Source organism: Lichenostomus cassidix, chromosome 5 (genome assembly GCF_008360975.1).
Source record: "Lichenostomus cassidix isolate B80296 chromosome 5, HeHo_3.0, whole genome shotgun sequence".
NCBI classification, from domain to species: Eukaryota; Metazoa; Chordata; class Aves; order Passeriformes; family Meliphagidae; genus Lichenostomus; species Lichenostomus cassidix.
This window is the reverse complement of record NC_139486.1, coordinates 41,336,302-41,480,480: the sequence shown is the minus strand read 5'-3', so window position 1 is coordinate 41,480,480 and position 144,179 is coordinate 41,336,302.

Genomic DNA, 144,179 nt, shown 5'->3' with positions numbered 1-144,179 from the left:
ACAACCTGGAAAAAAGAGTTATCAGTTCCCATTAAAGTCTAGAAGAATGTGTTGTGCCTGAGCTGGTTTAAGCAGTCGGAGCTGCAGCACTGCCCAGAGGAGGACATGAACTGCTCCAGACAAATCAAAAAAATTCCAGATGGCTGCAGTGCTGGTGTAAGCAACTTACTGACCTCCAAAACCTCAGCAGTGGGTGACCCACCCTGGGGCACAAACACCCTGAGGGACCCCAGCTGTGGGTAATCAGAGGAGAAGCAGATAGGAATGGTTCTGTGCTAACCCTGGACCCTGTGCTATGCACCTGTTCTCCAAAGGAACTTGGGAACACTGGCTGCTACAGGTGATCAAAACTGAGGGAAGGTGAGCCTAGGAAGGGGGATGGAGGGGTGTTTGACTAAAGCTGAAGCTGAGGAAGGTGAGGGCCAATTCTTTTCCTCAGGTTTTGGTTGGTTATGCACATTTTCCTTCTCTCTGAATACTCAACAACTAGAAATGTTTTAGTTGGCAACAAGCTACAGTAAAAATTCAAGCTGATTCTGTTTTGCTCATGAGAGGATCTGTACCTTGCTATCAGTTCAACAAACACATCTGTATCTTGCTGCTAGTTGGCCACTGGGATCACAGGTCACGCAGTGCATCAACTACATCAATCATACAGACTACATATTCTTTGAAAAAGAAACACAGAGGCAGTTCTTTCTGAGAAAGTACATGATTTGCATTTTTTTAACCTGCCTTTACTGGATTTTTACTGAATTTGCTAAAATTAAGCAATCACTGGCATCTCTGAAATTAGTGAACACCTACAATTCAATAGCTTCATTGAGCTAGTCCAGGTTTAGAAGGGGGAGCTGGTATCTCATCTGTCACTCATCATCACCATTAAATTCTATTTGAGCATCTTCATCGCTTCCATATCTGGAATTATGCATACTAAGTAAATTTTATTATACAACCAGGTTCTGCTCCCCAGTGTAACCATGAGAAAATAGTACGTAAGAGGCAAAGAAACCATTTTAGCTGTAGACTCACTTCAGTAATAAAATCCAAGTCTCACAGCCTTCTTGGGGAATCACTGTTTAGACCAAACACATTTTGGTGGACTTGTACATCTAAATATCCCACAAAAGAACGAAAATCTCAGTTCAAATACACTTCTCTTTGCTATCTGGAGCCAGAAATAGGAGACAAATAGAAACTTTCATAGCAATTCATTTTCAGTCTGGACTTGTGGAATACAGTATGGAGGGTATTACTAGACAAAGACATTTAGATAGTCATGAAAACAGATCTTTGCTGTACATTATCTCAAGAAAGTATTTTGCTTCCCTTCCTAATCAAAAAGAATGTATATGTGCACTGTACAGAAATTAACCAGAAATATAAAAAAACATTGCTATCTGCATCTATTTATCACCATTCTATTAATTTGTAATTATCTGGTCCTATATTTCCACAAACATCTTGAAAGTGTTGCCCTTATGGTGTCTTGAAAAGAGACAGATATTGGTAACTGGAAGTGGCTAGAGAAGAACTGAAATCTGCTGAGTTTGGACAACTTCACTAAGTTGCAGAGTACTTTTTAAGACATTTAAGAAGAAAAAGTCTTGGACTATCTAAGGTCCAATTTCTTGTATATGTACAAAACCATCCTTTACCCTGTTGCAGTACTATCAGCAGCACAGCATCTGTTTGTGGAAACAAAGGCCTACCTTATCAAAGCTTTTCAGGCATGTACTTTCTAATTAGTTGTCTAACTCTCAAGGAAATTAATAGGATATAAACACCTAAAGAATATAAGGTACTTTACCTACAGCCCACTCCCTAAACAAACCAAGTACAAAGAACAGTCGTTACAATTGCCAGTGAAATGAGGAATGCCCAGGTAAGAAACAGAGGGTAAATGAATTCCTTTAAGTACCTATATGTGAGTGAAGAAAACATACTGCACGTATGTTGCAGTAAAGCATGGCCACAGTTATAAAAATTTTCCTCTTTAACCTATGATTGAAAGCAACCTGATTTAATATCATAATAGCAACCAGTTATCTCTAGGATCTCCTATGCCTGCCAGCCACCTCAACCCCATCTCCACTCATTAGGGGCACAGTACCCTATTAGGAGGATCCTTTGGCCTGAACCAGCACAGCTATTCTTGGGTTCTGTGTTTCCTGTCAGTATTTGACATTCCAATATAAATGGGCATTCCTATACACTTCAGAGTGTATACATTAGTGTGAAAGGACCTAGGGTCCAAAGGAGAGTTTGCTTAATGCAGATTTGAGCAGTGACAGGCACCTAGAGCATGATATTTCCAGAAGAAATTGACTGAAAGACACTAAGGTACATTGTCTTTTTTATTATTATTATTATTACAGCTAACACTGAACTGTTGTGGTTAACTTTGATTGAGTTCCAAGTCATCTTAAAAAAGATCACAGCATTCAGCCTTACACTGCATTTTTTGCCAATGTTTTTCATGAATCTCTGTAACACCCACCTTTGCAGACACCAAATTGTATTTTTGCCTCTATATTTCTCCCCTGTCGAAAGCTTCTCATTTACAAATGGCAAGCTTTCTACAAGGCAGCAGGCTCAAGCTTGGCAAATTGTCATCCTTCAGGTTATCCTCCACTTTCTGACACTAAGTTCTTACCTTCATCAGAGAGCTTTCAATTCCCTCTTTACTTATGGGAGATAAAAGCCCTCATATTCCTCCCAACAACAGGTTTTCATCTTCTTTATGTTCACAATAGATTTCAGCTTTCTTCCCCCCCCGGCCCTGCCAATTTCCCTAATTATCTGTCAGTGGTGCCAAGAGCTCCTACATCTATCACTCCATAGTATCACTCCACAGTCACTGCCACAGTTCAGCATCACTGCATAAGCTATCTGTGCTCCAAACAGTTTTACAGCACTGACATGGGGAACCGCCTCTCACAGTCAAGTGTATCACTGAATAACCCTCTTTCTTCTCTTTCTGAGAAGCTCCTGCTTGTCACTTCCAGCTGTCCTCCTCTGTTGTCAATGTCCTGATACTACACAATTGATTTCTATACTCCTAATACTGTTGGTATGAAATATCATTCACACAGTTTAACAAATCTTGATAATTTCAAGACATGTTTCTCCATTCTTTCTCTTCAATGTTGCCTTCTACTTGCTGCACAAATTCTGTTGCATCCTGTAATCACTATGATTTTAAAAAGTCCCAGTATCTTTATGAAAGCTACAGGTGGATTTGAAAAACCCTACTACCCCTAGCCTATTATTTGATGCATTATTCAGACAAGCATTTACCGGTTTGCCTTTAGTGTACACACTCTGTGAATGATGAAGGGAGGAGGTGTAAAGAGCCCCTGCAAATCCCTGGAATAACTCATGTACATAAAGTTACTCATGGATGTAATGATTTGCAGAAAGAAGACCATATTTTATAGATTAGGACTGTTTCACAGATTGTCTGGAACTGTTTTGAACGACGGGATATTAAACTATATCAATATGATGTTGTTTTTTAAAGAGTTGAAAAGAGAAGAAAATTACTGTAAATCAAATAAAATGTTTCTGAAGGCCATTATTTTAAACTCATTTGACCACTGAATCAGATAATTCTGACAGGATGTTGAGCAGAAAGCTTTCTTTTTCAGGCTGTCCTTAATGTTTCATAGATATTTCCAAGTAAATTGTTTTAAATAGCCAAATGTAGTTTCCCCAAGACAAACAGTAATTTTTCTTCTTCAAGATGGTCAGTAAAAAGCAATGTGTTATATTTAGTGGAAGAGTTTGAGTCTTTGCTATTTTTCTTATACTCTTCTGCAAACAGAAGTCCAACAGGTTAATTTTGTTCCATCCTGCTGCATTTAGTACTCTCAGGACTCTTCTAATACTAGAAGCGTTACTTGATTTCTGTATAGTGCCTTTAGGTCTTTGTTAAAATGAATGCGATTTATGACTGGCAACATGTGTCTGAAGTACATGACATAAGACTGAAAATATTTTTCACTTTTATTCACAGTATTATTAAATCAGAGTGTATAACTTAAGTATCTCTTCTACTTTTGACTTTTCCCAATCATATTTTACTTCACTGAGTTGTTAATAGAGTTAATTCTTCAAGCCTTGATCCAGAGCCCAGCGAATTCTGTGGAAAGACCCCATGCAACTTCAGTGTGTATTCAGTAGACACAATGCTTTCATAACAGTGGTTTGTGATCCTTTAGTTGACAAATGACATTTGAACAAAAAAAATGTTTTATTTGTTTTTCCTGACTTTGTTATTGATGTTTCATGCTATATATCAAAGAATGAACTCATGTAACAAAGGAGTTTATTTTTTTTTTTTTAAAGCAAGCTCATGACCAGAATCTATGGCTTTCTCTATGCATGCCAACATTAAATCATAGAGGCAGTATAGCAATTATATTAGCAAAGGACAGATCCTGGTTTTCTACACACCAAACATCTTGATAGTTTGACAGTTACCTTTGCATTGTCTATGGACTATTCTAATATTTACTTGAATATTAAGTAAATATTTAGCTAGGAAGTGTCCTAGGTTACAATGTAGATGTATTTAGTATTCTATTGCCCCCAGCTTTAGGGCATTAGCTGTTATGTCCTGCTATGACTCACCCCTGATAACAGACAATGGGCCATCAAGATCCCACCCCTTGACTCATGGACTTACCCTATTGTGAGATGCTCTACCCAGGAGGGAGGAGCCAAGCATTCCCACCTGGATATAACCTGACTTGGGAACTACAAAAGCTAGCCCTGTCTACTGGATTCCCAGAGGATAAGAGCTACCTGGACCTTCAAGTAGAAATCAGACCTTCTACAAGATCACCGCTTCAACCTAACTGCTTCACTTGGACTGCTACCACCACCACGACTAACAGGGTGTCAGGTTGTATCTGACTCTGTCAGTGTATTGGTTTTTTTCCTTGTATTATTGCATTTAGTTTTAATTTTCCTATTAAATTTATAGTCCTGATTTGCGATCTCCTACTGGTTTGTTTTCAAACTAACACAGGAAGAAACAGAGATCCGTGTGAGGTTGCAAGGCTATGATCTCATTGCAGTTATAATGGAAGAGACGTGGTGGGATAACTCATGCAACTAGAATTCCTTCATGGATAGTTTTACACCTTTCAGGAAAGACAGACCAGCAATGCAAAGTGGTAGAACTGCTCTTTATGTGAGAGTGACTAGGATGTATCAAGCTCTGCCTAAGGGTGGATGAAGGAGTTGAGAGCTCATGGGTAAGAATTCAGGGATAGGCAATGTGGATGACACTGCTGTGGATGTTTGCTAAAGGCCACTGCCTCAGGAAGAGGAAATCAGAGTTCTATAGACAGCTGGAAAGAGCTGATGATAGCTTTTTTGCATGGGTGGTGGAAGAGCTAATGAGTAGACATGTGCTGTTGGACCTTGTACTGACAAACAAGGAAGGGCTGGTGAAGGTTGGGGTCAGCCTTGGCTTCAGTGACAATGAGATGGTGGAGTTCAAGATCCTGCATGGAGGAAGCTGTGCAAAAAGTAAGATCAAAAGCCTGGACACCAGGAGAGCTAACCTTGACCTCTCCAAGGACATACATGGAGGAATCCCATGGGTTAGGGCTCTAGAAGGTAGGGGTTCTCAAGACGACTGGTTATATTCAAGCATTGCTTCCTGCAGTCTAAGATCAGTGCCACTATATGAGTAAGAAATCAAGCAGGAGACTTGCTTGGATGAACAAGAAGCTTCTGACAAAACTCAAACAGAAGAAGCTCACAAAATGTGGAACAATTAATGTAAACTGGTTTTGGCAGCAGAGCAGGCCTAGCAACATGCATCTTACCTTGGGCTAAGCACCCAAATATTAACCCAGCTTGGATAATTTTAAAGCACTGATTTCTCAGCTTTCACAGCTAAAGTGGCCATCAGTACCAAAGCAAGTGTCCTCAGTTTTAACCCTGGTTTATTATTGCTGGATTACATTTACAGTGTATACAACAGTATGTAATCCTTTCTTAATGTAGGATTAGGACTGGTCCTTACAGTTTATTTTGGTGGCTCAGATTATCCCTCACTCCCTAATGTTTTGGGGCTTCTTGGTCATTTCATGGCCACCTTCTCTATGACTTTCCTAAATAATGAATTCATGACCTGTCATGGATGAGTGCTGAACATGTTCTTAGGCCCCATAGCTGTGAGGTGGTATGGCAATTCAGGACATTCCTGAGGAGTCTATAGCTACTCTCATTCCTGGTTTCTGCCTCTACAATTCCACTGTGCGTGAATTTGGGTATTTCTTAAAGTAGAAGTAGCTGCACAGATTCATAGCCATGTCCATCCACATTTGGGTTAGGACAACCCTCCCTTATGGATGCCATCCAGAAAGGTCTTGGCAGACTTGAGAATTGGGCCTGTGCAAACCTCATGAAATTCAAAAAGGCCAAGTGCAAGGTCCTGCACCTGAGTCAGAGCAATCCCAAACATGGATACATGAAAGAAGCCCTGAGAAAAAAGACTGACCTGGGGGCTAGTGGCTGATGTGAAGCTCAACATGACCTAACAATATCAGCCCAGAAACAACTGTGTCCTAGGCTGCATCAAAAACAGCATGGCAAGGAGGGCATGGGGAGGGATTTTCCCCCTCTTTGCTGCTCTCCTGAGACCCCATCTGGGGTGCTGCATCCAGCTCTAGGGTCCCCAACATAACAAGGACTGGGGCCTGCTGAAGTGAGGCCAAAGGAGGCCACAAAGGTGATCAGAGGGATGGAACACCTCTGCTGTGAAGACAGGACAGGCTAAGAGAGTTGAGGCTGTTCAGCCTGGATACATGAAAGCTCCAAGGAGACCACAGAGTATCTTCCAGCACCTAAAGATGACCTAAAACAGAACTGGAGAGGGATGTTTTGCAAGGGCATGTAGTGATAGGACAAGAGGGAATGGATTTAAGCTGAAGGAGGGTAGACTTAGATTAGATATTTGGAAGAAATTCTTTACAATGAAGGTGGTGAAACACTGGAACAGGTTGCCCAGAGATGTGATGGAGACCCCTTTCCTAGAAATGTTGAAGGCCAGGCTGGATGGAACTTTGAGCAACCTGGTCTAGCTGAAGTTTCCCTGACCATGGCAACTGGGTAGGAACTGATGATCTTTAAGGTCCTTTCCAACCCAAACCATCCTATGATTCTGTGATTCCTTCCTGTCATACAGCTTTCCAACTGCCTTCAGACATTTCTCTCTGGCTGTGAAATTTTTGCAGTTGGGAAATAATCTTTCTTTTTATTTCTGGAGAAACTGCTACTTTAGGTTTTATAAACACCAAAGTCCCATATATTCTCTGTGGTGAATATTTATTCTAAAAGCAGAAGCTTTTGACATGACAGCTGCACTGAAAAAAAAAAAGTAACTACATGAATTCTATTGCACACTGAGAAAAAATATCATTACCGCTTGATAGACAAAACTGTAAAAATTCAGATTTTTCGGTCTTTTACCTCTGGAGAAAACACCTATTTAGCATTGTACATTCCATTGATGCAGTCCTGTTTATTTGCAGAAGCCATGACCCTGATCATAGAAAGAAACAAATAACAGACAATATGTTTGCTCCCTCTTACAAAGCAAGAGTTTTTAGAAAATCTTTTACTTTACCGTTAGACCTTTTCTGGGCCAGATTACCACCCTTCTCTTACTCTGTGTCTGGTTCTTTGCTGCATTTTCTGTTTGCTTCATCCTATGACTGTTACAGCATCACCAAAAGGCATCAAAAGTCTCCTTTTATGTGCAGTTTTTTATACAGATAAGACCACATATTCTTTATATTCCTATATAAGCTTTTTTTAGTACTTTGTGTGTAGATGCCACAAAACCCTTGGGTTTTTAGTTTTCAAGAGCACTAAACTTGTGTTCAACTCAATTTATTGTTCATTGAGTCTACTTGGAAGGCAGGTGCTTTTCTAGCTCTTAAAATATTCCACCCCCTGTATAGGTTCTTGATGGGGTTACAAACCTGGGCCTATTCCAAAAACCTAGATGCTAAAGGAAAAATTAAGATTCCATTGTTACTTAATTCTATCTACTGGAATTTCTACTCACTCTTTACAGTTTATGATTTACTTGCCTGATGTAGCCTTTCCAGTTATTCATTGTCTTCTGACATTAGAGCATTTTTACAAAATATTTCCTGATATATTATTCAAGCCTTAACTGTATAATGATTGTTCCTTTTTAACCTTCTCTTAAAATCACTTATTTTTCTGTTTCATTTTTTCTGAAATTTGTCTCTTACTTATTTGCCCTCCTGACAAAAATATGTTCTGCTGCCAGTTTCCTGAAAATGAGATGTTAATATAATTTTTGCAATGTTTCTCTAGCCATGGAACAAATCCTCTTTGAAGTTGTTTGCTCTTTTGTTATTTTTTTAACTACTATGTCAATCTTAAAGATCAGTTTTAAATAACTATAGACCCAGTGCTACAGAGATAGGCAAAGGCAGACAGAAACATTTTTGGGATTTTACGGTAGTCTGAAATTTTTCTCAAAGTTATGTTGTAAGTTTAGAACATTAAAAAGTCAGTTTAGAAGTAGAAAAGGTATTAAGTTTGAATTTGGGGGGTGAGTTTGTTTTTTCATAAATTTGCCTCTGTCACTAAGTTTCACAAGTCTACAATATTATCAGAACATTCATGGAGTATTATTCACCATCAAGACTCTGCATTAGACCTCCGGTCCAATTTTCAGAATAAAAAAAAGATAAAATTTCAACTTTAGTTTCACACGAAATTAAAATGTTTACTTCTAGACAAAGGGAAAATTAAGTACTTTGAAAATTCAAGAATGAGGTAGACATTAATTCAGCAAAACCTCTACATAATAAAGAATTTCTAAATTCACTTTGCATGTGAATGTTTCTTTTGTATTACATATAATTTTCAGCTATAAAGGAATATGGGTCCTATAAAGGAAGCTGTACAAAATCAAGAGCTATTATTGCAGTATTGTTTTGTATAATCTCCAGCTGAACAAGTGTTTTTGATGTTCAGTCTACAACCTAATTCTTTAAAATCTTGATTGTCACAATGTAAGAACAGAATTTTCTCTGCTCTTTTCTGGAACACCTCTAATTATTTGCAAACTTTAATTGGGTCTTATCACACTTCTCTTATTGTACCCCTTTCTGAAAACTTATAAAAGGAAAAAGAGTTTGCTATATTTTTTAAATGGATCCATATGTGCACATACTACATACATACGAATATGTATGTAGCAAGTACACATACAAAACACGTAAATTTCTGCCAATCTTTTTAAGGTAAGAACAAGGGATATTATCTTATACTGGGAGATGAGAAAGGAAACTCCTATAAAAACAACTGAAGAGTGTTCATCCTTGCCTGTTACTATGACTCGTGAAACCATATAAAGTCTAGTTCCTAGTGGCAAAGTAGAGGAGAAAGGGTTCTCTACTACTTTCCACAGGTCATTGGAAAAACAACATAGACATTTTTACATGTCACTATTTTTCAGAAGAAGTTTTTAACACTGGGAATAAAGAAAAAGCACAGCTAACACAAAAAATATGCATGAGGCAAGGGCTCAGAAAAGGAGCAAAAGGGATTTTTTCAAGGGCTGTTGATCTGACCACAGTCTACAAAACTTTTGTAGTGTCTGCAGTTCTGCTCATTCCCACCAGAGGGGGAACTGAAACGGCACCTTTTCGGCATATTTGCGTAGAAAATCTAGTGTGATGTGCTGTGAAGGGGGAAGAGAGAGTTGGTTAGAATAAAAATTCAGGCCTGGGGCATGAAATTCCTGTATTTGCATTTTTCCATATAAAATTGGAAACTGTTCTTAGCTGAAAGGAAAATATTATAACTTTGGTCAAGTATGCGCAGAACTGAAGAGCTGGCATATATGTCTAGGAACATGAAATAAGCATTTTAAAGCTACTAGCAGAAATTAATTGCTTGTGAATACTGAACAGTCACTGAGTTCTACTGAGCTATGCACAAGTACTTTATCCATGTATGTATTTTTGCCTGACACTGTGGTTATGAATCTCTCCTTTGCCCCTTTTCAAATTAAAATTCTCTTACATCACACATATGAAGACTTTAAAATCTTTCTGTACCCCAATTGAATCATAACTTCCATTTCTTTCATATTTTCTTCCTTTAAAATCCATTAGTTCTTTAACAGCCGTCCTTTACTTCCTCCCAGGCCCAGGATACCTTGAGGTATTAATCACAAAATGTGTCATATTGGAAGTGACCATAGTGGGACATCTGGTCCAACCTCCCTGCTCAAACAGGGTCGTTCTAGGGCTCATTGCACAGGATTGTGTGCAGGTGGTTCCTGAATATTTCCAATTATAGAGACTCCATACCTTCCCTGGGCAATCTGCTCCAGTGCACAGTCACACACCCAGTAAAGAAGTTTTTCCTCATATTCAGGTGGAATTTCCTGCACATCAGTTTCTGCTTTTTGTCTCTTATTCTATTGGTACCACGAAGAAGAGCCTGGTCCATCCTCTTGACACCTTCCCTTCATATAGACATTGCTAAGGTCCCACCTCAGTCATCTCTTCTGGAGGCTGAACAGGCACAATTCCCTCAGCCTGTCCTCTTGAGTGAGATGCTCCAGACCCTTAATCATCTTCACAGCCCTTCACCAGACCCATACAGGAGCTCTAAGTCTCTCTTGTACTGAGGAGCCCAGAACTGTACACAGCACTCTAGATGTGCCTCACCAGGGCTGAGTAGAGCAGCAGGAGGACCTCCGTCAACCTGCTGGCAATGGTCTTCCCAGTGTACCCCGGGATACCTGTGGCCTTCTTGGCCACAAGGGCACTGCTGGCTCATGGACAACTTGTTTTCCACCAGGATCCCCAGGTCCTTCTCCACAGAGCTGCTTCCCAGCAGCTTAGCCCCCAGCCTGACCTGGTGTGTGAGGTTATTCCTCCCCAGGTGCAGGATGCTGCATTTGTCTTTGTTGAATTGCAGACTGTTTCTCTCTGCCCATGTCTCCAGCCTGTCGAGTTCCTTCTGAAGGGCTGTACAGCCCTCTGTGTTATTGGCCACTACTTCTAGGTTTGTGTTAGTAGCAACATTCAATCCAAGTGGGCTAACCCGTCTTTCATTTCCTGTGTATTTCTTGCTTATGCTCAAGTAACGATAGGAAGTGAGGTGCATCTCTTCTCTCTCTATCAACAGTCAGCAAACAGTTGATTTCTAGAACCATGGTCCCATGGCTATAGAAACCAAACCCCTGTGCCAACACCAGCCACGTAGCCAGTCATTTATTTGGTAAATCAGTTTTTCTCTCAACATTTAACCTAACTGGCAGTATCATGCAGACCTTTGACCCGTGTCCCCAGAGCTCTGAAACCATGTATGATGGTTTGAAATTTACTCTTGTTATCATCAATGCCTACATGAAAGACATAGAGGGGGTAAGAGCCAGATGTGTTGACAGGCCTTGGCAGTCTTCCTGTGACATCTCTGATTCAAGTCCCTGGCAGGTAACAAACTTCTCAGGACCACTGGTTAGGTGGGCAGATGGGTGTCCCTGTTCTCTGCAGTGGGAAGTTACCCACCACTATTGCTCCCTGCTTCTTCCAGGTGATCCTGTGTGGCTCAGGGTCTGGTGACTCAGGTCTCTCAGCTGTTGCTAGGCTTTCCTGCCTTCAGGAACTCCCTGCCCAGCTCAATCTAGTACTCAGAACTTACTGTAGCCTCTGCTGTAGCTGCTGCTGTCACCCTTGTCACCACTCACCTTGCTGACTGACTCTAATTCTTCTAATCCTTTTTCCAAGCATTGTTATTTAGGATTTAAATCCCAAAGGCTATTCTCAGCATATAGTGGGACTTGTGCAAAAGCTTCCAGAAGAATTATTCAGGGTGGTTCCCTGAGCTATATATTTGAATGAATTTTTGAATGAAGAGGAAAGGTATGTCCCTGATTCCAGGTCCTTAATAACTTCATTACTTTAATGTTCAAGACAAATAAAGTGCTCTTAAATTTTCATCTCTTCTTTTTGCTCAATCACACTTATATTCTGTGTTTTCTCTGTGCCATGATTTAATTCAAAATATGAAATAATGTGGCAAAATTTCCACTGTTCCATTTCCACTCACTGAATAAGCACAAAAGGTCATTCCAAACACAATGCATGACGCAACATTTATGTTTCAGCAACCAAGAGCCGGATAAGACTGTCTTTAGAGAACCATGAACCATGTGCATTCACATAAGCTCTCCTAAACACACCTGGGTTAATGCATTGAAATCCTGACCTGTAACAAGATCAAAAACATCATATTCACATTCGATTTGAAGACTTAAAGTCAGATGACTACGACAGAAAATGTGCCATGATTTTTAATGTTTCTTAGGTATAGAGACATTCTGTATCCTCTAAACGAAGGAAAGTATTTCAATTTTGATAACCAGGTAATACCCATCTGAACACATAAATTCAAGTATCTGGTCTCCTGGCAAACCTTAAATGCATACATTCACATGACACCACAAAGCCGGAAAAGTCAGTCACTTTTAACGTTTTCAACATGGTTCACTCCAGGGACCCTGAAAGGTAAATTGGCTCCCCATTCCCTTCCAGAGCTCCTGCTATTATTCAAGCAAGTTCAAGGCCTCATACTGACAAAAGGCAATTGTCACATATGGTAACACCTATTATCTTTCCAACATCCATATGAGTATACTCACTTTTTACAGGGTGAAGTAAGTGCCTAAATGAGAGTGAGAGAAAAACATATACCCTCTTCTAAGTTAAAGGAAAATGAATATATATGGAGAAGAAGAAGCAGTTTATTCTAAAAATGCTGATCATTTGAGCAGGCAATGGTGTTGTCTCCCTCCCAGTCTCTCTAACAAAACCTCATCTAATTTTTTGATGGAGTCTTTTTCTTCAGTTTGATTTCGTACTTGAATCTGCAAATTTAATCACAAGATTCTTCCTTTCTTAGCTGAGTTTTTGGGTTACAGTCCTGTGATACCAGCTTGTATCAAGCTCAGCAGGTCTGATTCCATTTGTCCTCTGCAAACCTGTTCCCTTGAGGACCATGCTATAGTAATCATTGGCTAAATTGTCCCCGCTCTAAGTAAAATATTTGTTGCTTAGAACAAAAACATTTCTGGGGATAAAAGATAAAACCCTCTACAATAGACTGTCTAGACTAAGAGTACCATCCTTTGGATAGGGCAGTCTGAAATTCTTTTGATTTTCTCTGCAAAATTTGTCTTGGTCAGCATTTTTCAGACAATATCTAATATCTCACCTCATTTCATAAGGCTTGTGGCTCTTTGGCATTCAACAGTGAGCTGTTCTCAGACTTGGAAAGCAAACCAGCAATGGCATTTTCACTGAAGGTTGGAAGGTATAAATGTGGACATTCTGACTTCTCATGGCCTCTCAAAATAACAGGTCAATTAACAGTCACAATATACAATATACAGAAACTTCCTTATTTGATGGAGTCACACAAAGCCAAAATGCTCATAAAAATTACTGTCTCAGTATTCTTAATGTTATTACATATATCTCTGATGAGTATATGTGTGTATTCCATTGTCTCTAGGCAGAGCCTTTGGTGTTCACCAGGTGGCTCCTTTAGCTTCAGGTAGCTTGAATCACTCAGTAGAGCAGAGATCATAAGGAACAACTATTTATATTTTTTAGTAATATCTAAAATAAAGAAGCAAACAGAAGGAACCTCTGGGTTTTCTAGTCTTCTTGGAAATGGTAAGTTATCCTTTCACTGTCCTTTCTAAGAAACTCATTTTACCATTCATTTTCATGGTACGGATATAGCAGGGTAAGTCTAGCATCCCACAGAATCACACTGGAAATCTCTCTAGGTTTGCATCCCTCTACATTTTCTCATATCCTTAAGTGCTAAGATATCTTATGCCAATCTGCTCACTGAACATTTGGCATATGAAATAATCTCAACTTTTTCCTGGATAACTTACTTCTCTGTCATCAGGCTGGGTTACTTGAGAAAAGAGTAATCTAAGCCCTTACTTGCAAGAGCATAGAGCAGGTTGAACTCATAATCTATCACAGATAAATGGAGACAGGTAAGCCTCAGCAATGTAGTCAAAGTTATATTTTACCCTCCTAAAGCCTGTATCCATTATGAGGAATATTATATACACAGAGTTAATATGACCTCATAAGTAGCTTTTGTCTCTGTCCTAGAAAAACAACATACAAGCAGCTCTCTTCACCTTCCAGTGGGCCTTGGAATAAATATGATAGGTGGGAGGTATAACACCTAACCTCCTTAAGGCTGTATCTTTCTACCTCCTATCCTAATATGTGTGCCTTCACCACAGAAAGCCATGAAGGGCCTCCCTGATCGTGTGGCTGAGATTGTGCAGCCTGGTAGCAGGAACACCACCAAACAGCATTGTATCCCATGTGGATGCTCATGTAGTTATTTCTTCATGTAATGGTGAAGGTCTCATTTGACTGGTGAGGAAGAGCACTGTGTTTTTGCTAAAAACTCCTTGCAATGGGGTCCAAAGGCAAGTCATACAATTTGTCAAAAATTACTTCCCCTTAGGTGCAGTGCAGACATCCTAAAGGCAAACTAAAAGCTAGGACACACCTTACACGACACTCTGTAAATTGAATTTGGAAAGAATTTTCAAAGACAGGAAGATGCATTGTCCAAATGTAGCTGTTTAGTTTCAAACTCCCATGCATGAGCATACTCAATATTATCATACTTTTCTATTACTGTGATGCAACTAGAACTGGAGAAAAACAGGCAGAATCTGACCCAGTGGATGCACTGAACAGATCTCAGGGAGATAATAACCAGACTTGGTCTATGAGGGTTTAAAATCAAAACAGCTTTCATTTTCATTGACATCTGGCCTGTCTGGTTCCTGTTGGGAAGACATGATGAACTAATACTAATAAAACCCAATTTCTTCCCTCTCAGTAATTCTAACATAAACTGTGCATATAGAACTGCACTAAAAGATATTGTTCTTCACATAATCTTTAAAGAAATAGGCTATTTCACAGTTTTTAATTACAAGAAAGTTAAGATTTTTAAATGTGTTTCTGTTTATTACAGTTAAGTTACGTCATTTAAACCCTTCCAAAAAAATAAAAGCACCCAATGCTGCCCACAATTGCAGAAATAGAGGTGCTTTCCCCATTGGATCACTCTCCCTGGCTTTCAAGGTCAAGGATGGCTTTTACCTTTTGAGACAGTGCAACACCCTGCTGCATCAAGGTCAAAGACAGCCTTAATAACCCAACATGGCTCTCCAGAGAATCAAAGTCCACCAGTATGGAGGACAACTGAAGTTCAACAAAAGCATGTAATCACTAATGTCTTTAGAGATTTTCATCTCAGTCCTCAGAAAAATATGAAAACCAGTTTAACTGAAACATAATGAAGCAGACTGGAACAGTCTGGAATATAAGCAATCTGTGCAATGGATGAGTGGTTCCTGTCTTGCAGCACATAATCCCTACTGCAAATGGGACCAACTACCAACCAAGAGCAATTAGTGAAGTACAGTACACAAATATTGGTAATACCTATTTCTTGGTATAAAGCATCTAGCAAATGTAACATTTTTCTCCAGCTAAACCCTGCAAGAGAAACAAATGTTATAACGCCAGTGTTTATACAACAGTTCCAAATAGTATTAGTTTACAATTGTAATAAAATGTATTATCCTTCACAATAATCTTTAAGAAATAGGTTTTTAAATGAAAGTATTTAATAACAGAACATTAAATTTTGAAATGTGTTTTCTTTGGTGGAATTAAGTAGAATGTTTTCATCTTTTAAAATTAAGTGCACTGAAAAAAAATCTTAATTTTAGGACCACCAACTGTGATCATACTAATAGCAATAGAAATTATGAAACAAGATACATAATTTTAATTCATGAGCCTACCTCTTGTTCTTCAGTTTCCTTGCTGCACTCTTAAGTGGGTAAAACCTTTTACAGATATTGCCATGACATTTGTTTCCTGAATAACCAGCCCTACAGTGTCCTCTTATGATGCTCTTAGGTACGCCAATGCTTGGAAAAACCTGCAAAGAGATTTAATAAAATATGCAGCATAACTAGCTACCGGGGAGAATTTCAAATTGTATTTCTGTGCATTTTTAAAATTGTTTATCAGGTTTGTATACATATAGAAAGACCAATTAACTTAGACACTATGAGTCCATGAGAATATCCTATGTAAATATAATGAATGAATTCTGTGAGGAAATGCCTCTGTGAAATAAATTATTCAACTGTTTTGGCAGACAGATTGTCCTTTATCCAATGCTTCAGTGGAAAGCAGAAGAAAATGCAACTGGAGTAGCCTTGTAACATAACATATGTAGATCTTTTCTGAGCTATTTGGTGGCAATTTAAATGCCCTTAAGCATGCAGGCTGATGGTCTTGGTAATTGTTTTCCCAGTCATTTGGGAATCTTCTAATCATTCCTTAAATTTTGCATCAGTAACACCTGTACTCTTCCATCAGCTCACACTTCTGTGCTGCTTTTGGGACTGTGGGAAGAACTAGCTGCTGATGTAACTCCAAATTTCACTGCAAAAAACATGTGCACAGACAGCACTTGATTCAGTGGAGATGTTCTCTACGTGTGAACAATTAATATTAACAAGTCTCTTTCTGCCATGCAGATTTAAGTCAAGCTGCTTTGTACTGCTAAAGAAATGCCAGTATTTTCTGTCCCTCGTTTATATATCCATTGAGTAAATCTGAATGGCACTTAGGGAATGTACATTTGGATGAAAGGAACTATAGAAATTGAGCTTATGCAGTGAATCTAAGTACAAATTAATTCATTTATCATGAGACAGGTATTTGTACAGGTGAGTATTTTCCTATATCCTACTCAGCCTCCTTTCACACATTACTATTGTTATAAGAGACAAGAAAAATCCCAGCAACTTTATCAGTTAGCAAACTTTCTTTTCTCCATGTAAGTGACAAAGAAAGAATCAATTGTTCTTTGTAAAGCTCTTATGAACAGTCTGCAGCCTTCCAGCTGTTTCATTCATGTATAATAACATCAGCCAACTGTAGCCCTTTTGTTATCAACAAAATTGAATTAATTTTCAACATGCATTTTCAATTTATAGGTGCAATACTCTAGAAATGACCACAACTATACACTCACCCATTTCCTCATAGATTAGCCACACTCATGGCAAGAAGTCTATTCAACACTGTCAGATCTGGAATCTGCTTAGATAGAATGTCCCCAGTGGCTCGTTGACTCCAGCAAAGCTGTCATTGACTGCAAAGAAATCTAACCTTCCATTAGGGAAAGTTTTATTGGCCTTTGGCTCTGGGATGCACTCAAAATGTTGCAGTCTGCACACTGTGGATAAGTGGCTGTAGCAGATCAGCACAAAAGTTCATCTAGCCTGGCATTTTGCTATGAGAGATGGCCATATGTGAGTGCCTGCCTAGAGGTCACACATTTGTGACTCTCTGATATACTTTCCCAGCTGCAGGGGTTTGTGGCTTAGTGATTTCCTGAAAGAAAAGTGTTATCTCTGTAGTTAATAACACCCTCATGGATCTATTTTCCATTCTAATTTGTCTAATTGCTTTTTGACACTATGTAAATGTTTAAGCATCCACAGTGCCCTGTTGCAAGCAATGCTTCAGCTTAATTACGCATTGTGGGAACACAGAAAGTCTGATCTGCAAAGGGCAGACTTAGCTCCTGAGAGACTTCACAGTTAGCCTGGCCTTTGGAAAGGATTTAGGATTAATTTACTGTAATGGGCTCTTAATGATTAGAAATGCCATCTTGTATGTTTTCTGGGGCTAGATATCTGCAAACTTCCTGAAATGAGTGCTGTGGAACATAAATATGCTCCTGCATTGGATTTAGGTGCTTCCTTAACAGACCATCTAGGTGAAGGGAAGAACCACCAAGAGCAAGGGATGCCTGGGGCTCAACAGAGGGCAAAGCATGAGAAGCAGAACCTGAGCTGGCAGTGTTTTTATGTGTGAAAACTGAAACTGAACTTGGCTTCAAATTGTGGACTAGTATTAATCATCTGTGAGGTGAGATAAAAGCTACCAGTATTCAATTTGTAATGGGAACAAACCTTGTATTTCTTGTTATTTGTGGAAGTTTGTCACCTTTTTCTCTTCTTCTTTTCTTTTTCCCACTGAAAGACTATGTTAGGTAATGAGTGTCTCTCTCACAGAAGAGCCAGAAATAATGATCTCATATAAACGGATTAATGTAATGTATTTAAAAATGAAAAAGACTAAGCTCTTACTAAATTATTTAAGTCTGCTTATGAATGTACAAGCAAGTACAGACAGAGTTTTGCCTTTTATTTTTTACTTGAAGATTGATTGTCTTTTAAGAAAAAGAAAGGAAAAAAGCCCATATCAAATAAGGATGAAATTGAAATCCTTCTCTTGTATTTCACTGATCCTTCTTTCTGTAAACAAATTCAACCCTTGTTTTGCATGGATAGCATTAAAGATCTTGATTTTTGCATTCAGCCCCAGACATTTTTTCACCTGAGTTACAGGAAATGAGGTTGGAACCTGTCCTCTGATAAAAATCTGAGGAGATTCAAACGGCGATTCAAGCACACTGCGAGGATGCCTGGATTTCACACAGACACAGCTGTGAGCCACCATTAGATCACCAGTGCTTCCATAAAGGCCACTCACGCTGAGACAGTGACAGGTGCACACACTGACACATCCCAAGCTCGTAGTTAAGATCTGAGTCTGAAGAATTTCAGACTGAGTGATGCATAAATATATCACAAGAAAGATAGGAGGGCAGTGACAACCAAAATGATATTTGGAAAGGGCTTCTTTCTAACTCTATGCTTCAACCACTTAAAACCCTCAAATACTAACTCTAGTGATTGAAATATTCCTAATTTTAGCGGCTTTAACATGACAGTTGAAATATCCAAACAGGAATATTTCAGCCATTACATTTGAATAGGAAAGTGAAAAGAAAATTAATGCAACTTAGCCATCATAAAAATATTATTTCAATGTTCTTCTGACCAGTTTAAAGAACAAAGCATCAGTATTTATGAAGGTGAAACACAGAGAAATAACCTTCACTGAATTTGCATTCATATGTGTTCTAATTCAAATCCATACAACAAAAAACAGACCAAAAATTGTCTTACATGGTACACACACAAAAAATCAATATGGTAGAACCTGACATCTTTTAACAAAAATGTTCCATTTTAACCAGCATCTTATATGTTGATTTATGACACTTTCTCTATCATAAATTGCAATGCATCTAGGCAATATTATTTTGGTACCAGATAAAGATGTCAAAGAACCTCCTACACTGGCATTCTTATATGTTATTTCAAAAATATAACTTACAACTCATACTACATCTGACACAGAGCAAGAGAAATTCTGAGATTATATTTACTCTGTACTCCAAGAGATGAGAAATGTTAGGTTCTCTTGCTACAAGCAATCAACCCTCCATGCAGTCTTACCTGCAGACAGCTAAGCTACTGAGCTAGACAGATAACAACTTCAGCTTCATTCGTTGACAATGCATGGAAAACAAATGATCCAGAAGGAAGTGGTCCAAATACTTGGTGTTCATTTTTACACATAAATTGTGCCAATTTTTTTTCATCTAACCAGACATAAAAATTACAAATGTATTCCTGTAGTGACTGAAAATAAAAAGCAACTATCCTTGTGTAACAAATACTATCTAAACTCCAGCAGGTAGAATTTTAGAAACCCTAAGAAGTCTTGCAAGAAATTTTATATAGTCTCAAAGCCTAAGGATTTTCAGTTTTCCTAATCTTATTTTCCCTGACAATTAGTGGAAGTGTAAACGTCAAGTCTCAATCAAACTGTCAAAGTCTGACCAGTTATTCTGGTTCAACTCCAATGTGTGGTATTTCTGCTCTAAATGCTGCTCCTCACCAAACCAACTTTACACTGGAATATTTGGCTTATGATTGCATCATACTGTGAGTATGGAAAAAGGGAAAGCTTCAGCACATCAGCCAGCCAAGGAGAATAGATCCTTCCCTGTATAACTGTTTCAAAAAAAGGAAATCACTGTGAGGATATGATGCAATCTCCATTTTGGAGGTCTTGCAGACTCAAATCAACAAAATCTTAAGCAACATGGTTTATGCCCAGTGTTAATTCTGCTCTGACCAGAAGGCTTGACTCAAGACCTCAGGAGGTCCCTTTCAACCCAAAGGAGAGCTTGATTCTGAGAACTTGTTTAATGCTCATAATTTTGAATATAGAAAAAAAGGACTCACTTAACTTTGTGTTTTAAATACTACTAGAAATATACTTAACATTAGCTGATATGAACTCAGAATGGAAATTTTTATTTTTAAAGAATAACGAAGAAGTGTCAAGACTGGCTCTCTTGAAATCAATGACATGAATTCCTATGGGTAATGTCAGAGTTAAGACTTCAATGTATCTGTGACTTTAATAAGAACTCACCATAGAAGTTGCAAGTTGTTCCTATCCAAATACTAAACATCACTGCACACCAATAGATTGCCAGAACTAAGCTACCAAGCTTAAAAGGAGATATGTTCTCATCCATAGCACTGGCTTTGGAGCTATGGGGAGACCAAAGAACTCTGTTTAGTCACCAAAACTTTAGATGCCTCAATCTGGAAATATTTGTCCTATGTTGAGATTCAGTTTATGAATCTTCAAAATAACCATCTTATGAAGGCTATAGAAATAATTTTCAGACACAGATGTTACATAGCATTACAAGACTCATCTTTACAGCATTTCTAGTCTTCACATTGTATATGGAGCTCAGAGTGCAATTTCTTCATAAAGATGATGCTGGAAAAAGAGTATTGACCTTTTTTCTAACTTCTCCTATCAGAATCCACCAGGGGCATAAGTTTGGGGTTACTCTGGAAAATGGGATACAGGAATTCAATCTGAAACTACTAAATAATTATCTGATTTTTTATAGTCACCTATTTTAAAGTAAAACAACTTCAGATATTCTCTAAAATGTATACCTGCAAGTTGTCATCTAATTAGAAACTGACCTTCAAATTTTTCAAGCTGAAACTGGGAATTTTTCTGCAATTATGGTTGTTGTCTTAGTATAAATTTCAGTTTGATTGCATTTGAACTGCCTCCAAATATTCTGTGTTTCTATCAAAAATGTTGTGAAAAGACATTTGAAGTCTGAATAATTATATTGTGTTTAAAAGAAAATGTAAAAGAGATTTTCATAAACTCATTTTAAAAACAACAGTTCACATACATTAAACCAGTCTGACTCATTCAAGAAAGAGAAATAATATCTTGTATGAGTTTTTGAATGGTATACACTAAACAAGAGATGCACCATCATTCATTTCAAATTCAGTTTAAAATTTTCATTGATATTTTGTATTATTTTTACCTATATTTCAAAATTATCTGATGAATATTATTTGAAGTTATGAGAACATTAATGAGTAAATAATTTTCCAGCATGAAAAATGTGTAAAAACTTCTTTAGTTAATCATAGTTAAGCATTTCACTATCTCTTAAAACAACCCATGCAAAGAAAGATGGCAACCATTCTTTTTTCAACTGTTACATTCTTTTTATTGTACAGCCGTTTTTAAGAAAATAATATAAAGAGGCTACCAAAAAAATAGTATTCTGTTTAGACAATGTTGTTTCATGTGAAATAGTATTTCACAATAATGTGCATATGCTGGAAACATTCAAAAACATCTTCTTAAAAAATTCAAAGTTATAATGCAGGATTGAATTCAGTGTTATTTCATCCTATGCTGACTTCTCATCTGTTTATATTATTTGCTGTGTTTTGTCTACATAATTGAAACAAAGTGCTTTAATATTTGATTTTTCTTTCTTTGAAAAAAACCCAAAGCCTGTATATGAAATGTTTTGAAATGTTAGTTTCTCCACTTGGTAGAAGACAAAAATTATTTTCAAAATGTGAGAACTTTCAGACAAGTAGAATTTCTAGTTTCCTGCCAAAGCTAGCAATGAAGTCTACTGTTCACAATAGTTTAAGATGTTAATGTTGGTTTTTTTCTGCTCATTCTTCCATAGTCTCATGACCAGAAACTAGTCAGTAATCACTTCAGTTGACAGTAAATGTCTCCAAATGAGGAGAAACTGTCAAAGGCTGGGCAAGTTTCTAGACATCATCTTCTCTACTGGTCAAAATGGTTAGTACTTCCTTTAAAAAATTTTGTATCACTAAGATTTCCTCCTCCCCCCCCCACCCCGCCCCAGCATTTCCAGGTTTACCTCACCAAAATCTTATAAACATGTTTTTTCATCTTTGGCTTTTTTTTTTTTCCTGGAACTTCTCAGACCTCTAATCATTTTTTTTATTCCTACTTGTGCCACCAGATTACTACATATCAGCTGTCAAGCCTTTTTTCCTTAGAAGTGTTTGCACTGTGTCTTATTTGTAATGCCAGGAACATGATTTAAAAATAGAACAAAGTAATAAATTCGGTGAAATAATTAATTTTCTGCTTTTTCTATTAGAAAATATTCCCTACACAGAACTTGAATGATGAAACAACATCCCTTGTTTCACTGGTTTGCTCACATACTCTATGGATGTTGGGATTCCATAGCCTTAGTCTAATGGTTGTTCCCTGTTTGTTTGTACAGAATTTTTAGTCCCAAGTTATGCACCAGATATATTAAAAAAAGGGGACTACAAAGAACTTGTTTCTCAAGTTCTGGCAGCATTGCACAAAATAGAAAAACCTGGGGTCTAAGAGCTGAAGGCAGTTTCTCAGAATCTATCATTTTTTCTGTGAATCCTGTGCTGTTCCTGAGGCTTTCACCTCCTGGTCACACTAAAGAGACAAGGCAACTCTGATTCCTGGCCCCATTCATGTTCAAAGCTCATACTTAGTAAGAAAATGCATTATTTGGTGGAGTTCAGGCCTTTTGTGATACTTAGAAAGCATTTCTCAGAAATTAATAATTTGGCTTGCAATGCTCAGTAGCAAAATTTATTCCTTATTTGTAAAAATAACACAGTTATAGACAAAATTAATGGCACAGTTTAATATCTTTGGGTTTTTTTTTTTCACTTTCTTACTTCTCTTTCCTAAATTTCTTCCCTTTCTCCTAACTTTTAGGTACCAGGATAGTCCAACCTCATTCTAAATCAAACACTAATATCATGCTGTTTTTCTCCACCCCATGGATTCAGTTATGTGTCCTCTCTAGTTTCAGCAATGCTGCCTGTCTAATCATGAGTAAGTTTCCTAATAGAGATAGACTGGCTGAACTCTGAAAAGGGAAAGCAAAAATGTTCCACCGTGTGAGACACAGAAGGATGGTGCTGCCATGCCAGCTTTTCTCAGAGCAGGCTGCTGTAGAAGCACCACACAAGCAAAGGTTGGACATATTTTTGCTAATACACACAAACATTTTAGAGGAATTTTAATCTGTAGAGAGAAGTCTTGAACTTTTTGTTTGTTTGTTTGTTTGTTTTACTCACTGTGAATACAATAATTCATGCAGAAATTACAACAGAAAGTTCTGAGCAGCTTTTTGAAAAATTAACTGCTATCTATTGAATTAGCAGGAGCTTAAAATGCTTACAAAACTGAGTAGAGTACACTGAGACTTTATTTAGAGAAATTTACTCTTCTTCTTTCCAAGGTCTCTCAGTAGCTACCCAATCTTGGTTGTTTGATATTTCACAGGGAAGAGGAAATCTAAACCCACCTTGATATGTTGCTTAAACACAGAGCATTCATTCTATATGCTAACTATCTAAAAGCCATGATAAATTATTTTTTCCTCATTTCATATGGACAAATAACTGATAAGGAGGATTGTTATAATGCAGTTAAAACTGAAGTTAGGTTATCTCAACCGAGTCAACAAAGCCTGCCAACATACCTAGAAGGGGGACCTCATCTTAAGAATCAGATAAACATATAAAGAGTCAGAGAAGTCTAGCAACTCAAGATGAGCTTCTAGTATGCAGTTTTGTCAAACTGGATATTAAGATCCCTGGAAAAATGAACAGGTTGTAGTGGGCACAAGAAAAGAATGTTTGAATGTGATTGATGAAATGAAAACCAGAAAATTAAAAGTACTCAGATTATCGCATCTTTAGAGGATCTTTAAAAAGTTAAAAGGGTAGAGAAAAGAACTTCAGAAATTACTTAATGATAACAGAAATGTTTTACACTGACAATGTTAAAAAAGTTCAATCTGTTTATCTTATCAAAAAAAGCTGAAGAGATGACTTGATGATAGTGTAGAAGTACTTTTTGATTAGTGACAGAATAAAAGCATCTTTTTAACCATCTTTTTTATTCAGTCACTAACACATATGTACATCCTCCACATTTGCAGCCATTTTTACAGCCTTGAAAATCACCCCTGCTAGTAATCTACAGGGCAGATATAAAAAATTTGAAACAATCAAGAAGGAACGTTTTCCATTTGGATATTCCTTTACAACTAGACTGTTAATGATGCTGTTACTTGGCCCCAGAAAAAGAACTCTGACAGTTTGAGGAAGCCAGGGACAGTTTCAATGACAGCCTGAAAAGGGAGAGGAATTAATGGCATGGGTAAACCTAATTTGTATTTCTATTTTTAACATCTTCCATTAGACTGTCTCGGGAAAATGTGTAATTAACAGCAGCACAGTGATCAGGATTTGAAATCACTTATAGTAAATTACTAAAAAGACCAATTTCTCATCGTAGCATGCAGTCATTTCAGAGCTACTGTAAACTATTCTGCCTCAGATTGATTTACATTTTACCTGCACAAGCCAAATAGGCTGTGTTCATGCTGATACTAGTAACTGTATAGTTACTCAGTAGTTCTCATGTGGAAGCTTTTTTTTGAGGCCTTCTCTGTGGTTTCTTTGCATTGCTGATACATAAGTAAAAGACTATGATATTGGTTAATATTCATTCAAGGCTTGTTAGACAGACATATTTTACTCCATACTTCACCTTCATTTCTCTAAAACCTGCCTATAAATTTGATGCATTTGTTTAGGAGATTTTATCTAGATTTTGCAAGCACCATCTATCTCATATTCATCTTAAAACACAGTTTTGTGAAGTGTGTAGGCTAAATTATCTGCTGTTTTGTCATTTGTAATCTCCTTCTATTCAGACTATATACAGTTTTGCCAGAGGTAGAACAGCTGTATTTCATGTTTACTTTTCACTTCCTCACTGTAAATAAAGATGTAAAGTAGTAGAGAAACAAACAAATACTAGCAGAATTAATTTGTGTAACTCACTGTTTCCCCCAGTACTCCCCCAAGATTTACTTCTGTGGTGAAAACTTGCACAGCTGAACGGTTTCAAAGAATGGAACTGTTGTTACATCTTGCTGTCTCACTCGCCTGTGCTTTCATTGCAGCAACATTTCTATTAATTTGCCTGAAACAGAGGAACCACATGCATGGATTGAATAAGTTTTCCATGTAGCAAAAAGCTCTGACCCCAAGGTGAAGGAGTGCCATGTTTCACAGTAATGTTCCAGAGGCCTTGGAAGAAGCAGTTATGAAATTTCTGCTCATTCATGTTGACTTATGTCCCAAAGCATTAAAAAACCTATGGACATGTTAACAACATTTTATTCCAAACCTCTTCTTCTGTAAATTTGGAACTTCTCTTTTTTTTCAGTATAGGAAAAAAATGGACATCACCTATAAGATCTGAGGAACTGACTGAAGCCTTTTAAAAACAAATGCAGAATGTGCCTGTTACATTCCAATTTCATTCAGCAATATGCAATCCACAAAATGTAAGCTTTCAATAAGATCTTTAGTAGAATACTAGGTACAGATGGGCAATAATAAGAAAGTAGCTCCCAAGTTGGTAGTGAAATCACCTTGGCATAATGTAGGCCATGATGTGATAAGCACCTTTTAGACATATTTCAAACAGGAGCTGGGTGAGACCCAACAATGCCAGGCAGAGGTCGTTTATGACTTGAGTGAAAGTGCTTGCAAGAGAGAAATTTGTTTTCTTCACATCAATAGACCAGAGCTGCACTTCCTTAAGAACCAAAATAAAGAAAAAAAAAGTAAAAGCCCTCAAACTCCTTCAGATTTGGACCACACTCCTTCACATCACTTTTTCCACGTAATAAGTGCTAACATGCTTGAATCAGAGGGGTTGTGTTGAGCACCAGTTAGGGATGTCACTGTTAAAGGTAACATTTAGAGAAAGAAATATAGCTGTTGGTACTTAGCCAATGCATTCACTGGACTTTGGCAGCATTAGCAAAATTATAAAGAGGTGCTGTCAACCGCAATGTTGTCAGTGGTGATAAGCCAAAAAAGTGAAGGAAGAAAAAAAAAAAACCAAAAAAAACCCTGATACCAAGAGAGACATTTCAACTGCAATAATTAACTACTATTCTTTTATTAGAAGAATATGGGAACAGTAAAATAATAGTGATTCAAATCACTCTGAACAAAATTTCCATTTAAATTTAAGGGTGAATCAGCAATGAACAGTCGTGAGACAATTCACAACAGCTTGATTTAGATAAGTATCTCAAACTTTGCCTGAATATCTCAGCAGCATCATTAAACTGGCACAGGATTCTCATAACTGCAGGATTTCTCCTAAGATGTGTATATTTATCTGCTGTAGTATTCACAGCAGCCCTTCAGAGATAATTTTGATAGGACTCTTGTACATGTTTTGAAAAGTAAAGATACAATTCTTACTTTATACAGTGGGAAATGACAAGTAACCTTCTTGAGTCTCCGTGAGTTCTACTGATGTCAAACTAGCAGTAGAACAGATTGGACATCTGTAAAGAAAATTTAATGCACAATCAAAAAGAATAAGTGTCTGGCAACATCAGAATGTCCATTGCTGATCTAGAGTCAAATCAGATATAGTTCTCAAAGTACTTCTGTTAAGTAAGTTTTCTTAGTGATGTTTAACATTTAGTAAACAGATTTTCTGTGGATTAATGCCACTTTATGAAGATTTATTTCTAAATTTATATTTTGATTTATTAAAAAAGTCCCTTGAGTTGAATTTATTTTGCAATTAGATTCCACTCAATATCATACTGCCAGCAACTGCCTGCAAAGGAGGGAGTGTAAATTTATAATTGCAAGCCCATGCTATAACAACATAAACACAAGGGTAACATCCAATCTATTATATTAGGAAGACTATAAACAAAACCTCAGCCCAGCTAATGTGCAGCCGTCAAAAGGCTGAATGAACAGATGGGCTTTCCACAGCCCCACAGAGGTTAGCACAGTCTGAAAGTGGTGGGATTTGGGAAGGCTGGACACTGGCAACACCTTACCACAATTCTGAAATGTGAAATTTAACTATCAGTCTTACCACAGTTTTTATTCACAAACTTTGGAAAATATAGAACTATCCCTTTGAGGGAGATTTCATCCTTTGGATTCCATGTATGAAGATGGACACAGTTGTAATATTAGAATTCAATTTTTTCTTTGCCAGCATTGCCTGGAACTGGATGAGACATGGCATTTTCTGTACAGTCTTCAGTATTACCACAAAACTGAGAATTTTGACCTTTTACCCCAACATTCCCCCACACACCTGAATGGTGCAAGATGCTGGAGAAGTTTTCATTTGAACATGTTCATTAGGCATGTTTTCTACTGGGACTGATCTGCAGCTGAGCCATGTGACTTTAATGATATGTGTCAGGGGAGAATCAAGTGACACAAACACAAACCACAAAGCCTTTAGTGGTTAAAATACAAATTCAGTGCCAAAAATTGTGTGTATATACACAAATATGTGTGTGTATATATATGTGTGTGTATATATATACATATAAAAATATAGGATCACTTCTTTCCTAGTTAAGCCTTTCTGTGGTCTTAGGGACAGAAAACTGTCGGTCATTCCCCACTGAAGAATACTCTCCCAGTAATTTGGTTACAGTGTGTGAGATCAAATTTAGAAAAAGAAAGCAAACAAATTACTATTATTTTAAACAAATTTGTCAAAAGGTCATAATTCCCCAGCCTTCAAAAGTTTACTGTCTGACCCTTTCATACTGAGCTCAAGAATTTCTGATAGATTATGACACTTTAATTAATAAGCAGCTTGCCTTAGGCTGAACTGTGAAACTGCATACTCTATTGTCTTTTGGCTTCTTACAGATTCCCAACAACTAAAGCTGGAAGAAGATCCAGGACTGTGGTCCATTTTGTCCATTATCAATTATAAAGAAGACTCACTGCAAACTATTTTTCACAGGTCATGATGGGAGTTATAAACCATTCAGTATGTTTGAATAGATTGGACATCTAAAACTTTATCTACTTTAAGAGAGTAAAATTCCTGCCTCAGAGCTGAAAAATACATTCTAGTAGCTTAAGCCAACAATAATCTCCATTTCCTCTAGTGTTTGCTTCATTGTACTGCTCTGTTTATAGAAGTTTCCTTGCCAGGAAAGAGTCAAATAAAAGAAACACACCAAATATCAAGACCTCAAACCTTGCATTTCTCCTGATCATTTGTCTTTATTCTATAGGAGTGAAGTGCCAGAAGACTCTAGTGTTTTTGTCATGGAATGTATAACTATAATTCCTAAGGCTTTGAACTACACCAGGATCAATACTGTTATAGGGACAAAAAAATGTTCAGCCTCCAAACATGAAATCCCACACAGTTAATGGAAGATGTTTTTTACAACCAAAACAAAGACAGGGAGGAAATCCATTTATATCACACACATTCCCATACCATGGCTTTGATTAAGACATCATATAGAAGTGTGGGGAGGAGACAGGGAAAGACTGCAGTATTTGAATGCTGCCTTTTAATTTATTTGTATTATATTGAAATATTTAAATATATTTAAACAATTTTAATATTTTTCAGCATTTTCCAACAAAGTGTAAAGTTCAAAGACATAATGCTAATTATTAAAAAATAACTTAAAAAAACTTTTAACATTGCAGACTCATAAACAAAATAAAGATTCTAACCCAGCAAAAATATTCCCTAGAGACATGAGGACCAGTGAGAAGTGTAAGTATTGTGCCCAGAACTAGCAGTTTACAGATGTGGATGAAGTCACAATAGATGTTTGACATCAATACACATCATGTATTCTGAGCATCTTTGAGCATCTTTGATACATGTAAATTATAATATGTTATGTTCTGCTGTACTCACAAACTGAAACTGGAGCATTTGAACAGTTCCTCACATTAAGAGAAGGATGTATTCATTGTTTTACTTTCTTGTTTCCAAGAATGTAAAAAATGCATTTTTAGGGTTAGGTTTGTTTGGGGTTTTTTTGCTATTAATGGAATTACACTCCTCTCAAAATAAGTAAAGCAAAATAAATACCAAAGAGTACAAAGCCCTAAAGTCTTCATGCCAATGATCTGATTAGTTATCAACTGATAGAAACACATCTCTCTTTACAACAACATTTAAAAAAATTCCAGCTATAACATGTAAAAGACTTCAGATGAGTTTCAGGTCCTATACTGGCTCTGAGTCCCACTGAAAATCTCATTAACTATATTTTCAATGAATTTGATCCATGAAGTCTGTCATAAATAGGCCCAGAAAAGTCATTTCCAGATGAAAGTGTTTCTCTTGATGTGATTAATTTTTAAGATGGGTCTCTGTAAGTGCAAAGCTTTCAAGTTACCAGAATCTTCTACAGCACACAATCTACTGCACATTTCCAAAGATTTATTTATTTTAAATTCTTTTTCTCTTCTTCCTAGCTGGTTAGATCTTCTTCACTAAAAGCTACTTTAAAGTCATACTTAAAAATGTCAAAGTCCTGTCTTTTTAGTGACTCTTTTTCTTTCTGATATACAGTATTAAGCAGCACATTGGGAACACTTAAAATTGTTTTGGAACACGGAGATAATTTTGTCATTGAGGACTTAACACTGTTCAAATTTTTACTATAAATTAAAAAAGAGTCAAAATTATTTACCTAACACCAAAATTTTTCTTGAAGAACTCAAAAGTGCCTTTGTAATGTCTTTTCTAATGATTTTTTATGTTAATTATATTGTAATCACTCAATTTTCTTCTGGTTTCTATAATTATAATGTGAAGAAATTAATTATAGAGTTTGACACACATAATCTAATCTTAATTACAGTGTGTTTAGAAATATGCTGACAGATATTTTGCATTTATAACAATTAGCGAATTTGTCTTTATTGAAGACCTCCCCAGACCAGCACTTTCATCCTCTGCTCACCACTGAATCACATTTCTTCTTGAATTTCACCCTGCTCTATTCAGTCCTACAGCATCTCACAGCAATGTCAAGCAGTCTTTCTCAGCCTGGACACACTCCCTTTCCAGCCATCTGAACTTAAAGAAAAGGAGGGCTTTGATTCAATAAAACCAACATCAGGTAGAACTACAGAGAAGTGGTGATATTTACACTCTGTCTCTACCCTTCACTTTTAATGAGGAAATGCTCGCAGGGTAAAGCCTGTGACAAGCCTTTGTGGACACATACAGAGTAGGAGTTATTTTAACTTGTCTCTTGTATGACAGATGAGAAGATGTTACTCCTTCCCATGGCAGGGCACTCACTGTTAATTGTGTAGCTTGTTAGGATGCAGCCAAAGGCTACATACAAAACTTGCTTCTCCTCAAGCCTTTCTTCTCCACCAAGTCTTTCCATAAAAAGCAGCCTGCCTCACTCCTGCCAGCTCTGGTGCTCTCCTACAACCACCTCTGCACTAAGCACAGGGGACCCCTTGCTTTGCTGCACAAACAACTTTGGTGCTTTTTCAACAATTACTTTAAAATCTTTCTGCCTGTTCTGTCTGACATTTACATTCATTCTTCATGAAATAAGAGTGAATCAGCACATAAAATGTGCAGAGAAATATCCTCCTTCTCCAAAAAGTACCTGCATGGAAAATGTGCATGTCTGTAGTCTCAGCAGCTTGTATACTCAGAAAAAAGAAAGATCTGCTTTTTAGAGGAGGAAATCTACCTAGGAGATGCATAGACACTCCCTATTCTTCTTGAGTACAGATAAGCCAGAATGGGAGAAAATATCTCTAACTTTTAGTAAGTACTGTCTCCACTGAACTGTTACACTTTCTCTGAGGGGGTTGAAGGGGATAGGACAGCTGTGATCTTTCAAGGTTCTCTTCTCTGGTGCCTGCTTTGGTATCCAACACCAATGTCTGCATGTGCCTAACTGAGAAGCATGGGGAAACAAAGGTACTTCAGGAAAAACAGTTTGCTGGAGGCAGGAAGAAACCACAGGGCAGCCATTTCAACGGCCCTTACAGTCTGTAAGTCTGCACAATACATATTTTTGCTAGCTGAACTCTTTCAAGCTGTTTCCCATGCTTGAGAAAAGAATTACCAGAAAAATTTCTTTTAGTGAGGTTGGGAAGGTCTGCATTATTTGAAAGAAGGAAAAAGAGCTGCAAATCTTGAACAATAACCTGAAAAATAAAATAGTACAAAAACCCCTTCATTTTCTATTTTAATGCATCAAGGGGTTTTTCGTTTATTTATGAAAAACTAATAAACAGAACTATTTCTTTTTTCCAAAATTTTTGCACAACCTACCTAGTGAGACATCTATAATCTGAAGGTATAAACAATAGATAGCTGTTATTTCGTCTGCTCAGGTATGACTTATTCTCTTCTTAGTCTCCTAAAGTAAGTTCAATTCCTTGACCTGAGCTGCAGCCTCCAGGTTTGCCCCAGCAATTAAGGAGTTATAAAAATCAACGACTTTTCATTTTGGAGACTGGTTTCACTGAGCAGTTAGTAACTCTGAGTCAAGTCAGAAGCTGTTTTAGAGAGAGAGAGAGAGATGGCAGACCTTTTGCTGCTAGGCTGACTGTCCACTTGCAGAGAAGAAAGAAGTGTCTCATCTCCTTATACTCCTCAGGTGGTAAGTTACCGCTGAGAGGATGTGAAGAGATGAAACTCCCCTTTCCTGATCTTTGGCTTTATTCAGGATACAGACGAAGAAAAGGTACAGCAAAACTTCCATAAATCATACATGAGTCCCTTCAAAAAGGTCAAGTAACACAATGTAAAAGGGGTAGGAGGTGAGGGGATGGAGTGGAGTTCTGATGATTCCTCAGAAGACTGGACTAAGTGGTAGCAAGCTTATGGCACAGCATGTAATGTTGTACTTTTACATTAAAAATAGAAGGAAGTCTCTCTGGATGCATGAGGGAGGTCTGATATTAGTGATGTGCTTCTCTCCAAAACAATCTAATTGTTAAACTCAGGTCTGAGACTTTCTTCATTCACCATCACTTCTCACATTCACATAACCAATCTTTAAATAAAACTCATTATTAACTTTAAAAATCTGAAGTGTTATTTAAGTCATTAATTTCTGTACAAAAGTTTAATCGATTTCTAAATAATAAATCAACTCTGGGTGCTCTTAATAATCTTGGTGTAACACATTTCAATCCAGAAGCACTACACAGTATTTATCTTTAATGAATAATAAATGAGACATTGGTATTGACTGAACAAATGATTAAATATTCAATCAGTAAGAGAACATGGGAATAATTTTTAATTATTAATAAACTACAGATTTTGCTTGTCAAGTGCTATCATCTTTTTGCATGAATGACTTCTCTTAGCTGTCATCATAGGGCAGATGAATACAGAAGCTCATATTGGACACCATCTGTCTCAGAGTAAGAAGAGTTGTTTCACAAGATGCTAGGGCTCCTATAAACTTTTTTTTTCAGTCAGGTCTTTGGTTCTGAAATCCTGCTCAAGTACATATTCATATTTGTTAGAAAAAGTCAGATACTGGGAGCCATGAAAACTGACAGTCAGCTGGCCAGCCTGACAGAAAATTTGATCTGCTGTTTCTCCTGCAGCTTTTTCACTGGCTGCAGTTCTTATGGCTCCCTAGAGGGTTTTTCATAGTAAAATTTCATGAGAAGTTCTGAAATTGCCTGAAGCAAGGCTATCACCAAAAATGTCCCTGTACAACGTTTTTATCCTCTGCTAGCTGCCCTGAGGCCTATAAAGTCACCCATGAACTACTTGAGTAGAGCACTGTGATCTTTGTCTCTATCTAAACCAATGGACCTTTTGCAATGGCCCATCCTCCTGTTCTCTCAAAGCTGTTCTGCGGCCCCACTAGCCCCACCAAAATCCACACTGGCACTAGTACTACCCCTCCTCTTCTCCCAAAGGAAAGGATTTTGTATTTAGGCAATTTAAAAAAGAGTCTCTGCATGCTCTAGCCAGGAGCAACAACTTCAGCTGTGGATGAGCAAAGGCCCTGCACTATGACCTGCCATAATAAACAGCTGTCCCTCGATGCACATGGGTCCCTAATGGGCCATGGCAAATCTCTGCTTATGGTAGAGTTTGTATGTGCCTGTTCATAACTTGCTGTCACTTTCACTCAGTTACAGCAAGTGATGAATACATTTGTTCCTTTATATCACGATGCAGTGTCATGTAGGACAATCTGAGAATTGTATAAAAATCATCATCTAAAATGGGATTGTTCTGACACTCCCAGTCTACAGCAACCTTTTGTACTCAGCTGGAACTGATAAGAGTGCTGTAAGTGGTAGCTGTCCTGGAGAGAAGTCTGGAAGTATATTTACAGTCAGAAAACAAGCCTGTACAAAGCAGCTATTCCTTATCTATGTACATACTTGATAGAGTACGTTTGAATCATCTTCTGACTTTGTGACTGAAAAAGTTTCCTTCTGTTAGATTTGAAGGGCACAGCCACTAAGCTACAATTAACTGGGTCTTATTTTACCTCATGAATTATTGAATTTTCTATCCGTGCCTCAAACACAAAACCTTCATTAGAACTGGTGAAACCATTTTCTTTTTCTTCTAGAAAATACTTTTCTTTGTTAAAAACCCCCAACCTTTAACATGAATATGTCAATTTGATTGGCATTTTCTTAAGGAAAAGTGAAAAAAACCTTCTTCATAAGGGAAATCGTTGCATTCTAATCTTTTCGGAACAAGAGTTTTCTCTTTTTTTTAGTAATATTGGAGTGACCTTTCATTTTAAAGTTAAAAGAAGTAAAACAAAAACAAACTTTATAATGAAAAATGTCTTTCAAATTGATTTTTTTCCTGTTTCTTACAATTAGTAATGGAAGACAGATTACCAGAAGAGAAAATAACTGTATCACATACTTCCAGCACTCTGTTCTACTTATAATTACAGGGTGAAAGGTCTCACCCACCATTTCTTGAACACCAAAAGTCTGAGAACACTACAGAACATGCAAGGAAAAAAAAATATTGTCACAGGGACCACACATGGTCTGTTCCCAGGCCTGTCATTGTCTCTGAGCCTGACTATAAGGAGGACAGATGACTTCCTACATTTCCACAAATCCAACACAGAATTACTGATAGTACTCTACTTTTAAAAAATATTTTCACTTTATACATATGTCAGACTTCTAATAAGTCTGCTGTGAATTTTATCAAATGAGATGCATTAAAATTTGTATTATTTTACTAAGTGTGATTTAGTTAAGCATCCACAATTAAGCACTGTACCAAGTGGCCTGATACTTAATCTTTGAAGATTTGTGCTGAAATAATTATGAGCTATGGGGCTGATGACATTCTGGAATTCACTTGTAGTTATACAGATTAGAGGTAAAAGGAAGAAGGTCATCGCACCTTAGAAACCCTAAGAATTGTTTGGGATTTTTATGTAGCAGAGACTATAGAGACTAGGAAAGCTACACAGAAAGATGCATTAAAAATGAACCTTCACCTCCATTTTCATTCTTCTTGGAGTTTTCATAAAACTCAGTCCATTGAACTTGTGCGAGAAAAATGGATTCATGAAACTTGAGTCTCATTTTAAATCCTCATTTTTAAGGATTTATTTTTCTATATTTGTGTAAATGTAGAACCGACAGGGGTGAAGAACTAAACTTAAATTCTTCTTTGAAGTGTCAATCACAGGAGATGTGGGCCAGTGAGCTTCCAAGCTGATTCTTCCTACAGTTTCAGATCAATGGGCCAGTTCAAAGTGAAGAACTATTCCTTTATGTATGTAAAATATGAAGGCCAAAAGAGCTACCTCTCCTTGCTTGTTTCTCTTTACCTCTCCAAATTCACAGAGTACCCTAAAGACATTGGGGTGGGCTTGATGGGAGGGGGAAGTGTCACCCACACAACACACTTTAACTCATTCAACAAGTCTGGTTGTTTTCCGTAGTAAAGTGAAATTCTACAAGCCCTTTTACAGAGTTCTGTTCTAGGAAGGAGCTCAGTCACACAAAATGGAGCTTCCTTTATCTGCTTGGACCAAATAAAGCAAAGAAGAGTTTAACATCTTTTGTGCAGCTGTATTGGATCTGTGTGCCTATTAAAAACTTTCTTGGTGTGTCTACTGGAACAGTATTTGGCCTCAAAATGCACAAGGAATGATTCTGTTGTAGATAGCATTTTTGTAGCCAATCTCTTGATGATCTATCACAATCTTTCTGCAATGATAACATACCAGAATATGGGAAGACTGAGAGAAGAAAAATTGAATTAATCAAGCAAAATTAAGTTAAATCATTAAATATGTCATAATGTTTCCTCTGATAAGCCTTTTTGAAATTAGAATTAGGAAACAGAGGTCTAGAAATATAATGATATTTTGGCAACATTGATTTTTCACATTTAGAAGATACATTTCCAGTAAACTGAGTATATCAGTCAATGACTGCAAAAGACAGCAGGTTATGTATACAGCTATATGAAACACTTAAAAAGCTAGAAAAGACATTGTTTACATAAAGTTTATCTTCACAGATTTTATTGTTGCTCATACTGTGTTTCTGTATTTGAACAATATAACCCAAGAAATACAATTCCATGGCCCAACTGAATGTAGCAGTTCGGTTCTTTGCAAATAGCATCCACTGTCTTTTGGTTTGGTTAGACTTTGAGAAACAAGGTGATTTTATTGTTATTTTATTAATGATTTGCAGTTTCAGCTTGAAAAAATTAATTAGCATAATATCAAATTTGTTAACAAGCACAATAGTTTGAGCAAAGACCTATTTCTTCTACACAAAGTGTCTGTTTCAGAAATTACATTTTATTGCATGATAACTTTCTGTATTAGTTCTATTTATCAAATAAAATATTGGAAGGTGTTCTGTCAGATGACCCTGAGATCAAAAAAATTTTTTTACATCGGTCTCCCATATTTTAATTATTTTAGAGATGCCTTATTTAAATCATTAAAAAAGGTAAACTGTCAAACTTTTATGCTCTTGAGAAAAAAAGAAAAAAACAGAGCTGGAGTACAAGAAAGGAAATTTCTAGGAAATTATATAAATTGTAATAGGGCCATAAAGAAAGGATTGCTAAAAGATAAATATAAAGCTGATGAAAGGAGAAATTTTTTAAACATGATACGTCATTAACCTGTGGAACTTGCTGCCACAGGATATAATTGAGGTTAAGAGCTTAAATGGAATTAATAAAGAATTATACATTTACATGGATAATGAGAACTTAGACATGATAAAAATTTACTAGAACGTAAACCTTCATACCTAAGGGCAGAAGTTAACTGCTAAAAGGTAGCAGCCTGAATGCTTCTTACAATGTTCTATGACAAATATATTCTGATTAAAACCTAGGTTTTTATCTTGTTAATTCTACTGGTCTACTACACTGATTTCCCCTTGTACTTGTCTGCACTTTTATTCTGCTGCTTGTGCCATTGATTTCCAGGGAGTGGTAAATGTTCAGTTATCCTAGTTTCTCCTAATATCCCTCTCAGTATGCAGAGAAAGAGAGAGCTCATTTTAATATACACTTTCAAATCCAATTTGCGGCACTTTTGGAGTCCCTGCTGTATCATCATAGTGATATCTACATCTAATGCACACTTGAGAAAGGAGGTGTAAGGAGCTGATAACAGCAGTGGGCAAGATGGAACAGTAGAACAGCAATGTGGCCAGACAAAAGACAGAACTGGAAAGTGACAAAAATGGCACAGAAACACTATTTTTGGACAAGGAGATCTCAAAGAGTGAGGACAAAATTGAATGGATACTAGCAAAAGAAGAAACCTGTGTGAAGTACTGGAGTCATGGATGTCTCAAAAGCTACCTTAGACTAAATGAATGCAGGTGGGAATAACGGCAGACAAAAATCTGAGCAGTGAAAAGATGAAAAATTTTAAAGCTGTTAGTTCCTCCTCACTCCCCCCCCAACATATTTGTATGAAAAGTGTTGGTACAGCTGCACAGACCAGATTCTACCCTTGTTTTGTCAAGGGATATAGCCTGCAAGATGCATTCACGAGCATGTTTTGGGCTGTTGCTATTGCTAAAATAAAGGAGCAAATCAATACATTTGTTTGACCGGACAAAAATTGAGAACCTACATGACATAAAAATAAGAGGTCCTTTGACAAGTGAAGTCAGACATTGATGGGTCTGGAGAAGCAGATCCTAGAATGTGTCTGTGCTCTGTGAAAGAGACAGAATTTTATAACACGTAGTGATGGTTCCTGGAAGCCTTAGAGATGAAAATTTAGGTTAGTGTTCTCTGAAGACGTGGCAAATATTAGGTGCTACATTGTTAAAATTCTCATTGCTAGTATAACAACTATGTGTGGTTATCTAGCAAACTTTGTAGAGAATTTTCTAAACAAACTCAAACCTGCTTTATCTATATGTAACACATTAAAGACAGTGAGAGGAGGATGAAGACCTCACTCATAAGCTTGTGACCAGAAATACTGAATGATTTTAAAGCAAATGAGTTGGGATGAAAGGAGGACTCTTAACACCTTACTGGAGAATCAGGGACTGCAACTATGGTGAATCCAATACAACTCAGCTATGCCTGCTGGGCAGGAGTGTCCCCAGAGGGAGTTAGCTGGTGCCTGAAACAGCTGGCCATGGGACAACTTCATCACAAAGGAGAACACACCCTATGGGAGTTTAGAAACCAAGTATTGAAAAAATGTCTGCAATGCAGAATATTAGTATTTAAAGATGTTATCTACATTTATCAGAGTTGTCACTTGCCATTAATTTAAATTCCCTTTATGCATCTGTTCAGGAAATAATTAGGATTTTATGCTGCAGTAAATATGCTTGTTCATCCATTAGTGCAAAGCAGAAGATTAATTGCAGTACAATGGGAATCAGGACTACCGTGTTTGGAGCTACAGCAACAAGGGTGACAGCAGTGCTGCCCACATACTTTGCCTCAGTAAGCTTCAAAGCTTCAAACCCAAGTATGGATGAGAAAATAATTAAACTCCTGACAAGGCAGGGAGGGCTATGCCTTCTCTTGTGTGTGTAATCAGACAACCACTAGAACAACAAAAGATCACACAGAAACTAATGAAATAGCATTGTCCCAAACGTTCTGTTAATCAGTTATTCAGTTATTTTTATACATATAGCTTTATATACAGAGATTCATAGTTTGTATGAATCATTACATTTTACAGAAAACCAACCTGAGCTCTCTTTAAATACCTGTGGTAAAATTCCAAAATGTACTAAGATATTGTAAGGCTATATTAATTTGGCAATAAAACTTTAGAAGGCTGAAAAAAATCATAACTGCCACTAGCTGAAAGTGACATTGTAAAATTAGAGCCAAGACCAAAGGTAATGAGTTGGAGAAAAGAGATGTAGGCAGCAGAAAAACACTGTAAAGCTTGCCCTGCCTCACTGTGTCTGGGTCAAGACAAATGAACAGTGTGGTGATTGACCCCCACGCTTCTCTTCAGTCCTAAGGTGTTTATGAACATTGTCCTTGGCATACAAACCAAAGAAACATGAGATTAATCCTGTTCCCCAAAGAAAACAACAACTTACCTAAAAGCATTCCCTAAACGAGGATCTATGTAACGCTATTTGTGGGGATTGACTAAACCCACTGATACATGCAGGGAACATATTTAATCCCAACTAACCAATCATATATGATTAGCCTGCCAGGATTCTGCAATTAAGAACCCAGTTTTGTAACTGGATGATTCACATCATTCTAGTGCATTATATCAAATAAGCTATTGATGAGGTGAGTTTTGGCATATTAAAAGCTAGGTTTGTTAGGGATATTTTGTGATATTCATAATGAGTAAAAATCAAATATAAATTGGCAAGATTCTTACAGGCTTGGCAACTGGAAATCAGCTGTTAAGACTCAAAGTACATTTAGTCATTGGTGGCTGCTCAGTGGCCCCATTGCCCTGACTAAAGATAAAGCATTTTTACTGCCACAACTTGCTTGAATAATTTTTAGCAGACAGTGCAAAATCCTCTTTATTTAAATTTATTTGTTGACTCACTTTGTGGCATGTAGCTGGGGACAAGAACAAAGCAGGTACTGCTCAAATTAAAAACAAGCCATTTCCCTTGCTTTTAAATTGGATGAATGTTTAAGAGATGGGCGCAACTCTCAATAGGAGGTTCAAGTTATTTAACTTCTAACTTTTCTCTGGTTTATATTTGAGGATGATATTTGCTTGACGCATTTGTCTATGTTACTAATTTAATGCAATTGTCAGAGACTTAAATAAAAAAGAAATATGTAAAAAGAGTACTGAAATTACCTAATCCACTTGACTTCAGTATGGTAAACTTAAATCTAATCAAGAATTTACTTCATGTGAATAAGAAAACTGTAGCTATAGGCTGGTATGAAGCACCTGCACAACATAACGGGAATAATGTGATCCTAACAAAAATATTTCATGCCTTGAATAGAGCAAAATGGTTTACAAAAGAAATCACAGAAGAATAAGTAATTGGCTATCAGGGCACATAGGCTGGAAGACAAACTTGACTCTCACGATGAAGACTGGTATTACAGATACCCATTGAACTGATGGGTAAAAAGATCTGCCCCAAAAGGACATCTGGCTGTCCTAGATGGTATACTAAGGTATTTTTTATTCCTGTGCTGTAGTTGCTCATTCATTCTGTAAACTGTGTTTTGCCACAGCTCAACTTCAATAACTGTTATCAGAAAAAAGGATTTTCTTTTCCAGGGTGTGTTGAAGTGCTTAACTCTTTGGTCAATCTCTGTATTATTATTCAGGATGCTAATATTGGCGGATCTTTCTCTATTAGATTATCTTTATAAGTCATCTCTTTCTCCCTCTCCCAAGGAATGAAACTAGGAATGCCTTTTTCTCTTCATATAACTATTTATGAGCATCACAGATATATTTCTGTGGGGCTTAACCAGAAGCAATCTTTTGCACCCATATGCAGCACCTCCCACCCCAAATGTGTGTTACCATGTGTAACTTAAATACTGTTTCTAAAGTAGCCATACAAAAAGAAGTGTGAAGAGACAGAGTATATCCATTTAAAATGGAGAGTTCTTTTGTATTGCAAATAAAGTTCTCTAAAAGATCAGTTGGCATAAAAATGCACCACAATTCCATGTGGTTTGTGGGAAGATACAGCCTGGAGGAATGTTATCAGAAGCAAATATTACGGTTTCTCACATGAAGTACTCAGCACTTTACACTTCTCACAACTCCCTCCCCTTTGATTTTGCCAAAGTAGAGCTGTGAACTAATAAGGACTGCCCACAAATTGTGGGTCTAGTGACTGAAAACACTGCACTTAATTCCAGTGCATAGGTTTGCCTGCAAACAACTATTTCCAGGAGCAATCCAGAACTCTTATGCGCAATGAAGAAATGGATATGGTGACAAGTCCCAAAGTCGTGACCATATGGAGACAGGCAGAAGAAGCAGCAGAAGAGAATGTTCCTTTTGCACTGCATTATTCTGACACTCTTTCACGCTATGAAGATTCATTATAACACAGACAAATCAGATTTGCATGATTAGTTTTCTTTATGATACTTAGGGTTTAAAATTACAAACCTTTTATTGATTTTTAAGGCCAGTAAAATAGAGTTTTATCATCTGAATTGTACCTCCTGTCTAACAGATCATAGAATTCTATCCAGTCACTCTTAATTGCAGGACCATAATTTGTGCTTTCATTGAAGGAGTGAAGAATGGACAATTTTCCTAAGTACTCTTTTGCAATGGTTAATTAGCCTTACAGCTAAAGATGCAGGCCATATCTCCAATTTTAATTCTTAAAATTATAGACATAATTTCTTGCTACATATGTCTGCACTATACTGAAGACCTTCAATAGCTAATATTTTTCTGTTAGTGAAGATGTTATATAATTATTTATCAACTCTTTTTTCCCCTATAAGATAAACAAATGAACACATTTACTCTCTTTATTCCTTTAATTCTTCAACTTCTGTATTTCCTTCACTTTTTCTAACTACCTTTCTTTTAAAAGGATATGTTTAATATTACTTTCAAGAGTAATAAGTATTAGTAAAAGAGTTAATTTTCCTTGACTGATTACTCTTTGATACATATCCAAAATTTATGTTTTCCCTTTTGTGCAATAACCTTACTGTAAGAAACATTCTAAGAGCCAAAATGAATTTAAATTTTGATTTTGGTCACTATTAGTATGAATAGTTTTAGATACTAAACATATTGTCACTGCCTCCATCACATACTAAATGCTTTTGAGTGTGCAGAAAAGGACCAAAAATAATTAGAGAGAGAGTACTGGCTGAAATGCCATAATAGCACTAAACTGTGCTTTTCATGAGTAACCAGCAGGATATCTGGCACTGCTCAAAGCATCTTTGATGATTTCTACTGCAGAAATTCAGAAAAAAAAATGAGATAAATGTATTGCATAACGGTATTTTTTTCTGGAAGTTATTCTTGTTTCACAAATTTACATGAGATCCTGATAGGAATGTTCTCTCCAAAATTGCTTTCTGAAAAGCTGACTGATAAAGCTGATTTGTTTTCTTTGATTTCATTTTCACCACAGGGAGTACTGGCTACTAATGGAAAGAAAATCTGTATGTCCAGTCACAGGCTGTGATTCCCATGGGAAAATATTTCTATAGAAGAATTGTTAGCATCCCTAAAATAAAATACATACATACTGCTAGGAGAGTAGGTTGTGGTTTTATTTTAATATTTTGCTCATTAATTTGAGCAAAGTTATTAAGAAATATGTCTCAGAATAAACTTGTGGGATTTCAGTGTATTATGGAAGAGGGCCTGAGCTTGCAGGAAGCATTCTGAACAACCTAGTATTCTGTAGCTTGCAGATATGCCATCTGACCTTCAATTTATTTTCATATGCTTTCCTCTTCTCTTCTTTTTCTTTGTTTTCTGCTCCCTAGTTATTGTTCAGCGTTCTTCCCACGTTCATGATGTGGGGTTATTTATCACTATGTATGGGAAATTCACCTGCCAAGCTGACTCCTGTCTCTCAACTACATGGAAAAATGCCTCCAGTCCCTCTTCTAGCCAGCTCTCTTGAATTAGTCATTCCTAGTTCCAATGTAGCCTGAACTGACAAGAAGAAATTATAATTTATCACTTGATTGATAGAACTCAAATGTATCATCTAGTCTGAGCCTTTTCATATCTCCATCTTCTATTCCATGACTTCCATATGTACAGTTCAGCATCTTGTCTCATGGGACTACTTTTGCCTTGTTGATTTCAAGAGCAGATTAAGATGGCTGTTCTCTACATAGGAAAACATCTATCACTGTTGTGTAAAGCCTTACTGATCATCAAAGAGTTTCGGGATCTGCACAGCTCATACACTAAATTATGCTCACATATTCAGTTTTGGTTAACCTGATTCCATACGGTTGCCATTTACATCAGGCCTCAAAGTCCATAATTACTAACCCCATGTTATAGCACTGCTTCTATCTCCTGCCTTATATACACTATAGCAGGAAGGTCTACCATTAAATATCACTGTAACAGTTTTGAAAAAGAACTCTGACATAGATGCAGAGTAATTTTTTTAATTGACTGCTCACTAACATAGTATTACTACATACTAACTACTCACTAACATGGTATTATTATTAATGTGTTTGCAATCCCCCTTATTAAAGGCAGCTTTCCCCTTCTATAGATTGGTATTATATCTTCTGTTACAGAGGCTCTCAGTGCCAGGGAGAGAGAAGAATGGGATAAGGGGATATTTATCTCCTGCCTCCATTGCCTCATGTTCTGGCATGGCACTTCAGTCCTAGTCAAGGCCAAGACAGTTTGCCATCTCACATGTAATTCTGATGGATTGTAATGCTGCAGGAAATGTTACATTACCAATAATGGTTCCTGTAAAAGTTTATTTGAAGATTTTTAGTTTCAAACATCAAAACGAATTACAGTAAAGTGTCATTTTCCATATTATATTCAGAGCCACTAGATGGTGGTATGCCCTAGACCTGAGAAAAAGTACACAAAGGGACTGATTAAGGTGTTCTTCCGCTGTCTGAACAGGAGATTTTTCATGCCTCACTTTCCAGTCTTCTTTCAGACAATCTTTTTTTCCTATCAGTTGTTTATTTAGAAGGGTGACTGTGACAATTATAAATCTCAGTTGATGTTTCTCCCCCCTTATTGACTGAGTTTGCATGACAATAAGATCTCATTTTGAGATAAATCTAAAAAGCCAAGAAGATGATGAAAGGCCAGAGACAATTCATATGCATGCAGTGAAAAGAATAAGAAATAATTATGAGTAGTTTGGCTTACGGTGTCTATGAAAACTATATTAAGTGTCATTAGATGTAAATGTTTTCTACAGTTTTCATGTTAAAAACTGTATGTTAAGTACAGATGATCCAGTGACCCATCTTGTTTAATTAATAGTGTAGGAAGAATATATTCAGTAACATTTTAAGAATTAGGTTCACAACCTTCTTCAAATTTAGCTTGTATATTTCTTTATCCTAAGTTAAAACAGACAAAACTATCTATAGCTGGCTAATAGAGCTTTCATTTGGAACATGGATTTTGGTCACCTCTCCCCGAATTGTAAGGGTAAAATTAAAATTGATGTGTAAAATTAAAATCTAGGATTCTTTTCCACCTCCAACCAGTTGGAGTTTAAGACATTTACATAGCAAATCAATGGTAGAACAAGAAATTTCAGGACTGAATCCCCAGCTATTATAGCTACTCAGTGATGTTATGTTTCTTCAGTCCTTATTTGTCTTCTCCTGCTGCCTATTTTTCCTTGTTCCATGTTTGTTTCTGTCAGCCTCCATCTAGCTGTCTTGGATCTGCTATTTGGTTCTGCCAACCCATGTAACATTTCTCTACAGCTTAATAAAAGACCAGAAGTTAGAAGTCTGAGCTGCAGGGGAAAGCTGTATGCTACCACAGCAGTATAAGAAAATACAGAGATCCATAGCATAATGCACTTTCAATTTCAGAGAGCCATAACACAAGATAAGATGATGAGAAAAATTAAAGAAATCATCATTCTATTTTTAGAAAATGCAATGATAGAAAATCAATTATACATTGAAGCCCATTTAGACAAATGTCATGTAATAGTAATCCTGTTAAAGACTAAGTGTCATTTATGCAACTATTTTTAATTATTATTTTCAATCTCAGATGAATTATTTCAAATTAACAAGATACAAATCAATTGTTGTAAATGACATTTGAAAAATGAGGAGCAAGTCTTAATGGGAACAAGAAGCTTTTATATTAATATAATGATGATTAAGACTCTTAACTTATTCCACAATAATTGTAGGAGAAAAAGCATGTTTGGCATTCAGCCACAAAACATAACTTGTATGTGACACATCTTCCAGAAAATGGAAGATAGAAGAAAGCTCAGCATGGGGAGAAAGAAAACAGTTTAAGTGATGTTGTTGCAGCATAAGTGATGAACTTGCTTGAACCTTTGCTACGTGTATATTCTTTAATTCTACAGAATAGATTTCTTTGCCCAGCTCTCCATTTTAATGATGAGCACTGCCTGGCTGTATAACTGTATTTTGACAGCTATTGATTTGTGGGAAACTGATGGAGCATTGTAGCAACAAGGTAACAAAGTTCAATAAGCAATATCATAGCAGGAGAGGATAATTTCATTTTTATATCAAAACTGATTTCACTAACTACCATAGACATATTTATACCTACGTACTTCCAGTGCTACATGTGTATCCAAGTAGCCTTGCCAGCAATCAGGAAACCAAGATTTTATCTAAGTGATCTTTACAGCATTCTTTGAGGTAGAGCAGGTGACAATAGATACCAACTAGTAAAACAAACTCTTCTGCTATTTTTAAATTGGTTGCTCCCTAATTAAGGGGTCATTAGTCTCTCTGCTGCCATCAGTCATCAGTGCTCTCCACCTGCCTCTCCCCACTCCTCTCCCACCCCTCCCCACGCTAGTGTCCTGATGACTGTTAATGTTGGGACCACCAATATCTGCCACTCTGGTTAGCTCCTCACTGCCACTGTTTACTTCAGCACCTTCCACAGCCAGCTTTTCCCATTCTCCCTTCATAATCATCTAATGCTTCTGTTACAGTTTTCCTCAGAACAACAGGCTGGGAAACAGGCCACTGGAGGAGGCTGACAGAAAGGAGTGACAAAGAGCGGCAATAATACACGTAGACATGTTAAGGTAGATGGAAAGGTCTTAATGGACATTAATCCATCCTAATCTTCATGGAGAATAACTGTTTTACTTAGGTGAATCAGAGGACTAGGTGTCTTGTGGTAGAGCTACGAGGCTTGGTGCAACCTCTTGCAATTTTTGGAGTGCAAACTCTCACAAGTCTCAAAATGTAAGTTGATTGAGCTCTTACCGCTCATAGGTAAGAGCCATGGGTATAATTAGCTACAGTGGAATGGTGTATAAAAGCTATTTTTTAAAAAACACATGTGTTTGTACGGTTTCAATATATAATCCCTTTGACACAAACCCTCTGTAGTTTTATACTGAATGCAGCATATAATGGTTCACATTTCTTTTTAGTACTCCTTAATGGGAAATAGGTGTTGGATGGTCATTGGACTACAACAAGTGGTTATATAACCCTCACATTGCTCCTCTGTAATAAACCTTATTCCACACCAAATATGACAAGCATTCACTGTTTTCCTGTCCTGTAAATCCCTACTGAATTCATAGATTTTTCAAATGCCATAAAAATATGGGTTTGGATTATGTTTTCTCCTTGAAGTGTCCAAATATGCCATGAGGAGTAAAATTGAATCAACCATTCTTCTTCTGCATCATGCTTAACATCACATAATTAAGTCACTATATAATGAGGAACAAAGGGTCAGGCAGGACACATCAGTGAGCTCTATTTACAGCACCAGAATACTATACATGGCAGATTAGTAATCTCAGACCTTTAACCAGCTACCATGCTTCCCTTGTTCTAAACAAATTATGACCCATTTGTAATGCCAGTTGGAGACAGCATGACATTGGGTATTTAATACTAAAAGAAAAGTAGTGTTGTTCAGTCAAAATAGGGGGCTTGGGACTGGGTTTAGCAAGATTTGTTACCTGAAAGATTTCTTCTGCACCTCTATGAAATAGAGAGAGAAGATCTTTGAGGTGTTATTAGGGGAAAATGTGGATAAAGTAATGTGTATATTTTGCATATTAGTGATGATAAGACTCAGATGACAGGTGGTTTCACACTCGCTCTTTGCTTATATGAGCATACTAAAATAAATAAAGGCTTAAGGGAAATAAAAAGGTAATTTTCTTCAACAGTGTGAATTAAGGAGGAAAGAATAAAATTTTGAAGTAGGTACTGGGGCAAATCACGGGAAAAATGAAGTTGTAATGAATTACAGAAATTAGGAGTTAGCTTGAATGGTTAATAAACCAAATGATAATCTCTAGAATAAGGATGCACTTCTCATGGAACTGGTTCTGTTGATCCATGCAAAAAGTTGAAATATTCAGAAAGCTCAAAGTGTACATTTACAAGTCTTTTTTGAATACTTTGTCACCATCCGTGCTTCCTCATTGCAACTAATGGCACAGAGGAATGGCATGAATTATTAAATTGGAATTTGGTTTGCTAAGTAATTGTGTTGTGCTTTTTTCATTTTTATCTCGTTTTGTAAATGTTTCCCTAGAGTCCTTATTTGGAGGATGTATTTTTGAAAGACTTTTATGCTCAGTCAAGCTGTGGAAGGCATTTTAATTAAACATAAATCACTTTTGCTTCTATGGATTTGTATCAGCTCCGTGGACAAAGATCTGTGTGTGACAAAACAAGTACAGAAAAAGCATCATAAAATAGTAAGGCTTTTCCATTTAGCATTGTCTGACAAGGTGCTACTCCACTACCTCTTCAGTGGAAATCTGTAACAGCCTGATTAGCTCCTCAAAATTGTTCACTGACTGCCAAGGTCACCAAGGTGGGAGGGCAATTGCTGTAGCAAAAGGGCAGCAGTTGAAAACCACACGACAACAATTCAGGAACAGGAAGCAAATGAGCTTCTAGGGTAAGGATTAATATGAAATATTAGAGTTAACCAGTAGGCTACATGTGCAGTACAGAGTGAATAGGACAAGATTTTTTGTAAGCTCAAACACCAAGACACCTTGAAAGCACTTGCAGAAATGAGAAATCAACAATAATAATAACCACATAATCTGATATATGAAGAATTGATTCCGAGACATTTATAGCTGTTAATTTGTCCTGGCTACTTGTGAATGTCCAGCCCAAGTCCACTACTGCTCCCCTGGTCTATTCTACAGTCTAAGAAAACTAAGAGTGTAATTTTTCGATGAAATAGAGCCTATTTTTTCTTCCCTTTATGTTGGACCCAGTAGTTCAAGCTAATATTCCTGGGTTGATTTTCATTGATAGTCAGGGTTTATCTTTACCTTTTTAGCTTTATCCAATTGATATGTTCATTTTTGTTCTTTTGCATTGAAAATTGTTCAGGCAGCTGACTTTTTCTGGGTTCACGAAGGTATGAACACTAAAAGCTTCAATCTATCAGCAAGCATCTGCCAGAATCAAACACCTTTGCAACACAGACCAATAGTAATCACTCACATTTCACAGCAAAAAGATTTGCACTCCTTGACTGTGCACATTCTTTTCAGCCTATTAAACGCTACCTATTTTAGTTTAACAAAATAACATCAGCTTTTAATTCTACCTTCAGTTTTCAGATAAAACACAGATTTTGCAGCCACGGCATTTAATTCCTGTTCCACGTGGTATGGGTGGCTTACAGATAGTCATGAGGTAAACACGCTGGAACAAAATAAACTTTCTTGACATTAGGGCTTTCAAACCTCCTTGTCCTTCCTAGACTTTTTGCAAAAGTTACACAACTCAGACATCTAATCTAAATTGCAATCATTAGCCCCAAACAATTGAGTTCAAAGAGATTTTAAAGGTGTTGGTTAAATGTTAATGTGTTTTAAGATTTAGTACCCCTTAAGAAAGAATGATGTAATACAATAACATCTGCCATCTACACCACAGCTTGTCAATAGCAGTTACTCAGATAATTTAGATAGCAAGTTGACTGTACTTATATTAAGAATACATATTCATATCTCACCTGTAAATGGCAAAAGGCTGCTTAACTGATTCATATTATTTTACTAATTTACATGAAAGAAAATAATATTGTTTGCACTTCCTTCAGAGATTTGGTTTCTTCTGATTTTATTCCACAACATTATACTTAGGCCAGGTCATGTTCCCTCTTCCTTAAAATCTTGCTGATCTGTTTATATGTTTTCTTTGCTTGAGTTTCTCCCATTTTTCACAAAGGAAATGGGAGACGATTCAGAACTTAGCAGAGCTCATCTTCCAATTTGCTCCTCAGAGAATAGAAACCATTTGACAGTAGAATGTGTTTCTATGTCTAAAGCATTTATCTTTAAACTTCACCTTCTCATTATAACCCTCAAATTCTGCTTATTTGAGATACACAGGAGAAATTTCAGAAGCATTAAAGATCTATTCCTACCATTAAAAAAAAAGTGATCTCTGCTGTTTCTGGGATACAGAAGGAAGAGTAAGAAAGAGCAGTTTCCTTAAGAGACTGATGAGAGAGTGGTGAAAATGAAAAAACAAGAAAAAGAAAATATGTGAACAATTTATGTTAGATCTCCAGTAACCAAATTCAGTGAAATCTCTCTACATAGAGTTGCATGTAAATTTTCATTAAATAAAGATGATATTCATTATGTTTGTCTTCTTAAATATCATTGCCCTGTAAGTTACTGTTACTTTTTAAATTAAAGTGTAAACCTTTTATAAACATACTTGAAAAAGTGAGATCTAGCTGAGAACTATTCTGGTTTTACAGCAAATTAGCTGGTGACTTTGTTTGGTCAAAGTTTTTTGATGCCTGTTAAGAAGACCAGAGTTATCTCACTGAAAAGAAAATTAAGAAAATAAAATGAGAAGGTGAGAGCCATTAGTTAGACAGTTTTTTTGATGACTGAAGCATAGATAAAGGGGTAAGGAGATCTGGTTTTATGCTTGGCTGAGCTAACAGTTTCCCATAAGCCCTAGAAAATATTATTTAAAGAAGCTTTCTATTTCTTGGGCATTATGAGATTAAGTTCATCAGGGATTGCAATGCCTTTTGAGATCATATGATTTATAACTTTATAAAAGTGAAAAGTATAATTAGAACTTCCAATGATTTTTGAAGTGAAAATAAAACACCTTTCCTCATGCTAAGCCTTTTGACTATGAATTTGAAATGTTTAGTGTTATGAATGCAGCCTCACCAGGCACTTGCAGGATTAGATCCAACCACATTGTACTTTAATGGGGATACCTCCTTTTTCTGTGGTTCACATTTCTAGAAGGTTATATATGTTGATATTTCTAACCAGTTAGCACAGACTGCCTGAACTGAGGCTGTTCATCTAATGATTCCATTTTACCTAGTAAACGATGAGAAAAATAATGTTTCTTACAATTATGATAACATTCACATAGCATGCTCTCACACAAACAGTAGATCTGTCTCTCCCTACTCTAAAATATCCAGCTCATACTTCTGTCTCCAAACATAAGATTTTAAATATGAATTTATATAGCATTTCTGTGGCTTCTGCAAACATAACAGGCTTCTATTAAAAGAAAAATCACCTTGAACTACAACTACAGGTCCAATTCAGAAGCAGTCTTGCTCAAAGCATTCCACCCTGTGAAATGCATTGCATTGAGTAATTATGCTGAGAAAAATTACTGGAAAGGCTTTACTTAACCTTTTAATCATACAGTCAATTGCAGCCAAGTTCTCCAGTTTTTCTAATCCCTCCAGTTCTGCTTACATAGTGCATTCACATGCTTGGGATATTGCCTCTGTGATCTGAAAGTATGCCATCCCTTGTGTGTGCATGCGTGCAAGTGTATTCTGGCTTCTTGTTCTAAACATTTTGGCAAGATCATAAATGTTAATATTGCATGAGCAGCAGTAGGCTTGGAGGCTGATGACTATTATAGGGCAAAAGCAGGTGGAGTAGGAAAAAGCCTTTATGTGCATAGCAGGTGATAAATAATAAAATACAACAAAAATCATAGGAATACTTTGTACAACATTAGTGCTTCTTTCTCTTCCTTCTCCCAAATCTGCAAGCCCATATGGCCAAAACCAGTCAAGTAAACTTGGCAATGCCATCAAAGTCCACTCTGAACTCTCCCACAAGTAAAGAAGTATCCTTATTACAAGAATTTTTATAGCTAAAGAAAATCTCTGCTTTAATGTGTCATTGCCTAGCTAGGTTTCCTTTAATACTTCTGTAAGAAGTTTTAGATACTGCAAAACACAATTGTGAGTAATAGTCTGGCTCTGTAGTACCCGGGATGGAGAGATGCAGGACAGACATGAATCCAGTGAGGAAGCAGAGAGAGCTTTATTGTTTACAACTGCGGCTTATATGTGCTAAAATCCCACAGGTGATTGGTCAGTGGTCACCCACCTCCTGGGGTGATTGGGTGAAGTCCTACAATGCCCAATTCCAAACACTCTCTGCCTTAAACTCAAACGGATCAGGAAAACAGCAGGTGTTTAGGTATTATTTACAAAAACCATCTGATTGTTTTCATAGCTTGCATGAGAAAGGAGACATTCTAACAGAGCAGGGAAAACCTTCTGCTAGCAGCTTTTCAGTATCCACAATAGTCAGATTCCAAAAGTTTCTACTTGTTTGAGCTTTACAAGAAAATGTATTTACAGAAATAAAAAATATTAATTTTTGGAAGGAATTGTTATACAGCATTTACAGCTCTCTTAAAACATTATCTCCATTTGAACTACTGAAAGCCAGGACAACTGATGCTGTCCCAGAATCAAATGGGTAGTTATTCTTAATCACCAGGTGAAATATGGATTTTTCTTACCATTTTTTCAATTTTTTTACCCATACATATGTGCCCTATAAAATAACCTCGACTTCTCTGGAAACCATAAGATGTGAAAACTTCTTGGATTTATATACATTTTTTAAAACAGCATTGTTTAGTAATTGTTGACCTTGAGAATGTCAATGTTGACTTTAAGAATCCTTTGTGATATTTGATTGTAGTGTAGAGCAGTTTCCACACATAATTTCAGCAGCTATTTTCCCCAGAGGATGACTTCTGAGAGGAAGAATGGATTGAAGTATTGCTTTGGTTTCTTCATTTAGGTATTTCACCTAGAGCCAAATGGCCATTCAGAAACTGAGTGAGGAAATAGTCTGAGGTAAACACCTTTCCTGAAATAACTGAACACCTACCTGCCTTGTGCGGCTGATCGGATGAATCATATGAAACACAGCTTTTGATAGAAACTGCAGGAGAATCAGAGGAGAGGAAGGGAGACACCAGCACCAGAGAAAAGAGATGTAGGAAAGTACTGCAGTAAATGTGCTGTGTGACTGCCAGGAGTTCAGCAAAATGGGATTTTGCTCAGCACTGTTTATTTCTCTGTCCAGATGACCAATAAATGCCACTTTGCATAAAAATATGTAACATCCAGATGATATCCAAATGTCTGTGAATGCTTCTGTTTTCTTTTCAGAGCTCGGAGGGATCACCAAATTCAGGAGCTCAGGTCTAGGAGCTCTATAAAATTATAGCTGAACTGGGGTAACTCAGGGAGATGTTGAACAGTTTGTGACTAGAAAAAACACACAGAGGTGCAAGTCTGTGGCAGTCCAAGATGTGCAGGAGAAAATAGTCTTCTCATGTCTGCTTTTGGCTTCAGGATCATTCTTGGATGCTATGGGTGAGTTCCTCATGAAGCCTTATAATAAATCTAGGACAGCTTCACTTTAGGGCTTTTTTCTCTGGACGCACTGACCTTTTACAGAGTGAACCTGCACATTAATTTCATCATTATGACACAGTGAGGAGAGTCATAAGGGAAATCAGTGCCGGTCAGGAAAAAAATGCATTATTACTTAGCTGCAGTTTTATTCCTCTGTTGCTTCTTGCCAATTTCTGAAATGTAAATCCAATTTGACTGTTTTTCCAGTTGGAGAAAGAAACTAGTACTTTAACCTTTAAGTTAAATATTTTTTTTCTTCAGACAATTCCAGACTAACAATATTGAAAAGTGAACGTGCCTGAGCACCTAGAACTCAGTCTCAAACTTAGAGGGGGACAGATTATCAAGTAGAATAGTACAGCAAGTCTTACTTTTCCTATGATTGATTATACACCTTTCTCAGTAATATTCGAGTCATAGACCAGGTGCAGTCTGCCAGAGAACACATGCATTTTATAAATTAAGTGGTCAGTCTTGAGCAAATAAAAGCAAAGCATGATTAAAAAAAATTAAAATCAGGGTAAAGTGTAAGATTTATTTCTCATCACAGACTGAAACCTGAATATGTGTTGAGAAATGCAATGGACTCTCCTGGTGGTACATAAAGCAATGCAGACTGATAACTTCATTGTAAATATCTATGATTTATAACTTATGGTCTAAAGGGTGGGCAGCCAAAAAATTGCCCATTACAATTTTTCTTCCACCTCTGTCAGTAAAACTAAAAAAAATCACAGCTTTTTGTCTACAAATTTTAATTGGGTCTGTAAGGACCAGATATGTGAACAGCACAAAATGGGAAAGAATAAGATGGGCTGAAGGATTTCCTATCTCTTTAGCCTCTTCATTTCTTCCATTTTAGTTATATTGTTCATGTGAGAATTCAGATTCTGAGATCCTAGAAAAGACGATTTTATGTTAAAAGTGTCTGGGTTGCTGCTGGACTAATTGACCCCTAGAGGCCCCTTTTGACAAGTATTTCCCTGATCCTGTGATGCAATTCTGTCATTGACTTTCCACGATATATTTTCTTAGCAATATTGTAAGTAAGCAGGCATGGCTTACAATAAATCCCATTTAATAGGACTAAATTACTACAATTGTTGCATGAACAAAAACTTGAGGAATGTATTTTCTTTTTCCACTTCCAGAAATAATTCACCTATGTTGCTCTCTTCTGTTTAAAGTTGTTTTGGATGAGAAGTCCTGGACAAAAGAACTAAGAGAAATAGATCATCAGTGTCATGTAATCATTACCACATGACAGTCTGCATGCAGAAAGAGTGCTGGCAAGAAGCCACTTTGAAGATGAAAAAAGGAAATAAGATAACTTAGCTGAAATGCGGAATTGATCAGTGGATAACTTGAAATACCAATGGAGGCTTAGCTGTATTCTCTAAATATTTTTAAAAGTCCATATAGTCCAAATATTTTCTAAAAGCTTTTAGAAATTTGGGGCTAAGTGTGTATTCTGGAGTCCAGAAAGAGCAGGATGGGTACAGAGGTCTGTTTAGTTTGCTCTACCACTGAGCTCCCTGATCATGGGCTCAGGAGTCATCCTTACTGGATCAGTTAGCTGAAGGCTTGTTAGAGGATAAATCATCATCTAATCTGCTGCAGGACATGAAAATAGGGATTGAGAGAGCCCACACAGAGGGACCAGCAGTTTGCACAGAAGGTTGCGTAAGGGCTGTGCATCTTGTAGATCCACAGTCCAGGGAAGTGTTCTATTCTCTGCCAGGATGGTGGGAACTTGTGTCACAGATAAAAACTGTTTCCACAGGAAGCCTCTGAGATGTCTGATACTTCCACCCACACTGAACCGGTAAGGAAGGATACTTCAGTACAGATGGTAGGTTGCAATGAATCTTTGATCCCTTTTTCTGGAGCAAATATCAGTACTTGGAAAAGATGGGCACAGGTTGATGATCTGTTTCAGGATCTGCTTAAATGCTGCACAGCATCAGAGCAGCCATGAGAATGGATCAGTGGTTACAGAACTTTGCTCCTGTGGCAGACACCACAGAGAATGAGGCACTTTAGACCCTGGTGACCTACAAAATCAGGACTGTTCTTCAGTCTTCTCCCTCCAGCATCACAACCAAAGACAGATCTGAAGCTTTAACAACTACAGACACCCACAAACAAGGACTGCAAGGACAAACTGTTCCAGCAACTCTCAGTGGATATAGCAGGAAGAAACAAGCAGTACTGGCAATGAATGACTCTGTTAAGGCAGCTGAGGCACCCATGTGCCACCCTGATGGGGTCAGGAGAGCTGCTATCCTTGGGGAGCTGAGGCCTGAGGTGCTGCTGAGAAGGTACACAAATTATCAAGAGCACAGACTGCTCTCCACCTCTACTCTTTTGCTGTGGGCAGGAATGACACTGCAAGCCAGCACCCAGGGAGAATCAAGAAAGATTAAAAAGCCCTGGGGGCTCAAGTGAAAAATGCTGATTCCCAAGTTATTTTTTCTTCCTTTTTACCTGTCAGAGGAAAGGGTGCAGCCAGAAACAGATGTAAAGAGCAAATCAACTTCTGCCTTTGTGGCTTCTGCCTTTGTGGCTTCTGCCATCTTGAGGGTTTTGTATTCTATGTTTCCATGAAAATGACTGGGATCAGATCATTACCTTTTTCTTGCATAATAGAGTTCTAAAAGCTCAAAGATGGGCGTTAGAATAGATCTGATTTTGTCATAAGCTGCTATTCAGCTCTCGTCGTATCTAGCCAAGATACATTTAGAATAACTTTAGTACTCACACAAAACAATTTATTTGTTCATTTAAGTGTATTCTTCATGTTTTGGACTTAATGGTTCTGAGTTTAAAATACGATAGGCCCATTTATGAAGTTTAGCTCTCATGAGTGTAGTCCATGTTTGTCCTCAGAATCATTACAGGTGGTTCCTTCATATATCATTGCATTTGGTTTTTTAAATGGCACATGGGGAAAAGTAAGCCCTGTAATCCATTCTATATATGTAGACCCTTTCTATGTGTCTGTTGTATTTTATTGAGATAGAGGAAAATAAAAAAGCAGAGTAAGATGAAACTTCCTACTCATGTTTATTTAATGTATTATCTCCCATTCTGCTTTTAATATACTAATTCATAATACACTGAGGAAGTCAAATGGAAAAAAATTTAAAGTTGGAGAAGGAGCATACATTACTAAAATTGATAGCAATTTTTCTATTTCTTTTGATATCTAATCTTCATTTTCTTTCTGAAATGGTTCCTTTTGCTCACCAGGTAACACCTGGAAATAAGTTTTATGGTGTTGTCTTTTTGCTTAAATAAGGAAATTCTTTAAAAGAAAATTAAAAAGTCCTCATCCTCGAAACCGCAACAAGTCCTGATTTAAAAGAAAATTAAAAAGTCATGATTTATAGGACTAAAATAATTATTAATAAATTTTAAATGTTCTTGAAAACATCAGGTAGAAAAAAAACCGTTTTGAACAGCCATAAATAGAACTCAACAAATTTGCAGAGGTTTTCCTTGTTTCACTGTAACCAATTCTGTATTTAAGTGTACAACTGGGCCACTGTAAGGGAGATATCATTCTATTATTTCATTAAAGGATCAAGCAGAGGAAGAGGACTTTGGACATAGCAAGAGTGTCAACATTACCAATTTTAGATATTTTGTTTCAGACTATCATGCCCAGTTTTAACATGATTCTAATTTCCCATGATCCCTAATACTTTAAATCTTCTCTTAGCTATTTGTAGCCATTTTCCTGTAAGCATGTTTATGTGAACTGAAGTGCTGGAAAAATCACCCAAGTACCTCTTCTGGGGTAATAATGGTTTTACATATGAAGCTCTGGGTCAGGTCTCTTTTCACCCTTGCAAAACACCCTTTGGTAGTTTCCAGGAAGATTTAGATTGTCCTTAGACCACAGCCTGTGGTCAGGATTTAGTGAGATAGAATTGCACAGTCACTTATTCTCAAAGATGCTAAAGAAAATGAAGATCAAGGTGAAGGTTAACTATGCTACTTAAAAAAACCCACCAACATTACAAAGGATTCAGGGCAGCGGAGTCACCTATACATCTTTCCCTTCATTAGAAACAGTCTGTAACACCCCTGAAGCAGCCAAATACAGAATTCTTAGCTACAATGTGGCGCCATATGCAATGCAAAGAAAGTACAAAATAAATTGCAAATATAGGAACATGACGCATTTCTAAAGGGTTTCTTGCATAGGTATTTATGGACTTACAAGGCTCTCTGCACACTATTACAAAGAACACAAAAGGGGAAAGCAATTTAATTATCTATTAAATTTCTCAAATTTATACAAGAAATTAAGAGTACCCAAGACTGCCTTTCATACTGTTTTCCCTATTCTGTCAGATAACTTACTCTGTATGGTACCTTGTGATCAGTCTCTGGAGAGGTTTTGAAAGCCCTGGTGTGACAGTGCCCAGGAAGTAGCACTGTGCATTTTGGTGAAGTGAGTGCTACAGCTGTGCAGACAGTGGTGAGAGAAGTGGTGCAAACTCTGCTTCCCTTTGAGAGGAGGTCCCTGAAAGTTCATTATCTGACTGGAAATGTTTCCTTGTCTGTTTCACGTCAAGGAAGTGATGATGCTGTTGAATGAAGGGTAAGATGTGTGTCCTGAGCATGTTGTTCTCAGGAGAAATAGCTCAAGTCTTCTGTGCCTCTGTCTCACAGGGTTTAACTACAAGGGGATTTTATGGCTTGAATTCTTTTCTGTATGAAAAATATCCAAACTAAGAAAAAACAAGGAGATAAAATTATCATTTTAAAAACTATACAGCTAAGCTTGATCCTGAAACTTTTATTTATGTATTCATGCATACATATATACATATGGACACTTGTATACCCATGAGAAAAGGTCAAAATAACCCCAGGTTTATTAAATAATTTTGGGAGGTTGAGTCCTCTAATCACTTGCCTATTTGCTGTGCAACTCTACAGTAAGAAAGTTTTTTAATATATTAAGGAGTTAAAACAAGCGCTACAGGAGTGTTGTAGTGAAGCACAGACACCTCCATGGTTCAGAGCTTCAGCTAAGCTGTAGAAATGCACATTCCAGTTTGGAAAATCATTCTGTAACTTGGTTTGTAGCTGTGCAAAGGCAAACTTACTTTTTTCCTCTATTTCTTTCAAAGCAGAGGTTTCAGCTGAGATCAAAGAGCTGCCAGATTAACACCAAGTTTCAGAGCGCTCTGAAACTTTATTATCCAGGTTTGCAATTTTCCACCAAAGCTTGCTACGCATAGGAATTTGTAGATGCTTATCCAACTCCATAGCATCCATCAGCTTATATAACTGTTATGAATGTTTTGGATGTCTTAAAAGTGGCAGACCAATCTTTTGTGAAACCATATCTTGCAGAATATTAATTATATAATTTGGTTTGTGGCAATTTTTTAATTGCAAATTAATTAGCTCCATCTGGTCTGTAATTTTCTACTTAGCAGGTAATAACTTTTAAAGCATCTGTTGCTTCTGAAACAGACAAGACAGTATTGAGGATAGCAATTCTTATCTGTCAAAGTTATCTGGTTAGACAGTGGTGATCTTGATTTTTTGAGAGTTTTTTTATATGAGATCTTCACTTTACTGAATTCTAAATGTCTTCATTTGCTGTAAGTGCTTCTGGCTCATTACTTGCTGCTCTACTTGCTGTTGATTAATGCAAGACATTTTTGAAGCTGGAAATGTGTGATTATTACATCTTTAATCTAAAATAGACTGACTGATAAACCTGCTTTATATACATATTTCCCATTGATGAAGAATCACTACAACTGTACCTGATGTTGAGGCACAGTTGAAGAGGAAAAGAACCTGTATTTCCTAAACATAAATGTATTCATTCACAAACAGGAAAGTTAAACTTTACAGCAAGGTCTTAGGAAGGACTTGGGAGAGTTGTTGAAGAAAAGGCAAAGTTTGGTGGAAAGCAAGCAGGTTTCTCCTTTGATTTTAGTAACCTATGTATCTTCAAGACTCAGACAAATTCAGATCTACAGCAATCAAGTTTGTAATTTTTTTCTAAAATCACATCTTGGTTTTCTGTGGTTTAGATGTATCTTGCTTTTACATCTCTTTTGTAACTATTGAAAACCACATCCTAGTAAAATAGTAATGTTGTTATATATGACTCTCGTGGTTTAGGAATAATATTCCTCAATTTAGTACTCCCACTGAGATGCTCCAAACCACACTCACTCCCCCTCCTTCCCCTTGTGAGTGGCCCAAGAGAAGAACTGGAGGCACAAAAGGTAAAGATCATGAGTTGAGATAAGAACAATTTACTGGAAACAGCAGTGAGATAAGAAAATGAACAGCAACAATAACGGCAGGGTACAAGAGAGAGGTGGAGGACTCCCACAGAGCCTCCTCACAACAGACAATACCTGTCTGCTCCCTCCTCCTCTCTATGCTGAAGAGATCCTCTCCCTTCAGAGAGTCCCTTCCCCCTGCCCTTAGCAGTGATGTCAGGGGGTACAACATAACCTCTGTGTCCTGGCCATTCCCCTCCTGGCTACTGCAAAAATTAACTATGCCCTGGCCAGAACCAGGGCAATGACAATGCATCCTTTGACTGGAAATTCTGCAAAAGGTTATGGTTCCATATTTGTTGTAAGAAAATCTGGGCATAGATTATTTTGTCATTTTAGGTGTCGATTTTTAAACAGATGATTAGTAGCTCTTCCCAAAGTATACTAAAACTTGAATTTACAGAGGCATACTTTCTACAAGTCTGGTAAATATCCCTATTTTCTCATAGTGTCACATGTATTTCTTAACACTTATTTGATCATGTTTTAAAATACACCACAAATTAGTTCATTCTAACAACTGCTCCTATTCACAAAGATGATTTTTTTTCTTGAGGTTTGTGACACTAAGGTCAATTGGTTTAGCTGATGGTTTCTCTCTTGCAAAGAAAATAACTTTCCCAAATTGTCATTTGTACCAAGATGAAAGTGTTCTTTCTGTTTTTTGACTATCAGTGGCTGGCATTATCCTGGCCCTAGTGAAATGTATCATAAAACTCCAGTGCTTTGACATTTAACAACAGAGGGATTAATTTATGTATGTGCTCACTGTGTGGTATTAAGAACCTCGGGAATCCAGACTGACAATTTAGGTGTCAAATAACCAAGTTTCCTATTTACACATGTACAAGACTTAGTTAGAGATGAACACTGGCTCACTGCCACAGAAGGTGCCACCAGGAAGATTCAGACTTTATTTTTCTGACGAATTCCTTTACAGGTGGCTTGATTTCCACATTTACTATAGAGTTCTTTTCTGATGCCTTATCAGAAGCTTAGTCAGAAGCAAAACTGTATTTAATCTCACATATTTGAACTGGATCCATAATACAGAGCATGTTTTTTGTCACAAGAAAGTCCTTAGTAGACACTGACCCTTGTGGTCACTCTTATCACTCAATTCTCATCTCACAAATCTAAACAAAAGTGTGCTGGATCCAAATACTCCCACTGGGGACACCTTTGTCTCAACTGGAATTACTTGGTTTCTCTAACATCATTCATCAGTATGATTTAGGATTAAAATCACATTAGATTCCTTTCACATCTTGTGAAGTATTTTCTACCTCCACAGGGCAAAGCATTTTGGAGAAGCTCATGCTTCAGTTTCTCACGCTGTTTGCTTTGACCTTATTAATACTCCTGCAGTAGTTACAGTTCAGCACAGCCAGAATGTAGCCCATGTCAGATCTTCAGTTTAGCAGCATTTTAAAGCCAGTCTGGCCATTATTTTTCTAATATGCGTCACTACTCTTTCCATCAAAAACCTTTAGCTCCTGTAAGATTCCTAGACCTAGTTTGTAGTGAGCAGGATGGAGTCTGTATCCAACACTGCCACCTTAAGCATGGATAAAGTTCTGCTTAGGTATTTGTTATTCTTTCTTAGAGCTGTCTCACTCTTTCAAAGATGATGCAAAATTTTACCAGTATGGGGAGCTGATGAAAATCTACTTTTCCCCATTTGGTGAAAACCCTGGGGCATGAAGACTAATACTGTTCCCTGGCTCATACGTATTTAATGAACTGTTGGTTAAAATATGTCACTTGTGAGAAATCATGCTTTATGAAAAAGAAAAGACCACATAAATGTCACGGAACAAATTATTTCCATTAAGTAATACAATTTCTTTTGTCAATACTATGCACAGCTGAGCAACTGATTTTCAGAAAAAAGTACATGTGAAATCAGAATCCAAAAAGAAAATGAGTAATTCATGCAAAACTGTAAGGGTGGGGTTTTCTGCATTGGGAGAAAAACCCCAAACATACAACAACAACAACAACAACAAAAAATTAAAAAAAAACCAAACCAAACCCAACAAAAAACCACACCTCACTCAAATCTGGCCAGTATGCATTAAATTAGAGGTTTGAATGCAAACATTTCAGCTAGGAACTTTCCAGTCCAGGCAATTGCTCTGAATATATAGCATGCTCAGAGTTCAAAACTCAGAGCGCATATCTTGCCAAACTGTAGGAGTCCCTTAGTTTCAGTGAGAACAACACATGGAGCAATGTTCACTCAGGTAATTTGAAAATGCTCTCCATACCAATTCTATTTCCATTCTGCCAAGGCAGGTAAAAGTGGATTCATTAAAGACCATTTCTGAACCATAAGAATTAAGTATCTGAAAAATGGTGGAAGTGCCCACAGAACACATTTAAGCAATGCATTTAGACAAAATGTTTATAGACTTGCTAAAAGCTGAAAAAGAACTTCAAATAGTTCCAGAAGGACTTTTTTTCAATTCAAGTACTTGTAACCAGAACAGGCAGAAAAACTTGTATTTGTGAATCATTTGCAGATAACAATAGGAAAAGGGAAAGAGCAGCATTTTTAGCAAGGCAAGAAAAGGTTTATTTCCTTTAGAAATATTCATAAGTCAGCCTTTGTCAGGGGAAAACCAATAATCATAATTTCTATGGTAATGTAAATGTGGGAAGTACCTGAAATGAAAGGAAATTTGTATCTTGCCTCTCAAGAGATAACTGACTAATGTGTGTGGGGAAAACAACCAAAACAAAACACTGTTTTTTTCTGGGGAATACTCTTTATAAAGATGATGTGTCAGACATTCAGTTAAACTGATTTTTTTAATTTTTAAAGATGATTTTGTTTTTCACATGTCTCCTTGGATAAATCACATTATCTTATGCTTGTAAGCTTTGCTCTTCCTCCTCCAACTGGCTGCTTTATTGACTTTTTTTTTTTACATTTGTTGTACGATGTGTGAAAACAGACTTCAATCTGTCCCTGGAAGCACAACCAGTTCCTTGGGATTCAGTTGGATTCACCCTTCAGGATAAAAAAACATCCTTCCAGCTGCACTTCCAAACATGTGTTTTGGGTGCTGTTCTGTTGACTGAAAATACATAATTCGCTCTAAAAAATAGAGCATATAAGAGTGAATAAAGCAAGACTCCTTAAAGAGAAACAGTATTTTCTTTCTATACAAGCACAAGGCCTGGCTTTTCACCCGACTGGATAAGGACAACAGGAGTGCAGATCTCAGTTTCCACTGATGAACTCAACTACCTAGGAAACTACCAGTAAACTTGACTGCTGGATCTTCTTTTCATTCAATTTAAATCTCCCCTTCTATTCCAAATTAATATTTTTACTGCCTTTACCGATGTTCTTTTCCTTTACCTTTGGACCCTGCAAAGACTCCAGTCTTACCTTTGGAGAGTTTTCTTTGTTAATAGAGAGATAGCCTTAGACATTCTAGGATTTTAGCTGCTTTTGAAGTACACTGTCTTCAGCTCCCTTAGTACCTCTGGCTGAATGACTGAGCAGTTTGTCATGTCTCATCTAATGATTGCTCACTCCGAACACACGGTAACACTGCACTGTGCTCTTAAGCAAAAATTCAACTAGCAGGCATGTTCTGCATTTCAAGCTGTGATATTCAGCAGACCTTGAGGCTCATGTATTCATAACTGATTATTTTCTGGTGGATATTGGATGTCCAAAGTGTCCTGAGGAGCCCTGGGGGCTGCCAGGCTGGAAGGTGAGGTAGCTGGGTTACATGTTCAGGGTGCAGTTCAGCATGCACACCTGAGATGAAGGCAAATTACTCCAGTTATTACACAAAGAATGCTGTTACAATTGGGAACAAATATCTCTTCAAGCCACAGGTAATGGCTAGAAACCAGAAATTTTACAATCAATCCACCAGAAATTTTACAATCAATCCAGATCAGGAACTCTTTAAAGAACAATTATATTTTAGATAGAACTGAGCACCATGACTGGTGGATTTTCTGCTATGAACCAGTCTACAAAATGGTACAAATCCTAAGGTAGGTTGTAAGACTGCACTCCATAAATACTGAAAAGGTCTGTCGTGTTAGTTTTGGAGTTCAATAAAGTAGCTGCTGTTCTTGTAGCTCTGCTTAAAGGCCAAATTCTAACAGGATCTGAGGGTATCTCAGCAGAGGCATGCAGTACTATGCAAGTCTACTTAAAGCCCATGGCAAAATCCTGAGTTCCTTCTCTGGGTTTATAAAAACATTATAATCTCAGTGTCTGTCTCAAAACAGTACATCTCTTTGAAGACAAAGGCACCTTGAAACAGTCTGAGATGCTTATCCTTCCAAAGCATTTTCCTGGGCACAGAAATGCTTTGCTTCAGGAAAACTGGCAGAGGTGACAAAGCTGTCTCTTATGCCAGTTACCTCTCAGATTAGATGAGATGGTGAGCAGAATGCTTCTGTACTTTGATTTTCTGCATGAAAAGGTCTTTTTTTTCTCTGGAATTTAGCAGAACACAAATGCTGTCTGCCTGACCCTCAAGGTATTTGGCACAGGATTAGCTCACAACAGTCACCATTCTGCCTCCTGTCCAGTTAGAGCAAAGGCTCTAGCATTAGCTTCAGAGGTCAATTCAGATGAAATAGGCAAGGGGCATGAGACATAGAATTAAGCAGTGGACATGAGAAGCAGCTTTTTGAACATCATGGACAAAGTAGCTGTGGTAGCCCGAAGAGACACAGCAGAAGAACAAAACAAAACCCACTCATAATCAGGAAAACAAAGAAAATCAAATCAAAACAAAACAACCAAAAAAAACCCACGCACACAAAAAAAAGGAGTTTGATACAAGGGGGAAGGAGTTAAGGGAAGAATACAAAATTATCTTAGAAATGGTATTAGAAAGATCGTCACTCGTAAATATATTAAGGAAACAAGCAGGTGAGAAGTTGAAAGTAAGCTGGGAAAAAAGCTGAAGATGATCTGGCAAGACTGTGGAACTTCATCATCACAAAAAAACTAATCTATGCACATTCTTTCTGAGGTCTTCCACAAAAGAAACATCCTAAGTTTGCTTCACTTCTGAGGAGAATGCTTTTTGTGGTCAACAAAGGCAGTTTTACACTTCCCCTTAAAAATGTGGAGGAAATTTATTGACTCCCCAGTACACAACAGAACATGTCATTATAAAGAAGCACCATTATTTACAAGGTGAAAGTTTGGCAGGAAGTTTGGGAAAACAGAGCACATTTCAAGAAGTAAAGAAAACTGTACATTTCTTTGAAATCTGCTTCCATTCCTCCAACATTAAGACTGTGTGCGAGTCAGTTGCCAAAAAAAAGCTGCTCTGAAAATTCCCAGAACCCAAAGGTGACTTAAAGAAACCGACACTCAGCAAAGACAAAACAACTCAGTCGTCCCCTTTGATCACTCCAGCCAGCTGCCCTAGGCGAGTCTGGAGCAGTACAAAGCTGCCTGGAGACCTCAGCCAATACACCAGATGTCACCCAGAGACAGAAGAGAGAAGATAGATGGGGGAGGAGAGAAATTTTCAAGCTGAATTTTTGAGGCTGACATTCTACAGAGGATCATCGGAGGGTATGAAACTCATCATCTTTGCCTATAGGAACAGAAAGTGAAGGAAGGAGAAAGAGACAAAGCATTCACAGAGACAGCTGAGAGCCTCAAGAGAAAGACGATTTCTGCAAATAGACCCTTAATGTTTGGTTTATGTTTAGGTCAGGAGAGTAACCATCAAATGTCACCTTGTCACCATCTGCAGTCATCAGAGAAGTTGTAAAGGAGTATTTGGACCCATTCACAATTGCCCTGCTCCCTTCCTGTGCAAGATTTACTGTTCTTTTAACTCACATTTTATTTTATCTTTCCTGCATTCATTTAATTTCAGTGTCACTGCATTTATTCTCTACCATCCACTTGCCTCACTAATTAATTCCTCATATCCCACTGCCTTGTAGTTACAGCCACAGTGGTTTTATAGCTGGGAAACAAAATCAGGTAATCATGAAAAATACAACATTGTCTATGAAAATAAAAGAAAAAATGCTTCTAATATGCATGCCTGGGAGACAGATAGACTCAGAAGAACTGTCACTTTTCCACTCTCTTTCTATATTTCCTTCTTCAGAAAATGTTTTCATAGCATGTGTCGTGATCTAAAAGCAAAACCAAGCTCAAATGTCATGGCTGAAAATATTTCGAAGAACTAACACTTGCACTGGAACAATTTCTACCATCTCTAATGTGTTTGATCTTAAGTGAGATAATCTATATCTAGAAACTGATGTCTAAGATTTTTAAGTGTATTTACAGATGACAGCTGTATAGAGAACACTATAACTTCCTATGCTTTTTGGCTGAGATGATGTGAAACACATTGTGCCTCTCCTCCATACCAAGACCAAACAGAAGGTCCAGAAATTGCTTTGCTAGGTGGTTAGAAAGGGGTAAATCAGGACAAGAAGCCTTTACAGTGAGAACATTTTTCACACAGGGAGTTCTACAATTCAACACTACAAAAATCTCCTGCCAATTTAGATGCTATCATCACAGGTATCAAACTGGTCCTTGGCAGCCCTAGAACTGGAAGGAATCAAGACTATCTATTTCTTTCCCTGGTCTCTACAGTAGAATATCTCCTTGATTCTGCCTGTGTTAAGTCTTGAAATGGTGGAAAACTATTTGTTAGTTTTACAGTCAAGAAACAGAGTTGTGAAATACCTCTACTGCTTTAAAAATTCTTCAATCTAAAAAAAAAAGAATAAGTAGAATTCAGCTTTTGATAAGACCCACTATGCATGTAGAAAAATATTAGATCTTTGCCAGTCCTAAAATGGCATCTCTGCTATCTGATTATCAAAAAGCTCATGTTCCCACCAGCATGGATTGGCCAAGCCAAAGCTTCTGTTTTCTAATTTTAAGATATTTCACTGGAGATTTATTTGTCTATCTGGATAAAGCCTATCTGGATAAAACCAGTGAAGAAAGTTCCAGAAAACTTTTTGTTAAAGGTATAAACTCGTGTCCCTCTTTATTGCTGTGCATACTGTATTATTTGATCTTTCTTGCCCTTGCATGTTATTTTAATTGGATAGCAGCCACAGCAGCAGCCACAGCAATGAGTCTTTCAGGAGCAGACTCTTGCTGGTATATTATGGCACCCAAGTGAGTGGGCTATTAGGTCAGCACGTAGAGAAGTACTGGTACTGCCTATGAGTATGTGTTCCTTGCTAATTTCCCCATGGGACTCCAACAGTGAGCAAGAACTCAGATTTCCCTCTCTGATCCCCAAAGACATTGTGTGGATGCTGCAGTGTTTAAAAGGACCCTGGTGGTGCTAATTGCTAATCCCACTAGATTTTCTTATTGAACTTGCTACAAAGGATTTTGTACTTACGCTTCATAATTAAAGACAGCACAGGAGAAATAATCTTTTGTTTGCAGACCCTGTCTGACTCTTTTCCAGCCCCCAAATTGTCATTTTGGTTAAATGGCTTTAGATCTGTGTTTTCATGCTGACATAAATCAGAGTGTTGCTTGGGTTACATTTTAAAAAAAGTGATGTGACCTATAAAACAGGTCCAATTTCTTTTTACAAAGGATTACAACATAGCCTGATGAGACTGGAAATTCATATTGCCAGCCTTATTGCTAAGTGGCTTGAACAAAAATGACTTCCTGGAATTTCTGTTCCTGTTCATTGGAGTCTGCAAGAAAGGATTTCTAGAGGGCAGATAATAGAAGGAGGGGCAGAAAATCAGAAAGGGAGAGTAAACTCCTCACCTCTGCAATATTATGGCTTTTCTTAAAGAAATTCAGTTTTAATTGTGCTGATGCCCCCTCTGTCTCCTCCTGTGACTCTGTCCCTAAGTTCCATTTACTGTTCTCGGCTTTTAGCTCTTCTCAAGCTTCTCACTTAGTGGTGCCTCATCAGCCAGTTGAAACACATGCAAGCTTCAACAGAGCCTTTAATTTCTGATATGGAAAGCACAGCTTGCTGTAGACAACGTGTGTCCAAACAGGCCATCTTATTTGAACACTGCTTTCAGGTCACAGACACAGCCTTTCAACAGTCCTGATTTAGTCTGAGTTCCCAAGTTATCAGCTAATACCCACAGCAAAGGCATAAAAGTCATGCAAGTATTGATGTCTGGGTGGAAAAAGAGAGAAAGTTAGAAATGTAGTCATAACACTTCTGTACTGAAGTCATTGAATCTTGTTAAAATAGGCTTTCTGGGATTCACTGTGTCAATTTGAATTGAGAAGTGCCCTCTTTCACTTCTTTATTATGCCATCCATCTTACAGGCAGTGATGTGTAGTCATATCTTGTAATAGATACTTCCAGCAAGATCTCCCTGTCGTGAACATGGCTTTGCTTTTCCCCTGAAGAACCACAGCAGCTGTACCAGCCCGTGTCATTTGTAGCATAATTTAACAGAATGATATTCATGGAGGAAAATTCATTTTCATGCAGAGGAAAGCTGTCCTAGGCATGACCATAGAAGAGGCAACACATAATTGATGACTGTGGTGAGGGCACCCTGACTGGCCAGGTTCACCTATCTTGGCATGAGCCACATTTGTGCTTGTTCTTTATGTTTCACTACGCTTCTGTCAAGAGGGTCTATGTGGACAGTAGAAGCCTTTTTGCTGTCGTTCTCTGTAAGAAAGTTCACTGCAGTCTCTTGACTTTGGAGGAATAGTGATGGAATATGCTTTGAGCTATAATCTTCATTAGAGGCAATCACATGTAGAACAAATGTGTCTGTATGCCATAGCTTCTGTGAAGCTCTTTTGTGTGAAATGGATGGAATGACAATGCACATAATAGCTTTCAGCTATTCTTTAATCTAAACTGTTCCTTACAGACACTTCACACTTCTTAATTTTTCATTCTACCTAACTACCTTCTATTGTTATTTCCTACCACTGTCAAAAACCAGGTGTTCTTAGCAAATTTAAGAGTGGCATAGCAATATGTCTTCTTTTTCTCCCACTCTTTCTCAGTAATCACTCCCTTCATGGTGGTTTTCCAGTGCCAGATGGCAAATCAGCTGAGCATTTTGGAGGAGTGAGGTATTTGTGAAAGACTCTTTCAATGATACACTCCACCAAGCCAGCTCCATTTCATCACAATTGATGTATGAGCTCATATAAGAAAACTGAGTCAGTTTAAACTTTTTTATTGAATCTGCAGTTTTCTTTCTAAAAAGTAATTTTAAGCTAAGAGAAATGAAGAACTCCTCTGTATCTTACAGAGGATACTCCTCTGTATCTCCTCTGTATCTCTGTATCTGGCCTCATTTTAGCTGCCAGGACTATGCCCCAGACCATCTAAGAAATATTTGTTTTCTTGCTGTAAGAAATGTGATACTAAATTAATCTCTCATTATTTGAACACAATCTTCCATCTTGTTAGGAAGCTAAAGTACACTGAAAAAAATATAGTAACTTCATCTTGGACTTCTGGGAGCCTGGTACTTCAGAATATTAGACTTACACCTCACCCTCTTGTTCTCAGAGAAAATTTCCTTGTAGCAGACAAAGAAAAACAGATCAGGAGAGAGTGAGTGGCTGAAACATATGACTGCATTCACTAATGCAATGCAGCCGTTTAAAATGGCAGACAGAAAACAGCTGCTGTTTAATTTCTTGCAACTACTCTGAGCAGCTGATTAGAATATGAAGTGACTAAGTCTTGTCTATTTGGCCAAATGGAGTTTTATGTAAAAGAATACAATTGTCCAGTGATTTGCCTGGATGAGGGTCTAACACTGCTACTTGTGTACAGAAATCACTTATTGTCTTTAAAGCTTTTGTATAAGAGTGTTGATGCTGTTTTTCATTACCAAGCCTATAAAATACAAATAATAGATTATATGCTGATGCTTGAGGCTCTGCTTTCAGTGAAAAATTGATCATTGCTAAAAATGGGAAATAGTGATAGCTGAGGCAATTGGAGGAATTTACTGAAAAGTTGTCTGCATTATACAGATGTTACCAGCTTGACATATTGGTATTTCAGCCATGATATGCATACAAAGATAACAAGGACACTGTTTAATTTAGAAGTAAAGGACAATATTTAATAAGTCATATATGCTACTGGTAACTACTAGCATGTAATGGTTAGCATAATATTACGTGGCACAGTTTCTTTTGAACTGTTCTACTTTTCTGTAAGAGAAATGGCATAAGAAAGAGTTTGAGTCTTTTTCTGAAGAATTTTGTACAACTGGGATTGTCTGATGATTCAAGGCCATTTTTGATACAGAGCCAAGAGCACCAGCAACTAGACAAATATGTGAGTCTAAAGTCTGAATTGAAATGACAGTTGCAAAAATTAAACTGTCACCATCATTTATATAATTTCCCACTTAGTTTCTTATCTTGTCTCTTTCCTAATGATACTGTTATCTGAAAAAAAACCAAAAAAAAACACCAAAAACTTAGCATCTGACATATGAAGAAGTTTTCAAACTCCTTAGAGTCTTAAATTTACCAAGATTTCACATCCTATCTCTACCTGTCTCTTCACAAGGTCTGTTTCATTTATTGATCATTTGTTCACACACGTAGACTGCATACAATGTTGTATATATAACGCCTTCTTTTGAAAGATGTTGTTCACATTAGGAAGCTCATAAATTCAAGATATTTTTGTGCTATAGTTAGTAATTAAGATTTAGAATGACATTGAGCAGTAAAAATAGGAAGAAAGCAAAAAATCCACAATTACAGCTAAATTACCTTAAAGTTTTGATCACATATCATTCCTTTTGAATAATAATAGAATTCCTAGTTGCAGTTAGAATTAACAGATTGAAAATTTTCATACTTATCAATTGTGAGACTCGATGTCAGATCAGGGACATTAAAAGCTAATTTTACCTGCTTCTTCTTCTTCTAGTCTAGAGGCAGCTTCCAGCTCAGGAAACAGGGCTGGGAACTGTGTATCAATGGATGGCTCATACAGTTGTGTTGTGTGTTACTTCATAAATATTCTGAAATAAATGTTCTTCTGGTCTTTCTCTGAGACAAGATCCTGGTCTAGCCCAATATGGCAATCTCTGCTCTTCTGAAGGATTTGGCATTAGTAAGAGCAGAGAACAAAATAGCAGGAACCATTAGTTTGTTTGACAATACCTACATTATTACCATGGAGGGTGTGAGAGCAAAACAAAAGAAACTGGTTTTGTATAGAGAACTCTATAACATACAGATTACAAAACTGTTAATAAAAGACATCCTGAAATTACATGTGGAAAGCAGTACTAAATAATTCTATTTGTTATGCTACCAATATAGTGTTTTTCTCCAAAGTATTTCCTCATTGAAATACCCTTATGGAACATATCTGCCTTTCACAAAAAAATATATTTCTGAATATTTTTTTCTGCTCTGGTGGACCATTAAAGCTCCAAGGGATGAGGTTTCTGCTTCTTCCCCTCACAGTCAAGAATGTTTCCTTTTGAAGAAAATTCCGCAATTATTCAGCTTAGATTTTTCTTTTCTCAATCCAATGTCTGCGCTTAGACACCCAGACATTTATAATTAATTCTCTTTGTTGTTCTTTATACTATTCAAATACTTGCAACTGGCTTCCTCCAGAAGGAACCTGGAAGCAGACTGCTGTTTCTGCAGAAGGGACAATATGGGCAACAAGGCTCTTGTGGGGGTGCGGCGGCCCGATGCTGCAGATCCCGAGTCCCCGAGGCCGGCGGTCGGCGTAATCCACGGGGACGCTGCCGAGGATGCCATCGCCTGGGACTCGGAGGAGGCCGGGCCGTAAACCGCTCTCTCCCTCCCCTGGAAAGTTTTTCCTAAGTTTATTGGTTTAAAGTTCGCTTCCCCGCCCCTAGCACCGCCCCCGCTGCTTGCCCTCACTAGAATGTTCTGTTGCCGGGCTTCCCCCATGAGTTGCTTGTAATCCCCTCCCTACTTATATTTCATTTGCTCCCCCGCTTGTCCCTCATGTTGTCCCGGAGCCCCGTTGGCTCCGCCCCTGCTGTTCCTCCCCGGGAAACCCCGTATTTCCCCCTAAAAACCCCTTCCCTTTGTTCTCTCGGCGTGGTGTGGCCGCGACCCCAGCCCCGCCGGGTTCTGCGCCCGGTAGCTGCGTGGACCGCCCCACCCGAGAGCCCCCAGTGTGCCTCCCCCGCGCCGCTTCTCCTGAATAAACTGCACACTGCTGACTCTCAACTCGTAGCACTCTCTTTATCACGGGAAGCGACCAGCGACTCCACGGCGTTCCTGCCCGGCAGGCACCCGCCTCCGCCGCGTGGTCCCTGCCGCTCCAAGGAGCGACCCTGGGAACACCGAGGCTGACCGCAGCCGCCTCTGGACAGAGCTGAACAGCCGGGAGGGCTGAGAGCTTGGGCCAGGTGAGGCCCCCGAGGTCTCCCGAAGCCCCGGAAGCTCGTTGGGGCCAGGCGGCCGGACCCCTCCGGACCCCTTACAACTTCAAGTGGCGCCGTCAACGTGACCCTCCGAACCTGCCTTCGCTCCTTGGAAGGGAAGAGTGGAGATCTGTTGCTCCGCCACCCGGCGAGTTGCAGCACCCTCCCTGGACTACATCGAGAGGTGCTCCTCGCCGGCACTGCCAGCCCCGTGAGCCCCGTGAACCGACCGCGCCGCTTTGTGTTCGGGTGAGTTGGTAGGGGAAGGGGTCCCCTAGCTTGCCCTCTTTTCATTTAATTTTTCGTTCGGATCGGTCGGGTGAGAGTTTGGTTCGGCTAACCTTTATCTCGGGTGGAAAAGATGGGGGTTAACCTAACCAAAAAGCAACAAGAATTTTATGTTTCCGTTAAAACCTCCCTCCGAGTAGCGAAATTTTCTTTTCCCTCCCCGCTGCTAAAACGCTTTGTTAAATTTATTTTTGCCGAATTTCCCGATGTTTCTCCCCAAGATGCTAACTCCATCGATTTTTGGCGTGGGGTCCGCTCGCGCATGAACCAGCTTTTGTCCCGTGGGGACAAGCGAGTGGACCAGTTTTTCGGGATTTTAACACAGATTTTCCACGCTTTCCGTCCCTCCCTTCGGAGCGCGGGAGTCCCTGCTAACCCTTCCCCGTCTGCCCGTTCCTCAAATAACCCCAGCCCCTGTCCTTCTCGAGGCGACCGCGGCGGCTCAGAACGTCCGCGGACACGGAGTTCTCATCTAGTCTCCGGCGCCCCCGTGGTCACTTCGTCCCCTGCCTGGGAGGGAGAACGCGCGACCCTCTCGGGCACCTCCGGTTCTGTCTCTCCTAACCCCTCTTCCCGGGTTGATTCGTCCCTGGTAGTCCCCCGCAATCCCCGCCGGACCCCTTACAACTTCAGGCTCTGGACTGAGAAGGGAGAAGAAATGCATTGACAGAATCAACACATTTTCTGCTTAACACTGGGCCCACCACTGTACCGTCTAAGCTAAACATTAATTCTAAAGCTAAATAAAGGCCAGCAGCCCATTGCCTATACCCAGCTTGTGGCTTCAGTCATTCTGATTATAAACTGTAGCCTCACTGTTCACAAGCAGAAGTGTTAAATAAGCCAAATCAAGGTTTCCATTTTTTCTACCACTCAGAAAAAAATTTTATTAAAACAAACAAGCAAACTACTCACTTCACTTTGGATTATAGTTTTAAATAAATGCAATAGGCATGCAGAAGTATATTTAAAATAAATACTTTAGCATCACTCTGGCCAGCTTGTAACTCAACAGTGATATGCTTGTGTTTCTCAGGATACAGAAGTTTCCTGCTAACCTGGTGTCTGATTGAATTTGTCATGAGACACTGAAGAATCATTAAGGTTCAGTGCAGCACAAAGGAAACAATTTGTAGTTACAAAACAAAAACCTTTTCCTAATGAACTCAAATCCTGAACACCTCCAGAGTGCCCCAAGCAGTACCTGGGAGAAATGAGTATCATTTGAAAAGCCAGGATATATGGCCACTTAGCTAGACTGAAATCTGAGACACTTCAGCTGAGCAGCCTGAGGATACTTTGCTATCTTTTTTTCACTACCTTGAGACTTCTTTCAATAAACAATTGATTGCAGTTTTTAAATCTGTCAGCACATAGTTCTTTTAGTAAGCAGTGAAATTCACATAGTGATCTTTAAACTATTCTCATAAGGAGTTTGGCAGCTCACAGTCCTAAGGGTCTCTCTATGTGAGGGAAACAGAATCCTGAAGTTATAAATTGTATTTTTACAGTGTCAGATGGAATCTTTACTATTAGTAGAAAAAGTAATTATTACAAACCAGTTGGAAATCACTTATGTCCACAGTTTACTGCTGGTAAAACAGCAAACAAGCTGTTAATTTATGTCTTGTAATTGTACAACATAAATATGTTATATTGTAGGCTATGTTTATATACTACACAGGCTTTTTTCTTGATATAAGTATCCTTTTTTTTCTTTAATCTCTTGTTCCTCATTACACAAAATTGTTCCTCAGAAGGAAGGTTCCAATCTTTATGTGTATTTGGAGAGACAATCACTACAGTTAAATAAGGTTGATATTAATGGCTGCAGGTAATACTTCTGAAGTGAGAAATTCAGAGAGGACCGTCATGGGGCCAATACAGCTCTTCTGAAATCCTTTATGCTAAACAAGGCCATGCAGTGTCTTACTTTATATTTCAACTACGATTAAACCTTGTGCATTTCAGTAAAAGATCCTCTGACTAAAATAACCATTCCAGGTATTAGAAGACTTTGATTTTCTTTCTTTCACTAATGCTCCATTAACCTCCAACATCTGTTCTCTCTGTGCACAGTCAGCAGGTCCACTAATATCTCCGTTCTCTTCTCTTCTAGCAGGAGCAGTCATTTTTAATAAAGTTGTTATCCTCTCTCTCTCCATGCCTCCCCTCTACAACACTATCCTGTTGTATGAGTGCATGCCATGCCACGGGGAATCAGTAGTGCTGCCTAGGCATTGGTTTTGCTTTTTTTCAGCACTTCTTGACACTGAATCAGTGCACTACAGGTCCATTAGAAACTTTCAATGTGAACTGGTGCCTCCAGCACTGCATGTGAAAAACTTTGGTGCAGCCTAAGGCCACAGTCATGGATATTTGGCCAGGTTTGTCACTAAGTGGTAGCAGAAGCCAGAGACTTAGAAGCTCTTAAAAGTATTTTGTCTCATAAGTTGCACTTTTTTTTCCCTGATGGTTCCTGCACTGCTGACAAAGCCATGCAAAAGTATTACTTCATCTGCTACCTAAGTAGTTTTTGCTTGAAGCTTAAGGCAACAGCTAACGGTTCACAGCACCACAGCACACTGCAAGGGAAATTGAAGGACATAATGCAGCCTGTGTGCTGGCAAATCCCAGATCTTTTGCATTCTGTGTGAGAAACAAGAGGCCTGGCTATGCTATTTTCCATGCTATGTCGTTGCTATTTCTAGATCTGTATACACTATTGATGGTTTTAATTGCCTGTACTACCGTAATGATGGCTGTACTACTAACACAATAGATTATTTCTATTCATGAAACTAAACAGCATCCATGGAAAACACACTCATAAAAGTTGCATTTTCCTCAGTTCAGAGGTAGATCATGCCCCAGGGATGGGAACACAAACCACTCAGAAGAAAAACTTCATAATTTCTGCTAAAATTTAACTTCATGTTCTTGCTGTCCTGCCCTCATGAACTGCCATAAACCACACTAATATTCCTTAATGTCTGTGAGAATCTAGGACTGCCTTTTAACATCTCATCTAATATCATCAAGGGGAACACAGACCTAAAAAGACTTTCCTACAGCTCTATTCTTTCCAGTGCCTTTTTTCCTCACTGTCTTATTGTGGTGGTTTTTTGGGTTTTTTGTGTTTTGTTGTGTTTGGTGTTTTGGGTGTGTTGGGGTGGGTGGTGGTGGGGGGGTTTGTGTTGGGTTTTTGGTTTTGTGTGTTGGTTTTTTTGTGTTTTACAAACATCTTCAGGGTTTTTTGGGGTTTTTTTGGATGGTTGTCTATTAGCCATAAACTAGATTTCAGCAACTGTTGACCACAGCTATAACCAATTCCCTGTACTCTCTGGATGATTTAGAGAGAAGATGAGATACCAGCGTAGGATTTTCTGAAGAGGTAATAAAAGAGAAATTAATCTGACAGATGAAAATTCTTTGTTGTCAGCATTTCTCTGAACTGAAGGATTAAACGTATGCTGAATTCTAAATGGAAAATATGTTTACACAGTGCTGTGATTAACGGCCACAGCAGTGCTCCGTGCTGTGTGCAGCTATGTGCAGCAGACTATTTCCAAAGGATTTCAATAACCCTAGGCAATCCAGAGTTCAAATCTGACATCCAAACTTTGTGGTCCTTTGAGATCTATATATAAAACAAACCTATATTCTTAAAAGGTCGTCTCTTTTTATAAGACATCAAAAAAAGCATGTGTGATCTCATAGGTAAAGCACAGTACTCTGAGTCCAGTCACTTGGAATTTATTTCTGTTTCCTCTACAAAATTTCTGAATTACCTAAGGCAAATAAGTTTTGTGTTCTAGTTCCCTAATGGTTAAAACAAGAAGATAACAGGTCTGTTAAATAGATGTCTTCTGAGATACGGTATTGATAGAATTGTTGCATGCAGTTGTTACACAGGGCAGCAGTGACTGCCAGTGGATTCAGGCAGGCTCCAGGTGCAGAGGGAGAAGGTGGCTTTGACCAGTCTGCTAGCACCCAGTTGTTGGGCAAGGCAGGCAGCTTGCTGGGCTGCTGGAGACATCACTTCAGGGAGGGCTGTTGCCTGGAAACACCCACGTGCCTGGACTACTGTGTGAGATCAACACGCTGATCCTGCTTAGGGCACACCGTGGAACAGCCTTAATTGCTACATGGATAATCCACCTAAAGCTAGCTGCCTAACACAAAAACAAGAACCAGTTCCAAATATACCTTGTAGTTTTAATATAACCTTGGTGTTAAATAGGCAGATTCGTAAACTGAAGGTACATAGACTTGGAGACTTTTTAAAGCAAAAGACAGGAAGGTGAACAACATCCATATATGTGAAGATTGGCAATGACTCAGTAAGTGTTTAGCAGCTGATGAACCATTCCAAGCATAACCTCTGGCACGGATGGAAAATTATTAGGATTTTTGATGTGTCTTCAGTATTTGATACAGTACTCCCACAAAAATTCAACTGTCTTTGAACTTGCTCCTTCTAAAGCCCTAGAAGTATTTCTCTGGGAAAAAGTTTCTGTGACTCAAGACAGTCCTGATGGGGATGTTCTTTTGCCAGATGGGGCACTGATACTCTGAGATCTGTTGCTCTGACTGATACTATTGAGAGCCCTAACAGATCTGCACTGCACATAGCCAGTGGACAGCATCAATGTAAATTTGGATCATGCTTTCCACAATGAGTGCTGCAGAGATTTTGTTCATCGCTACAGTCTTCATGCATCCTGCATGGAAAGGCAGCTGAAAAGTGGTAATATCCACAGTTTGTCTTTGGGTATTGAGAGAACTCACAGGCAACTGCTTCACAGCCTTGTCAAAAAACCTCCAGGGATGGTCTTGATGTTATACTGAACCACCACTTTTTTTAGGATTTAAGGATTTTCCATAGTGGCAAAAGACAGAAAAGTACTGCTGTTTGGTACTGCTTTTCAGGAGGAGATGTGAAAATAATTGATTTTTTAATTCAGTAGCTAAACTTAAAAAACTTAAAAAACTCCACAACTTTTGATCCGAACCAAATGTGGCATGTTTTCTTTTTCTTATTTTCACTTAGACAGCTCCTGCCCCCTCTGCTGTTAGGAATTCCAGTCAATTTAGAATAAAAATGTTTTATCTTTACTGTTGGCAAAACAACCAAAATCCAAACACTTCAAATTTCATTACTATATCCTCCATTAGCATTACTTAGTAATCAGATCAAATGACATGTGGGAACTCATTTTGACATTGCAAATAGTCTGGGGATGCTGAGTCCGGAAAGTTTACCGAAAAAAGAGAAAAAAGGAAGATAAGACAAACCCCCAAATCACTTAGCTCTTTTTAGAGTAGAATCTGTGAAATGTCTCCGCTGTACAGAAGAGGAAAAGAAAGAAGCTGTAAATAAGTCTCAGGGATGAGCCTATATGTTGGTTCTGTGTGCCCTTATCAAAATGCTGATGGTATGCTCCAGATATGCATCCTTTTACTTCACAAGAATGTAAGTTCTGAAGACACAGAATAGATCTGAATCATCAGGGGATATATGTAATGGGAAAATGGGGAATAAACCAAATTTTTAAAGTTTTGTCTATCTCATCTCAGTAGCATTTTTAGTCAGACTAGTCAGAAGAAGATTTCACATTGTTTTTAATAAAGCTTCTCCCAGCAATCTGCTTGTTTTCAAGGAACTATACAAAGCAAAAGCAGTGATGAAAATTGGCTCCAGCAGTCTGATATATCATAGCTCCTTTTGTTTGTTCAGAATGAAGAATTGGAAAAAACACTAACAGGAAAGTCCTGTTTTCCCTTCCCAGTTACTGCAGGGGATTCTGCTCTTCCATCAGTAACAGTAGGTGTTTTCTGCTTGTTGTTCATGGAGAGTACCTGACACGAGGCTCTTGGCAGTGATGCCTGGGGAATGGAGTTGACCAAGAGTCTCTGTAGCTGCTGAGGGATTGGAGTGTGCAATGCTGACCAGAGGCAATGGTGAGCTACAATCTAGGAAAATGACCGAGCACTTAGGGTCTAATTCTGCCTTTGCACATCTTTGATCCTTTTCTCCAATATTGCCCGTAGCATATATTTTTAATTTTGAAAGCTAGAATTGTAAGACTGGCAAATCCATGTGCTGGATTCTTCAGAATGTTTTTTCCTTAAGAAACAGCACTTTTCCAGAAGATGAATATTACTCTCTTGATCAGCATCCTTTACTTCAAAATATGCTCTTATTGCTAAGTTACCACAGAATTCATTACTTACTCTGGTATTGTAAAAAAAAAAAAAATTGAATTAAAAAAAAATATTTCCAGAAATCAAGGTATTTCCTCATGCCCTGAAAACACCTGTCATAACCAAGTAAGACACAAATGATAAGCGAAGCAGCAGAATTCAGAAATAAAGACTGTTTCATCAGTTTCCATAATAGATTTCTGTTCTGCTTTTTTTTTAAAATTTCTAAGAACTGAAGTGAGTGGTTGGACTCAGGGAAGTTTTAATACCTTCCAGGAAGAACAGCTTATTCAAGTAAATAGCTAATATTTCTCAGAATAAACAGCTGAATTGGTTATTGAATGTGAATTTATTAGGAGAGAAACATAGGAAACGTTCATTACCCAAACCAGAAACATTCTGTAGCACACAGCATGGAAAAACCACTGTCCTGTAAACATGGTGATCCAACAAAATGTTACACGGAAGTGAGAGAATGAATGAGTCTGTAATTCAGCTGTACATGGATCCAAAGGCAAATCATTTCAATCACTTGCCCACTCCTTCTTTTGTCAGTGTATGATTAATTGCTTTTTCTTATATGAGGATTACCATTTGTAGATATTACTACTAGTAATCATTACAAAAAACACTAAAACTTTCCAGCAACATTGCCATTATCATACTCCAAATCAAGAAAAACAGGAAAAAAACATGTAAAAGATGTTTTAAAGTAACTTCAAAATTGGAGGGATTAAAAACATGTATAAAAATTAAAAGATGGCAGAAGAGAGAGCTCTGTTTCCATTTTTATTCTTCATCTGATTTCAGGACTTCACTGCCTTTACAGGGGATTTGAACTTTGTCATATAACTTTTTAGGAGCACTCTAATATTATGATTCTTCTGCTGCATGCAAAATATAGTCATTTTTATGTTTTCCCAAAAATACATATATATGTAAGTATATATATACACGTGTACAAATATATATGTGTATAAATATAGTATAATACTGCTTAAAGTATTATATATACTTTATATACGTATATATAAATATTATAATATAAATATAATATAAAGTATAAATAAAGTATAAATAAAATAGCAACAGAAATTACTCCAGGAAAGGCCCAAGTTGAATTTTGATATAGCATTGTTGATAAAAGGTTTCACGTTTCACTTTCGTTCTGTTTTAAATCTACCAAACTCAAGAGTTGGACTGCTGGACACAAGGATCCTTGTGGGTTCCTTCCAGCTCATTCTGTGATTATGTAAGTCTGGGCATTGGCCAAAACATAAGTTTCTAAAAAATTGTTTTTAAATATTTTAAAATTATAGAAACAGAATACATTTTTGCTAACAGTTTTCCATTTGGAAGATCTCTTTATGATGAATTAGTATTTCAATAAATACACTATTCATTTCCTTTCCCTGATCTTCAGCTAGCAAAAAATTATCTAATTAGAGTAAGGTCAGATTAAACTTGCAGATGATGCTGCTCTCATCTGTAAACAGTTTAGCCCACAGATTTTTTTACAGTCCTGTTGGATGTAGGTAAAAACATGCCTGTGATGCAAACAGCAGGAGGGAGGTACAGCTGCACAAATCAGAAGAATTCTCAAAGTGTTCTCCTGCACTACTTATTTAGAGAGATAGAAGAAACAGGGAACAGAAAAAAAATGTTTAATTATTTCACATTTAATTAATGTGATTTAACTTTTGATTGAATGCTCAGACAAGTTCCTGTTTCCCAACCACTCTCACAAATTCACAGCAGATCAACTACTGGCCTTGGTCCACACAAGGCCCCTCTGAAGTTAGTGTCAGGCTCTCTGTTGACCGTGATGGCTTTTCTCATAAATACCTGTAAAAAGCTGGTTTGTTCAAATCTTTGAAGGTTGCCGTTCTTTGCAAGACAAAATATGAATGTCGTCATGAAGACAACCTCTCTCATTTCTAAAATGAGAGACTGATAATATATACTTCCAGAGATGACTGCTGGTAAGGCATCTGAAAACAGGAATAAAGTCAGGCAAGATTTTGTTTTCATTCCTTTTATTTATTCTTGAGGGACAGAAAGAAATCCTCCAGCCTTTGAAAAGATCAGGGCAGAGTGATGGATCAGGATTGAGGTAATACTTCCTGAATATGAAAAACAATGTCTGAACTATTCTCTGGAGGATGTACTGTAAATGCTTAAAAATTAAGCACTTTTTTGAAGAATGATCTTAAAAGTTTATCTTCATCTTTCTTTCTTCTCATAATCTACTGTCTATTTTTCATGCTTTGACTGAATCCCTAGAGCTTACTATACATATTCAGCTCACAGGAAATCTCATTACCTTTCAATGCTAGGCATCCCATCCCATTGTTGTTCCAGCAGCACAGGCTACTTCTGTAAGATTCTCTATAGTACGTTATTTCCTACTGCTGTTTGTGCATGAATCATTCAAACAGGAGAATATAGCAGTTCCTCCTGTGGCTCATTTATTTACAGAAGTCAAAGTTTTGTACACCAGCAACACAGCGTATTGTGTGCCTGGGAAAAATCTTGGCAGAAGCAAATTACAAAAACCATCCAAACCAGGGAAGTTTCTGTTCAGCACTTTGAAATGTGAACTCTCTGTGATCCACTCAATTTGTTCCAAGACTGAAATGCTTTCAAATGAAAAAAACTGCAAATGGAGCTCCAATCACCGTAAGTGGCAGCAGAGAATCATTAAGAATGACAAGTGGTATATTTTTATAGTATATTTAGAGAATTCTTGAACATACACAATACTTCTCAGCCTCCTTTATCTCCCATATAACTGCCAAGTCTTGCTGATGAGATTGCATGCTTTGCCATTCCTTCCCTAGTGCAGTACTTTGAATGAAACTTGAAACTTTTTCTACTACTCTAAACATTGCCTGGGTCATGAATGGAGCAGCAGCAGAACTGTGACTACTGGAAAAACACTGAAAGGGACTTAGCTGGACGCTGGATTTTCTCATCTGCTCTGCACACTGGGCACATATGTCAGTTCTGTAATACCATGATTAAGCTAAAGGGAGGTTCCTTGGGATCTTCATGGGATAATTAACCAGAAAGGCAGAAGTGAGTGAGTTTCAGCGAACCCTGGGATCGTTCACCGAACAATAGACCTAACAGACTATTTTCTAAGGTAGTACACTGTGACAGAACGTCACACAAGAAGGGCGAGAAAGTTGCAGTAAAATGCACACCAGCTACAAAACAGAAGATGAAATAAGATGAATGGAGCTGCAGGACTGCTAGACAGTAACATTTGGAAAGGTGTTCAGTGTACAGCATTATAGTTACCATTGTAAATCCATGTAAAAAGCAAACGTGAGGAAGTTCTATGCACTTAAAAAAAAAAAGAGAGAAAGAAAAAAGGGAGAGTCTTTTAACATAACATGTCTCATAATCTGCTGATCTGCATAACATTCTGTAGATGGCAGTGTGGGTAAACCGTCTCTGAATTTGTAATATTGCAGTGCTTGGCTTCTGTGCATATATAAGACAGCAATAGCTAAAATAGCACAGACAGACTTTGCCAGTGAGAAAACACAGGGCATTCTTGGAAACAGAAATCAACCCAGCATTCATATGGGAAAGACCTGGGACATATCTGCTTTTTAAACTCCAGACAGTTTAGATCAGCCTACACCTGACCAGTTCCAGTACAAAAAAAAAATAAAATAAAAAAATAGTAGTTTTTGTTAGGTTCCTTCTCAGAACTATTCTGAGATCCTAAAGTATTGCCCAGCCCCTCTTTCATTGCTGTACTGGGTTTAAAACTGACAAAATTAAGAAGCCTGATGCACACCCTACATACAGACAGACATCAGAAATCTGAAGTGAATACTTTAAAAGCCCTTTTTGTAATGTACCTGTAGGTTTCAATAAACATAGGAGTTTTGAAAAGTCTAGAGATATTTAAACCTATCATCAAAACAGATATTTGAGGCAGAGAACAATGGCTTGCTCTTAATTTCTGTCATCTGCCAAGTAAGAATCCTCATATCTTTTGGTAGCAGCTCTGTTTTGTCCTAATCTTTTAACTTTATGAAAAGTTCAGACATATTTGGTGTCCAGACAATGGTTCAGCTGTGAGGCAGTGGGAATGGGATCTTCAGTGGGCTTTAGCACTAAACCCTTATCCTAGGTGAGCTCCCATGAGATGGGGGTCAGCTGTGTCCCAGGCCTCATCCCAAGACCACCAACAGGAAGGCAGCAGCTCTGGGCTGTGCTGGTCTGGGCCCTGCTTCCAGGCTCCCAGGAGAAGGTGGATGTGCTCAGGGACCTTCCCCTCAGGTGCATTCCTGGAAAAAGTCAATCTTATAGAAGGTAGTCATTATTTTAAACTAATGCTGATCCAATGTTAATTTATCAATGAGAACAATAATTGTCATCCACCAAGCCATCATTGATGTAACTCAGTGTAAAACACTCTCTTTTGCAGTATAAACACAGATCATCAAATCCTTTTAAAGGAGAACCCATTCATAATATGTAGCATGTGTGCCTGAAATGAATTGATCTATAATATTTAGTGATGATGATTGATTTCTACCCAGAGGCAGGAGACAATTCATCAGTTTTTGTATCACCTTGTGTAGCATCTCCATCCTATTCATGTCAAATTGTCAGACAGAATAAAAATGAGAACTTTTGGTGCATGAAAGATAGAAATACTTTCCATTGCCAGCATGCTGTTTTCTTTACAGATTCTTTTTTTAAAATGGGCAAGTTCATATATTTAAAATGAAAAGGTGAGCTGAGGATTTTGAACTTTAGCAAATGGAATAGCTATTAGAACTGGCATATCTTACCTACAAAAGTCAGACACAGGTTCCCCAAGAAGAGTCTTAACCTGAGACATGAGGCTTATGCTCTTATCTCATCTTGTGGAAAACATTAAGGTGGCAGCACAATCCAGACTTCAACTTTCCATTTCGATTTAAAGTTGGCATATTCATCAACTCAATGTACCTTGTGCATTTGTCCCTCAGTGACATTCATTTCATTCTAAGGAAATTATACCTATCACAAAATTCAAGCCAGATCCACCACCACTTAACATAGTATTTGCTTTTACTGCACAAAATCTGCATCCAAAGCTGACTTTGCTTACAAAAGATTCTTGGGAGGTCAGACTTCCTTCTTTCACGGGGAAGAGACACAGCTTTTCCCTGTAGTAGTACTGCATTTGAATTTGGCTGCTACATTTCTAACGTTATTTGAATTGAAACTCACAAATATCACAGGCATTTATTTATTGTTGATGATATTTTATTTTTGTGGTAAGTATTCATCTAATAAAAAAATAACAGCCCAGAAAAAAATTAAGTGCAGAGGAGAAAAAAGTTTAAAATTTTGTCTGAAGTTATTTATTAATCTTTTTCTTTAATGTCCAGCAGCAAAGGCTTTCAAATATATTTAAGTATAACTCAGAATACAAGACTACTCAATGGGATATTTTAAAATAAAGAAGCGTGGATCTATATATGTAGCCACCCTTTCCTGGTAGGCATTAATTACACTAAATGTTTATAAGAACATCCATTCCTTCTCCTATGTGATTTACCCATGATTCACTTACCTGTATGATTCATTTCCTTCAGCAAACTTCCTAGCCCCTATCCTACAAAATTTTTGTACTTTTTTTTTTTTTTAATTTCTCTGGTTTATCTAAGTGTTTATTTTTACTAGTTATCTATTTGCTCACCCCTTCATATCTCCTTTACCACAGGGAGTTTTGCATAGGGGAAGCACCAGAGAGGAGACTTGCTGGAGGGAGGGTCTGCTGACCACCTTGGATTGATTATGTCATGCAAAGGTGTCCCCTCCTCTCACTTCAGCTCATGTCAGACTGGTCAGAGGCACACCTGTACTGTCCCTTCTTTAATTCCAGTTAGGGTTGCCTCAGACAGCTAATGACAGACAAAATTCAAAGTACATTTTCTCTTCAGCACACACCTGTTCAGAGGGAAGGTGTGTGTGATGGTTTGAATCCCTAGCACTGGGAGAAGGCTTAGGTTAAACATGTTTGTGATGCCTCTGTTCATTTAAAAATAAGTAGAAATAGACAAATAAGTAGAAATTAGAAAGACAATTAATTTTGCTGTGCTCAGAACTTAACTCAGCAGGAAAATATTGTAGATATTTTAGTAAATTCTTTTTGTCATTCCTTCTGACCATCAAGCTCTGTATGTCCATACTTAGCACAGTATTTGTGTTGGCTTGGCTGTAACTGACACTCAGCTCACAGCCCCTGGAGCTGGCTCCTGGTAAATATTAAAAAAAAAAACCCCACCTTTTTTTTTTCTATATTCAGATAAGACCTTAGTCTTGGTGTCTTTCATTTTCTAATAGCCATCTGCTCATACTACTTGTTGAAATTGCTGTGTCAGTCATAAATACAAGAAAGAGGTTTTGTTTTTTTTTAAATTACACCAAAAAAAATCTGTGAATTGCCAGTGGAATAAGATTTGCACTAACCTCCTTTTCATTTCCTGTACAGAAAGGAATTTTAGTGACATCTGCTAAGGCTCTACGGCAGAGTTAATCAATACTAAATATACAAGTAGAAAATAGAAGTAGGTCCTAAAATTTTCAGTTCACATTATGTGACTGTGCAAACTGAACAAAAGACTTACCTCCCTATTTTAAAGCTGAAAGTTAATGTCTGACTACTCTTATTTTTAAAGACTGTGGATAATATCCCACGAGTTCTCCAGATTCCCAGTGAAAAGATCAAATCAGTGTTCGTTTTGATATGATAAATAACAACACTGGAAAGTAATATTATGTAACAAAACTTGCTGTCATCTAGTGGCATTCCTTTTATATTCAAATATTTGTACCAACTGCCTTGAAGTTTCTAATGACTTTGAGAAGGAGTAGGGGTCTAGTACTACCACCTTTTACTTGTTTAACTGTATTTTATGGTGGTTTTTTGGCACAATTACAGAAAGAGTGGTTGTAATTAAAATAATTATACACACAGAGAATGTGCATATTTTAAAAAACAGATTTTGATTTTCATTATGGTAAAGATTTTATTGGCTTTTGAAACATGGCAATGATGTGATAGCTAAAACTGTTGCAAATGAGTGTCTGAGATCACTTAAAAGATCACCAGCAAGGGCATCCACAAAAAACAGATTTAATATAAAGCAACAGCAAGACAAAGCTTGTCGGCAAGGTTCACACTACTGCCTAATAGGTGGTTAAGGCAGACCAAGGAAAAAAACAAGCAACAAACAAAATCCAATCAATTAAGCTAAACCAAAATAAACCAAGAAGTGACTGTGTGTGTGTGCATGCGTGTGTGTGTGACAAAAGGATGGAAATGGCAAAGATAGAAAGGAATATGGCCTCAAGGCATGACAGTACTCAAATGCAACAATACTTAAACTTATATTTTAAGCTTAAAACTTAATAAAGGAAAAAGACTTACCAGCATTCCACTTAGCTGATAACTTACAGGCCTAACTTACTTAGATATATAAAGTACTTAAACACCTAAGAGAGCAGCATTTCTCCCATCTTTGCCATAGCATTTTCACACTTGTACGTACACAGAGTCAGTGCAAGGTACCTATGAACAATTCTCATGGAAGGCAGTGAAATGCTCACCTTGGATGCCTTTGTGTCTCCTCCAGGGGTGAAGGGCTGAGCCTCGAGCAGGGGAGGTTTGTGCTCAGGATCCATGTCATTCAGTGACCTCCAAGTGCAGCAAACTTGAGGGTTTGTTGGCTCCAGGAGGTGTTCCCCTCAGAGGAAGTTTCTGGTCACACTCACTGCAGTCCAGGAGAGCTCCAAGGGTCTCACTTTGGGTCATTGTTTACTGGCCTCAAGCAAGTGGGCTTTAAGTCACAGCAGGGTTTAATCCTGGCCACAGTTTGGGCTGGCAACTTTCTATGAAAGTGTAAGAACAAGGATGTTATACAGTTTAGGCAAGAAAAATAGTTTCCAAGGTTGTTCATAACAAAAAAATCCAGGAGCTCCTAAGGCAGCAGCAGATCCTGGGAGCAGCTGGTGTTCCTGAGGAGCTCAAGGGGAGCTGAGCCCAGGTGCTGCTCATCAAGGCTAACGAGCATTTCTGAGAGCCTGGTGGGGCCTGGAAAAGGTGTGAGGGGAATGTGCCACTGCAAAAACTAAACCTTCCATAGCAACTTACAAATATGTCTGATGGAGGTTTCTTTCTACCTCTTTACACTAACAGTTTTGTGAGAGTTTAGGTGCATTTTGCTGTTTACCTTTGAGGAAAGCAAGTTTAGATTGTTTGGGCAGGAGGGGGGATTATAGGATTGAAAATACCTGGAAAATTACATATTAAATTTTTATGACTGCAGTAAAAATTTGAATTCAACTTATATTTCTCCTGACTGATTTACAGGAAAAATAGTTCAGAATGCCTGTTTATATCACTGAAATCTGTTGTAAGTTTTTTAATTAATACATTAATACTGTCCCCAGCTAAGTTGAAATCCATTCTAAACTGATTTCTATTAAAAATAGTTCATCTTTTTCCTTTGGTCTCTGTAAACAGTTCCTTCATAATGGCAAAAACTATATGATTGATTTTGATAAACCATTAGCTCTAGAGCATACATAAAGGCTATAACCCTGTGATAAAATCCATGGATTAACTCAGCAGGGCTTCAGATTTTTAATCAGGATGCAGGTTCTCTATAAACTTTTAAACAAGCAAATGAACAGTACCTCAGACTTGCATACAAACTGGAAATTTGTTCTAAAATAACTGTTTCTCGCTTCTCTTATGGAGTCATGCATTTTTTTGGAAGAAGGCAAGAAATCTATCTAAGTACTACTAGTGACTACACAAGTCAAGGTTTAAGACCATCCTGACCTGACTTTCATACATCAAAGAGGCAATAGATAACTTAGGTTCAAGCATGCCAACAAATGACTGAATGACTTGCCCTAAAATCATTCAAAGAGATCCCTAAAGCTGGGATAAACCACACAGTAAAACATCCTTTTCTTCCAAGGTTATATCATTAAGCCATACTGAACAATTTTATTTCTCATTTACAGCAAGTTGTATTTGGTAAGTATTGTACAAGACATATTCCATACACCCATTTCCTCTGGTCCAATCTTCTGCTATCTTTCAGTCCAGAAGGATGACAAGTTGTTTACATCAACTAGAAGGAATATACCTATTATGCATATACAATACACATATTACCCATGCAGGGCTGGCCCTTCCTCAGTTAGTTTTGCACTTTATATCATGTTCTGGTTTTGTATCACAAATAACATCTTCCATCAAACTGACAAGTCCTTTTCTTTAACTTTCTTCCATAATAAATATCCCACCTCTTAAATCTGTTTTCATTAGCAAAGACATGGGTGAGATACAAAGGGATTCTATGTGGGCAGAAAACACTTTCATTTTCTTTAGCTATTATTGAATGGTTTTATTTGTGTTTTTACATCACTTCAGCATAATGCATTTTATTATGACTGACAGGTCTGTAATGGGATTTTTTGCTGTTGTCATCAGGTTTCAGAAAAAAGAGACAAGTTTTACTAGTTTTGACCTGTAAGCATTCGTCAACATTGGACTTATAAATTACTGTATATCTTTCAGCTACCAGTTTCTTGCCAGACATAAGTAACAATTGCCTACCTTGTAATTGATCCATTTTTGATTGTTCAGTTTTCTGAAATTATTTTATCTGTTTCGATCTTTAGTGAAATTCCTGCTCATCTGCCTGGAAATTTCCACTTACCCAAAGTGTATGATGTAAGGCTTCTTTTAACTAAACCCAGCCTTTACTTTCTTTTAAATTCCATGAAGATATTCTGCCTTCTAGCTTTTCATGTCTTCAATTAGAAAACAATGTATTAAGTCTTAGACAAATATTTAAAAATTTTATGTCAAATTCATAGAGATGACAAAACAGTGAAAAAACAACAAGGCCTTTGGCTTTAAACAGCATAATTAAGAGTTAATTGCCTGACAATTAGTAAGTGATATAGAAGAATAATAATACATCAAATGGGAAAGCACAATATCCAATTATAAGGAAACTGTTAACGCCATTAGATAATAATCATAATCAAATAAACACAAAAGTGATCAATCAAACAATAAAAAACAAACAAACGCCCACCTCCCCCCCCCACCCCGAGGTTAATTTCAAACACTCTATCAAAAGACTACTTTTTGCAGACTGGAGAGAAAAAGCCAGTTGACATGCACTGCACTGAAAGGTGCCATGGTAAATACACAAGCAGCAGGCTGTATTACCATACAGAACATTTCAAGTGAGTAGATGTGAAACCAGCTGGGAAAGAGCTGAGTATACAATGCACTTCCAAAAAGATCAAAATATCAGAATTCTTGCATTTTTGTCAAAAGTGACAAGAAAGAAAAAAACAAAAAAACAAACAAAAAAAAAAACAGCTACTGAAAAAAGATAAAGCAGAGAACAGGCACACTTAATACTACTCTATTTAGCTTCTTTTGTCTGAGCTAAAACCCCTCAACTTGGTTTTGGATTAGATTTTGCCAGCAAAAGAAGAATGCATGAGCATTTGAGCAGCTTTTCATGCAAAAGAAACAGGATTCCTTTGCATCAACTATTTGGTCAATGTTTTGTAAGTCAGGCTACTCTAGTGCTCTCAAAAAAAGTGAATCTCTATCTGTCAAGACCTGATACCAGGCTAAGAAAATGCCCAGACCCTCTTAGACAGCCACTGCTAATTGCAGTAGGATTATAACTGCAACCTGCTCTCCCTTTCTCTCCCTAAAATATACATTTACTGTTGTGTATCAGTCTGTATGTTCATTTTCAGGCTAATGACTTCTGAAACAAAGCTAAGATTTTGCATGCAGTTGATACTTGTACTTTGTTCAAGGGGAAAAAAAAAATATTTACAAAGAAACCTTGGCCCACCTCAATGTTCACAAGGCAATTGCTTGGATGGGTAAATTTACCAAAGAAGGTCAGGGTTTGAAAATAAATTCAATTTTTTAGGCATATGATATAATGTAAATGCTTTGTAATGTTTTATAATGCTTTATATATAGTTTTTTCTCATAAAAACACCCTCATATAAATGGTTCTTCCTTACTTTTGACAATCGTAAGTTACATAATCCCCACAAAGGCTTTTCTTAGGCAACTTTATATGCACAGGACAGACTTCAGTGGGGCTGACATGCACAGTGGAAGACTCCTGCAGTTTAAAGGTAACAGTAGAGGTATAACCATAAAACTGAAAAGCTTTCTGTTATAGCCCTTAGATTAGAAAATATTTTAAATTAAACTTGAATATTAAGGTTGCTGGTTTCCACCAAAAAATTCCAACCAAACAAAAAACCCACCAGTACCTGTGTCTTTGCCATACTGTCTCATTCACAGTTCATTCTAGTAAAAAATTATTTCTGGATAGACTTACTGAACTGGTAGCTTTGGCTGACAGTATTTAAAATGTAAAAAAAAAAGAATAGAAATGCTAGGAACTAATTTAATAAATTAATATAGAAGATAAAACTTTACTTCATGGTGCACATTTATTATTTTGAAAATCCCAGTTAAACAAGCAGCATGTGGGATTATCTGGGTGAAGCCACAATTCATATTCAGTGTTAACACTGTCAAATGAGAAGTGATTGTCTCCTGCATTTTTCCTACAACTCAAAAGCTTTTATAGCTCGTGTAACTTTCAACTGAGCATCAAAACATGACAGTTCATGCTGTATTTTGAAATCCCTTACTTCCAATAATTTGATAATACATTACATCACATGATGGTTCAAAGGATCTGAAATTATTTTTGTCATGAGCAAAGAATTTTAATATTTTATTTTATTTTATTACATAAATTTTGAAATTATTTAACTTTCACATGTGTTCAAGTATGACTTTTTTGATTTGTTAAATTCTGAAATTATTTAACTTTCACATGTGTTCAAGTGGAATGGAATCTCACTCCCTCACAGCTTTTATCTCCTGAGTAATGAATCTAAAGTATGCTATTTTAGCATGTGTTGCTCCATCTGACTGGTTACTTTTCAACAAAGTTCAGAATTGGTTTGCTCATACCAGCTGCCTACCTATCATTGCTGAATAAATAAACACTAGAAAGACATATATAATCCAAAGGTGGCTGGCTGATTAGCACTTTAAGCTGCTTGTTTAGAAAGACAAATCCATTTCCACCTGGATGTTCTGACTGACATTAAGCTGGCTTCTGAAACATTTAACAAACTTATTATTTCTGATCAGTGTTGCACTTGTGACCAAATCATACAAGTATCTTACGACTTGTGACAAAACTGCGTGAATTACAATTTAGACTTTAATCTAGAACTACAAAATCAGATGTATAGTATCTTCTGTCAATTCAGATTATTTTTCTTCATATGGCATAAATCTCCCTTTCCCAGAGAATACTGTCAAACCAGGAAAGTGAAAAACTATTTTGTACCATTTAATTACAGTTTTGATCCTTCACGAAGTTATTTCCTGTTATTCCTTAATTAAAATGGATAAAATCTCTTTATGTAGGTTTCCGTAAAAGTGACATGAAGAGCTTGACAAAACTGGAGATGAATTTGTAAGCTATTTCAGTGCTGTTAACGCTCTCCTGAGGGAGCTGCCAGGAGCTGGCAGCTCTTGTGACAGTGGCTGATGAGACCTGGGCAGGACCAGGAGTGATAGCAGCCATGTCCCCTCACAGAGATAAAAGTAGCCCGTAGGCAGTGTTAGCGACAGGGATATTAAATCCATCTGGCAGAAAGTCACAGTGGTGTTCCCCAGGGCTCAGGACCAGGGCCAGTCCTGTTTAACATCTTTATCAATTACCTGGACAAGAGCATTGAGTGCACCTTCAGTCAGTTCACAGATGACACCAAGTTGGGTGGAAGTGTTGATCTGCTGGAGGGTAGGAAGGCTCTGAAGGGGGATCTGGACAGTCTGGATCAATAGGCTGAGGCCACGGGTGTGAAGTTCAACAAGGTGAAGTGCCTAGTCCTGCACTTGGGTCAAAACAATCCCACTAAATACTACAGGCTGGGGGAAGAGAGGCTGGAAAGCTGCCCAGGGAAAAGGACCTGGGGTTGCTGGTTGACAGCAGCTAAACATGAGCCAGCAGTGCCCAGGTGGCCAAGGCGGCCAATGGCATCCTGGCCTGTATAAGCAATTTTCCCAGGTAACAAATTATGGGACAAGAGAAAATGGCCTCAAGTTGCACCAGGGGAGATTTAGATTGGATAGTAGGGAAAAAAGTCCTCAAGGAAAGAGTTGTCAAGTATTGGAACAGGCTGCCCAGGGAAGTGGTTGAGTCACCATCCCTGGAGATACTCCAAAGGCTTGGAGATATGGTGCTTAGAGACATGGTTTAGTGATGCATTTGGCAGTGTTGGGCTAATGGTTGCACTTGATTATTTTAGAGGTATTTTCCAACCTAAATTATAAGATTTGTTGAGGAATACATTTAATGCAGGTAGACTTCAGTGTGCTTAGACCATATACATTACAAGAGGGTATGTGTCGCTGTTGAGCAGCTAGCAGAGTAATGAAAACACCAGTTCTCAGTGGCAAGAAGGAATGACCTTTATTGTTTTGATTTCATCACATATATAGAGTTCTCAAAAGTCACCCAGATTGGTCAGTCAGAAGCCTTCCCCCAGGCCTGATTGGCCAGGCCTGCACTGTCCAAGTTCTGGGACACTGTTCCAATAACATCCAAACCTTATATTTATTTATAAAACACAAGAAGAATTCTCGTGGGAAAAACCTGTGCTAGCCACAGCTATGCAATCTCAGGGATTCCTTTGTTTGCAGCCATTCCTCAGAGGTATCAGCTAGGACTGTTTCTGTGTTACTGCACTGCGTATAAAATGCTTTAAGGAATGAGATGCCTGAGACTCCATTATGGTAAACCAAAAGTCAAAGTGGTAAGGAAGTCTTGTCTGACTGTGTGTGGGGTGTCCAGGGAGGGAATCAAGCAGGGCTCTTGTCGGGTCATTGGAGCCACCTGCTGCAAAGGGGCTTCAGTCCCAGCAGTGAATGTGTCTGGTGGTGGGAGTGTGACTGCCAGAGTGCTCCGAATGGTCAGATGGGGAAATTCCCCTCACAGATTCTGTGATATAGGCCAAACATTTCTCCTCAATTTTATTCTTAGAGTGATTCTCATCACATGCCCAAGGTAAGCATATATAGCTTATGCAACCTAGTTCAGTTTTGATCTTATGAAACTGCCTGCTCTGTTCCAAAGCTGAATGTTATTTTAAATTCAGGAATGCTGCGCACTCCTCTGGGAGCAACACAGGAGTATTGCATTTTCTCACAGAGATTTTACTTTCACCATTTTCACACTTGTAGTACTTAAACTGAAATAATTATGATCTGTTTGAAAGAACAGGTGGAAATCATGGAAATCTACCAATGTAGATTAGGATAAACGTAATAAAAGGGAGCTAGGAGTGGTATCTGTCATTCACTGAAGCACTGAACATTAAAACACCCATTAAATTCACACTGCATCATGAGTGCAGGTGGCCTTCATTGGTAAATCTTGGTCTTCTCTCTTTTCTTAGTTAACATGCTTCTCTTTCTCCCATCTCCTTAAGTCATTCAGGAGAATGGGGGAAGTAAAATTCTAACTGGTTTCATTCAAGATATACAATACTTAATCAGAAGTCTTGGAAACTATTCTGTTTAAATAAATCGTCTTGTATATTTTTTTAAGAAAGTCCCTTTTTTTTAGAAGCCACCTTTACCATATCTAATATTTGGAAGTCTCTACCTTTCTTTGTATTTAACCTGAGACATCTTTAAGTGAATTCTTTGGAACTTGCCTGAGTTTTCTTTCAATTGCCGATGCTCCCTTACCTCCAAAATGAACAGCCACATAACCTCCACATAGTTTTTCTTCAACCACTGGTTTCTGGATTTGCACAGTTCTAAGAGTCAATAAGTGAATAAACACCCATAAAACCTTTATGTGGGAGGTGTTCTATAAAAATGTAGCAATACAAAGTTGTTTTCTTCAGTGGCTAGTGAAAGGTATGATCATAAACTTTAGCATTCATTTAAAATGCAGATTAACAGAACATCCTAATTCTGTACACAAAAATGGAACAGTTCTGGAAAATTTTCCTGGCGTTGGGTTACTGTCGCTGTTGAGCAGCTAGCAGAGTAAAGAACTCCGTTCTCAGTGGCAAGAAGGAAAGACCTTTATTGTTTTGATTTCATCATATATATAGAGTTTTCAAAGGTCACCCAGATTGGTCAGTCAAAAACCTCCCCCTAGGCCTGATTGGCCAGGCCTGCACCGTCCAGATCTTGGGACACTGTTTTTAATAACATCCAAACTTTATCTTTATTTATAAAACACAAAAAGAATTCTTATGGGAAAAGCCTGTGCTAGCCACAGGTTACTAACTTAATATAGAAATTATTCACACTTTAATAAGATGGTGATTATTTTCAAGCCGAAGCAGGTTGCTACATAACAGTTGTTCATACAAGTAATCTTACTTGCAAAAAAATACATTATTATTTCTGCCAAATCTTCTGCAAAACAAGGTTAGTAAATACTTTTTATCTATAGTGACCCACAGAAACATGAAAATTAATGACTTTTTATTCTGATATTTACTTTGAAAACTCTATAAAATTGCAAAGATTACAGGATATTTTTGCACTGCAACAGAATCTGAAATCGGCTTTTCCCAAGGACTACTTACTGTTTCTGTTTAATACAGGATGTAAGAGTCAAAGCATCACAAAGAAATTTTTTTTTTTTTTTACAAAACCATTTGACTCATGTCCTTGATGTGAATTTACATTTTTCACTTGCTTCATGTTGCAATTATGTCAGCACTTTTATAATAACAAATGCTTACCAATGTATTGGAAACAGCTCTCCAAGTTTATGCAAACCAGATGGCAGCTGCTGCATGTGTGGTTTTGACTGATAACCAGGTCCCTACATTTCCCAAAGCCAGATGCAAGCAACAATAAACAGGTGGAGCAGGTCATCACCAGGGAGAGGGAAATATGGGAATTGTTTTGGTATCTTTGCTGGAATTCTGCTGTGAAATTCTTCTGAGGCACCTACCAGAAAGGTTCTGTTTTTTCAGTCCCCAGTAGTAGTGTGCACATGAGCATGCACATACCTAAGGTGGAACAATAAAATGCAAGAAGGGAACTTGACTGACATTCCTCTTGGGAAAGCTAACATGTGACACTGGTACTGTGATAGCTGTCAGCTATGATAGCAAGCTTTGAGAATTCCAGGATGTCACTTACAGAATGTCATTACCAAACCAATTGCAATTACTGGCACACACAACAAAGTCTTCAGAAAAGAAGCACAGAAATCTAAGTGCTTTGCTGAAAGATGATGATAGGTCTTGTGCATCTGTGGAGAAATTTGCTACAGATGAACATGGTTACAACACATTTTGTGTGTGTGTGTGTGTGTGCTTTCTAACATTGCTTTTTATTTACATAAATTCTTCATTACATAAATTCTTCATTAATAGATGAAAATGCAGTTAACAAAAGCAGAAGATGTAATATTGCATTTTTATCTTTTCTGTTTTACAGACATGCAACTTGCAGTACAAGGGGTTAAAAATAAAATCCTCAAAGATCCTAGCAGGAATGTCCTACATCATGAACTGGGCATCAACCAGAGGCTCTGTATTGGGGCCAAATGAACTGGTCTGAGAACTCTAACTGGTAACAGAGGCCTCAAAACACCCTTATAAGAGACAGAGCTAACTGACGTGGAGCTATAGTGCTTCAGTATGTCTAGATGCACTCATGCTGTGGCTTATTTCGTGTTGACTGTCCCACAGATAACTCAGGTGACCACTGCACTGCATTGTGTTATGTGGACGTATCTTAAGATACATCTTTTGACATTAAGCTCATCAACAGGAAAAAACAAATCAGGAATCCCTGTGCAAGAGGAAGTGAGGCTTTCAGTTCTCTAGGAAAATTTGTGACTTTGGTGTTTTTTACAGTATCCCCTTAAATAGTTAAATTTGAAATGCACTGAATTTTAAGCCTAAGATGTTAAGAAACTAGAATATTTAACACTCATCAAAAACTTTTACCCAGATGAGAAAAGAAACCCCATAATGTTTCTCCCTCACAGAATGGAATGGTAAATGGAAAAAATCTTTAATGTTCAGAAATAATGATAGTTATCACTTTGCTGACCAAATCCTTACATGCAAACCAAATCCTTACTTGCATACTTATGTACATCTCCCTCAGTACACAGTCACAGGTTCAGGCACATGACTAAGGAGCATCAGAAAAACATCTGTACTAAGCATGTAATCACAATGTGCATATTCTGTCTTTGATGCATCTTATCAGAGATTTTGCTTTACTACACCTGACTGCCTGTATGCATCTAGATATACATAGAGTTGTAGGAACACTATTTTCCTTAGAGCCTCCCAATGTATGAAAAAGTGTGTTTGACAAGTCATGTGCAAAAAAGAATAGGAGGGAGCATATGTTCTCTTATAAATAATTTACATATTTTCTTCTCTGGTTTTTCATCTAATTTGGAGTTGTTTGGAGAATTTTCCCTCCTATTGAAAATATACAAATACCTTGCAAACCATCTCAGATATTACAGTACCTGGAACCATGCCAAAGGATCACAAACTAGAGTTCATCTGCCTGCTGATTCAATAATCTTGGGATAAAGATGATAGGAAATGAAGGATTACACATAATAGTCTTTTGGCATCTTGACTAGCTCAGGGAAATCAGCTAATGGGCTGAAATGCTTAATTCCACAGAGCACAGAATCTGTGATTGGTGGATAAAGTTAGAAATGGTTAATTACTACAGAAGATCCTATTGAGAGCTCACAACCACTGATTTGTCACAGCAAGAGCCCAAGGGATCTACCACATTGCTTTTTGCACTTGCTTCTCAGCACATAAATCCCTCAGTCCCTATCAAGTACTAAAAGCCTCAGTGCTTTCAGGACTGTTTGGACAATGCTACATAAGAGGCAGGATGCAAGTAGCTCTCCTGTTTGTTATGAGTGTAGTAACAGCAGTGGACACCTGTACTTTTTAGTTGTTGTTATCACCCTTTAACTCTGAAAAGTACAATGTTAAGCTCAGAAAAACAGAAAAGCACCCTAAGAATTTTCTGCTTAAATACTAATGATGCCTTGAATCGCTAGTAAAAAATTTTAGACGCAGACACGCAGTATAGGAAAGGGGTTTTACCTTGGTTTAATAGGATCCCAGATGCACACCGATGAACCAGCCCCAACGATATCCCCTGTATACAATTTATGGACAGCCTAGATTAGAATACCTATCTAGAAGTCTCCAATATGAAGTCTAACAAATGAAGTAATTGCCCCCTTATTAAAATTGCCCCCCCCCCAAAAAGATTACTACTTAGTTTACAAAAAAACATGTCTCGGTGATGGGGGCCCTGTTCAAGGTTGGTGCCTCATGCTCTTGAGATTGTGGGGATGTTTCGTCTTCCCCAAAGGATTCTGAGCAGGGCAAGGGTACTAGGGCGATAAACATGTAGGGTTAAGATACAGGGAGTAAAAAGTACAGGAATTGGGAAGGGTAAAAGGTTATATATAAAGGATATATATAAAGAGAGTATAAAAGTAAAATAAAAAAGACAAAAACCCATCAGGCATCACTAATTGCATATGCGAATTTGTTCAAAATATTGATGTTGCCGTGGCTCTGGCTCAACTAAGTGTCTCTAGCCCAGTGCAAAGTGGCAGTGCCCCGCGGGATGAGTCATGGGAGTAAAGCACCCCTAACTAAAAGGGGTGCTCCCAGAGAGCCTTGGAATGAAGCAATTGGTCCGGCTCATCTCTCCTCCCAAATTACATATAAAGATAGATTCTGGAAAGTTCTCCTTTGTTTGCCAGTGCCATGTTCTGTGATTGGAAAGTTCAAAGTTCTGTACCCTCCTCCCTTATTCCCTCATAAAATCAAGTTATCATCAATCCTGAGTTCTGTGTACCCCATTGGTCCTTTCGGTTTCCCCCCTCCCGTTTTCCCCCACTATAAAACAGGCAACACAACGCAGAATCCCCACTTTCGGACCACCGATCCAGACCCCGTCCCGTTCCTCCCTCCATCTCCCCTTACCCTATTAATAAACCTCCTGGACCACCAATCCGACTGCCTGCATTTCTTGCTTCTGCTACCGATCTCTGGATTGCACGGTTTACGCAAGAGTTCCGCCGGTCCCGGCTGCCTTGCCTGCCCCTGAGCGCGGGCTGCCCTGCCAGGGCTCCGATTCCGCAGCTAGCCCGATCACGAACTGAGCTTGGGGTTCGGAACCACATCATATTTACATGAACATTTACAACAGACCAACAGTTGGAATGTCAGACTAATTTTGAAACACAGAGAAGTTCAGATTACAAGGGATATTTAGAGGCCATATGGTCTCCAGTTACTGCAGAAAAACAGAAGAAGCTAATAGAGATTCCCTAGATGTTCTTAAACCCAAACACTTCCTCGTGTCCCTACCCATTGCTTTTCTTGCAAGGACACACTGCCAAACACCCCACTAAAGAATCTCAACCTCAATGGATATTGTCAATTGTGCAGGAACCTGAATTTTCATAAAGTACATGGAATATAGATTTAGAGGGGAAAATGCTGACTTGACTTAGTTTTGAAAATTTGGAACACTGCATTAAGTGCACTGGGCTTTTAATATCTTAGAGGCACAACACAAAGTTCAAAGCTTTTAAATCTATTCAGGAATTACTTGGTTTTAGGTGTGCTAATATGGATCAAGCTTCTCATCCTAAATATTCCCCCAGCCAGTAAGTTAATACAGCATTAGAGCAGTTGTGGTAAAACAAAAGCATTCTTACCCAGTAGCAGTAAGTCATCATTTAGTTACTAACTACTTAATTTTTTAGATAGTAATATAGAAACTTTATATTCAGAATAGAAATTTTCAGAGATAAATTATAATATTGCAGTCCCAAAAGAGTTTAATGACTTATTTAAAAATACACATTATTTAGTATTTCAGAAGGAACAAGTGATAAATATCCTCATTTTATCTCCTGCCAAAATCTCTCCTGTTTCAGGGAACCAAATCATCCATCCAATAAATGGAATTCACAGGACCTCAAAAGTATACATCCTGGCTTGTATCAGCAAGAGTGTGGCCAGCAAGACCCTGTACTTGGCCCTGGCAAGGGCACAGCTCAAATCCTGTGTCCAGTTTTGGGCTCAACAAGAAGGACATGGAGGTGTTGGAGCAATAAGCTGATGATCTAGAGCACAAGTCTTATGAGGAGTTCCTGAGGGAGCTGGGGTTGTTTCACCTGAAGAAAAGGAGTTGGTGGAGACCTGAAAGGAAGTTGTACCCAGGTGAGGGTCAGTCTTTCTCCCAAGTAACAGAAGGAGAGGAAATGGCCTCAAGTTGCAGCAGGGAAGGTTTAGATTGGATATTAGGAGAAAATGCTTCACTGGAAAGTTATCAAGTGTTGGAACAGGCTGCCCAGGGAAGTGACTCAGTCCTCATTCCCGAATGTATTTAAAAGACATGTAGGTGTGGCGCTTTGGGGATATAGTTTCGCGGTCAACTTGGCAGTGCTCTGTTAACAGCTCACTTATGATCATCTTAGAGGTCTTTTCCAACCTAAACAATTCCATGATTTGCTGGTTTGGGGGTGGGGGTTTGTTTGTTTTTTGTTTGTTTGTTTTGCTTTTAAAGAAAAACATGAGAGTAATGCAAATTTGTGGCTAGCACTGGTCTTTCCCATGAGAAATCCTTTTGTGTTTTATAAATAAAGATAAGGTTTGGATGTTATTAAAAACAGTGTCCCAAGACTTGGACGGTGCAGACCTGGCCAATCAGGCCTAGGGGGAGGTTTCTGGCTGACCAATCTGGGTGACTTTTGAAAACTATATATATGATGAAATCAAAACAATAAAGGCCTTTTCCTTCTTGCCACTGAGAACTGACTTCCTTACTCTGCTAGCTGCTCAACAGCGACACAAATTTATTAATAAAAATGTGAAGCAATAGAGTTAGAAGAGATATCTACAAAGCAGTAAAAGCAACGAAAAAGCATTGCATATTTTAATTGGGAAGAACAGGAGTGAAGCTGTCTTCTTCTATCTACCAGCAGCAAACAAATTGGTAGAGTCCCCAGAGCTCACAGGGGCATGTAAGGAAGAGCCTTCTCTTCCCAGAAAAGAAAATTTCAGGCCATGCAATTGAATTAAGCAAATAATGAGAAAGCAAATAAGTCTTCAGGAATTCAACAGAGCTCCAACACAAGGAAAGTCTTAATTGAACAAAGGATGCCTCTGCATCTCAGCTCCTTAAGTGGTTACTGTGCTCAGCTCAGTTAGTACGGTCTGTGCTGGCGCCAGGGTGTGTGAAGGCACTGCAAACTGGGAGGCTGAGCTGCACTTGGCACAGTGAAAAGACAGGTCTTCAACAGACAGGGAAAAAATAGCGAGAGAAAGAAAACCCAAAGTATAAATATTAATAGCACAACATTGGCTCTTTTTCTGCATACCCTGCAAGAATTTCACTACTAAGCTTGGATTTGAAGTGTAGCTGCTGACCAAGTCTTCATGAGAGAGAAGCTGGAAAAATTTTGCATCCACTGGGAAAACAAGCAAGATGCATCCCTACTTGAATAGCATTGTCAGCATGGTGTCAATGTCACCATGGTGCTGTCATTTTGCTACAGCAGAAGCAACACAAAATATATGGGTCATTATGAGTCACAGTGGCAAGACTAGACCCTGATCCCTTCAAAACACATAATCTAACCCTGCATAATCTGTATACTTTGGTTTAACAGTTTGATTAATGAGGAAAATACTTGTTTGACACATAGGGCCACTGAGACTAAAGGTTAGATTTGAGATATTTTATTTCAAGATATTTTGCCTTTTAAAGTAACTCCCAAGAGGAGACTCTTTCAACCAATTAATCTTCCACTCCCTGAACTCTGGTGAATATGGGCCTGCCTTGTCTCATTACCTCTGCTTCATCCCTCAGAGCCACCTAAAGGTGGATTTTACAACTGCACTGTACATCACAAGAAATGGTTTCATGCCCTCGTGGGGCTTTGAATGATGGTGATAAAAGCCATGTTAGAACAGGCAGTCATACATTGGGATGCCTAAGCTAGCTGTCCCTGCTGTAATGAAAGGAGAGTGAGAAACCAATAAGCTAACAACTACCATAGAGTTTTCTCTCTTTGATGTTCTGCAGCTTTAGGACACATTAATTGTTGCCTTTAGATTTCCCCAGATGCTGGCTTAGCGTTCCAATTAACCTGCCTCAACTTTTAATGATTGTGTCATATGACAGAATATAAACTCTAGCTATGTCATTTTCAGCTGGCTCAAAACCTAGGGGGGAGATATAACAATTCAAGCTTTTTAAAGTCCCCTTATGACTTTATTTCTGTCTGTACCAAGATGGTTTAGATTACAGTCCATTATTTCATTAGCAGCACTGTTTCAGGGTTCAAATAGCTTTCCTAGAGCACCAGTGAGAAAGGCTTGTGGCACTCAGAGCCATTCCTCTTTCAGATATTAGAAACTGCACCATTCTCTGGCTCCTCTTGGACTGCATGTCATTGATTTTGTTCAGTTCTTGTCTCTAATCTTTGTACATCCACATGTTTTAATGATATGCCAAAAAAGTTCCCAGCAGGATATAAAACTGTGCCTCCTTACTGAGCTTTCAAAAAACTTTTCGTCTGTAAAGAAACTCCAAGATAGCTGTTGAAAGAGAAAACAGTAAGGACAAAATTTAGGCTCTACAAGATAAATACACAATAAAGCTGTTATCTCTGGTATCCACTAGGCATCTTATCAACTCGATTGGCTTATATCCTTGCTAATCTTTTACTGTGAAATGATAGGATTTTTCAAAGCCAAATATTAAAAAAAATCTGGCTTTTTTTGTCCTTGACATTTCTGGCCAAGGACTTCCTTTATAGATAGATGCTCCAGTACTCCAGATCTATTCACTTATGCACTGTGGAAGAGAGAAGAAGAAAGAGGCAAGTTGTTTGTACTCATTGCTGTAACATTCAATTTTACTGTGCATATTAAGATTCTTTCAAGATGCCAGTATTCTGGATCAGAGTTTGTGCAGCAGGGAGGCTACAAGCTGTTGTATTGGCACCTGTGCTCAGATACTCTTTAGTAAGAACATAGAAGACAATTTCTTCAAGCTATGCATAAATCCTATTAGCATGGTCAGTTGACCACACTGTTGTTAAATCAGCAATTAAGCCTGACAAAACAGTGACAGTATCTGTATTGTCAAGGCAGTCCATCTAATGGAAGAAAGATGCTGGTTTTTGTCAAAGTGGAACGGTATTTGTTAAGGGCAACCTGACCTAAGACCAGAATATCTGAAATGACTGCTACAGTCTTGTTGGCTTCTTTTAAAGGCAGTAGAAATGGTTGCAAATCCACATAAGTCTTTAATTGATGTAAATAAAATATAGATTATAATTTACACAAATGTGTAAATGCCTAGAATAGCTGCACATGTTAATCCATTCAGAGGAACTAACTTCACATTTATGGACCTAAATAAGAACTTGCCAGCTATTTCACACCCAGCTGATACTTATTCATTCCCGTGACCATGGAAGCCCCCAGGTTTCTATAATAGTTATACTCTCTGGCACAGAGAAGCACTGGAATAACAGCTGTGAAAAGGTGCTAAAAGCACCTATTTGCACATCCTAATTTACCATACTCCCAAATTCTGGCCTGTTCTGTAGTTCAATGGGGTTAACTTTTAGTGTAAGAAAAATTCCAAAAGCAATACACTGAAATTGGCTGCAACTGAGAGGCTGGTCCATCAGTTCGTGAACTGTGCTGTGTTTAAACCATCCACATTTGGAAACTTTCTTTTTGTCACGTTTGCAAAGATATGACAGAATTTACAAAATCTATTTATATGCCATTTGTTCTGCAATGTGGTCTTTACACTTTGTTTTGACTGATAGCTCAAAAAAAAAAGTGTATCATTGTGGAACAAATGAAAATCTTTTCATGAAATGAATTAATAACATGACCTAGTTGCTAAGTGTATGAAAATGGGGAGAGTAACATTTTCCCACCTTCCTGATGTGTTCTCAGGTTTATAAATCAAGAATGTGCTACAGAAATATCAAATATTATGTGGGATGCTGCAATCTAGACAGAGCTACCCTCTCTAGTTTTATATGTATCTGCAGACTCTTATATCTGAGAGTTTCTGAGATTTTTGTATCTGAAGCAAAATCTGTCCATATATGACTTCTACAGAGCCAGTGAGGCCCTTCAGAAGTGAATGAACTATTCCTGAAGGCTTTTCTTTAACAAATGCAAGGCTTTGTTACTTAAAAAAATAGTGGGGTTTTTTTAACCTCTGGAACTAACATATGTGAGGTAAAAACACAGAAAAGACAATACACTTTAGTTTCCCCAGAAAGTAAAATCACCAAGATCAATCATTGGGGGTGTGGGGGGGGGGGAGAGAGGAAATATATATTAACAGAAAAAATAAGCTCTAAGCCTCTTATTTGAGAAAATTTTGCACTAAAGTGAAATGCCATTGAAAGTACCTTCATCATAACCTTGAAGAGCCAATGTTTGTATTATTTAGAGATGTTGACTAACTGTTCAGCTATGTACATCCAGAGACTAATGCCCAGAAATCATGGGTGCATACAAAATGTCTATTTAAAAATCAAGTTCATTGAGTTACAGAAAATCCAGAAAGACCAAATGCAACTATTAGTTTTTAACGCAATCCTTTCAATGGCTTGAGGTCAACTTAGTTGTAATAGCACACAACTTGAGAAAAAAAGACTTTGAGCTTATTACTGTTCTCATCATTAAATTTTCTGAGGAAATATTGAGAGATTTGAGTAGTCTTAACATACCTGTCAAATGAGGTTATTTACTTACATATGTTTTTTTTTGAAAGGGCTAATTAAAGCCCTGAAGAAAAAGAAAATTAATCTTGCTGCTTTCCCAGTCCTTCAGTACGATACTATTTATTTTGGAGTGCAAGAAAAAAGATGCTATTTAAAAACTACTAATTATGAGCTCTTGTCTGTCAAAACATGTTAATTAGTGATTAATGTTGGGGTCAAAGGTAAGCCTAAGAATGCTTTGCTGACTAGGAGTTTACATATGCAAAAATAGGACCTCAGTCATAGCTACTGCTGACTAGTTACTCTTGTGGAAAATATGCACATTCCATCTAATCGTGTAAATATGTATATTCCTTCTTTCTAAAAGAAAAAAGAACGTAACACAGGTAGAAACTCTTAAGTAGTGTAACAGGAAGATCAGGCATACACTCGAATCTCAGACTGAAATAACTTATTGAGGACACTTGACTGTTTCACAAAAAGTCAGCTTATTCACTTGGCTTGTTATTGAAACATACTGATAGAATCTGTGTAGTCAATATTTTCCTTTCCAGGTAATTGATTACCTGCATCAAAACTCCTGAATTCCTCATAGACCAAAGGCTTTGGAGAATCCATTTAACTGTTGTGCATATTTTAGTTTCCTAATCTATTGACCAGCATAGTAGCATTAATTTGCCTCTGCAGTTTTCTGTTGACTTAGGTCACACCTGCCTAAATCTTTTTTTTGTGAAGACACCATCAATTTTCTAAAGAGCAGAGTTAAATTCTTCAAAGATTCACTTCTCTATTTTCTGCATTAGCACCTATTTAGAGAACTATTTTTAAGTCTTCCAGGATTGATCTATAGTAATCTCCTTAGTACACCTAAATTCAGAGAACTTTCTGACTGTGTCCAAAAGGCTAAATCAAAACCAAAAGCTTTCAGCTGTGCCTTAGCATTATAAAAGTACAAACAAAACTCAAATCCTACTTTAGGACTAAGTCCATTTAGGGTATTTTCCTTTCCCTCCCTTTAAACCTTCTAGGCCTTTCAAAGTCAGGTAGGAATACTGCTAGAAGAAAAGGAAGAAAGAAAGAAAGCAAGAAAGGAAGAAAGCAAGAAAGCAAGAAAGCAAGAAGGGAAGAAATATGTCTCTTGGTCCAAAGACTTATAATGAAATTATCTAGGTTGGAAGGGACCTTAAGATCATCTAGTTTCGACTCCCCACCACTGGCAGGGACACCTTCCACTAGAGTCTGATAATTTAAGAAGAATAAATAATAAAAGCTCCCCAATTCTTGACGTCACTCCTGCTAGTGTCTCTAATGCTTCTTTCACTTAATACTGTAGTGTTATCAGTCTTTAGTGTTATCAGTCTTTTGTGTAGCACCTCAAAGGGTGACTCTAACAGTTCCACTTTATAGCATCCTTTCAACGACTGAAAGGGTAGCAGCACAGGCATTTTATGAAGACTTATTAGGCAACCCACAACAGATAACAGCAGTAGAACAATTAGCTACATTCATCAAGATCACCTGAACAAGGAACAGCATGTCAGACACATTTGTATCCACTTCAAAAGTGAATATAAATCTCAATATGTAAGTTTAGAAGACTTATTAGACTTTCATTGCCTGACAAGTGTTTTATTTCCACTTCATTCTACGCTGCAATGGGTTGCTGACATACAGTTATTTCTTTCAGTTGTGGAATCAAGCCAGGTTTTTTGCAGTCATGTGTCTCCTGGCCTAGTGTTAGAAAAGAGGATTCACATAACAGTGCTCTAGAAAGGGGTAAAAAAATGCAGGTACACTGAAGAGAAATAGTTGCATACAGGACCTGACAAAGATCAGTTAAGAAAGTCTCTTATTCTTTAATTCTGTGGGTCTCCAGATTCTCCTTCCTTTCCAGAAAACATGGTTAGGAATAGAAGATTAGTATCAGCATTTCCAAGCTACAGTTCACCCAGTAGGATTAAAAAACTTAATAATTTTTGAATCACACCCAATTAAAGGTAGATTAATAAATTGGAATACACTTAATGCTAGTGAAATTGTTTAAAAGCACTTGCACTTACTGAAGTGAGACACTGAGATAAGGAAGTATTATGCAATCTATGTTGAGGTCCTTGTTCATCACAAATTACCTGTAAGACTGAGGAAATCACTTTGAATAGACATTGTTTCCAAGAGTATTTAGTCTATAAGGTAGCTGAGCAAGCTTAAAGTATGGTGCTCAACTATTCCAGTGGGTTTATTATGATTTGTACTAATAAACATCTCAAAGTTCAGTCTCAGTAGGGTTTTTTAGCAACATTGAACATCCAAAGATGCCAATTCAAGTAGCAATTTCTTGTCATAGACTTGCACAGATCACTTACCAATCCAGCATCAGAAATGATAAAACAGTTCAAAGATCACTGATATCACTGATATCACTACAGTCTAGTGATATTTCATAAAACAGAGTAAACATTACAAACCTACACAGGTAAATGAAGAGCACAGATCTCTTTCTTATCAAAAGGGAGAAATGGATGACAAGAAGTATCAATCTGAAATAAAGAAAGCACCACAGGGACATTAATGTGTGCCATTTACTTTAATTGGTAAGTGGCTATCTGCTGTTCTAACAAAAAAGACACTTCAACAAAATAGAATGAACCTGCATGAGTCCCTTGGCAAATGCAGAGCAAAATAACTTTCCTATTAGAAGGACATAAAATTCAGCAGAAAAAAGACAAAGACAAAAAGGATAAGAAATGCACCCTCAACGAAATATTCAAGTAAACTACAAGATGAATACTGTGCAAATGTAAGAATTTGAGAATACAAACACTTTCTCCACATCATCATCACAATCACAGCTGAGAAGTGCTTGCTAAAATTGCAGCAGATGTCATACCTTTCATTAAAATTGTAAAGATAGTTTTTAATATTTTAAACAGCAAAGAACACTATTTAAAGGAAAAGTGTTTTGCTTGCTAAGAACTTCAGGTAATTGTACTGGGCATCTAATTTAATGCTCTAAAAATTAATAATTAATTTATATTTATTCTCAGTGTCTTTCCTTATGATTTTGTCATATGGGAAACACCATACTGCTTGGGAAAGTATTGCTCTACCTATGCACTAAACAGCTCCAATCCCAGTGTAGCCACAGCTCACTGACTTCCTTTCAGTGTGGAACTCACTTGCCAATGCAAGACACACAAGTTTTAAGACTTTGGCCTTGCTTTTTCCACCTACAGCACCACATCAAGAGAAGTGCTTACTCATTTGCTTTTGAACTTCTTACTTACACATTCTGTTTTTAGTCCTCGCTTTTCTCAGTCTTGGAGTCAAGTAAGAACTCCAGTGGTTCAATTTACATTTCTGTAGGGAATTTTGACATCCTTTTACCTTTCTTTCTATGTTGGTTATCTTTTAAACCACAAACATTTGCTACAATACAAATTACTCTCTTGTTAACCCCAGTAGATTCTGTTTGTGCTTGGAGCAGAACAACAAAATCAGGACTGTTGTTTCCCTAGAGAGTGTAGTCTAAATGTTCAAACTTCAATGAAATGTCTATAGTCATCCGTTTGATGTAGGCCCTTGGACTTCATCCAGGAGCTACAAAGGGGAGAGATGAGCAGTGAGGTTGAGTGGAGCAGTCACTGGGGAAACTCTTTACTGAGTTACATGATTTACTTATATACTCATAGGTATCCCTGTCAGTAGGATCAGAGACCTCTGAGACAGCACTGGGAAGAACCTGTCAGGAAAAACTGGGAAAAAAAAAACCAAACAAACCAAGCCAACCACACAAAAAAAACCCTAAAAAACCAAGGTAAAAGTTGACTCCAGATGGATTCATACAATTTTCCAAATCTTAAGCAAGACTGAAACACTGAGTAGATCTAACAAAACTGAAAACAAATAGGTACAATTGCATTCCTTCTTTTAGGATGAGGTAGAAGTTCCTGCCTCATTCCAGAGGAAATAAAAGAACATAATGATGCCTAAGTGGCAAAAGTCCCCCCAAAGTCTTATCACAGCAGGGATGGTGGTGAGGAATCAATTGTCTTAATCTGACTTTAATTAATTCTATAATGAGCATGTAATTTCACCCTCCTGCAGTACAAAACATATTAATTATGAGGACAAGAACACAAATAAAATTAAAGCAAAATGAGAACATAATTTCCTTTCCTTCAAGTGCTAAATAGAGAAGGAAAAATAAGGCAGTAGCTCATAGCTTTCTAACTGGTGCCTGATTAAAAAGAAACCATACAAAAATCCTGGCATAATTAGCTAAGCATACAGCACATTATTTTTTTTTAATTTAGGTCTTTTCTAGTTCCTTGGGTGTTATTTTCATTTCTTGTTGTGTTTTCTTTGGATATCGATTTCATTATCTCAAAAAATCTCACATTTCAGCCCTTGCAGAAAATGTCAGTTTTTCTTCAAGGAAAACAAAAGGGCTGTATACAGAGAAATCGGAGAGGAGATATGACAGGATTGAAATATTTTACAAGTTTTTATTAGTTTGCTACAGTTCAAAAGGAGAATAGACTTGGCTTGAATGAGTCCTCCAGATCTAGAGAAAAGAGCCTTGAAGCATCTTATTCTTACTGACTTTCTTAAGCCAAGATTACTAGCAAAGAACCAATATAGGTACTTTATCCAGATAACTGGTATGAACAGTTACAGCAGTTTCTTAAATTCAGATAACATTTGTCCAGATGCTATAGTATACTTCCTTGTTCACCCACCCACACTCTATGTCCAACAAAATACTATTTTGCTCTGCCTTTTCCGCTTTAGATTTAAACAATGATGCCTAACTTCTGAACAATATAGTGAGCATGGATTCTGTTGAAATGGATCACTGATTCTCCTGTGCAGCTCTGTGAATAATTTCCTATAGAAGGTATATGTAAATGTATTGTATTATTACTAACTAATAAATGTCACCTGAAATATCAACAAGGAAGCAGAACTCCTTTCTTGCACAAAGCCATTGGTCAGCCTGCACAATACTGTGGCAAATCTCTGGTCACCTAAGTAGCAATTCAAATCTCTGCAGTAAAAACTGCAACAGAAATTAACCTTTCCCAAACCAGTTTATCCATGCCAAAGCTAAAACATGTCACATTATAGCTATTTTTTGGGCAGCATAATTCTCCTTTACTGTGCTCCAGAAGCAAAGAGATTGTCCTAATTTTCAGTGAAACAGATTTATGATAGGCAGCATCTCGCTTCAGCAAAAAAAGCAGAATACACAGACTTGCCAGTTTGTCCCAACTTGCTGTTTATTCTAGCAATAGTGCTGACAAATATTGAAAAAACACTGACATAAGTTAAATCAAAAGTTATATAAACACTCATCACAAGTTTTTATTTCCTGAAAGTGACAAATCTCTTTGGAACTTTTACTTTGCCCTTATGAAAAGGAGACGAATACCCCTTTCCTCACAGTTACACTGCTTTACTTTTGACCTAGGGAAATCATACTGTCAAGAATTACAGAGGATGATGTGACAGCACTTTGCCTCTTTTGTATCTGGAGAGAAAAAAAGGGAAAGGAGGAAAGAAGACAATGTATGCATAAAAGCAAAAAGGCAGATCTAGCTAGGAAAGCACTTACAAATAGATTATTGCACCTGCAAGACTTGTCTTGCTATTGTACAAAGATTTGATTCTGTTTGTTGGGTTGTGGTAAGGGAAGAAGTGAGTGCTATGCTTGGTTTTTCAGAACATTCAGCACACAATAGCAGACACACCTGTCACCTAGTATGGGATATATTGAATCCAAATGACACAGCTGACAAAAAGAGTTATGTAGCTCCATGAGCTTGTGTACTTTATTGCTTACATTAGCTCCTGGGAAGAGAAAAAGGGATCTCAATGGGCTGTAAATCTTCACTGAAGCTCCTCATGACATTGTCTCCTTGCATTAGGGAAAGTGAAGGTGACATGTGGTACCTGCCTATCATGAGTATGGCCAGCATGAGATGTTTCTGATGCTCAGCTGTCTGACACCTCTCACAGCAAACAGCCAGAATCCAGGCATGGACTGAAGAGAATGAAATTGCCAGTACATCTTTTCGGAGACAAGTTTCACTTCTCATAATCCACACAGCTGTAGGAAGTCTTCAGAGAAAGATTCAAAATTCTTTGCAGATTCATATAAAAACCAAAAAGTTTGTACTGAAAAAAACATCAAAACTTATACCTCATTGTTTTTCTCCTTGATAAGGCAATCTGTAAAGATTGCTGGCAAAGCCTTACAATATTTAATATGCTGTGCAGTTGCAGACCTAACAGCTGCAAAGTCACAGCACTGCCTCCTACCAACTGTCTTGCTGTCAGTGAGTGAGAAGGTGTAGCTTAGGGTAGTTTAGCCACAATGGGGATATCAGGAAGGCATCCAGCTACCAGTACTGAAAGACTTGCAGCTAGATTGGGTAAATTAGCAGGAAGAAAAATACTGCTGTTTTTTAACCCACTAAGTCACAATTAATGGCCTGCATTCAGACGGTTTTGACATTTTCTGATTTCCTTTGGTACTCCTGCTGTCTGATGCCATCAATCCCAGCTGACTGCAAGACTTAGGCAAGTTGATAAAACCAACAAGAATTAAGTATAAAAAGCACATTTCACCATTAGTAAGTTCTGACTGTTATCTGTCACAAGCCAGTGTCTCTGATGACGCAGAAAATAATTTTGCCTCTCTATCCACATCTGGCAGACCATCATAGCTCTATTTGTGGTCTCTGGTGTCCTGACTTATAGCGTGTTAGCTCAGACTGACTCAGACCAAGTAACTGTGGTATTACTCAAATTCCTTTTCACAGATACCACAGTCAGCATCTTCCTGTGTTCTTGTAGGTCTGGGGGGACTAAGACTTTTTCTTCCTTGCTAAAGGAAAGACCTCAAGACTTATCTTTCTTCTTCTCAAGATGCATGATTTACTGGTAAGACTTAGAAAAACAGGAAATTAAGAGGGCTAAAACTCTGCAGCCCTGTTCTGTCATGTGGGATGGGATTGATTTAAAACGTTTGGCCTCTTGTGCATTCCTCTTACCAATTTTGTTATTTCCACTTTATGTCTGACTGCTGTGTTACTAATGGCATTAGCTCTGCTGCTGGAGCATGCTGTCATGCATGTCATAAACTTTCATACACGTATGGCATTACAGGCATGACAATTTGACATCTGCCTAGTTTAAAGCATATTTACAAGAGATTACACAAACCAGGAGAGTTTATCCATCTTTCTTTCAGAGATTAGCTTTGGTAGGAAAAGCCAAGAATAAATGTATCCTATGAATAGGGAAAGACTGTCACTTGTTTCAGCAAGTCAACGTAAAAGTTGTTTCCTGACAGCACTCTCTGCTTAAACTGTGGCTGTATAAAGCCGTTGAAAACAAACCAGCTGGCTTTTATCTGTGTACAGTGCAGAGTTCTCATCTAGAATATACAGTATCAAAGTAAGAGCAACTTTGTATTTCAGTGTTTTACATAACTAAGTTTTGGCATGATAACGTGGCAAAGGTGAACAGTGCACAATATTCCTTTGTTCTCTTCATTCTCATCAATTAATCTGTCCCCAGGAGACAGTCACATACACTATGTTGTTCTAAATCTTACCACAGCTTGGAGTACTTAGTAATTTTCAGGAAAATCCTTACCATGGAATACAGAGAGCTAAGTATGTTTTTTGCTTGATCTGAGATTTGAAATATTACAGAGCATATTGAAGGCATCCTTTCAGCAGACTCACCCGAGCTCTGCTTCCTAGTTAACTCATGTATCTTTTATGTGTATATATAGATATAAAGTGGTGAATAATTCAAAGAGAAGGATACACTTAGTACAAGGGAGACATGATGTGCTCATTTGATCTGCTTTGGACAAGTTATTTTCCATCACAAAATTTGCAGAAATGACGTTCACTTAAATATTTAATAGTATACAGAGACATCAGCATATGTTTTCCTTTGAAAAATACTTAATTACATCAGTTTTAAATTATGACACTAAAGCTAAAATTATTTAAATTAGGTTTAACATAGGTAAGGAAGTTTTTGCAAAAGTTAATGTTTTTTCAGCATCCTGCAACACTATGTATTCTTAGCACTTTTAAGTGCAAGTCCAGTTATAAAACCCAGTCCATAAAAGTAGCACAACAAAACTCTGTTTCCCCAATGAGCCTGTGTACAGTTTAGTTGAGTTTAGAAGTCAAAAGATTTGCATAGACATGCACACATACACAGATACTATAACTAACTTTGCTGCAAATTCTCTATAAACTCTTGGTTCTTCTTCTGTCATGTCTTCCCCCTTCTGCAAAATAACAGCAAACTGGAACTCTATTTTATTGATAACTCATAGAACAGGAGGTGAAACAGCTGTGTCTCTAACCTGGAATTGAGACTCAATGGCTTTGATATCAATTTTTGATACTTTAATTGGTACCTGTATTCAATAATCCAATTGGACTTTCAAGGACATCTAAAGACAGAGGGCTTATAAGATGTGTGCACACATGTGAATTCTTTCTATTTGCGTTTCCAGTTGGCTAATATGGGTCAGCTCTGGTCCAGAAGCCACATACAGCCATATGATCAGAACACTGTGGGCAGATATATGCAATTCCTCTGCTCCATTCTGATAAGGTCTTTAAAGATTGTAAATAAGATATTTGCTCAGAGACTTTACTACATAAAACTCCAGGATGAGAGTTAGCTTATACCTATTCACTTTGGCATTTGAGCAGCAGAAAATAATGCAAGTGTATTTGTCAATGTTAATCAGCATGGAGTTTCATAGGACCAAATCAAAAGAATCATTGTATTCCTTTAATATGACTGCATAATACAGAAAAGAGAGTTTTAGCAAGCATTTGCTACTTCATTCATATATTTTCTGGTTGTGTGATAGGGAATCTTTCTGGGATGTTATCCAGTTTTAGTCTAAAAAGGGAAAAAAGTAATATTTCCTACATTACTTCCCTAGTAATATTTTACACCATACAATATGTGACAAAAATCCTGAAACCTCATGTCCTTCATTATAGTGCTAGTTACATTAAAAACACTTGCATCAGAAATAGGTCTGTCTCTCATAGGTACTTACATCCTGTGTTCACCTCACCACTTACCCCTTAGCCAGTGTTTAATAGCAGAAGGCCTTTATCAACAAGGACTGAACATAGTCTCGACCAGAGATCAAAAGAATAATCTCCTCCCTATGTCTAAGTGTAACAAAAGTCACAAGTGCTTTTGAGAGAAGTTATACAAGGCATTCTGCTTGATCAGATCCTCCAGCATCACAGTACACATCAGATCCATATTGCACTTGGTACTTGATAGAATTTGACAGGAAACCCTGACTGTTCACGCAAACCCTTGGCTCTACAAGGCTTCCACTGTACCTTTTATGTCTTGACCAGTGCTGCGTAAACACAAACCTGTCTTTTCTCCCTATCTATTGCACATCCAGTAAAATTGTGTATCAGAACACACAAAATCTCAGCGTACAATGCAGCTGAATGAAATGGCTGCAGACTCACTGCAGCAGTGCAGTACACTCATGAACAACCCTCTAGCACCCTGGGGTTACCAACACTCTAGTACCCCTAGCCCAGGACACTCATGAACAGCACCCTTGTAAATTACCACATGCTTGGAAATAACCTAAACTAAACACAAAATGTGTTGTTGAAGGATATATCATTTTTCCTAAGCATAAGAAATTGTTCCAAAAATTACAGTGTCTATTGTTATCTGATTTTAAAAGGCCACAGAGACAAAAACCTTAAAGTTTTTGGCAACCAAAAAAATTCTATTATTAGAAAGGTTACTTGACACACAGGCTAGATCTTTATCCCAAGTCTCTATTACTGCTAGCAAAACCTCATTAAATCACAATAGATAATTCTTCATCTACCTTGGTGTACAAAGTGTTTGTACATAGCTTATCTTTTAACCAGTTCATTTGTTATAGTGTCCTTTTATCTGTTGTCATCAATCTCATGCTACCATTCCTATATGGTATACCATTCCTATACATTTTCTATACAACACCAACAGAACAGGTCACAATTGAAAAGCATTGCTATTGATGTAGTTGGCATGTGGTTCAGGTGCATGATCTTTCTCAGCAAATATAAAACAACTATTCTTTTCTGTCACTGTAATCCATTTTCCAGCCAAGAGTCCCAAAATGATTGTTCTTTACTGAAGAACATGGGAAAAAGTCATCAACAATATAAGTTCTCTATGGGATGCTTCCACTTTGCCTCATAATTAAATCCATTGAGCTCTGATACTTCATTGAAATTAATGTAAAAAAAATAATAAACCTTTATGCTTGGCTTAAAAAAATAATAGAAAATTTTACAATCTTGCTTTGTTATTCAAAAAGTGCAGACAACACACTTTTTCAAATTGACACTCACTGTCAAACACCATTCTCCTGAGGCAAGATCAAAACAATACAGCTAGATATATGTACCTGAGCTGCAAATGGAGTTTGTGTATCCAGGCACTGTACAGATAAAGAAAGCAATCACTAAGTAGCAGAATGTCATATTAAGCCTTGGAAATCATTACAGTTTATCCTTTTCCCTCCAGGAAAAAATTTTGTTTCTGAAACATTAAAGTACCAAGTTGGAACACATTTATTTCTATGAGAGGAGCACTGTAAAACCTACATCACTAAAGAGTTTGGTTAAAGAAACCAGAGGAGCTGGCAATGAGCATGGCTGCCCAAAGCCAGGGCTCTGCCCTGCTCTCCTTGGCCTCTGTGCAGCCCCCAGGAGGCAGTGACCCAGGTCTGGCCCTGTTCCCCACCTAGCCCTCACCTTCAACCACTCTGATCCCTGCTGGGAGCAGAAGCACAGCCTGTGACCCCAGTGAGGTGACAGTGCCCTGGGCACAGCTCTGATGCGGCCACAGGGATGGTAGTGACAGAGCCCAAGGCCCTGACACCTTCTGCTGTTTGTTCCTACCCCAGTCAATGCTCCTGTCCAGCAGGTAACCACACTCAGTCAGCCTTAGAACCATGGGCAAGTTGCTGTCATTAATTAGCAAACCAAAAATTATCTACACCATGTTGTACACTGATAAACATATGGGTAAAAGTCCTTTCTTCATGATATTGTGTTTTTACTATAGTACCAAACATTTTCATTTCTTTTCTGTCTCCAAGCATATATAATTCAGACAATTCTGATGGAAGAGGCTGGGAATCATCCAGCAAAGAGCAGAATGATTCCACAAGTAGTGAAAAACCAATTAGGTAAAAAGTAGTTGGAGAGGAACCCACTAGCTCTAAGCCAAAAAGAAAAAAAGAAAGGATAACAAAAGGTTTGAAAATCCAGACCCTAATTTTCCTGCTATGATCTGCCTGAGCTGACACTTGCTTTAGTCTATCGTCACCATTCTGGTGGGCTGAGAACTTAAATCTCTTCTAATCTCCACATTTAACATTATAGGTGAAGATAACCAAGTGTATGAGAAAAAATATTACTGAACAAAGATAATTAAAATTTCTTCTACCATTAAAACTCTCTGTGTAAATAAAAACTATGGCAGAAAGTTACTTCTTGTGACTTCTTTTGTCTGACTCTTCTAATGACCACATAGGGCATAGTCAACTACCCTCGCAATAAATCTTTGGGATAAAATATATCCATTATTTCTGCCTCATAAAACTGCACAGAATTTATTTTGTAGAAATGTGAGGTAATTATGTTTGGTCATTCCTGGTTGTGAGGTCAGTCCTTTTACAATTTCATAATGCATGCCCTGTGTGTCAGTCTGCATCTCCACAGCACAAGCTATGTTAGCAGCCGGAAAGCTGGTCAAAGATCTACACTTCCTTTCCAGGCCATTAATGAGGGCTTTGTCCTGGCCTTGCATAATGTTGCTGGAAATATAGCAATTTCAAGAGCCTCAAATATTGCAGAATCACTGGAAAGATTCCAGTCAGTTGGAATAACAAATGTCGTGGGAGTGAAAGATGCTGCATCAGACCCTCACAACATGACAGGGTCGACTTTCATATTTCATTTTTCATTTATGCAGGTGAAGCAAATGTTATCCTGTGGGAAATGTGTAGTTAAATAAGGTACATTCAGAAAAAATTTTAGAAATACCAGATGGAAAATAACCAGAAGGTACCAGTCACTCAACAGTATCACAGAATGAGGACATATCTTGTTCTAAACTGCCCCACTAGCAGTTTAGATGACTCAGCCACAAGAAACAAGTGGATGGAAGCTTTTTACTAATATGGCTGGTTTTGGCAGATGAAAGGCTGCCATTTTAAATTTCAAGAAAAATGTAGTGGGTTGTTCTTTTTTTTTTTTTTTTTTTTAGCAGAATGTTAAAAAGAAATAAGGCAGCCAAGAAGAAGAGAAGAATTTGATGTCCAATGAAAGAAATAGTTGATGGAGAACACTGGGGATCAGAAAACTGTTCCATAATTGAGATTTCCATCCCTGTAAATGAAAAATCAGGCACCAAATATAAATACATCAACTGAAAAATAGACATGAGGAGTGTTAGATTAATTTTCTTCCTAGAAAATTAATTACCATTTGTACATCTCCATTACCAAATTTGCACATCTATGCAGAAGAGAGAAATTCTTGAGAGTAGGGGGAAAAAAAAGGAAGGAAGAACAATTCATTTTTAAAGACCTATTTGCCACTGGCAACAAAAAAAAAGCAACAAGTAACGGTATCTTGGTCATGGAAGAACTCAGAGCTACAGTACATTTTTTTTCTGGTGAGAGGTAACCAAGGAGGATAATTAAACCTCAGAGGCATTTTTTTGTCTTGTGCAATTTTTCTTTGAGTAGAAAACAAGCTTTGACGCTGCCCCAAGACACTCTTAGGTTTGCTATAGCCACAAATGCAGACAACAAATGAAAGTATTGCATTGATTTGCTCCTGTGTTTCATGAGAGGAGGCACCTTAATATTCACTAGAGACTAAGCCCTGCCAAAAGAAAAAGAAAAGAAAAAGGAAAGAAAACCCTGCCATTTCTATACTTAATGGAGTAAGAAAGAATATTTTCAGGAAATGAAGTGATTTAAGTCATCCAGTGGAGCAGCCTGTCTTGCCTGTGAACAAGTGTATTTGCTTGAATAACAGCTGTTTGTGAGGAAAAAACACAAGCTAGCTTTCACATGAGGAAAAAAACAGAAGAAAAGTATTTTATGTATCAATTATTTTTTAAATGCTGTAAATGCTTAGTTCTGAAATCAGAAGCAGTGCAACAGAAATATTTTCTTGTATGGAGCTAATTCTTGTATAATTGCCATGCATTTGGGGTGGCCATGACACCTCACAGTTTACAAGGCCTTCCAAGGACCTGCGGCAAAGTGACTTTCACCTACTTGTCTCACATTGTAAAGCCTTTCTTGTTACACAGACATCCTTCTTTATCCAAGAATTATATATCCAGTTAGGGAGGCACACACACTTCTTTCCTGGAGGGTAGCAACTGTTAAGCTGCATGTTACCACACAATGTTTTACTTTGGCAGGTGCCTTCTACAGGCGATATAAAACACCAGCCTCATTTAGGTCAGTGCTGTGTTGCAGCACTGTGGCCTTTGGGGGCTGGGATTTCACACTCTGAGGCCCTCCAAGGACACTCCAGTCTGTCCACCTACAGAGCTCCTGTGTGTGGTTCGTGGCAAGGCAGTCTGGGATCAAGTCTCAACCATTCCACAAATCGTTGTTAGAAGGGGCCTGTGGTGGTTTAAACCAGTTGGAAATTAAACCCCAAATAAGCCACTGCCCTTCCCGCTGACCCTGCTGGCAAGAGAGAGACAAAGGCAGATACTCTGGGTTGGGATAACAATTTACTGAAAACAAACACCCGTGGAATAAGGAATGCTCAGTTAATATTGCTCAGCAGCAATATTAAGAACAAAAGTATACAGAAAGAGAAGGTGTTTTCCCCACAGAAAATTGTTCACCACCTCAACTTAGTTCTGTGTGGCCGCAGGGACAAAGAAAAGATGGTGGCTGCTCCCACCACTAGTGTTTCCTATCCCCAAGACCAAGACACCCCAAAATACTGATGGAAAAACCCCTGAAAGCTAGATTGTCCATGTTGCACCACCTGCTTTTCTGGACTGCTTCATTTCCCACATCTACTCCTGGTCTGACACTTCTGCATTTCTGCTCCTTTTTCTTGGAACACTTTTGAACATGAATCTTGTCCTTTTTCCCTCTAAGAGGTGTTTGAACATTTCTGATAATGGTGATAAATAGTACCAGTTTTGAAGTCAAGACAAATGGCAGACTGGAAAACATCTCTGTCTTTGCAACATTTAAAGGGATTTTATACAAAATTTTTTGATTTTCAAAGATGTCAAGCTACTTAAAACCTGTCTTCAGAAAGAGACAAATGGATTTGGAATTTCAGGAAAGCAGGCTTTATATTATTTGAATATTATGTCCTGAATTTTGAAGTGCTTCATGGTTATCTTCAGGGGTTTAGTGTAATTATACACAGCTAGAAGAGAATCTGTGGGACAATATTCTCTATTTGTGATTCTCTTGTAACCTTTAAGCTATCTTTTTTGATTTTGCTACAGCATTAATGAATGCACTAATTAATGTTACTCTTGGTTTTGGTGCATGTTTTGTTTACTAATTCTTAGTTAGTTAGTTAGTTAGTTAGTTTTCTCAAGGAAGCAGTATACCAACTTTTGGAAGCACAGAGATAGCCTGGGGGTTCTTTCAGCTGTGCACAGCCCCAGCATCAAAAGAATATTATCATGGAATAAAGTTGCCAGGAGGCAAATACTATTTATGAATCTTCTGGTCCTATAGTGCTGTAATGATAAGAAATGTCACTGTGGCATATTGTGTTGAATAATAAACATTTCTTACCTAGCCCCTTTAAAAGTGTAGGGAGCTGAGGCTGCTGGTTATCATTAGAAAGGGAAAAGATATTTTAGCTTTTCTTCTCGAAAATATACTGAAAACTTTCCTATTAGTTATGTCTGTGGTGCAGCAAAGAGTGGGAAGTTCTGAAAATGTCTCCATTAGGCACATGAAATATAGTTAGGCTATTTTAATTAAATAAGTTCTCAATAAAACTAATTTTAGAGGATAATTAAAAATACAATTAGTTAACATTGCTGTGTGACATCATTCACTAAATTGTTCCTGTGGAAATGTATGAGAATACTTGGTGTGTTTACTGGGATCCTTCTAGGATGTTAATGAAGAACAATACAATGGTGTTCTGTGTGCAAATAAATGGGGTTGGATGGAACTCAATTATGTCAGTTTAACATATCATAAATTCAAACGCTGGCTTCAGTTACAGAATCACTGAGAGGAGGCAGAATCACAGAATACTCTGAGTTGGAAGGGACCCACAAGAATCATTAAGTCAAATTCTTAATTGAATGGCCCAGTGCAAGGGACTAAACCTGCACCCACGGCATTATTAGCACCTTGCTCTAACCCACTGAGGAAATTTCAGTTGCTGCCAGTATCCATCTTTTTCCATTTTTTTTTCTCATTTGCCTTTTTACATTTGTCCAGCAACAGCACCACAGAGCAAGAATTCCTTATTAAATTTACTCATACAAATTCATTTTTCTACAAGCATGATATGAAAGCTACGGAACACGGACAAAAAAAATTCAGCAAAGTGTATATCTACCCTGACTCACATGTAAAACAAAGATATGTTCATTGTTCCTTGCAGTATGGTAACTTATTCTGCTCAGAGATTATAGAAGCATTTGTACAAGCAGTACCTCTACAGTCAATGCAATCTTCTGCTTCTATACATTGTTGTATGCACAACTTGGAAATTAACATTTCTTCAGTTTAAGTAGACAAATTATGCAGAAGTGAGTTGAAGAGGAGAAAGTGCATGAGTATATGAATCCATCTGAAAATATGAATTTGTGGGAAATTTTTATGCATTATTATTGAGAAAATCATCACAACTCTGTGAGGAAGTATACAGAAGACTATCCCATTGGATGGATGGTTCATCCTTTGTGTGCCTTGTAGCAATGTGGTTTTCTAGGATTCCATGTGGCTCTCCTTTGTTTGCCTGCTCTGTATGCTATTGGCTGTTTTTGAAACATGCATCCTGCTGTATTCAGAACCTATTGGTGTGTACCCCTTGCCAGTCTTCCCTTCTATCCCCCGGGACTGACTCCAGGGGAGACAGTCCTGCCCCCTTCCTTTCCCTTATAAGCCGCTGTCTGCATCAGTTCGAGGTCTCATCTCTGAGCTGTCAGCCCCTACCCCCATCCTCGCTTTCCTCCCCCCCTCCTTTCCCTGCAACCCTCTTCCCTTACCCCAAATAAACCTCCCTGGCAGAAAAGAGATGGGTCCAGTTCATTCCTTTGTCTTACTTTGTTTCCTGCTGAATTTCTGTGACTCGGAGGCTCAGGCCATGCTGAGCGGACCCCGGGAGCCGTGCACCCCAAACCCAGTGGAGATATGCACCCCAGGGACCTTGATTCAGGGGGCTGCCGGCTCCTGCTGACCCCCCGCAGCCTGCTACATCAGTGCCTAGCATAGGTGAAAAAAGCTTTGGAACTCTTAATCATCAAGGAACATATTAAACTAAGAATAGAAGTAGAGAAAATCAACAAGACAGACAGACAAAAAAATAACCAAGAAACTGATATTCCCAAAGAAAAACTTCACTGATTAAAGTTAGTCTGTCCAAAAGCAAATTTAGGGTATTTGAATGGACAAGAACAGATGATCTCAAGAGGTTCCTTTTAAATGAAATGATTCTGTGATTCCACAGCTTTAATCCTTCTCTGTGGACATGCATTTTGCTTGGCATATTCAGTAGGACACACCACTGTATCATGGAGAATGAGTTATATTATAATCATTTAGTCACAGGGAGAATTAAACACTGACATATATCTCTATCTAGCTGCTTGCACATCAAAGAAGACTGTAAGTAGCCACTAAAGAATTTAAATTGGAATCTAGGTGAATCTTAAGCAATACTTAAATTTATTACAGAAATAAAAGTCACAGGAGCTCATTTTACTTTCCCTCGTTTCTAGGGATAAATATATGGATGAAGCATAGGAAGTTGCTGATTTAGGTTTATTGCCCATCTTTGTAAGTATTCAAACTACATTTTGACATGTATTTGAGATATCAAAGCACTGGGTGCACCAGCAGGGTCTAATTGCCCTGACCATCCTGTATGCACCTTTTATTCAGTCTTCTTATGCAACTTCTCCCCTCTTCCACCACAGTCCTTGGGGTGTGCCCTGCTACTGCTCAACTTGAGCTAGGTTTCTGTGAAAACAGCTAAGCTGTGAGAAAAAAACTGAGATGCCCCACCTTGAGCCTCCATGTGTGCACCCTACACTCTTTGGCTCCAGAGCCACACCTGAGCTCATGCCCTGGCCCCTGGTCCTTGACTGAGTTGCACCATGGGTGTGCCATGCCTGCCTCGTACCTTACCACGCCTGACCCTGCTTTGTTAACTTGACTCCCTGGCTTGACTCTGCCAGCTCACCTTCCATTGGTGCTAACTTGGTAGTTTTGTACTGAGAATAGAAAAGGGAAAAGAAATCTAGGATATAGACACCTGTGTATTAAAAAGGGGAATTACCATAACAGTTAAGGTTCATTGCCCTTAATAATGTTGTCCATAGTCAGGTGCTTCAATTCCAAATTTTTGGCCAAAAAGTTCAAAATAGGGCGTTTTTTTTTCCTCTGTTCCTGTTCTATGTTATAACCTGTATTCTTTCTAGATAAACAGATGGTGTTTTTATGTTTTTGCAAGTTCTAGCCAGAGACCAAACAAACTTATCATAGCATCATAGAATTGTAGAATATTTGGGGTTGACAACCTTTAAAAGTCATCTGATCCATTCCCTCTGCAATGAACAGGGATATCTCCAGGTAAATCAGGTTGCTCAGAGCTCTGTCCAACCTGACATTGAATGTTCCCAGAGATGGGACATCCACCACCTCTCTGAGCAACCTGTGTCTGTGTTTCAACACCCTTCTTGTAAAACACTTACATCTAAACTAAATATTTTCTCTTTTAATTTAAAACCACTACTCCTGTCCTATTGCAACAGGTCCTGCTAAAAAGTTTGTCCCCATTGTTCTTATAAGGCCCCTTTAAGTACGGAATAACTGCAATAAAGTCTCCCCAGAGCCTTCTCTTGTCCAGTCTGAGCAACCCCAACTGTCTCAGTCTATATTTGTAAGAGAGCTGCTCCAGCATGCTGACCATCTTCATGGCCATCCTCTGAACTGCTCCAGGAGGTCTAGGTTCTTCTTATAATGGGGATCCCAGAGCTGCATGCAGCACTCCAGATGGAGTCTCTCTAGAGCAGAGTAGAGAGGCAGAATCACCTCCCTTCGACCTGCTGGCCACCACTTGGCTTTCTGGCTTGCAAGTGCACATGGCCAGGTCATGTCCAGCCTCTCATCTACCAACACCCCCAAGCCCTTCTCAGCCTGATTGCTCTCGATCTGTTCATCCCTCAGCCTGTATTGATCTGGGGGGTTCTCTCAACTTTGCAGAACTTGGTCTTGATAAACTTCATGAGATTCCCATGGTCCCACTTCTTGATCTTGTTCAGGTTCTTGTGGATGGCATCTCCATCCCTCAGGTGTGTCATTAGCACCACTAAGCTTGGTGTCATCTTCATGGAAAGTAAGTAAACATCTTCAACACCCATGGAGTCAAAAAAGAATCATAGAAGTGGAATGCATGTCATCACTGCCATTAAAGAACTATGCAGAAGGTTCATAGATTCCACTGCTTTTTCAGAAAACCCAAAGACATTCCTTCTAAATTTGATTGACTATTTTAATTATGTATTACTTGGAGTGGTTTTATTATTTCTGATGTATTTAAACTGCATGGTTGTGAGGTAATTAGAAGGTTTTGTTGAACAGCAGCATAAAAATTAAATGACTTCTTATTAAGCTGTTACGTCTAGTGCTATCTACTGAAAGCTTGATGGGATCTTTTCATGAATCTCCCTGTAGGCTTCTAATTGACAATGAATCACAGTGCTGTTTCCTCAGTTAAAAGATGTCTGCAAACCTGCCCTGCTTTGTAGCAGATATAATTGTGGTCATCACATTCCTATGAATAAACCACCAGCTTTAGAAAATAGTAATGCTTTGTTGTATCACATCTTTCATGACATCCCTTATGGTTTCTCTCTTACTATTCAGTTCTCAAGTTTAATGATTTTAAGGGTTATGGGTTTTTTTTACTGTAAAATAAGTCACAAACAGGATGTAGGCATACTGTTGGTAGAATGAGGAACTGAGTTTAGTGACCATCATCCTTATACAGTTTAAAAGCATTATAACCCAATCCCCCACCTTTAGAGTTATATTGTTTTTTCTAACTTCTTTAAGTAGAAAATTTAATGCATGAAACATACATATATACATTTCAGTATTTAGAAATATTCCTCAAGTGTGAGCAACTTTCAATTTTATCTGCTGAGACACAAAAGGGAAGCTGTTTTTAAGAGTGGTAAATAGCTTTATCCTTTGAGACATACTACCTTCTGGGAAGAAAATATTCACATAACTTTGCTTTTGGTATTTCTTCCTGCCATCCTGTCAGCAGGGCAAACTTTGCTTTCTCCCAAGGAAATTTTCATGAGATCAATCCACCACACAACCTGCAGTTCCTTACAGGTAGATCCTGTCAATATGTGTGTAGGTCTCTTCCCTTTTATGTTCTCTATTTCCACAGCTGCTTATGTTTGCCGCCTTTGAAGGCTTTGGTGTGTTCTCTATCTCTCTTTGCATTGATTGATTATTCTTACATTGCAGATGACCACAAGAGCAAAATACAGAACATTTGGTGCCCATTTCAGTTCAAATCAGCATATGAAAGAAAAGTTTTCTTGCAATGTCTTGCCTACATATCATTACAATGCAGACAACTACTACAGACTTCCGGCACCTGTAGGCCGAATAAACTGTATTCATATGCGACTCACAAGTAAAGTTGCCCACTTGCTAGAGAGCAAAGTATATTTTGTGGTTTTAATTACCCACAATTAAGAGAGCAAATGCAAATGCACAGACTTTTGTGATACTAGGAAATGACAATATAAGAAAATACCACATGAATCATCTTTAGCGCAGCTAGGCCAGCCCCTCCCAGCAGACACAGGCACAGCCATTCCAAGATGTTTCACAACATGCAATATCCAGTCTCTGACAGCGCCCTGCCATGATGCCCTTGCAATGTCTTGTCCAGTGCCATGTCCCCACACCTGTAGGCTCCCAAGCTCTCTGAAGCCTAAGCCCAAGATACAGGGCAGCTTGTCACAGGTCCTCCTGTGGGGGGGTCCAGATCAGAAAGGTGTGGGAGCAGCAACTTTGGGGCCCTGCCACAATCATCTTGGCAGGCCCTTTACAGTGCCAGTGTGCCTGGAGCTGTAAGATATTTGACTCTCTCAATCCTAACACTAATCCTAACCCTCATCCTAAGCCTCTCCCTACCCCAAAACCCAAACGCAATACTATGGGTGTTCCAGATCAAGAAGATGTATGAGCAGCAATATTCATGCCCTGCTGGGATGACCTTGCCATGCCTATTCCAGCAACAGTGTTCTTGGACTGTATGCTCTTTGAATCTCTTAACCCTAACCCTGAGCATAACCCTTACCCTAGCCCTACCCCAAAAACAAAGCCAGTATCATGGCTGGTTCAGATCAGAAATATTTATGAGGACCAATGCTGATGCCTTCCTGGGATCTTTTGTTTCAGCATTTAATAAGTTTCCTTTGTGAATGGTTAACTACTTATATATTCAGCTGACTGGACTTCCCAGATCCAAAACATTAATATCATAATAAACAACAACGGTCAGAATAAAATGGCAAAAGTTGGGAGTGAGAAATTATTTTGATTCATAAGTCTCTGTTCTAAATTGCATTGGAAGATTATAGAATTGGGAGAAAATTCCTTTTTTTAATTGATTATTTATTTTCCCAGTTGATAGAAGTTCACTGAAAAAAGTATGCTGTAACTGATAGGTTTCCAGAGGAGAAATCTAACAGTTCATGCTCACTTTTCAGTCAAAGTAAATAGGAATTGTGCCTAAAGTTGATTTGCAATTAAGAAAATTAAGTAAAATTAAGATGAATTAAGAAAAATTTTCTCTTCATCTACAGGCTTTTCAATATTAATGGTAATCTTCTCTTTATTGCTTTGTTTGGGGGAGTTTGTCCTTTGGGGTTTTTGTTTGTTTGTTTGTTTGTTTAGCTAACCAGAAGGCTTTCTATTGCATATATCCAGTTTCAAGTCCATTCTGCACGCAGCCCACAGAGGCCTTAGGGAAAAATTTTTTCTACCAGCTCTAAAGGAAAAGAAGTCTTGGCTTCCTGCTGCACATGCCAATGTCCCAGCCAGTAGATAACATACATATCTACCCATTTTTGATAATTTTTGGTAATTTTTGATAATGTAAAACTAGGACTGAATATGGTTCTGAATAGATATGTTAGCATAATCCTGCTTTTTGCAAACATTCTCAGAAGCTTTCCTTTCAGTTCTGCTCTGGAACAAAGGAAATAAAATTGAAGACATTGTCACAAAATGAAATTGTCAGCTTTGGTTAGCAGATGTATATTCCATCTCCTTGTGCCTGTCATTAGTGGCTCTTTGTAGGAGTAGAAAATGAGCCTCTATTCACATGGCACTTTGGAAAGTGTGTAAATGTTATCTTTTACGGGAATAAAAAGAGTTTTTTAGTCCAGTTTAAAATGAACACACTATTGTTATGAAAAAAGACTTCAGTAGTTAGGACATAATGACTGCAAGTCTGGAGCAAATTTATCATTATGAAAAAATATGCCCACTTTCCCCAATAATTCTCTTTCATGAAGGCAATCTTTGGCTGCTTTACCTTCGTGAATCTACCTAGGTTTCCCACGTTCACAAATCTTGTTCCCCCAAGACAGCTCTGTAATGAGAGTGAAGTGTTTTTATTATTGCTTTTGTTAATCATGCTTCCTGCATCCTGCAAAGTGCTTCATATTCTAAACTGAGCCAGAATTATTGGGGAATTAATCAATACTTGTTACCAGTCATGATCACAGCTGTTAATCACAGCTGTAATTACCAATTGATTAATTAGTGCAGCCCTGTTCAAAAGTCAGGAGTCATTAAATTTCCAGTACACGTAACTTTAAATTCAGCCCAATATCCATGAAGCTTTACAATTACATTTCAACCCACCATAATTTATTTTAAAATGCTTTTTATTAATAACTTTTAATTATTATCATATTTTCCAGTAACCCAAACTAAATTCTTAGTCTAGATATATTTTCTCAGTGCATACCTACTCTAAATATAATAATTCAGTGAAAACCCAACCTGCACATGTTTAGGGACCTTGCTTTGAATCACCCTTTCATTGTGATAAATGCCTTAGCTAAAGAACAACATTTGGGTGTATTCCAGAGGCTGATACACTGAAATTATTTGCACAGCATTTCATTATATTAACTTTGGTACTGGATGATTTTTACTGGACAATGTATATCATCTAACTCCTAATTCATTGGCCCTTTTTCTCCACAGCTCCAAGTAGAAGAATCTGAATTCATTGTTTGAAGTTTTAACAGAGTAAAAGCAGGTAAGTTACCTGTTACAAGATAAGCATATTTCCTTATGCTTTCTTGTTAGAAAATTTATATTTCTGGTAAAATCACCAGTCTGCCTTTGCTCTCAATACTCCATTAAAATAATTTTGATTAAAATTCAAAGGTCATTCCTTGATTTAAAACACACACTGTTCTTCATTTGAAAGAGTACAAACCCCAGGCAGCTGTAAGTATACCAAATATAATCTACTTCACTTGTCTCATAACCTGAGTTTGTATTTGGATTTTGGAATACAATTTTGTGTGGCAGCATGTGCTCACCCCACTGCTTTTCTGCCAATGACAACTATCTACTCCTCAATCAGATTTTCTTCTATTCCCTCTACCTGTCCTCTCTCCTTTATAATCAGCAGGTCCTTCCTGTCATCAGACATAATTAGTGATCTTTTACCTTATTATCATGTATTTGTAAGGTTTAGGCATGAGAAACTGATACACCACCCATCATAATCATCTTTTTCTGAAAGAATGTAGTATTTGAATGTACCATCACCTGTTGCACATCTTATATTTTATTATTGTCAAGCAAAGCACAAGGATTTTTCCTATCAGCTCCTATGACTTTTCAGAGTCAGACAAGAATATTGGAGAAAATTAGTCCAACATTTAAAATAGTGTGCAGTGCCACCAATCCTGTAATGACCAGTGATCAAGTGAAAATAATACCCTGCACATAGGCATTTCTGCCTGCCCTAATCACCCTGAGAAACCAAAAAGAACTCAGCTAATAAGTAATTACAAAATATTCTCATGGAATATATTGCTGTAACAAATTCAAAAATCTTTTGAATTGAGTCAGAAAAAAAATATTTAAGTTTTATTTCATATGCTGTATGTTTCCCATATGTTAAATACAATTTCACCATCTAATGAAAACCAATATGAAATAAATTTTCTTTAAAAATATTAGTACTACTTCGGTATTTTAGCTACAGCAAAAGACATATATTTTAGCTTGATTCAAAGACATTTAACTGTAGCTAGACTTCATCTTTCTGTGTTCATCTACTCATGTAAAAATATGCCTACTGACTGACACACTGTACCACTGTGCCAGAGGTTGTGATTTTTTTTGTTCCAGAAGTAGTTACATTTTTCACGCAGTATGGTTTTCCCTTATCTTTCAAGTAGAAAAAGCATAGCAGCGAAAATAGAAAGTATTGAAAACATAATGGCTGGATCCCTTGGATTTCTTGATAGTATTACACATTATACCTGTATTAAAACCAAATAGCTTTAGCAAGGATAATGGTGTCTTACAAAGAATATCCAAGGAATTAGAGGCTATTACCCAGTGGCTGAACAGCTCTGTAATATCTCTGCAAGTTCTGAAGTTGGGCTATGTCTACTCCACTCACTGGATCTCTGTTGCTGCTACTGATGTCCATCCTAAGTGCTGTCATTACAGCTTGCAACTTGCTAAGCCATGCAAATTCAATGCTCCTGGGAGCAGAATAATAAAGGTTATGCATTGTTAAATGCATAGCTGATTCAACTCCCATTTCCCTCAACACACTTTTATAGTGGATGCCCATTCAGCCTCACAGGGACAAATAAAAGGGGGTGTTTTCAAGCAATATCCTTCTAAAGGATGAGGTGTCATGGTCTCTTGGCAAATGACTGCTTGGATGGCAGAACAGCTTGATTTGCAACAGTTATAAAACAGTTATTTTTGACCCTAGAGCATAGCAGAGTTAATTACTGTAGTAAGCTGTTTGGAGCAACTAATTTATATTGTGATGCCTTAGTTGGCACAAGAAAGAAGAGATTTGTCAAAATATACTGAGACAGCTCCCCCAAACCCTACTTTGTTTTGTAACTCAACAGTAAAAATCTTGTTTTGTTATGACAGAGACAGAATATAATCAAGGGAAGTTGCATCTTCCTTGTCCTTAAGGCCACATTTTCAGTTCCAAAAAGTGTTAGCTGACAGGCCAAACATGTTGTGCAGAGTCTTTCAGAAAAAGAAAAACGTTGGGTTTTTCCCTTGTTTTCACAAGAACTACAAGTTACAAAGTGGCAGCCTTTTGGCTAGGCTAGAGAAAACTTTCAAGGCTAACTGTGTAATAAATGAAGCACTCAGTCTTTTACCTGCTGCTTACTTCATCTCTTGACATCAGTCTGTAGAGGTAGTAGTGACTTAAGACAGCTTTTTCCATCATTCTCAGGCTGGTAACTCTCTTCAATAGTTAAATAAGAAGGAAATGTCATTGACAAGAATGCATAATTCATGTGTTTATCGATTATTAGAGAAAATAATCAATTTTTAAAAAATCAATTATTAGAGAAAATTGAATCTTGAAGGACAAAGAACGACAAATACTGGGTTCTAGCAAAATTTTCAGCAACTCACTTTTTCCAGCCCTGCTTCACAGTTCCCACAGGGGTTGTTACACACAAGTTGAGAAAAGTAACCTGAGCTGTATCAAGACATCATCAAGCTGAATCTGTGTGGTGTTTATTAGGACTTTGTCTGGAAGTTCCCCCTCTTCATCTTCAACTAACCTCCTTCCGTTTGGATAGATTGTCTATTGTCTGTGTCTTCATTTGGTACACACCTGACAGATGAGCAAAGGAAAGGAGTATTCAGGACAGTGAACCAAACATTTGTTTCTATCAGGCCACACCTATACGACTAAAAACCTGAAAATGGAAGATGGGAAACTGTGGCTAGCACAGGTCTTTCCCATGAGAATTTTCTCCTGTGTTTTATAAACAAAGAAAAAGTTTGGATGTTATTGAAAACAGTGTCTCAAGATTTGGACAGTTCAGGCCTGGCCAATCAGGCCTAGGGGGAGGTTTCTGACTGACCAATCTGGGTGACCTCTGAAAAATCTATATAAGTTGGAATTAAATAATAAAAGCTCTCTTTTTTCATGCCACGCTGAGAATCCAGGTCTTTTTCTCTGCTAGAGGCTCAACAGCGACAGTAAACTAATTCTCTTTTTGTTCTCTATATGCCAACTCTCCATTTCCTCTCTTCTGTGTCACTAGTCTAAAGACACTGCTCTTCTGGACCTCACCTACTCCTCGCAGTGCCATGTAGTGAGTGATCTTGGCTCTAAGAAACAGAGTTATGTTTTCTCCATATATATTATCAAGAGATCTCAAGGCACCATGCAATTTTTACCAGTGAATAATGCATCATAAACTTCAGTTTATGAACCAAACTTCCCTGTTGGTCTTTGTTTGATGTCTGCCTAGTGGAGTAAGTTACGGGAGAGAAAAACAACCTTTCTCATTTTCCTGTTTAATAGCTTTTTTTTTTAGAACAGTGGAATATCAATAAAAAAGCAAAGCTACTTAATCACTGTTATTTACCAGAACACTGTTATTTACAGAACTTTATGCTTTGTTACTCTGTAAGACTCAGTTTTGACACAGCTCCTCAGCTCTATTTTATAAACAAGATGGACAATCTCACATATTTCACCAAAGAGAACAAAGGATGCAGATGCCAAATTCTTAATCCCAGTTAATAGGGAAAAAAAGGGTCATTATTAACAGACAAAAATTAGGGCACAGGCTTTGCCTCCATTTGAGAACACACAGTCTAAGCAACATTTGTATAAATTTAACGTCTGGTCATCTTCCTTTCACATCGATTCCAACTGATTAATTGAATCTGTGAAAATGAGGCAAAAGGTCACCCCTCTTGCAGCTAAGCTGTCAAAGCCACTAAGTACTTTGATAAATATGGGCTCTGATGACTTCCTGAGGCTGTCTTCAGCCCATCAGATATTCTTATGCATATTTAAAAATTTAACTTCCCATGTACTTTATTTTTAGTCTTGTCTGTTCCTACAAACAGGAGGATGTAAACAGAGTGAGAAAGGCGTATTTTAGAACTAAAGTCTCATAAATTTATATCAGAGAAGATTTTTCATGACATATTTTTAAATCAGAGAGGTTGAGGAGAATTTGTGTGCAAGAATCTGTGATTTAAGAGCATGTTGTTTGGTTCTTCTGGTTTTGGTTGTGGAAGAGTTAATTTTCTTTTTAGCAGCTGGTACAGTGCTGTGTTTTGGATTTAGTAGGAGAATAATGCTGTAAACACATTGAGGTTTTAGTTGTAAGTAGTGGTTATTCTAAGTCAAGAACTTTTCCCAGGCTCTGACAAGAAGCAGATGCACAAGAAGCTGGGAGAGAGCATAACCAGGAGAGCTAACTTGAACTGGCCAAAGGGATTTTCCATACCATAGAATGTCATGCCCAGTATATAAACTGGGGCAGTTGTCCAGATGGTTCTGGGGGAGTTGTCCAGATGGTTCTGGGGGAGTTGTCCAGAAGGTGCTGATTGCTGCTCAGGAGTGCTCAGCAGGTGATGAGCAACTGCATTGTGCACCACTTGTTTCTCTTGGGTGTTATTCCTCTCTTTCTCTCCTTTCCGTAAAATTATTACTGTTATTGCAATTTTTCCAGTTTTTTTCCTTGCCAGGGGAGAGTGGAGAGGGGACTGAGCAAGCGCCTGTGTTGTACTTAGTTGCTGGCTAAGACGAGATGATGACACTGTCCTAAGGTGAGAAAAGGAATTTTTATCAAATCTGTTTCTGTTTCACAGACCTATAGAAGTAAAAGACATAAAATGGTTAAATTTGGAATAAATGGTGGAACATGTCATTAATACATTTTTGTCCTGACAAATGTCGCAATGTCTGTACTGTCAGAGCTCTGACATCTGTAACAATGTGCTCAGTGTTCATACTATTGTGATTTATCTCACAGGAATAAAAATTGTACTGCTTGATTCCTGGAAAATTATTTCCAGTAAACCAGTGATCTTTAGAAGCAGAATAATAAGACATATGCAATCAGTGTTCTGTAAGCATAATTTAAAGACTGACTAAGGCAATAGAAAAAATCACTCCCATAAAACCTTCACAAGGATTAAATCATGACCAGGTAAGCAAACCAGGTCACAGTTATGCAATTGTTTTCTCTTAGTGGGGTTTCTAAGACACTCTAAGGCATGAAAGGGCTCAGTGGATGTTCTTTTTCTCAATCTGGTGGTAAAAACTGTTACCAAGCCACAGGCATGGAAAACTGAGCATTGTGTGTACCTTGGTATGCTATCATACTATCCTTCAGAATGATACCCCATAATATGGCTCTGTTCAACTGCTTTCTGACCGAAGACACTTGAGCAGAGAGGACACATAATCTGTATGGATTTTAATTTACAGAAAGCAAAAAAATATTATGGTGCAATGACTATAACCAAACTACTCCAAAACTGTATAATTTGTGAGTAGAAAACACAACTTTTTTACTTCCTGTGAGGGCATAAAGTTGGAATTATTTGTAAAAGGTGTGCTTGCTTCTCAGCAGTTTCTGCTCTCTTCTCTGCACACATGCTGTCATGCCACAGCATGGCCAATTAATAATGTCTCTGGGAGAGGGAGAGTGGTCGTTTCCAACTTGATGAAATGGAGTTTTTCTGTAAAAAACTGGCAAGTACATCCCTCCTAAGAGAGACCCATCTGGCACCTAAAGGCTTGTAATAAGTATCAAAGCAGGCTCTAGCAAATTTCTAAGGGGTATGACATTATTAAATGAGACTGAAGAACCTGATGACCTATGTGATTCTATGCATGACATAGTTATCAAGACCTTCCTTAGAAATGTTCTTACATTTTCTGTGAAACTCCCCATGGAAGAACTGAGTGCTGTGTCTGCCACAGAGATTCTGGAGGCAATGTAGAATTTGGGAAGCATGTTTATGCCTAAAAAGTGTTCCTTTAAAATTCAAAAGCACAAGAAAGCTAGTTTCTGCAACAGATGTGCTCAAAACTTATCATAATGAAGTCTGAACTCTATAAAATGCTAACAAACTCCTATGAGGAATAAATACCTCCCAGTGAAAACAAATTATTGGCAATATATCACTGTATCAGTGCAGAAAATGGATTATTGTTCCAATATTTAATATCCAGTAGCTGAGACAAGAGTTTCCCATGTCTCTGTGCAGCTATACCAACAAGAGGAATATCATCTCACTGTATTCATTTATACAGTTTTGGTCCAGGTAGCAACTTCCATTTCCTGTTGTCTTGTTTGTATCTTCTGTAAGTGCTGGCCACTGGAAATTGGGAGGCCTGAACAGGTGAATATGTTATACCTGATAAAATAAAATTGAGTAAGGGAAGGAATGGGGGTCTCTCATCCTTCACTCTCTTTCTGAGGTACAACTGACTTGTAGGGGAACTAACGGAGCTGCAACCTCCCTCACCTGTATTTTCCAAGATAAGCTGGCATTGAAGAGTAATTTGTGACCTTTGTGGCTCATAGTGTCTCTTGTGACAGGTCCATGAAATTTCCTGGGTAATGCTGAGCATCCTAATCCAGTTCTTAGAACAACCTGTGCCAACTACTTCAGCTACATTTTGCTGTCCTTCGGCTACTCCAGGGAAATGGATTAGGATGACAGTGTACTAACATTCCATTGAAGAATGACACTTGGAAGAGAGGAGTGACTTGATTTCAGTCAAGGAACTTGAAATGATCCCTTTCTCATGCAAAATGAAAATAAAGACTGTAACAGAATTTATTGGAAAAAAAGAATAGACAGTATATTACAAGATTTTATCAGGATATGGACATCAGAAAAGTATAAAAAGACATTTTTAACCTTCTTCAAAGTTGATGTATACAGTGTGCCTTCTTTCTCTGTATGCAGTTGCCAAGCTGTAGCTGAAATATCTAGCAGAGCCTGTCCTCAGGAAATAGGTGTTAGCTGTAGAGGCATGGCAGCTCAGGAACTCCCACTCTTGTCTGATATCTGCTGGCTCAGTCTTTTAGAATCAGAAGTGATGATAGCTATGGTGTAACTGACTTGCAATCTGCTTATGATTCACCATGTGACATATTGCTTCATCAGAGACTCACGAGAAACCTTCTTCCTCTGCATGCTTCCCAGTGAGAGCTATAATCTGAACCCCTAGAAAAGCCCATCATACTTAAAAGTTGCTTATCATAGGAACATATTTTCTGAAACTTCACTAAGTGCTGCCCAATTCACTTTCTGACAAAGGACCATTCTGTACAAAGAAAGCAGCAATCTCTGATAATAAGAGGCAAGCTATTAATGCTTCTTTTGTTATTCACTATAACTTCATTAATCACCATTAAAAGCTCTTAGACATCATTCAAGTTCAGTAACTAATATTTATCCCTACGGGAGAAAGCTTGGTGACACTTTGTATGTTTTTTAAGGTCCCCCACAAAATGCATCTCAGCCATCGTCTGCCTAGTTAAGGAAGGAGGAAGAGAGGATAGCACAGAAAATCTTAGGGGAAGTGCTAATCCAATACTCAAAAGCAACCACTTGTTCTAGCTTGTCCATCGTAAAAACCCTCAAGTCAAATGAACTGTTCAACACACAGAGATGTCACAAGTTTTTCTCTAGTAATGTCACCCTCATATCTCAGTTTGCTCACCTATAGAACAGACACAATAAATGGCCAGGTGTACTGCAGTCTGTAGGATTGGTGAGCTCTCTATCTAAATTATGTTTGTTGTCCCATCACACTGTTCCATCCTGTTTGCAAGAAATGACAAGCCCTTAAGGCTAAACAAGTCACCTGGGGCATATTCTATGCCTTTACATAATCCTTTGTATCTGCATACACATATACTTAGCACTTAGGTGCTCTGCTGCTTGAAGAAAATGAAAGTACATGACTCTTTTTATATACAGGGCTCCCTGCAATTCCACATTAGTCAATGAAAAGGATATAACTTAATGATAAAGGAGCAGCAGTCACTGCTTGAATTATTTATAAGTAATTCATTCATCTTTATGTATAGGGCTGTCAGATATTTTCCACTAACATAGAAGGAAAGAAAAACCAAGAGTTGGTGCTTGCTCTTCCAAAGAACTGTGCAAACATTAACTAAAACCAGGTGGAAAATAATGATAGAAGGAAAAGGCTGCACAAAATTTAAGTTTTAATGCAGCTTTAAATATAGCTTGTTGAAAAGAAAGTATAAGATTATTAGAAAGAAATTTGCACTGGGACCCTCAATGTGTTATCATTTACTCTCCTACAAGGTCAAGGTAAATGTCTCTGAGAAATACTATTTTGATCCAGTGGCATTATGCTCTCTCTTTCCATTGGTGTAAAGTAGCAAAGGATTAGACAATACTGAGTCCAGGTTATTAAAGACAACATTCTGAGAGATATGGTGAGTGGAAACACTATTTTTAAGAGAGAGAAGATTGAGCTGGATATCCTTCTAGTGCCTAACACCCAGAAAAGAGGATAAATCCATAGCAGGAAAGGCATTTTGTACCTTGTTTCTCAGTTGTTTTCAAACTCAAGCTGTAGCAGAAGAGCTTGTAAGCAACTTTTTTTTTTTAATAACATGTCCAAGATCCATGGAAGAACCAGTGACAGCTGAGCAACACAACTGAAGTCTCTGTCTTCAAAGGCTGGTCAGAGAAGCAGAGAAATATGCAGGTTTCCACAGTTGGCAGAGAGCCCTCTGTCATGTTTGTCTTTTTTTGTTCACTCTTTTTTTGTGAGAGCATTTCTGGCACCACCTGGTCCTGATGGAATAATTGTAATAATTCCATGTGTTCAAATTTTCTATTATCTTTTTCTTTGGACAAAAGACAAGATGGACTCAGTCTCTGAAGCATCTGGAACATCATCTAATCAATAAAACTATTTTGATAACATGCCATAACTAATCTTCAGATTCTTGAATTTTGAAAATATTATTCTAGCTTTAAGTCCAGCTGGCTGCTTAGGCCATCATTTGTTTAAAAAAATGTCTTGAGACAGAACCTTGGCTGTGAGGGCAACTTTCTCTGTTGTGTGCTTAGCAGTAGTGTGAAAAATTTTCAGCTTTGCACAACTTCTAAGTACCAAATAGACTCTCAGGGTATCCCAGGGAAGCTGTTGAATTTGTTAATATTGCATCATTGACAAAGACAGATAAACCTCTTTCATTCTTTTCTATTTTTGGCAACTAATTTAGAACACCATCCCCCAACTCTATGAATCATGCCTTCAAATATATTTCAAATATACATCCACCTGACTTGAAGAGGAAAAGAAATCTCTGGCAGCAGGCTGGCCAACGTGGGGAAGCAGGCTTTAAACTGAAGGACTCAGGGTAAGGGGTCCAAAGAGACAAGGCTCATGGCATCACATCCAACGGGAATCAGCCAGACCAATCAGAGCAGTGACAAACATTCCTTATCTGCCTCCCAAGACAAGATCCCGAAGGCAAACCACCTTGAGGGTGTGTATGGCTGAGGTGGAGCCTCTTGCACCCTTGGCTGGGAAATCTGCACACTTGATTACCTTTCTGAAATGCCTGTACACCAATGCACACAGCATGGGGAATAAACAGGAATAATTAGAGATCTGTGTGAGGTTGCAGGGCCATGATCTCATTGCAGTTACAGACATGGTGGGATAGCTCACATGACTGGAATGCTCTCATGGATGGCTGCATATTTTTTAGAAAAGACAGACCAGCAATGTGAGGTGGTAGAGCTGCTCTTTATATGAGAGTGACTGGGATGTATCAAGCTCTGCCTAAGCATGGATGAAGGAGTTGAGAGCTCATGGGAAAGACTTCAGGCTCAGGCAGTGTGGGTGACACTGCTGTGGATGTTTGCTAAAGGCCACTGCCTCAGGAAGAGGAAATCAGATTCCTACAGTCAGCTGGAAGGATCCTCTCTCACAGGCCCTGGTGTTCATGGGGAGTTTCAGCCACCCTGTTTTCTGCTGGAAAGACAGCCAGGCACACACTGCCCAGGAGATTCCTGCAGAGCATGGATGATAAATTACTTGGATGCAGGACTTGAAGGTATTCTAAGTAAATGTGCCAACAAAAATAAATTGGGATGAGATGTTGACTCCCTTGAAGGCAGAGAGACCTTGAGAAATTAGAGAGATGGGCAATAAAGGGCCATGTGAAGTTTAACAAGGGAAAGTGATGGATTCTGCACCTGGGACAGGGCAACCCTGGGTGTACAGACAGACTGGGGAATGAGAGGCTGGAGACTACCCTTGTAGAAAGGGACCTGGGAGTCCTGGCTGATGGGAAATTGAGTATATATCAGCATTTCCCTGGCAGCCAGGAGGGTCAGCCCTGCCGTGGGGTATGTCAGGCACAGCATTGCCAGCCAGGCAAGGGAGGGAGGGGATTGTCCTTCTCTACTTTGTGCTGGTGCAGCCTCATCTCAAGTCCGGTGTGCACTTTTGGACACCACAATATAAAAGGGACATAAAGCTACAGGAGAGTGTCCTAAGGAGGGCAATAAAGGTGGTGAAGGGCCTTGAGAGGAAGCATAAAAGGAGCAGCAGAGGTCAGTTGGTCTGTTCAGCCTGGAGAAAAGGAGACTGGGGGGACACCTCATCACAGTCTAAAGTTTCCTCACGGGGGGAAGCAGAGGGATAGGCACTCTTTTCTCTGGTGACCAGTGACAGGGCCTGAAGGAATGGCATGAGGCTGTGTCAGGGGAGGTTTAGGTTGGATATTAGGAAAAGGTTCTTCACCCAGAGGGTGGTTGCGCACTGGAACAGCTCCCCAGGGAAGTGGCCACAGCACCAAGCCTGACAGAGTTCAAGATGCATTCGGACAATGTTGTCAGGCACATGGTGTGACTCTTGGGGTCATCCTTTGGCAGGGTCAGGAATTGGACCTCAATGATTCCTTGTGGGTCCCTTCCAGCTCAGGATATCATATGATTCTATGATTCTATGATTCTATGGAGAGTATTTTTTTAAAAGATTTCAAATAATTTTATTTCTTAAAGTCAAGTAAAATAGTGCAGAGGATGCCACAAAACTGAGAGGCCAGAACTGCTGTTTTCATAAATTTGGCTACAGGTGCAGGTTCTCTGCTCAAAAGAAAACTGTCACTATTTAATGCAACTGTTTAAATAGCCTGTCCTTGTTGCTGTTGAGCCGCTAGCAGAGAAGAGGACCCAGTTCTCAGTGTATCAAGAAAAGGCATTTATTATTTTAATTTCCATATATATATAGACTTTTCAGAGGTCGCCCAGATTGGTCAGTCAGAACCCTCCCCCTAGGCCTAATTGGCCAGGCCTGAACTGTCCAAGTCTCGAGACACTGTTCGAAAAACATCCAGACTTTATCTTTGTTTATAAAACACAGCAAAATGTTCTCACGAGAAAGACCTGTGCTAGCCACATGTCCTAAATAGAACAGAAGAGTCAGCAAACTTATGGTTGCACAAGGCTCAGTCAGGCAAATGTCAGGAGCACACCCGTTATTTAACAAGGAAAGGTAGAACCATTCTACCATGTTCTGACTGTTCAGATACATGCTACAAGTGTTACAAGGCCCATTGCAAATTACTATTTCCACGTTCATATCATCTTCTATTATCTCTGCTCAGTCACTGTGAGGCAGCCTAATCTATTCCTCACCATACAGAATTTTTTTTCTAACAACTAAATAGCATTTCCCATTTGGATTCTGATACCTAGCAATAGGCTCATTTGTTTAAAGACAGTTTCTACATACCCTACTAAAAAATGTCATTTTGCAGCCAGGCAGTTTGAAAGCTTTTCCAGCCTGGAAGTTTAACCCATTGGTTGTGTGTGTATGGGTTTATGTATATATATAGTTGTTATGTAAGTCAATGGCATAAATGACAATTACAAAGTATTGCAGAGACTGTATGATAAGTTGTCATAATAATGCTTTTAGGATTCCTTTTACTTCTAAATTACTAGTAAAAATCCATGCATAAGTCCTAATTTGGAAAGCACTTACACAACTGCTTAACACCAATGCATTCAGTGGGAAGGATCTAGAACTAACCCAGCCAGTTTTACATTAGTGTTAGATAGTGGCCAGGTAGTGATGGCTACCATGGTTTTCCCTCATATGAGGCCATAATAATATGAGAACACCTGGAAAGAAGGACTTCTAGTTAGACTAACACAGGAACTCAGCTTAATGCTATGGGAAAAGGGATATATTAATATTATCAATTCAAAATATAAACCCAATTCTATGTTTCACAAGAAATTCTGGTATTTTAGCATTTCAGCTTGATTTTTGATGAAAACAAATGTGAAAAATCAAAATTTCCCATGGGAGTGAGAAAGAATTTTAAATTGTGTTTCTTACCTGTCCTTAGCTGACTTAAACATGAAGGGAACACTTGGAAACATGATTTAGAATTAAGTTCTGTGCTAGCCACAAAATGAGCACCTACTCTAACACTGGGCATGATCAGCCTATAACTCATAGGTTATATGAGTTATATGATGTTACAGGAGGTCAACTAGGTCTACTTACCTGGCCCTCCACCTGCTCTTGAATGCCATTTTTCTCGAGGTGGCCTTCTGGCAAAAGACTTTATGCTAGATAAATTATTCTGATGGTGACAGGCTACTCCTGGCTGCCTTTTTCATCATTGTGAGCTGCATTGCTCATGTGCTACACACTTTCAAGTGCTCTGATAGGTGTCTGGGAAAAAATGGTGGTGAAGTACAGGCCAGTCATCACTGTCAGAACCATGAATCCATGATTCCTTCTGCCTGACTTTCAAATTGCCTGTGGGCCAGAGAATAGCTGGAAGTGCAAACTATCCCTGTTGGAGGAAGACACCAGTGATCCTTTTTCCTACGACAGTTTTATGGCTATTTGTGTTCCAGCTTTTAGGTATAGGAGGTTCTTAAGCCTAACGTGTAAGGAGGTTGTAACAAGGTGAGGATTGGTCTCTTCTCCCAGGCAATGAGTGACAGGAAATGGTCTCAAGTTGTGCCAGGGGATGTTTAAATGACACATTAGGAAAAATCTCTTCTCTGAAAGGGCAGTTAGGCATTGTAACAGGCTTCCCAGGGCAGTGGTTGAGTTGCCGTCTCTGGAAGTGTTCAAAAACCATCTAGATGTGGCACTAAGGGACATAGTTTAGTGGTGGACTTGATTTACCTAAAAAAAATTACTGCATATATTGCAGGATGAGACTTTGTGCGGCTAAAACGAGTAGTAGTGCATGGGAATTTTAACACTTCATCAATGGAGCTATACAGTATTTTCCAGGAAATAACTCCATTTCCAAGTAACTGAATCCTAAAAGAAACTCTATTTCCAAGTAACTGAATCCTAAAAGAAAGCTTTTTATGAGTTTCCAATTCTGTCTTGTACAAGGAATTACAAGTCCAATTAATTGTATTACAAAGACAATGTTGGTAAAATGTGTGGGTCTTGCATATGTCACCTTGCCATCAGATATGTCCCTAAATCCAGGAGTGTGAACCTTTCCACGCAAGAAGTCAGCTGATGTAGAAAAGTGATGTCTGATTCTAGATGACTGTAGGACTGGGGACATGGCAGCCCTTCTCTCATATTACACCAGCGGTTTTCCTGGCAAAAATCTTAAAACCAGGAAGCGATGAGATATACCTTTTCACTCTTTTTTGCATGATGTCTTCCTTAGATGTTATTAAATATATGGTAAGTTGACCACCAGAATCTAAATCATTAATTTCAACCTGTTATTTGGTCTTCCCAGGTGGATCATATGTTAGAAAGGACTGTTTAGTTTGAAAGATAGGTTTTAATAACTGGTATATGCCTTCAATCACATAGTCCATAAATGATTTTGTAGTAATAATTAAGCAATCAGAAACTCCTCCTTGCCTTTATAACTAAAATTTCTATGAAGACTTTGCCAGTAAATCACCTGCCCAAGGGTGCATTGCCTTGAGTTCTTTTTAATGATTAGAGGGTGAAAGTACTGACATAGTCTCCCAAATAACACGACTTTATGAGAAAATGTTCTTCTTGTGCAGGCAAGATGACTTGCAAAAAACAATGATCCATCTAAAATTCCTCCAGTTTGAAATTAGTTTTAAAATATTTATCATCAAAGAAAGCACAAAATGATTTGTTTTAAACTATATTTCAATCTTTCATTAGTTTTCTAGTTTTACATGATACTGTGTTAATAATATCTCCCACATGTTAAAATAATCTGCTTCCCCAGAAAGGAGTTTTCTTTTGATATTTTTTTGTTTGTAAAGTCAAGCAAAAAGAGAATTAGAGTTGATAAAATAATCAAAATAAACAATAGCAACGCTCAAAAGGACATCTATAGGACATCAGATTTACCAGCTCTCAGAGATGAAGGGAACAAGTACGTGCTGCTGCACAGGTCAGATTGATCCAACTCAGACATGGTCAGATGAACTTTCTGAGGCTTTAGCACGCAACCCAGAGGCACACTGGCCTTGACCTTTATTAACAAATGAAAGGAAACATGGTCTGCTAAAACATGGCATGGAATTACATTTAAAAAATTGCAAGTTACTGTTTCAAAAACAGGGAAAGGGAAGCCTAATGGGAGACAGATGAAATTGTGCATCAGTTCAGGGGTGAACTGCTGAACTGGTTTTGTGAAGGGAAAAAGAAGATCTACCTTCCTCTTTTACAAAATTATTTTCCTGTTAGAAAGATAGAATTATTTTTGAAAGCCACAAGGGGTGATAGCTCCTTTTTTGAGTGCTTTGGTGATAAGCTCATTAAAATACTTGTTCTTGTGAAAACTGGGCAGGGACACAGCTGATTTGGTTTTCTTAGAGCAGAGCAAAGTCACAGTGTTAATGCAGCATTGCGACAGGCTTCTCATTTTTATTTGGTATGTGCTATAATGAGAATCTCAGTTTTAATATTGGATTCCTCAAAGTAGAACCTGAGAGTTTCATGCATTCATTCATGCTCTTACCTGAAAGCGTTGCAATGACAATTTCATGTCAGCTTGAGTCCCTGGGCTGGAGAGCTGGAGGGTCAGAAAAGCATGGAAGCCCCAGTCAAAAAGCTGTAGAAAGAAGTAGCAAAGAAATAACAAACAGTTGAACAAAGGCAAGCAGCACTTCTGCCTTAAAAAGGGCTTAAAAAACAAAGTCAAGGACTTTTAGGCTTCTCAAAATACCTCTTTCATTCAAGTGACAAAAATCCAAGCTATCAAAGGAAAAGTTAGCAGTGTAAAAATCACTCCGTGACACATTTTTTAAAAGAATAACCTGTTGCATTTCCTTTGGTAAATACTATGTACAGAAATAGTTTGAAACAGCTGGTACAAGTGGAAATGAATAATTTTGCCTTGGCCACAGTAAATGTTTGTTGCATGTGTATGAAAAGGAAAGATTAGAGACAACTTTTATAATGTAGAACAATTCATCTGCCTCATAGACTCATGACTACTTGAATTGAGCATTTGTGACTGAGGAAGCAGTCTTTAATCTCAATCTCCTGTTATTTCTTTCAGTAACTGCCAAGTTTTGATATTTACTTCTACAAGTAAGTAAATCTGTTAAGAATTTTATTGTTATATGCAATACATATGTATTCAATGAGCAAAAGACATGAAGCAGAATTTGGATTTTATCCTGAGAGAGAACAGTGAGACAAGATCTACAAATGTGTAGTGCTCTAGTATCTGAAGTGCCATCGGGTTTCTCTTACATGCCATGAATACTTTAAGGTGCTTACCTGTTGCCATAACCATAAAACTGAAAGGAAGAGAGACAGAAAGAGAGAAAGAGAGGAAAGGGAGGCAGGAAGGCACCTGACCCTATATATACTCTAATGGCATTGGAAAGTGATCTAACGTTTGTGGTGCTTACTTGAATGAACTGTGAGTACTCTGAATTGAATAGTTTATTAATTCCTCTGACAAATTGAGAGTTGTAATATGCAGCACAATGATTTATGACATATTTGGGCAAAAAAAATGGATTCTATCATATGCACAATGCAACCTATGAATTTATATATACAGCTGCATCAGTACTACATAGATGGGTGTGTGGGGCTCTCAATGGAAAAAAATAGCTGGTAGAGCTAGAGCAACCTGATTCTGAGTTAGAAATTAATTTTGAGGGTAAGTGAGGTGCTAGGCTTGTATTTTCTTAAATGAAAATAAGAGGTGAACTACAGAAATAGATAAACAAATGGCCTTATAGAGTCCATTTTTCCTATAACAGCTATTTAGAAACTGTAAAAGGAAATAAGACTAGTCTGATGTTTTCTGTTATCACTGAATTTATGATGATTAAATTATTCCTTTAGCTGAAAATAAGGTCCTTCTGCATTTTAACTTCATCCTCTTACTTTTAATCTGCATTTTTCAAAGTTTTAACATGGAGGTAATTGCGTGTCAGTGCTGAGTAGAAGAACATACAGAAAGATAAAATAGGTTCCCTTTCTGGCCAGAAAGTAACAGTATTGGGACTGGACAATTTAACAATTATTTTTCAGGCTTAGAAGTTAACACCCTGCTGAGGCATTTATATTTCTCTGTGCACTTGCACAGAAAGACATTGCTGCAGCAGGTTGTAACTGGCTTATGAAACTAAGTTTCTCTTCTGCAGTCTGCAGCCTTGAGATGTTCATTGTTGTAATCAAACAACCAAAAGCAACTCTGAATACTCAATTCTGCATCACAAGACAGCCTCCAAAACCAACCAGTTCCCCAGAATGCCTTTCACCAGCCTGTTTTGATGAAAACAGACAGGTTTTTAAAAAAGGGAAAAAAGGATGATTTTTTACAGAATGTAAGGCAGTGGAGAAATCTAAGCATTGAGTGTGACTCAACACAAATATTTACTGCCGCTGAAGCAACTTTATGAGAGGTGAAAGTACTGGTATGACAATATGAGTTGGCAGATCTTGTGATTTAGGTCACAAATTAATACATTATTATTGAAACATCTTTACAATAACCACATTGCCTATAAAATCTGAACTGTGCACCATAGAAGGCTTCAGCAAAACCTTTGAAAATGCTGGAAACTTCAGCACAGCGGATTGTAACAGACCTTCAGTCATTCATAACATCATGTTAATTAATAATGCTTTTAGCAAGACAAATCTATGCCACACATGAACACAGCTGCTGAAATCTTTGACTGCAGAAGTCCCCATATTTCTCCTATTTCAACTGATAATTTTCTTACCACGTTCTACAGAAGGCAAAGTCATGCACTGTTGTGCTTGAAAAGCCATTAATGTGGTTCTTCTGGAGTGTAATTAGAAAGCGTTAATACCGTTGAGGAAACTCTCAGATGTTCAGAAGGCCATTTTTTCTTTATATTCATATATATGTGTGTGTGTATACACATATATATATATGTGTGTATAAGTGTATAAATTGTAATAAAGGATTCAAAGAAACAGATGAGTTTCTCTTTATTTTTCTTTTTTTTAACTTACACATTTTTAAATTATGCTAAAATACTGAAAGAATGAAGAAGGCAAAAATAATAATCTCTTTTTCTATCCAAAAAAACAGTGATTTGAGGTTCTAATCAAGCAATTGAAAGTGCAGACATCTACTTTATTGATACTCATTATGAATAATTTTAGAATGGGTATTTTGATAAACGACTGAGCAATGAATTAAATGGAAGACTGTACTATCTCCAAACAAAATTTTTAGGTGGGTTACCCCCAAATGTATTGATTTCAAATTGAGCTTTGAAAATCTGTAACTACAAGTATTTTTCACTATCTTCTTCTTCTTACCCCATTTGGATGCATTTGGATCATATCTGAAATTTCAAACTACAAAGATTACGATTTTTAGTACATCACTGAAGTTTTTAGGGAAATGCTGAAAATATTCCTTTTCAATGAGCTAAAATTTGGTATGGCAGAGCTAAATACACTTTTGCAGAGAAACTCTGGTTAAATCCTAACTATAACACCAACCCAAGGCTGTCTAAATGGGTTGACAGTAGTTACCTATGCCACACTGCTGCTGCTTTCAGCAGTAGAACAGATTCTTCTAGAAATGCGTTAGAAATGGAAAGAGACCAATCTGTCCTAAGCAGACCCCTTCTGTTCTAGTGTGTATTCAGCCATGGAAAGACAGTCAGTCCTCCCTATTCTCTCTATCAGGCTTCCTTTCTCATGTTTTTGGAACAGCATTGTTATGTTTATGGATGTATAAGAACCTATTAACCCAAGAAAGCACAGTAACTTCCTCTTAGTGGGAAGGGAACTTCAGCACAACCACACAACAGGCATATCTGCACAGGCTAACTATGACAGACCACTGTCAGCCTCCTTTATAATGCCTCTTTCAAAAAAATTATAAAAAATTCATCTCAGTAGGTGATATCAATGATGAGGATATGTATAAAAATTGTTAGAGAAAAATATAGGATTTGTTGTTTAATGGTAGCTGAATAACATTAACTGATTAGTAGAGCAAATTCATACTGGACAGCATTAAATCTGAATAGCATAAATGAGCCTTACTTTTATTGTATTGAGAGCAGTTAGGTTTTGCTAATAAAGACCAGCTGTTTTCTCCCAATTTGAAATACATCTCAGAAGTTTTACTCTGGTTTCTTTTTTGTTTTAGAAAGCTCCAAACAGTGAGGCTATTTATTGGAAACTAGAAGCTTGTTCTCAAGAGAGCTGCTTGGTCTTTCTCTATTTGTACATTCCATTTACATCCATGGTGGCACATTTCAACACTACAGACAGAAAGAAATCAGCATTTTGTTTTAAAGCAGAGGTACAAGAGGAAATCATTGCCCATTATTTTACCCATAATATTTCTAGTTGGGATTTTTCTTCTTTTTTTTTTTTTAATGAGGGAGAATAAACAAAAGATATTGCCACATATTTCAAACTGTAAGCTTTTAAAAAGCATCATTATCTTTTTTTTCTCTCCAGTTACAGGAGCAGAACAGCCCACAGGTGCTGTGTTGGGTATTTTGTAGCCTCATTTATTTAGAAATTAATCTCACCTGGCAAAGTAAAAACTATTTGCTATTCCCAGCAGTCATGACCTAAAAAGTCAGCATTAAACAGTATTTGTTAGACATTTTATAATGTAATCAGGGCTCTTTATTGATGCTTGCTTCTGAGAAGGGCATAAAGGTTCTCCCAGAGAAAGTAGTGAAAACTCAGCTTCAGCAAATCACTTAAGCAGGTGCTTATTTAAATATGTGTTTCAATTTAAGCAGGTGCTTATATTCCATCAAAGTAAACTAGTCTCAAAAATGTACTTCAGTGCTGTGCTAAATCTGGGCTAGCACCTCGATTAAAGCCTAAATTTGCAAACACTTACATTTCTGGCTTTTCTCTAAAGCTCTCTGAGAATTTCAGAGCCCCAGCTTAGGTGTTATGCATCTGCAATGAACAA